General features: G+C 56.2%; 3 protein-coding genes, 1 long non-coding RNA gene and 2 other non-coding genes across 14 annotated transcripts; 4 read left to right on the top strand and 2 right to left on the bottom strand.

Moving 5' to 3' along the window:
• The first annotated feature begins 1030 nt into the window (after window positions 1-1030).
• Window positions 1031-29074, top strand: PFKL (phosphofructokinase, liver type). 2 transcript variants are annotated; one of them, XM_030914706.1, is made up of 22 exons: window positions 1031-1181; window positions 8165-8238; window positions 12447-12524; window positions 13554-13743; window positions 14377-14542; window positions 15039-15083; window positions 15315-15423; window positions 17637-17732; window positions 17830-17922; window positions 19915-20040; window positions 20822-20886; window positions 21555-21618; window positions 23521-23667; window positions 23925-23995; window positions 24751-24838; window positions 25504-25656; window positions 26235-26399; window positions 26595-26656; window positions 26870-26981; window positions 27655-27754; window positions 27853-27958; window positions 28423-29074. In XM_030914706.1, the coding sequence occupies exons 1-22, from the start codon at window positions 1097-1099 to the stop codon at window positions 28568-28570; spliced, it is 2343 nt and encodes a 780-aa protein (XP_030770566.1). In that variant the 5' UTR covers window positions 1031-1096; the 3' UTR covers window positions 28571-29074. The 2 variants fall into 2 exon arrangements, with proteins under 2 accessions (XP_030770566.1, XP_030770567.1); XM_030914707.1 differs by lacking the exon at window positions 8165-8238 and having other exon boundaries at window positions 1046-1181; window positions 28423-28570.
• A 1570-nt stretch (window positions 29075-30644) lies between these two features.
• CFAP410 (cilia and flagella associated protein 410) lies at window positions 30645-40479 on the bottom strand. 2 transcript variants are annotated; one of them, XM_030914699.1, is made up of 7 exons: window positions 40207-40479; window positions 38989-39007; window positions 37268-37314; window positions 34630-34859; window positions 33466-33637; window positions 32485-32578; window positions 30645-32017 (listed from the first exon to the last, which is right to left on the bottom strand). In XM_030914699.1, exons 1-7 carry the CDS (start codon window positions 40281-40283, stop codon window positions 31889-31891), a joined length of 768 nt encoding a protein of 255 aa, XP_030770559.1. In that variant the 5' UTR covers window positions 40284-40479; the 3' UTR covers window positions 30645-31888. The 2 variants fall into 2 exon arrangements, with proteins under 2 accessions (XP_030770559.1, XP_030770560.1); XM_030914700.1 differs by having other exon boundaries at window positions 32485-32575; window positions 40207-40346.
• An 18-nt stretch (window positions 40480-40497) lies between these two features.
• On the top strand, window positions 40498-135708 carry TRPM2 (transient receptor potential cation channel subfamily M member 2). 7 transcript variants are annotated; one of them, XM_010360112.2, is made up of 32 exons: window positions 52717-52979; window positions 53766-53854; window positions 63363-63531; window positions 65673-65853; window positions 68951-69117; window positions 74040-74220; window positions 75781-75842; window positions 77028-77228; window positions 80965-81067; window positions 86818-86939; window positions 87188-87541; window positions 90916-91053; window positions 91947-92076; window positions 93448-93593; window positions 94401-94513; window positions 96464-96680; window positions 100041-100159; window positions 100817-100949; window positions 101441-101612; window positions 107164-107347; window positions 110254-110435; window positions 110734-110866; window positions 118402-118489; window positions 119591-119678; window positions 120413-120570; window positions 121431-121507; window positions 121781-121882; window positions 129210-129296; window positions 130407-130512; window positions 132266-132367; window positions 134042-134158; window positions 134810-135708. In XM_010360112.2, exons 1-32 carry the CDS (start codon window positions 52818-52820, stop codon window positions 134933-134935), a joined length of 4509 nt encoding a protein of 1502 aa, XP_010358414.1. In that variant the 5' UTR covers window positions 52717-52817; the 3' UTR covers window positions 134936-135708. The 7 variants fall into 7 exon arrangements, 6 of the variants coding, with proteins under 6 accessions (XP_030770534.1, XP_030770535.1, XP_010358414.1 ...); XR_004052653.1 differs by lacking the exons at window positions 130407-130512; window positions 132266-132367; window positions 134042-134158; window positions 134810-135708 and adding exons at window positions 40498-40888; window positions 42325-42758 and having other exon boundaries at window positions 121431-121513; window positions 129210-129224; XM_030914674.1 differs by lacking the exons at window positions 118402-118489; window positions 119591-119678; window positions 120413-120570; window positions 121431-121507; window positions 121781-121882 and adding exons at window positions 40498-40888; window positions 42325-42758.
• LOC104659938 lies at window positions 107761-120306 on the bottom strand. Its single transcript, XR_747652.2, has 3 exons — window positions 119891-120306; window positions 118158-118262; window positions 107761-108201 (listed from the first exon to the last, which is right to left on the bottom strand). It is a non-coding gene; the product is annotated as an uncharacterized LOC104659938 (long non-coding RNA).
• Window positions 130466-130526, top strand: LOC115893049. Its single transcript, XR_004053005.1, has one exon. It is a non-coding gene; the product is annotated as a Z6 small nucleolar RNA (small nucleolar RNA).
• LOC115893050 lies at window positions 132236-132309 on the top strand. The gene has a single exon (XR_004053006.1). It is a non-coding gene; the product is annotated as a Z6 small nucleolar RNA (small nucleolar RNA).
• Window positions 135709-138026: the final 2318 nt, after the last annotated feature.

The raw sequence follows: 138026 nt of genomic DNA, 5'->3' as shown, positions 1-138026 counted from the left end.
GTCTCGAACTCCTGACCTCAGGTGATCCGCCCCTCTGGGCCTCCCAAAGTTCTGGGATTATGGGCGTGAGCCACTACACCCAGCCTGTGTTTTTCTTTTATAGTAGCCATCCTAATGGGTATCAGGTGGTATCTCATTGTGGCTAAACCACGTATGTTTAAGAATGTATGCGCATGCGCGCGGGCGCCCCCCCCCCGCCCCCCCCACACACACGATGAAGCTGTAAGAAAAGGGAGAGAACAATGACCCAAAATGTCAGCCCAAGGCTGCCTCAGGGTCAGACACAGGTGTCTTCTTAGCGCCTTTTAGCCCACGCATATGTGCTTGCGCAGTCTTTTGGCGTGTTTTCTAACATTTCACAATTAAATAAGGAGTAGTCGATATTCACAGCCACCATGTCCACCGTGTATGTAGAGAAAAATGCACAAATCCTAATGATCAGCCCGCTGAGCTTTCACAAACGGAACACACCGTGCGGTCACGAGGCGGCTCTCCCGACCACCGGCTCTGCAGCCCCAGGACCCGGGGACCAAGACTTTCCCAAGGGCCCAGTAAATGTGAGGAAGGAAGGAAGGAAAGGAGGGAGAGGGAGGGAGGAATGCTGGCTGCTTTCCAGCGCCCCGTTTGGGTTTGGCCCCTGCCGAGGCCTGAAGGCAGCCCTGAGGGCCCCTGGGTGGCAGGGAGGGGTGGTGGCTGCGGCCGACAGCAAAGAGCCTCCGGAGACGCAAAGCTGGGCTAGACGTGCCACCCGGGCCCCAGCACTGGCGAAGGGACGCGTGCGGCCGCACTGGATGCAGCCCCGCCCTGGTCCCCGGCCACATCCTCCAGACCACCGGGGTGTGGGGATCTGCCCCGGGTCTCACTGTTCGGGGCCCGCGTTACATGCACAGGCTTAGAAACGCACAGCGGAAAGGCGGCCCCGGCGGGCCGAGGCGCAGGATCTCTGCTCTGTCCGCTAGGAGGCGCCAGGGGCGGACCGGGGGCGGGGCAGGCGCAGGGCGCGCGCGGGGCGGGGGCGGGGGCGGGGACGGGGCGGGGACGGCGGCGCAGCGCAGGCGGCGGGAGTGCGAGCTGGGCCCGGGTCTCGGCCGCCGCCATGGCCGCGGTGGACCTGGAGAAGCTGCGGGCGTCGGGCGCGGGCAAGGCCATCGGCGTCCTGACCAGCGGCGGCGACGCGCAAGGTGGGCGGGGGTCCCGGCCGCGTCGCGGTGCAGGGGGTGGGGGGCGCCTCCGCCCCGGCCCCTCCGGAGCGCCCGCTGAGCCCTGGGACCCGGGTCTCGGGCCGGCCCGGCCTCCCTCCTGCCCCGGCCTCCTGCCCCGGCCTCCTGCCCCGGGTCCGTCTCCCGCTCCGCCCCGGCGCGGTCTCTGGCCTACGTGCGGCCGGCCACGTTCTCGGCCTCCGCCTGGGTCTTGGCGCCCTGCCCCGGGGGTGTGTCCGACTCTGGGCTGCGGGGCAGGACCCCCGCGAGGATTCCCCAAGGCCACGTGAGCGGAGGGTGCCGGTCCCGCCGCCCCCAGAGCCTGGGCCTTCCTGGTTCTGAAGCGACCTGGGGACCCGGTGTCTCCGGAGAGCTGGCGCCAGGCTGCGGGCTTCCGGGACCTCCTCCCGGCTGGGCAGGGGCGGGCTCACCCCCGGACCGCGCCGCCTCCTCGGGGCCCTCGCGGCCGCCTTCCGTATGGGTCTAGCTGGGGAAGAGGGCAGTGGGGAGATGAGTTGCCCGGGGCCTTGAGCAAAGCTCCGTTGTCACTCTTTTTGTAGGGGTACTGGGGAGGCCCCAGGTGGTGGGGACTGGGAGTTGGCAGAGCTGGGTGGGGGTCCGGCCTGGGGGCGTGGTATCCTAGCACTCTCCCTCCTAGAGGCCTGTTCCTGCCCACTGCCGGCCTCTTCAGTGTCTCTGGCCTGACATGTCCAGTGTGGCACCTGTGGCACAGGACACCACCTACCCTGACCCTCAGGAGGAGAGAGGAGAGGATTTAGGAGACCAGAAGTGAGGTGCTGGGTTGGGAAAGGGCCCAGCCAGGACCCCAAAGCTGTGCAGCGGGGCCTGGTCTGTCTTTTAGAGTTCAGAAAATGGTTGAGAAAATGCAGACACACCCCCCTCACCCAGCTTCAGGCACCTGACCCTCCTTTTCCCTATCTGGAAGCCAGGAAGAGGGAGGAGGAAGCTGGCCTTGACCAGGACCAAGCCAGGGAGGCAGGAGTGGCCCGTGGGTGTCGCTGTCTGAACCCCGGCCTGCAGAGGGCGCTCCTTCGGACCTGGCTAACCATGCCTGTTGTGGCCCTTCTCACCGCTGTGGCTAGAGCGGGAGCTGCTGCTTGTTGCCAGCCACTGGCAGTGTCCTGGATGTGGCCTGGTGTGTTGTGGGCCCAGGTGGGAGAGGAGGTCCACGGCCTTGGAGGGCCACTGGCAGTGTCCTGGAGTGTGGCCTGGTGGGTTGTGGGCCCAGGTGGGAGAGGAGGTCCACGGCCTTGGAGGGCCACCGGCAGTGTCCTGGAGTGTGGCCTGGTGGGTTGTGGGCCCAGGTGGGAGAGGAGGCCCATGGCCTTGGAGGGTGGACTCAGGAAGCTCCATCCAATGATATTAGACCAAGAAAGGCCCGGAGTCTGGAGGGCAGACAGGTTGCTGCAGGGCTGGCCTGCCTGCCCACCAGGGAGGCGCTTTCTTGGTGAGGCTGGCGAATCCCCAAAGCCCACCCTGTAACTCCCTGAAACACAGAGGGTCCCCAACCACCTTCCTTGTCTGCAAAGTGGGAGCATCAGCAGTAGAGGGTTGGGAAGGTTCGGAGCCCGGGGTGGCACCTGTCCCCCCACCCCCCGCTGCCCCACACACAGACAACAGAGAACGGGGGCCCGCTGGAGGTCGTGAAGGGCCAGCCTGGCAGGTGGTTCTTGGGCCAGAGGGGCGGGGCGGTGGGGGGCACACCTAGGGTGACAGACAGGCAGTTCTGGATGCTGGTGGAGGATCTGGAGATGGGAGGCCCCTCCTGGCCCTGTGGGCAGGCCGGCTGGGTGGTCTCCCATCTCCGTCTGAGCTGGGGGTTCTGACTGCCCAGCCTGGCCCCAGTGCCTGGTATGGGGTGGGCAGCGCTTCCTGGCTGCAGCTGGGAGGGTGCCCACAGTGCACCTGCTGGCTGATCATGGCATCCCAGCTGGGCCTGTGCCTTCCTCTGTAAATGTCTTCCCTTCCCAAGCCCCTGGCAACTGCAGCGTCTCTGTGTGCGGCTCCCACGCGTGGACGGGGAACAGGCGGTTTTCTGCAAGGGGGGAGGACTCCACATGCTTCCCCAGTTGAGGGCTGGGGCTGATTCAGGGAGGATGATGGGGGCGAGTAGGATGGGAGGAGCTGGCGTTCTGGGCAGAACCAGAGTCCTTCTGTTTCATGAGTTCCTAAAAAGCAGTCTGCGGGGCTCTCCCCGTCCACCACTGCTGCCGCCGTGTGGCTCCCCATGGTGGGTGCCCAGTTTTCCTTCTTGGGGCCCCACTGCCTTCCTAGAGAGGCTGACCCTGGGCGAGGAGAAGCCCATGGCCTAGTGTGCCCTTCTCTATGCCCTCTGTGTCAGCCGGGCAGCAGGAGAGTGGGGACTGGGAGGGACTTTCTGCCCCGATGCTGAAATCTGTGTTTGTTGGATGTATGAGAACAGCCAGTCTCACCACCCGGCCAGTGTTGCCCAGCCCTGGGCCTTCTCAGGCCTCAGTTTCCCCTTCTGTGAAAAGGGGGGTTGGGGACAAGACAGGCCACCTTGCAGGTTCCTTCCGGCCAGCCCAGAAGTCCTGTTCTGTGTGGCTCTGGGTCATGCCTTTCCGTGTTGTCGAGCAGGGGAGGGTGTTGTTCAAGGATGTCTATTTGCACAATAACCCGTGCAAAGGTAGCTAGAAGATTTGAATCAGGCCAGGTGTGGTGTCTCACGCCTGTAATCCCAGTACTTTGGGAGGCTGAGGTGGGCGGATCACCTGAGGTCAGGAGTTCAAGACCATCTTGGCTAACATGGTGAAACCTCGTCTCTACTAAAAATACAAAAAATTAGCTGGGCGTGGTGGCACGTATCTGTAATCCCAGCTACTCAGGAGGCTGAGGCAGGAGAATCGCTTGAACCAGGAGGTGCAGGTTGCAGTGAGCCGAGATGGAGCCACTGCACTCCAGCCTGGGCAACAGAGCGAGACTCTGTTTCAAAAAACAAAGAAAAAAACCCCAAAATCAGCCAGGCATGGTGGTGCGTGCCTGTAGTCCCAGCTACTCAGGAGGCAGAGGCAGGAGAATCACTTGAACCTGGGAGGCAGAAGTTGCAGTGAGCCAAGATCTTGCCACTGTACTCCAGCCTGAGTGACAGAACGAGACTGTCTAAAAAAAAAAAAAAAAAGACTTGACAAACAGCCTGGCCTGCCTGTGCCCACCTTCATCTTGCCCTGGCCTGGGCACTTTTAATTCTCTGGGCCATTTGTCTCTGCCCTGGCCCTGCAGAGGACACCACGCCCTGCCTTTCCCTGGCCAGGGTGTTTGGACGTTGGTTTCCTGTTATCGCAGGTGAGAACTCAGCTCCCTGGCCCGCACGCCACCCCAACATCATGGCGTCCTGTTGAAGCCTTCAGGCTCGTGCTTACATCCTTAGCTGATCATTAAACTTTGCGACCATTTCATGCTCACTGCTTTCTTGCCCCGGAGCTAATGGTGAGGAAAGGTCACTGGGAACCAGCACACCAACCTCAGACATCGATTTTGTTCCAGCCTTTTTTCCTGGGCAGGGGTGGCTGTCACCTGCTGGTAGGCAGCGGCAGGCCCACCGTCCTTCCTGTCCTCTGACTGCATGGTGCTGGTGACTGCTGCCCGGGGTTTATTTTGAGAAAGAAAAGCCGATTAAAGGGCCACTAAAAAGGCCTTTTGAAGATTACAGCTTCCAGTGAGGTTGACAGAGAAACCCACTCCAGTCCCGTTCTAAAATCCAGAGTTTCCTGTGACATGGCCACTTTGTTCTCCTCCCAAGGGCTCAGCACAGAGCTGGGTTTTGGCAGCTTCATTGTCTGTGGGCATCAAAGCAGGTTTTATTTTTCGGAGTGCCCTGAAGACATTTGGAAGCGAGGGGTACTCTTGCTGACCCCTGACCCTGGAGCCCCTTTGCTATGCCCAGGCCCCCTGACAAGCCCACCAGGCAGCTGCTGAGATGGCTGTGACCCTGGGCTGACCCGCCGAGTGGCACACAGACTCCGCCTGGAGCTGGGGAGACCAGAGAGGCCTTGTGGGTGGACGGTGGCCTGGGTGCACTGCTCCCGCCCTCTGCTTGCCCTGCCTGAGCTGCTGCCTGCCAGAAGTAGGCTTGGACCTGTGGTGGGACCAGGTCTGCAGGGAGGGCAAGGGAGGGACGGAGGCTTAGCTTCGGCCAGCTGTGGCTGAGTGGATCTCCCTCACTGCCCCTGACTCCGGTGAGGGTAGGGGACAGGGAGCCTGCAGTCACAGCACCGCCTTGGACGCCCAGCCTGGGGCAGCAGGACTTGGCTCTGCCGACTGCTTTTGGTTGTTGGGTGCTTGGGGTGGCTCAGCTGTCTGGGGTAGGGGTCTCGGCTGTCTGTGGGGGGGGCGCTCAGCTGTCTGGGATGGGTTGGGGGGCTCGGCTATCTGGGTTGGGGGGTGCTCAGCTGTCTGGCAGGGGGGCTCGGCTGTCTGGGGGGACAGGGCTCGGCTGTCTGGGTGTGTGTGGGATGCTTGCTGGGCTCCCATCCCCATTTCAGCTGTAGCAGCCCCTCTCCTTTCTGTGTGGGGATGTGAGGGAGGCACTGTTCCTTTAGAGACGGGGTTGCTTGCTCAAGCGGAGAAGCTGCCAGTGTGGGCAGCTCCAGCTCCCTGCAGGCTCTGTGTTCTGCCCGTTCTGATGTCTGTGCCCCTTCCTCCTGGATGGCTGCCGGGCTTGACTGTAACCACCCCCTCCCCCACATCGGGATCCCCTGGCTGCTGGGGGGGGAGAGGGGGGAGAGGGGGGAGAGGGGGGAGAGGGCCACCTGCTGAACCTGAGGATGGGTCTGGGTGAATCCTGTTACTGCTGCCACCTGCTGGCCTCTAGAAGGTCCCTCACCTTCCCTCTGGGACCTTGTTGGATCCCTGTAGTGTGGGGATGGTGGCAGATATTCTGGCTGCTACATGGGAACCCTGCACAGTGTGCCAATCCCTGGGGATTCTCAAGGCGTGGGGCCTCACCTCACACCTGCTCCCTCCTGCTGAGCCCCAGGTCAAGCTGGAGAGCGGATGAGAAGCATGTGTAACCAGGGTAGAGGTCAAGAGTCCTCTCGTGGGCCGGGCGCGGTGGCTTAAGCCTGTAATCCCAGCACTTTGGGAGGCCGAGACGGGTGGATCACGAGGTCAGGAGATCGAGACCATCCTGGCTAACACCGTGAAACCCCGTCTCTACTAAAAAATACAAAAAACTAGCCGGGCGAGGTGGCGGGCGCCTGTAGTCCCAGCTACTCGGGAGGCTGAGGCAGGAGAATGGCGTAAACCCGGGAGGTGGAGCTTGCAGTGAGCTGAGATCCGGCCACTGCACTCCAGCCTGGGCGATAGAGCGAGACTCCGTCTCAAAAAAAAAAAAAAAAAAGAGTCCTCTCGTGGGGGTCTCCATGTTCAAGGGAGCTGCCGAGGCTTGGGCAGGAGCCTCCAGCAAGTCAGCACCTCCACCTCTGTGAGTGCAGGGTGGGGAAGGCCAGGGGCTTTTGATGGGCATGAGGCTTGGGGACAGAGGACCCGCATGGCTTAGGGATAGATGGCATGGTATGGGTACCAGCAGGGAGGCAGGAAGAGCAGGGCTGGCCCCAGGGGAAAGGGCATGCTCAGGCCTGTGACCCGGCCCCAGACTCCACTCAGTGGGGGGACCCTGGCCGCTGGCTTGGGGTTCTTACTCTCTAAAGATCAGGTGGGCTTGGCTGCCCCTTTTGTATGAAGTCGTGGATATCTTTTGAGTTGGGGGCTCTCAGGAAGAAGGTGTGGGGTACATTAGCACCAGTGTTTCCTGTATGCCACCTCTCCCGTCAATGTCCCTGTCCAGGAAACCGGCTTTGCCAAGGCCCCCGCCGGGATGGGGGCTTTCACTGCAGTCCTGGGAGCCCAGGGCAAGGGGACAGGAAAGAGGAGGTGACCTCAGAGCTTGATGGCACCAGCGTCATGTCCAGGCTGGGGGGTAAGGGTGCCTGAGGCCCTGGGGCAGGGCAGTGCTGTCCCCAGGGTGGCTGAGGTCGGAGGGCCTCTGTTCTTAGTCCCCCATCTCATTGCAGAGGAAGGAGCCCATGCCCATTCCAGCGAGCGCCTCCCTCAGTGCCCAGAGGTGCTCTCTGGGCCCCTCCATCCCCGTGCTGCAGTCTGAATGTCTGGGGTGAGGGCTGGTGTGGGAGGTGCTGGCCTCTTTTCCACCTGCCCACTTTTTATCCTGTTCTGTGGTCAAGGCCTGACCCCGTGGCCTGTGAGTGTGGGGGCTCCGTGGCAGAGGTTGGGGCGGTGGGGTGTGTTCGGGACAGCCACACAGGCCTGGTTACCGCGCCCTGCATGGGATGTACCCAGTTTATCTCTGGGCACCATACTCCAGGTGCTCGGAAGCTGAAGCCTAGAGCCTGCTGGGTTCCCCCAAACCTCCACCCGGGGGCCCAGGGCCGGTCCTCAGGTTTCCTAGCCTGGCGCCTTCTGAGATGGGGAGGGTGTCCAGGCCTCCCCACCCCCTGCCCTCTGAGATGGGGATGGCCTCCAGGGCCTCCCCCCAATCCCCACCCTCTTAGATGGGGAGGGCGTCTAGGCCTCCCCCACCCCCTGCCCTCTGAGATGGGGATGGCCTCCAGGGCCTCCCCCCAATCCCCACCCTCTTAGATGGGGAGGGCGTCTAGGCCTCCCCCACCCCCTGCCCTCTTGAGATGGGGAGGGCAACCGGGGCCTTCCTCCACCACCCACCCTCTGAGATGGACACGGTGTCTAGGCTTCTCTCTCCGCCTGCCCTCTGAGATGGGAAGGATGATCAGGCCTTTCCAACCCTCTACCCTCTGAGATGGGAAGGGTGTCTGGGGCCTCCCCACCCCCTGTCCTCTGAGATGGGGAGGGTGTCCAGGGCCTCCCCCACCCCCTGTCCTCTGAGATGGGGAGGGCGTCCAGGGACCTTGCATCTCAGCGTGAGACTGACAGGTTTGCCCTGACCTCCACAGGCATGAACGCTGCTGTCCGGGCTGTGACGCGCATGGGCATTTATGTGGGTGCCAAAGTCTTCCTCATCTATGAGGTAAGGCCAAGGTGGGCTGTGTGTGTGCAGGGAGTGGGGCCTCCTGAGGCACAGGCCGAGGTGTGTTCTGTGTGGGTCACGGAACAGTGTGGGTCTGGGAGACGGGGTGGTTCTGGCCTGGAGGAGCTGATGGATACTTGGTCTTGGGGAGTGCGAGGGGGAGCTTGGGGCCAGGCCAAAGGCATCTGCAGAAAGAAGAGACCTGCTGACTCGGAGATTCAGCCTGGCTGGAGGCTCAGAGGCTGCAGGGGGCGGGCCTGGGGGCAGGGAAGGAGCTGGGTGGAGACGGAACCCAGGCCCTGCCTACAGTGATTGGGCCAGGCCCCCCCACACACCCCTAGCCTGGGCCCTTGTCCTGCCCCGAGGCCTCTGTGAGTGGGGGCCAGGGACCTCACCGTCTCTGCCCTTGTCCTCCCCAGCCTCCTGCCTCACCACCCAAACCTGGGGAATAGCCCCTGGCAGCAGCTCTGCTGTGTCCGTGTTCATTGTGTTGCCGTAGGAGCAGCGGATGCCCCTCCCCAGTCCCTGTGGGAGATTTGAGGCTCGCCCTCCATCCTGGGTATTGACACACGCACACTTGCACTCACACGTGCACACACGCAGGCGCATTCACACACTTGGGCCACACCACGCAGGCACAGGCTGCATGCTTGCCTTGTCCGGTGGTTTTGCACAAGACAAGATCTTTTGTTATTTTGTTGCCACTTTTTACATAATATGTAGCTGTTTATATAAAATGTAGCAACCCCAGCTCTACAGCTCCCGGCACTCAGCCCCACTCCGCCCACTGCTCTCCGCTCACTGCTCACCATCCTGGGTCCCAGTTCCCCACCTTGGCCCCCACCTGGGCCCCACCTGCCCAGCCCTCCCTCTGCAGGACTGTGTGAATGGATGAGTGAGTGGGCAGTCTGTGCTGGCCCGTCCTCTCCCTGTGGCCAGGCTGGGGTGGGGCTGGGGCCCTGCCAGTGTCGGATTAGGAAGCAGGTCTCAGAGCCCTGGGGAGCTGGGTGTGGGGGCCCCTCCAGGCAGGCTGGGTTGTGTCCCTATGAACGCTTCCTGCCACCTGCTCGACCTCCAGTTTCTTCTAAGTGGCAAAGGGCAGAAATTAGGGTTTTCCTGACCCCCATACGTTCGTGGTTGGGACAGACTCCTGTGGCAAAAGACAGAAAACAGGTTCATCAGTGCAGGGTATGTCCTGGAAAAGGGGAGAAGAGGCACTTGGCTGTGCCTAGAGTCCTGGCTTCTGCAGAGCCCCAGCAGAGACCAGTGCGCCTGGAGAAGCCGAGGGGTACAGGCACGCAGTGTGAGGGCCCTCGGAAGTGGGGGAATGCGGGAGGGTGAGTTTATGGGAAAAGGAATGAAGGGGGTGGGCGTGGATCCTGGGGCTGCCTCTGGGTGCGGAGGGTTCTGAGGGGCATTGACGTCCCGTCCAGGCGGGAACAGGAGGAGCCTTAGTCTTGGGATGCTGTGTGCTGCTTTCCTCTGGAAGGGAGGCAAGGCTGAGAGCTTCCCTGCACCTGCTGCCTAGTGGGCTTTAGGTCAGAAACATCCACATCTAAGAGGAAGATTTTGAGGTGGGACATTCTGGTATTGCGGCCCGGGGAAGACGTCACCTCCGTCCTGCAAAGGTTCTTGGAAAAATCTACTTGCGAAAGGCATAGGGCAAAGGTGCTGGTGTTCACTGTGAACAGGCGTGGAGAGGTGGGGCGAAGATGCTGACCTGCCCTCCTCCCAGGGCAAAGGGACAAAGGGATTCTAGAGGGGGAGGAAATTTTTTTTTTCTTTTTCTTTGAGTCAGAGTCTCACTCTGTTCCCTAGGCTGGAGTGCAGTGGCACAACCTTAGCTCACTGCAACCTCCGCCTCCCAGGTTCAAGCGATTCTCCTGCCTTAGCCTCCCGAGTAGCTGGGATTATAAGCACCCACCACCACACCCGGCTGTTTTTTGTATTTTTAGTAGAGACGGGGTTTCACCATGTTGGCCAGGATGGTCTCGAACTCCTGACCTCTGGTGATCCACCCACCTCTGCCTCCCGAAGGCAGAGTGTTCGGATTCGAAGTGTTGGGATGACAGGCGTGAGCCACCGCGCACGGCCATAAATGGTTTTTAGGGGATTCAATGGGCTTGGACGGCGTCTGCTGGTGACTCCCTGCCCAGGTGTCTTGGCAGACACAGGTCTTTCTTCCTGCGATGACCTCAGTGCATGGAAACTCAGGGAGGGGGACTGGCAGTCACTGTTCCTTTCCCCAGCAGCTGTGGGCTTTAGGCAGATGCGGGGGCTTCAGGGAGCAGCTGCATCCCAAGCTTGGAGGAGAGAGAGGGTCGAGAGGCAGGAGGGGGAGGTCAGGGAGACCTGTGGCTGCGCCCGTTCACATCAGACTGCATTTTGGGTTTCTGAGCCCAGCACCGGTTTCCTTCAGCAGGGAGACTGATCCCTTCCTCTTGGGGATGTCGTTAGGGCAGAAAGGGAGGGTGGCCTTGGAGGTGAAAACCCTTCTCAGTTCTGACACAAAGGAAGGCTCATAACTGGCTGCTCTTTTCGTCCCAGGCAGAGCCCAGAGCGCGGTGGGGAGGCCCTGAGCCTAAGTCCAGGCCTGCAGGGGTGAGAGGAGGGGACGGGATGAGAGGGGAAGGAGGGGTAAGGTGAGCTGGGCCTAGGAGGACAGATACGGAGAAGTGGGTGGAGAGGGACAAACCTCTTCTAGAAGGTTCCAAGGGTAAGAGGAGGTTGTGTCTGAGACTGATTCCAGCAGACCTGAACCACTGACCTTGTGGGGTCTCTGGGGACTGCTGGGCTGGCCACACCTGCCTGCCCCTCTGCCCAGGGGGGCAGGGGCCTGGCTGGCACCTGGGCTCTGTATTGGGTCCTGAGTTTTGCAGACAGATCTGTGTTTGGTGGCCTCCACTCAGGTGGGGCTGTGGGTTTGGAATCATTTTCCTGTTTTCCTTGTGCCTGGCTCAGAGCTGGTACAACCACAGGGGGCCAGGTTGGCCTGGCCTGAGCCAGAGGAAGTAGCTCCATGGTCCCTCAGATCAGCCCCACCTGTCCCCCAACCCAGCTGGTGGGAAAGGGAGGCTGTCAGGCTGCGAGCCCGCCATGGCCAGAGTGGGGATATTCGTGTGCCCCACATCGTGCACTGTCCCTTGACCCCCTGCCTGGTTGAGGCACTTGCCCTCCTGGCCCCCAGGGCCCTGACACCCGGTTGGGGAGGAGCGGAGGGAGGAGCAGAAGCCCAGAGCTGAGCCAGCATCAGCGCCGGCCGAGGAGTGGCTGCTTCACTGCTTCAGCTCATGGCCCGGAGAAGGCTGCTGATGCCGTGGAGGGACCGGGGGCTGCACGGAGGAGGCCGCCCTTCTCCTCTCCATACCCTTAGTGAAACACAGTCATGAGGCCCCTCCCCTCAAACAAGAAAGGGCTGGCCGTGCAACAGGAAACGGGCACGTGGCATGGAGGCTGTGCAGGTCCAATCTGGGAAACCCCAGGTAGAACCGCATGAGGGGCAGATCCATGGCACTGGATGGAAGGCCCAGTGTGGCCAGCGTGGCGGGACGCGGAGCCTGGAGCCCCTGCCTCGGGTGTTGCCGGCCCTATGGGCAATGGCCACTCGGGTCTGCTGGACCCAGGAGCCCCCTCAGGCGGGGACCTGCCTGAAACACGGGCGCATCCCTGTAGGGAGGTGTGTGTGTTCTCAGCTGCCCACTGTGGTGGGCAGATGGTAGCCCGGGCTTTTCACACAGTCGCCACACAGCAGGAGCACCCCGCTGGCCACATGCCCAGGAGGACTCCAGCAGGGACAGAAGGAGCCACACATAGCAGCCTCTGCGGTGTCGTTTCTAGGATGTTCAGAACAGGCAGACCTAGGATGCACCCTTAGGAGCTGGATGGCGGGCTCCGCTGGGACCTTCGGGGCGCTGAACTTGCCTGTGCGGATCCGGGTGGGGTGAGGGAGCTCAGACAGACCCCTGCACCAAAGCGCTCACCACAGGAGTCACGTCCTGGCACACATGGACTCACCAGCCGTGCAGAGGGTGTCGAGCCCCCTGTGGGGTACCCAGACCCCATTACCCTAGGCCCTGGGAGTGGTGGGGCCTCACAGTCAGCCCCCTGAGCCGGCTTTCTGCTGGTGGGGTGAAAGTCCCGCTCCCAGACCACATGCTGCCGGCCGCCATGGAGTCCTCTGTCTGATGCCTGCCCCGCTCTGATTTCAGGGTTACGAGGGCCTCGTGGAGGGAGGTGAGAACATCAAGCAGGCCAACTGGCTGAGCGTCTCCAACATCATCCAGCTGGTGAGGCCTAGGAACGCGGATGCGTGTGTGCACACGGACTCGCAGACAGAGGCAGACCTGCACACACAGACACACACAGAGAGACAGACGTGCACACAGACACACAGACATGCACAGACATGCACACACAGATGTGTACGCACACACACGCACAGACACACAGACATGCACACACACAGATGCGCGCACACACAGACCCGTGCACACACAGGCGTACACAGACACAGACGTGTGCGCACACATAGATGTGCACACACAGAGACACACAGACACTTGCACACATACAGACACATGCACACACACACACAGACGTGCACACACACAGATGCACACAGACATGGAAACAGACACAGGGATAGACACATGCAGACAAGTAAATACACAGATAGACATGTAGACACAGATGCACACACAGGTACACAGACACGGGAACATACAGACATATGTACTCAGAGTCACACACATGTGCCGCACCCCACGGGGCTCCGGTTCAGGCCGACCCTGTCATCTGCTGCCGTGGAGTTGCTGGGTCACAGGGTCCTGGGGTTGCCAGGGGCCAGGAGGGCCTGGAGATATGGCTGTGCTGGGTCCTGGGGGAGCCCTGGCTGAGGCTGGCTTTAAGGGGCTGCGTGAGCACACCTGGCGCTGCTGAGGCTGGTGCCCTGGAGGCCCCGGCCAGTTCCCTGAGTTGGTGCAGGGCCTGTGTGGGCACATGGGCACACACGTGTGTGGCGGCCTATGCATGTGAGTGTGTACTGTGCTTTCCGGTCTCCAAAGCCTTCCACTCTATTACCTTGGGGCTTCCCGAGCCCAGGGCCGGAGGGACATCGTCCTCCTCTTTGTCTATCCAAGGAGAAAGGCCCAGGGAGGTGGGACAACTTCAGGTTTCCAGAGACCCTGGGGCTTCTGCCTCTCACTCTGCGGGGTCCGCCAGTCCCCTTGCTGCCCAGTCCTGGGGTCCCTCCGATGATCCCCAGGGGCTGTCTGCCACTTGCCATGTCCCTGAAGTTTCTGGCCTCTTCTGTGCAGGGCGGCACTATCATTGGCAGCGCCCGCTGCAAGGCCTTTACCACCCGGGAGGGGCGCCGGGCAGCGGCCTACAACCTGGTCCAGCGTGGCATCACTAACCTGTGCGTCATCGGTGGGGACGGCAGCCTCACGGGTGCCAACATCTTCCGCAGCGAGTGGGGCAGCCTGCTGGAGGAGCTGGTGGCGGAAGGTGGGTCTATGCCCGGCGCACTAGAGGCCCTGGGGTTTTGTTTTGCTGCTGCTGCTGCCAGGCGTGGGAATGGGCAGTACAGAGGGAGGAGGGAGCCCTGGGTACCCCGAGGCAGATGAGGGGCTGTCTGGCCGCTGGCCAGGGAGGAGTGGCGCCCGCCAGCGCGAGCTGGGACGTCTCCCAGAGATGGAGGTCAGGGCTGAAGCCTCAGGGAGACGACCCGGGCAGTGCCTGGGGCTGGTGGAGGCCGGTGTGGCTCACCCTACGCTGCGTGGACAAGTCTCTGTGATTGATCCGAGGGAGATTCTGGACAGGTGTGGTCACAGTTTGCAGAAATAGAGTTAAAGTCGGGGTGACATTAAGACAGAGAGTCCCGACCGAGATGTGTGGAGGACCCTGAGGTGAGGCCGCTCTGCGAGGCACCCCAGAGGTCCCCCGTCTGCACTTTGCCCCAGCGGATCCAGCCGTGCTGCTGCAGGGTTCCGGATGGGAGGAGGCTGAACTTGGAACTCCGGGGCCCCTGCCAGGCTGCACGCCTGGGATGCGGGAGAACGGGTGGCAGGAGAGGGGTCTCTGGCCCTGTGGTGGGGCTAGTGGAGCCTCAGCCAGGCCCCCCCGCTGCTCCTGGCCCAGGTAAGATCTCAGAGACCATGGCCCAGACCTACTCACACCTGAACATCGCGGGCCTGGTGGGCTCCATCGATAACGACTTCTGCGGCACCGACATGACCATTGGCACGGACTCGGCCCTCCACCGCATCATGGAGGTCATCGATGCCATCACTACCACTGCCCAGAGGTGAGTGAGGCTGGCACCAGCTGCCAGCTCAGGGCCCCTCCTCCCCGCACGGTGGTGAGGTGGCCTCAGGGTGACGGCCGTCCGCAAGGGCAGTGGACTATGGTAGCCCCAGCCTCCAGGCCAGCTGCCCTCAGCCCCCAGCTCAGGGGATGCATCGCGGGTTCCACTCCCACTCTGCCAGGCTGCGGGGGGCCTTTGTGCAGCCCCTTCTGAGGGGCAGCTGCTTGCCCTGGGGTGTGATGCCCCCCAAAGGAAGTCCTGGGCTGGCCAGGCCTGGGCTCAGCAAATGACCCTCAGCCTTGGAGCAGATCAGTCGAAACCAGCCCAGAGGCTGGAAGGAGCCCAGGGTACCTTTCAGCTCAGAGCCTGGGCACGAGAAGGGGCTGTGCCCTGCCTGCCTCTCCATCCACCGGGTCCCTTGGGCACCCCCGCAGGGAATCGGGCTGGCAGGGCCGTGTGGCTGGCACTGATGCATCCTCCTGTTCCATCTCCGCAGCCACCAGAGGACCTTCGTGCTGGAGGTGATGGGCCGGCACTGCGGGTGAGGAGGGTCTTCCTGGCCTGCAGGGGTGGGCCGGGTGCTGCTGGGGACCACAGCGACAGGTGTGGCATATGTATTGCAGGGCTCAGTTAACACCATGGGTGTGAGAGAGCCGGGCGGGGGCCGGGAGAGACAGAGAAGCTGTGGCCCAGAGTCGGGCCTCCGGGGATGGTGAAGCTGCCCTCAATGACTGGGCGGGGGTCCTGAGCAGGCGGGCACTCACTCCTCCAGGTACCTGGCACTGGTATCTGCACTGGCCTCGGGGGCCGACTGGCTGTTCATCCCTGAGGCTCCGCCCGAGGACGGCTGGGAGAACTTCATGTGCGAGAGGCTGGGTGAGGTGAGTGCTGTCCAGCCTGCTGGGGGCCGCAGGTGTCCTGGGTACTGGGTAGTGCCCCTGGGGTTTTGGGACCAGCTTTGACCAACTCATGCATCACTCATGGGTTCAGCAGCAGCTGCAGTGCCCTTCGGGGCAAGACGCGCCAGGAGTGGGGGCTACGGGGCTGACCTCCGTGAGGCACCTGTGATCCTGCCCTCAGTGGGCAGGAGGCAGAGAGGGTCACGCAGGCCACCGCCGCCCCAGGCTCAGCTCCGTGGTCAGTGTGGGGAGCTCGGTGAGGCTGCTGCTTGGGGTGGGACGGCTGAGCCTGCGCCGGCGGGAGGTGGTTGGTTGTGAGGATGAGTGGCCCCAGCAAGGTCCAGACAGCAGGGCCCTGGGGGTGGCGAGGCCAGGAGCTGGGCCAGGTGGGGAGCAGGGCCTTCCCCTGAGGGCGGTCGGGGCCCAGGGGTGGGTTCTAGGCTGGAGAGATGTGTCTGAAAGTGGCTGTAGCCACAGTGGACAGGAGGTTCTGGAGACAGGAGAGGGTAGGGAGGCTGCTGGGAGGCCAAGACCTCCTCTGGGAGGGATGGGGGGCACCTGGCCGGGGAGAGGTGTGCCTGGAGTTGGGGTGCCTGGAGTGGGTGTGCCTGGAATGCTGCCCTCTGGTTCCCTTGGGGTGGAGTTGGGGGCTCTGGCCTAGAACAGGCTGACACTGCCCTGTGGACCCTGAGACCCCTCAACTAGGACAGGTCGGCCCCTTGGCGGGGCGGGGCTCAGTGGTGGACCAGAGGCAGGGGCCATTCAGGCTGTCCTCCGCTCACGCCCGACCGTGTAGGGCAAGCCCAGGGGCCCCGTGGCTCTAGCTCTGTCCTCTGTGCTCTGAGGCTGAGGCAGGATCACTGGAACCAGCCCTGGGGGCACAGGGTGGGTCTGGGGCTGACAGGGTATCCCTGTCCACATGTGAAGGTGGCAGCGTCACTCCCATCTGTGTGGACACTGGTTCCACCTCCGCGTGGCTCTACAGCACTGCCGAGGGCAGTGGGAGAGACCGTGGGTCATGACCTGGCTTCTGGAACCTTCCCCAGTGGAGCCCAGGGGCCGGGCGGAGATAGAACCCTACAGGCGAGGCTGGCCTGAGGTGCAGGTCCTGCGAGGGGCCTGCTCTCCTTGGGCAGGGACTCCACCCCGGGGGGCCCGGCTGCAGTGGCGACCTCGGTCTTAGCTCATGTCTGTGACTCAGGTTGGGCCCTCCTGGAAGTGGCCTGGATGCGAGGTCGGCCCACCTGGTTCCTTCTTGCTCTCTCGCTGAGAGCCTGTTTCCCCCTGTAACATGCAGGTTCCCGCCTTGCCCCTCACCCAGGGTGCACTGGGGCAGGGAGGGTGGCTCAGCTCTCCTGCTGTACCTGCAGCCCATCTTCCGGGTGTCTGACCTCACCTGCACTGGCGCCACCTCCTCCAGGGAGCCCTCCACTCCCACCGCACCCGGGCCCTGTCTGAGCTGCTCCCTCCCTGTTCCTGTCGGAGGCTCTGTGGCCTGTGGTAGGGCAAACATGGGGCTTGTGGCTCAGAATGAGTCCCACAAATGTTTGTTGGGTCATTGAAGTGGAGACTGGAAAGCCCTTTCACTTCCCAGAGAGCCGGGCCGTGGCCGGTGTGTGGTGCTGAGGCAGCAGCCTGAGGCTGGCAGAGGGGATGGTGTGTCCCATGTACACCAGCGTGGACCCACAGTGGCTTCAGGGTGCAGGGTGTCCGGGGAGCCCTGGCTGGTGGCAGCGACGTGAAGCCCCTGGTTTCAAGGATGAGCAGATGGAGGCTCACAGGAGTCACAAGCAGCCCAGGCTACCCCGGGCAGGCCCCTCTGCCCTGTGCCCCACGGAGCTGCAGCCCTGTGTGTGTTCCCACCTGGAAGGCTTCACCAGACACAAGGGCCCAGCCCCAGCTGTGTGTGTGCCGGACCCAGCCCCGAGGGTCCCCTTCCTCCCCTGCTGCCCTTCCCAGACTTTTGGGCAGAGTCCTCTTGTTCACCGCCTCCAGCAGGGCGGGGGTCCTAGTGGGCCCAGCTTGGTCTCTGCCCTGGCGCTCCAGGCCTGCTTTCCTCCTGTTGGGTGGGGGTTGTGCCCTCGCCCACGTGGGTTGGGGATGGTGGCCTCAGGGAGGGCTCCTGGCGCCTGGGGGCTGTGTCCGGGGCAGGTTTCCCCACCTGGCAGCTGAGCCCTGTCGTGTCTTTGATCCAGACTCGGAGCAGTGGGTCCCGACTGAACATCATCATTATCGCTGAGGGTGCCATCGACCGCGACGGGAAGCCCATCTCATCCAGCTACGTGAAGGATGTGCGTGTGGGCCTGGGGGTGGCCACTGGGCAGACCCCCTGCTCCTCGAGCCCATGTGGGCTGGGGCTCAGGGCTGGTCCTTCGCACTCTCCTCCAGCTGGTGGTTCAGAGGCTGGGCTTCGACACCCGTGTGACTGTGCTGGGCCACGTGCAGCGGGGAGGGACGCCCTCTGCCTTCGACCGAGTCCTGGTAAGTGGCCATCACCCTGCCCTGTGTACGTGCGTGGGTGAGCGTGGTCTGTGCGTGTGGGCAGTGTGCACGCGAGTGTGGCACATGCACTGTGTCCATGTGGCTGTGGGTGAGTCTGTGTCCATGTGGCTGTGGGTGAGTGTCCATGTCTGTGTAGTGGGGGTATGCATGGGGGATGTGTGGTTCTCGAGGGTGTGTCTGTGTCTGTGTCTGGTCCTCGTGGGTGTGTGTTTCAGTGTGTGTGGGTGTGTGTCAGTGTGGGTGTGTGGGGTGGGTGGCCCCTCAAGCTGTTGCTCCTCCTGGGGGAAACTGAGGCTTGACTTCTCTGTTCCCCTGCAGGTGTAGGGAACTCAGACCTGGGGACCATGGGAGGCGCCCCGCCAGCCTGTGTCTCCTGGCCGTTCTACCCCCCCACCCCCTGCCAGCCCCATGTGGCAGCAGTCAGGGCCACAGACCCTCCTGGTGGCCAGGGACAGGCTGGGAGAGGGGCTGTGTGGGCAGAGGGTGGTGCCCATGTTACCCGCGGCGTCACGGTCTGGGAGGTTGGTGCTGGGAGGGAGCATTCGGGGTCTGGCGTGGCCTCGCCATCCTTGGTCCTGATCACTGCTGGGTCTCACTTTGTCCTCTGCAAAATGGGAATCAAGTTGGTGCCAAATGGAATGGGTCTGAGGCCAGGAAGGCCCCGTGGAAGGCAAAACGCCTGTGTGTGAGGGTGGCCACCCTCTCAGGCAGGGCCACAGACTGCCAGGCAGGTGGGACTTGTGCTGAGGGAGACCAGATGGCTGCACCCAGCCCTGGGACTGCACCCGGCCCTGGGACTGCACCTGGCCCTGGGACTCCTGTGCTGAGCTGAGCCTTCCCAGGCAACCCACGGAGCTGGACGGGGGCCACTGTACAGAGGGGACGCTTCCTCAGAGAGGGGCCCCGCCGACCTAGCCAGGCAGCTGCTGTCCCCTCTGTGCGGCCTCAGGCTCACTCAGAAGAGCCTCTTGAGGGGCCTGGGACATCAGGGCAAGCCAGCCGCTGCTGCCGAGCCTGGGTGGCAGAAATGCTGCTGCCGTGACCGGGCCGGCCATGCGCTCCCAGCCTGCAGGCTGCAGGGTTTTCCACCCAGTGTCTTCGCTGCCCGATGCCAGCTCTGAAACAAAGGACAGCGGATCACCCGCAGCCCCAGCGGCTGTCACCCAGAGCATCAGCGTTTTTGTGCTCCCTGAGCCTGTATTCCCACTGGGTGTCACGAAGGCGACCGGGGAACCCAGCATGCGCCGTGGTAACCTGGACTTTCCAAGAGGCCTCAGCCTGCATGGGGGGCGTCTCCGAGGCTGATCCCTAAACGGCATCCCGGAGAGACTGCCGGGACTAAGGTGCCGCCTGTGCCTCACGTGCAAGATGAAGAAACCTGTGTGGATCTCGGAGGGCTGTCTGTGGCCCCGGGGGCCAGCTGCTGGGCTGCTACAGGGCCGGCCACTGGTGGTCATGGGACAGCCACGGCAACTGCAGGCCTGGCTTTCTTGTCACTGTGGCCAGTTCCCGGGGTGGGGCTGGGGCCTGCCTTTGCAGTGTGTCCCTAGGGGGCAGCTCCTGGATGTGTCCACTGCCCATCCCCTTGGCTGGCGCAGACACACACCAGGGAAGTCACGACATGAGGGCCTCCGTGGGAGGAACCACTGCAGCGGACGGGGCCCTGGGGACCTGGCCTGTGTGCCCAGCCATGACACTGAGTGACAGCGAGTGGGTTGCATCACGTGCCATCCTGTAGCCCACAGCGTAGGCTGGGCCTCCCGGCAGGGCAGTGAAGACACTGAAATGGTGTCCAGCATGCCGTTGTGAACGCTGGTCAGACACGTTTCCATCTCTAGTGCCACCTGTTCTGGAAGCTTCCGTCAGCGTGGGGGGCTCTGGAAGGTGGGGTTTGCGCATCTGCAGAGGATGGGCATGTGGCTTGGGGTAGAAGGACCAAGTGGGTGTGCCAGCCTGAACCCCTCCCCACAGAGCAGCAAGATGGGCATGGAGGCGGTGATGGCGCTGCTGGAGGCCACCCCTGACACGCCGGCCTGCGTGGTCAGCCTCTCGGGGAACCAGTCAGTGCGGCTGCCCCTCATGGAGTGCGTGCAGATGGTAAGCCCTGGGTCCCCCCATCAGAACCGTCTGGTCCCTCTCCCTAATCCCCACTCGCAGGCCCACTGCTCTCTGGGGATCTCAGCACCATAAGCACCGGAGGGCAGGGCCTCGTGGCTGGCCCAGGGCATCCCAGGGCTCCAGGGAGGGGAGGGGTGTGAGCACATCCCCGGGTGGGACGTGGGACCTGGGACGGTTCCCAAGAGGTGTGTTGGAGCTGCAGGGAGCCTGGTGAGCAGGGGAAGTCACAGGGGTCCTCGGCCACTGAGCTTCTGTGGGCAGTGGTGGGAGTTGGGGTTAGGATGGGATGGAGGAGGAGGGGCCGGTGATCAGAACAGAGCCCTGGGAGGAGCTTGGGCCATTGATGGGGGACATGGGTGGCTGGAGCAGGGACCCCGGGAGGGGAGGCGCGGGGAGCAGGGACCCCGGGAGCGGAGGTATGGGGAGGGCAGAGGCCAGGAGGCTGGGTGTGGGTGCTGGTCAAGCCCTGGCTCAGGGGTTTGGAGGCCTGCAACCAGGGCGGAGTGGCCCTGCCTGGAGCTGGGACTGCTGGGAGGAGAAGAGGGCAGCTGGGGGCAGGGTAGGGCCTCTTGGCCTCAACTAGCCCCAGAAGAGCTGGCCTTGGTGGTGACCACTGTTCCCAGGGAGAGGCTGCCAGGCCTGGGCCAGAGTCAGGAGATGCCGGCCAGATCTGCCCTCGTCGGTCCTACCGGATGGGGCAGTAGCCATGGGTGTTCTGGCCGGGCCCTCCACAGCCTGTGTTCTGTTTCTCTTCCTTAAGACCAAGGAAGTGCAGAAAGCCATGGATGATAAGAGGTTTGACGAGGCCATCCAGCTCCGTGGCGGGTAAGGCCCCTCAGCAGACCCCTGCGCTCTTACTTGGCTGGGTCCCGGTGCCAGGCAGCACGTGCTGTGGTGGTGCTGCGCACGCCTGGCCTGGGTCATCCTTCTGGGCACCGCGTCTGAAGATCGAGGGAGGAACGGGCCTGTGGGTGGTACAGGAGGCGGGCTGGGAGGTGTGGTGCTGCAGGAGACCCTGGGCGGCAGCGTGGGCAGGGCCCAGTGCACAGGGATCTGGGCATGGCGAGGGGATGGGAAGCTGTGGGCGCAAGCCCAGGACATGGGGTGGCCCCGTGGGTGCTGGGAAGGCTGGCAGATGTTGGGTGTGGGTGCCGCCCTCCTGCAGGTGTCCTGGTGGCCGGGTCAGGTTGGATTGGACGTCTGGTTTCCCATCCATGCCCCCACCTGCTACCAAGGTGGTCAACCTTCCCTTGAGCTGGATGCCGGCCACGGGCTTTGCTGCACGGGTGGTGCAGCCTCGTGTTGTGTTGGGGGATCCTGCACCATCTGTGGAAGGTGCCCTGCCTGGCACGTGTGGTGTCCGCTGCCTCATGGCTGTGCTGCCATCAGGCCGTGTGCCTGTGACCAACCTCCTGGGCTCTGTCACGGCGGTGCTGTGGCTGTACGCTGCAGGGCTGCAGGGCTATGCATGGCGTGACTCGAATCCTTTCCAGGAGCTTCGAGAACAACTGGAACATTTACAAGCTCCTCGCCCACCAGAAGCCCCCCAAGGAGAAGGTAAGGCAGGGACTGGCACCCACAGGGGGAGGAACGGGCTGTGTTATTCTGCAGCCTCTTCACGCTGGCCCCTGCGGCTGGGCCTGCCTGCCCCTGCCTTCCCTCTTGCTGGGGCCCGAGCTGGGAGCTGGGAGGGTGGGCTCGGCCTCTGTCTAGGCTCAGGCACCACTGTGGCTGGCAGGTCCCTGCTGCTGGGACCCCGGCTGCAGGGCTGGCTGTTGCTTCTCAATGGTTGATGGAAATGAAGTCAGGCCCACAGGCTTAAGTCAGGAGAGGAGGAGCCATTGTGTAGAAAATGTCCCCAGCGGCCAGGCATCGTGGCTCACACCTGTAATCCCAGCACTTTGGGAGCCTGAGGTGGCCGGATCGCCTGAGGTCAGGACTTCGAGACCAGTGTGGCCAACACGGCAAAACTCTGTCACTACTAAAAATACAAAAATTAGCTGGGTGTGGTGGTGGCACACGCCTATAATCCCAGCTACTCAGGGGGCTGAGGCAGGAGAATCACTTGAACCCGGGAGGCAGAGGGTGCAGTGAGCCGAGATCGTGCCATTGTACTCCAGCCCGGGCAATAAGAGTGAAACTCTGGGCCGGGCACGGTGGCTCAAGCCTGTAATCCCAGCACTTTGGGAGGCCGAGACGGGCGGATCACGAGGTCAGGAGATCGAGACCATCCTGGCTAATACGGTGAAACCCCGTCTCTACTAAAAAATACAAAAAACTAGCCGGGCGACGAGGCGGGCGCCTGTAGTCCCAGCTACTTGGGAGGCGGAGGCAGGAGAATGGCGTGAACCCGGGAGGCGGAGCTTGCAGTGAGCTGAGAGCCGGCCACTGCACTCCAGCCTGGGCGGCAGAGCAAGACTCCGTCTCAAAAAAAAAAAAAAAAAAAAAGAGTGAAACTCTGAACATAAAAAGAAAATGTCCCCAAACAGCTGAAAACTTCAGGAAATGGGATCTCTCCAAAATAAGGATGAAATGGCTTGTTTCTCAAATCCTGGGGGACAACGAGGGTCCCGTAGAGAGTCATGGTCAGTGAGGTCCTGGCTCCCAAGCCCCTTGAGCCACAGCTGGAGCTGCAGGCCGGGGTGGACAGCGTGGCCCAGCCTGGGTCTCGTCCTCCCATCCGTGGTCATCTTTGGGTGTCCCTGCTGCTCCAGCCTCCTGCTTATCCCCACAGCTAGTCAATGGGCTGCACCCTCTGAGGTGGGGCAACGTGGTCTCCATGAACCACCCAGAACCTGGCTGGGGCGTGACTGACTTTGTGGGCAGCAGGGCTGGCTCATACCAGGACCCGGTGGGGCTATGTGGCTACGGAGCCCTTGGGTGTGGCTGCTGCCAAGTCAGGTGTGCCACACGCGACAGGTGCACGCCAAGTTCAGAGTCTCAGCACAGGGGCTGGAGGGAGGTGGTGGCAGCTGTCACTGGATTCACATGGACATAGTGGGGTTTTGCTCTATCAGGTGAAATTAACTGTCGTCCTAATGGGACTGTCTCCATGTCTTTGTCCCCTTCCCTAACGTGGCTACTAGGAAACAGGATAGTCAGGGCCCCTACCTTCCTCGTGGCTGTGCCCTCTACCTCTCCCCCCACTGCTGGCCCCTTGTGTGGGCACTGACCTGTGCTCCTGTCCCCAGGCCTGGCTTCACAATGGTGCTCGCCCCCTCTGCCTCCTCTGCTGCCTGTGTGCCAGGCTTGCACCGTGTCTCTTTTGGTCTTCACCAGAATCTTCTGGAATTAGAACAGATACCGTATTCCCAGGGCAGTCGGTGTGCTGGGCAGTGTCCAGGCTGGTGGCAGGGCCTGGCCCCTTTTTCCAGAAACTGCCAGCCTGCTGACCTCCTGTGCAGGTTGGAGGTCCCCTCCCTGGCCGTGCCTCATGCTTGTCTCCCCTTCTCTCTGAAGTCTAACTTCTCCCTGGCCATCCTGAATGTGGGGGCCCCAGCGGCTGGCATGAATGCGGCCGTGCGCTCGGCGGTGCGGACCGGCATCTCCCAGGGCCACACGGTGTACGTCGTGCACGATGGCTTTGAAGGCCTAGCCAAGGGTCAGGTGGGTCCGGCTGGGGCAAACAAGTGAGGACTTGGGCCTTCTGTGTGCAGACTTGGGGCGTCTCCTGTGGAGGGCCGGCTGCTAGAGGTGGAGGCCGAGGCCTGGGTCCATGTGTCGGTGCCCACCCAGGCCTGGGTACTCAGCTCTGCCTGCAGCATGATCCCCAGCACTGGCTGGCCCCCGGGCACAGGCCCACCCCTGGGGGGAACTGGCCAGAGGCTCAGACTGGCCCCTGAAGCTGCATCTCCTCCTGACAGGTGCAAGAAGTAGGCTGGCACAACGTGGCCGGCTGGTTGGGGCGTGGTGGTTCCATGCTGGGGACTAAGAGGTGAGCTGCCTGCTGTGGGTACCTGGGGGCAGGAGGGCCAAGGCGCAGTCTCCAGGCCCTGCAGGTGGGGGCGGCAAGGGGAACCCAGCCCAGGGCCCTGGGCTCGGCCCCTCTTCCGGCTGGTGATCTGTGCAGAGCAGGCTTCACGCCTCCTGCCTGGGGCTTCCTGGCCTGAGCTCAGCTGTGTAGGGCAGGCTGCTCTGGCAGCCCCATGCCCACGGTGGGCTCTCCGTGGCAAGGAAGCTGGCCCAGTGTCTGTCACTGCCTGGCCAGGCCAGGCAGCCTGAACTGTCACCACTCTGGTTGTGGCTATGGGCCTGTCTGATGGCTTTTGTCCCAGGGCCTGAGACCCTTCTGTGGGCATGGGGAGGGCACAGTCACCCTGTGCGCTACAGGGGAAGTTCCTGAGTCCCAAGCCACTGAATAGCTGCAAGGGCCGGAGGAGGCATCCCCTCCTGCTGCTGAGTGTTGGGCGAGAAAGCCTCGGGCGGGAAGGGGTGCCCCTGGGGAGCCCAGGGGGGTGGGGGGTTCACTTGGTTGCCTGGCCCATGCCTGGTGATGCTGCGTGGTGCCCAGGCGGCTCACGCTGGGCCTGTGTGCCCCTCTCCATGTGAAACCACGGCGTCACATCCAGGGTGTTGCAGGGACTGCTGACTGGCTCGGGGGGCGGCCAAGGCAATGCCTTTCTGTGATCAGATGCAATCTGGACAGGCACCCCAGGCGCCGCATGTTCACACGGATGTGTCTCACTGCAGGACCCTGCCCAAGGGCCAGCTGGAGTCCATCGTGGAGAACATCCGCATCTATGGTATCCATGCCCTGCTGGTGGTCGGCGGCTTTGAGGTGAGGGCTGCCTGCGGATGAAAAAGCCCCGGGACACAGGAGACCCGAGGTGTCCCCCCGCTGAGGGGCCCGTCCGGAAAACCTGTGTGCCGGCTGGGGTGACGCAGGGGCCAAGAGGATCAGGGTTTTAAGTGTGGTGTGTGGGCTCGGGAGGGTTCTTTACTTTCTCCAGAAAGCTTCCCAAGGTTCCAGTTAACCCCGGTGCTGGGGAGGGGCAGGGGAGGAAGGGGACTTGGAAGCAGGAGGACGAGGAATAAGGGAGGCGGAGGAGGCAGAAGTGCAGGTGCGGGATGGCACCGCTTACGTGGTGTCCTGGCACTGGGCAAGCTGTCACTAAATAATAAAAGAATGACAGCCCTTCCCCCTTGCCGTCCAAAGCCAAGCCCCACTGTAGGCTTCATGGAGTGGATCTGGGGTCAGAGTGGGTTGGAAGGGCCTCCTGACCCTCGTTAGAGTCCAGTTTCCCTGGGAGGCGTCCTGAGATGACACCAGGCTGACTGCCTGGCCCAGCCCCAGGGGATTGAGCAGGTGGGTCCTGGAGTCCAGCACGGGGCACGTGACAGGTCAGCAGGGTGCAGGGCTGGGCGGCCGCCGGCAGAGCCTGTCCCTGGCCCACCCTGGCCTCGGTGCTGCCCTTGACCTGCCCCCTGTCCCTATTGCTGCAGGCCTATGAAGGGGTGCTGCAGCTGGTGGAGGCTCGCGGGCGCTACGAGGAGCTCTGCATCGTCATGTGCGTCATCCCAGCCACCATCAGCAACAACGTCCCTGGCACCGATTTCAGCCTGGGCTCTGACACTGCCGTAAACGCTGCCATGGAGGTACGGGGCTCCTGGACCCCTGCCTGCCATGCCCAGGCCCTTGTGGGGTGGGGCTGAGCCTACGGAGGCTGCTGGAGGGGACAGGGCGCAGTGAGCACCCGGGAGGGCTGCCAGGGTTGGGGTTGGTGGGGCACAGGCCCGGGTGAAGGGGCTCAGCTCCCTGCCATAGCCACTTCCAGGGCCAGGGCCCTGTGTTGTTCCTCGCGACTGATGAGCTCAGATGGGGAGACCGAGGCGGGAGTGTCCCTGCCCCAGTGCTGGGTAGCCTAAGAGCAGTGCCTGGCCTCTGTCCATGGGGCTGGGGACACCCCTGCCTGCTCAGAGAGAGTGTGTGTGCAGGCTGCCGTTCCCTGTGCCCTGAGGGTGGGGTCACCTGGTTGAGAACCCCCGGTCCTGTGGGGCCCAGGTGGGAGGCGGGCCCAAGCCTGGTGCTGCTGACTCTGGGTGCATCAGCCCCAGGCTGGCTCTGGAGACACAGGGCTCCCGGCAGGGTAGCCATGCCCATGGCCTGCAGGGAAGGGTGGGCACGTGGAGGACCCCTGACCCCCCTTGGCCCCCTGACCCCCCTTGGCCCCCAGAGCTGTGACCGCATCAAACAGTCCGCCTCGGGGACCAAGCGCCGTGTGTTCATCGTGGAGACCATGGGGGGTTACTGTGGCTACCTGGCCACCGTGACTGGCATCGCTGTGGGGGCCGACGCCGCCTACGTCTTTGAGGACCCTTTCAATATCCATGACTTAAAGGTGAGCCCAGCTTGGCCCCTGCTGCAACAGACTCGCCGGCACGCCAGTCTGGGCCCCAGACACTCAGGCCGGCCAGTGCAGGGCAGGGCCCGGGCAGGCGGGACTCATAGGCCAGTGCTCCTGCTGGCCCTGGGTCGCTGGTCAGCCTGGAATTCCCTCCCCACAGTCCTCTGGCTCATCCGGCCCCTCCCGCAGGTCAACGTGGAGCACATGACGGAGAAGATGAAGACAGACATTCAGAGGGGCCTGGTGCTGCGGTGAGGCTGCCGTGGGTCCCTGGCCACTAGGGGCAGGGCTGCTGAGGAGTGGCTGGGCAGGAGAAAGCAGGAGGGGTCCTTGGAGAGTGTGGGCAAGGGCGGCTTTCCTGGGAGCTGGCACTCCCTCTCCCAGGCCTGGCCCAGCGGGGACTCAGGATTTGGGGGAGACCTGAACTCGTTCCCCGCTGACTCAGGCCCTGCTGTTCTTCTCAGGAACGAGAAGTGCCATGACTACTACACCACGGAGTTCCTGTACAACCTGTACTCATCAGAGGGCAAGGGCGTCTTCGACTGCAGGACCAACGTCCTGGGCCACCTGCAGCAGGTGTGAGGCAGGAGTGAGGCTCTGAGAGGCCTGTCCCTCTTCCCTGCCACCATCTGTCCCCGGGCCCAGGGGTCCCAGCCCTCACAGGCACTCCTGGCAGGCCCTCGGGCACGTGTGCCCTTTCCCGGTGAGGGGACCGAGGCCCGTATCTGGGTGAGGTCTCATTCCAAGAAGGGGTGGGGCTGGGGCCGGGGCCAGGACATTCACATGCTGAGCCCAGCCCCCCACCCCGGCCGGGCCTCCTGCGGCCACGTCCGCCGAGACCCTCACCTAGATCCCGGCATGCTCCCTGCCCTCTGGTGGCCCTGCAGGAAGCCTGTGTCCTGGGGTTTTCTGAGCCAGGGAGAGGGAGTCAGAGTGGCTGGGGATGGGGCCCAAGGTGGGGCCACTGGCTGCCAATGCAGGAGCCCAGGGGTCATTTGACTTGGCCAGGGGGCAGCCGACTGCGGCCTCGGGAGGCAGCTTCTGGCCTGGACTTGGAGCTGGAGAGAGCAGGCAGGGTCCTTGATGCGGGAACAGACAGGAATTGTGCAGGGGTTGGAAGGAATGGGTGTTCAGAAGCTGCCTGGGAGGCTCCCCGTGGGGACCCTGTCTGCACTGGGGTTGGGCCTCCCCTCTCCTTGGCCCAGGCAGCCCAGGGCAGCTCCAGGAACCGGGCCTTGCTTGTTTCCAGGGTGGCGCTCCAACCCCCTTTGACCGGAACTACGGGACCAAGCTGGGGGTGAAGGCCATGCTTTGGTTGTCGGAGAAGCTGCGTGAGGTTTACCGCAAGGGTAGGTGGTGGGTGCGACGCAAGGCCTCACTTCGCCCTCCCCTGGCTCCCTGGGGCAGGGCCCGGCCTTGGAGGGCTGCCACGTGCCTCTGTTTGCAGGACGGGTGTTTGCCAATGCCCCAGACTCGGCCTGTGTGATTGGCCTGAAGAAGAAGGCAGTGGCCTTCAGCCCCGTCACTGAGCTCAAGAAAGACACTGATTTCGAGTGAGTTCCACTGAAGCCTCGTGGAGGCGGGTGGGGCTGAGGGGTGGCCCAGACTGTCCCCAAGGCAGGTGTGCCAGGCACTGCCCCGCTCACACCCTGACCCCACAAGGCCTCCTGGGCCCCCATGCCCCGGTCCCCACCAGGCCATGGGGAGCAGGGACCATGCCCAAGGCTTCAGAGCGTGACACTGGGCAATCCTTTTGGGTGGGCATGGGGGCACAGCGTGGGCAGCCAGGATTGGGCACGCCTGAGGGCGGCTGTGGCTGACTCTGTGCTGTGCCTCCGAGGGATGGGGACCCCAGACCCGTCCCAGAGGCCGCAGGGCTCCATGGATGTTGGGATGTTCAGAGGGAGGGGCATGCACAGGCCGCAGGGTCGGGGGGTGCGGGGAGTTGGGGGCGTGGCCTGAAGAGCTGCCCTGAGCCCTGACTCCCCATCATCTTCCCCATCCCCGCCCTGCACAGGCACCGCATGCCGCGGGAGCAGTGGTGGCTGAGCCTGCGGCTCATGCTGAAGATGCTGGCGCAGTACCGTATCAGCATGGCCGCCTACGTGTCAGGGGAGCTGGAGCACGTGACCCGTCGCACCCTGAGCATGGACAAGGGCTTCTGAGGCCATGCCCATGCCCCTCCCCAGCCCCCACCCATGCCAGCTGCAGTGCCAGGGCTCAGATGGGGCCTGGGCTGTTGTGTCTGGAGCCTGCAGGCAGGTGGGGGCTGTGTCCCTGCTCAGCCCAGCCCTTGCCTCTATCCCTGGCCACCCGCCAGGCCTCCCTGGGGCTGGTCTTGAGACCAGCCTGCCAGGCCCTGCAGCAGGAGGACAGAGCGTCCTGGGGCATCCACCTTCCTGCCCAGGGGACGTGGGGCTGTCGGTGTTTGCAGGCCGATGTCCCCTGGCTTTGGCGCCCCATGGGCCCCAGCCTCTCCCCACTCTGGGCTCACTCACAAGGGCCAGCCCTCGCCCTACCCGGCCTGTAGGCTGCCGGTGCCTGGGTTGTGTTGAGAGGGGCATGCCCTTGGCCCTGCCTCACTGTGACCTGCTCCTGCCCACGTGCAGCACCTGTCACCTTTTCTAGAAATAAAATCACCCTGACCGTGGGGTGCATCGGTCTCTGGAGAGCACAGCCTGCGGAACTCTTGGAGGGAGAGGAGCGGCACCACATGGCCAGCCCAGTGGGCAGCGGCCTCCAGGGGTGGAGGGCCCTCTGGCCAGTGCCTGGGCCAGGCCAAAGGGACATGTGCCCTGGGAGGCCACAGGCGCTCTCCAGGACTCCCTGGGGGCCACCAGGGTGACCTGAGCCCCCTCCTGGTCCTACCCTGGGGGCAGAAGGGTACAGTCTCACTCCTCTGTCTCCCCAACCTCAGCCTGAGTGGGGGTCTCCAACCTGCAGGCTGGTGGCTGGCTTGAGCCAGCATCCAGGAGACACCGGTGGTGGACACGTGGGAGGGGAAGACAAGGTGGCACAAAGCTGTGCCCACCAGGGGCTAGGGCTGAGTCCCGCAGGTGGTTTGGGGTGGTGGTCGAAGCCCGTGCCCTGCAGCACCCGCGGCTCTGCAGCACCGAGGTGGCAGGGGCTTGCCCGGGAGGGTTGCTTCCTTCCCGCAGTGCCACCCTGGGGATGTGGTTTCGGGACACAGGTGTCTCAAGGGAGACCCTGGCTTGGAGGGGCCTAAAGGCCACATCGAGGGTCCCTGGGCAGTCTCCTGGTTGAGCTCAGGCCAGAGGGGTGGCTCTGGGGACCTTCCTGCCCTCAGGCACCTTGATATTCCCAAGAGCCCCTCACTGTGTTGGCCCTAGTGCCAGAGACCTGCAGATTGCTTAACTCTGGAGCTGGGGTGGAGGGGCCCACACCTAGGGGCCTTCTAGTTCATTCTGAGTGGGGCCGTCCTGGGGCCAGGCCCAGGAGGGGACAGTTGTCCAAGAACAGTGCTCCCGGGTCTGCAACTCTGTCTCAAAGGAACAGAGAAACAGGTTCACAGGCCCGGGGAACCACATGCATGTTTTGGGGGGCTCCGTTGTGTCACACCATCTGGGATCAGGACTCAGTTCTGAGTAGACCCCCCTTGGCCTGCCCTGCCTGATGAGGTGTTAGAACCTGTTCAGCTGCCACTCAGCTGCTGCACCCAGGTGGTGGCCTGTGGCTGATGTCCGGGACAGTGGCCGCCTCCCTCCTGGGCGACGTGCGGTGGCCAGTGCCTGCGACAGGCCCACTTCTGGCTGCATGGAGTTGGCGTTTCTGGCATTTCAGGCGGAGTGATGCGTCCTCCTGGGCCCTTGGTCCTCTCCTGTGAACTGGGTGAATGGGATACAGTGTGATGCCCGTGCCTGCTCGGCCTGAGAACCCACTTCTGGGGTGACTTGGGGAGGAGTGGAGTGGGACTGTGGGGTACCCGGGCGGGACGTGCTTCTGGCTGTCTTCCATGGCTGGGGGCATTGGGTGAGGAGGTGACGGGAGGGAGAGCGGCAAGAGGCTGAGGGTGGAGGCAGCAATGGTGGGGATGGGGACGGGGGGGAGGGCGGGGGAACCGCGGGGCTGAAGGCAGGCAGCTGCCCTGCGGTCCCACCCAACTGTCCCAACCGAGGTGTACACGGTGTGGGGCAGGAGGGCGCTGGTGTAAGCCCTGCATGCCTACAGCAGCCCACGTCAGGGGCAGTGGAAGGGGATTCAATTTAAAACGACCTCAATCATTCCAAGGAAGCACTTTACTGAGGGCACCGGGTGCCCACCCCACAGTCCCAGGGAGGCAGACACAGGCCTGAACTGTCCACCCTCCATGTCCCAAGTGGTGACTCCACTCCCCACTGCTCAGAGATCACACCCCTTCTGCAGGGATCGCACCCCTTGTGGAGAGTTTGCACAGATGAGTGACTGTCTTCACCCTGGGCTTCCCCAAGTCCAGCAACAGTGACTGCCCCAATGCTGCAGCTGGCTCTGGTGACGATCACACTGCATGGCCTTGAGCTTGGGAGAGCGGTGGCCTGCACACGTGGTCACGCATCACCGCTTGGCGGAGGATGGGGACATCTCACGGAGATCTGGGTCCCAACCCCACACAGGACCAGGGCCCAGGGAGCTGGCTTTCCTACACACCAGCTGGAAGGCTGACTCCCCATCTCACGTGAATGCCTCCTTGGTTTTGGGGGTACTAGGAAGGTCCCCAGGGCCGCGGGTCACTGCCCAGATCGTGGCATCCTCATAAGACTTGGAACTTCCCAGAGGAAAGAAAACCCCTCTCAGATGCTCCAAGGACTCCCCTAGTCCAGCTGCTTCCTGTGCCAGGCCCAGCCCCCAGGGCACACAGGCCTGTTCATCCACAGCCTCACAGCTGAGGGCCCCCCTGCAGTTCTTCACAGGAGAGAGAAAGGAAGGTGCACCTGCCCAGCCTGGCCAAGAAAACAAAACCCTCTCCCGTGGATGTGGGAGGCTGCTGCCTTCCTGCTTAGAGCAGCTCAGGGCAGATGTCCCTACGGACGCCAGCATTCTGGAAGTCTCCCTTGCTCAACAGAAATCTATCCAAGGACCAAGGGCTGGAATCAGCAAAGCCATTCGTGAATACCTCCTCATTCTGCCGAGAAACGGCCCTTGCTTTCAGAAAGACTGTCACGACCACTGGGAAATGTCACCACATCAACCTTGGGAAGATCTTTTATTAGGGAGGACAACCTGCAAAATCCTCCCTTTAAGAGCCCAGGCCAGCCCAGAACCTCCAGACCACAGTAGGGGAGTCCTGGGGACATTCTGGTGTGGACAGGCATCTCCACCGCTCCAGCTAGCCAGCACTTAACACCCACTCCTGCCCTTGGCCGATGTGGCAAACGGGGGAGGCTTGTGTGTGGGGCCAGGGCTGTGGCAGCCACCCTTCAGCTCCTGGGGGCTGGGGAAGACACTGGGGTCTCCGTGGACGGTGGAGCGGCGCTCAGGTCCTGTGGTCACTCGGCATGCTCCTGCACCTCCTCCCGACGCAGGGCCTGCAGCCGGCTGCCCACAGTCACCTGCACGGCCTCCAGCCCCTCTGCGTCCAGCTCCCGCAGCAGCAGCAGGATGGCAGTCAGGACGTTCTGGGGGCAGAGAGGGGTGCGGACTAAGCCCACCAAGCACAGTGAGGCTGCTTCCCTCCACAAGGACTGGGGCCTGGCCAGCGGCACCCCACCACAGAGCACCTGGTCCCGGCGGCGTGGGCCGTCCAAGTGAATGACCATTCGGCAAATACCGAGAATCTGAGCAGAGGAGGAGCCCCGCCTGTGAACATGTGTGTGGCACTTCTTCCATGTGACTCCTGTTGCCCTCAGCCCAGCAGGGCCCGGGCCCACATTCCACAGACCAGGAGACCAGGAGAGGCTGAGGGGCCAGGACAGCTCCGTGCGGGGCATGTGTGACACATCTGTGCGCATTCGCAGACCCACACACGCAGCTTCCCCCTGGGGCGCGGCTCTTCGAGGCCCTGTGAGGCTCCGTCCTCCCTCCCCACGATTTCTGTGCAGTGGGCAGAGGCAGCAGCGGCCACCTAGCAGCCCCTGTCACTCACCCTGCTCCTGTGGCTGCTCGAAGCATCTCTGGGTGAGAAGGAAGGAAACTGGTCCCGGGAAGGGGGCTTCAGGCCAAGTTCACCCTGGGCTCTGCTGGGGAGAGGGAGACAAAGATGTGTGAGGGTCAGGGAGCTCGTGGCACTGGAGGCCTCTGCAAACCCTGTCTGCAGGTCACATCCAAGCAAAGGACAGGCTCATACAAATCCCACCTGGCACACAGGGGGAAGAGAAGGGAGGCGATTCCCATGAGCTCAGGGGCTACAGATGGCAGCTCCTGGACAGCCCAGCACTTACTTCACCTGTGGGGCGTCCTCCCTGAACCCTGGGGTTCCCCAGCTGTAATACCTTCCACCGGGGCCTCGGGGGCAGGGTGGGGGGCATCTGTACACAAACGCCAGGCAAGAGCTCCTGACAGCAGATGCCTAACGGAGATCACATCCCAATGCCCCCACCACAGGCACCAGCAGTGGGTGTGATCTGCCAAGCAGGAGAGAAGCGCCCAGCTTCTATCAAACACGTTTGTGACGCACAGCCAACTGCCCTGGGAGGCGCTGGTATCTCACTGCAGAGTCAGCCCTGTGGCCCCTCCACGGCCCCTGGGCCCAAGGCTGTACGGGCACAGATGGCTGTGCCCACAAACCATTCCAGTGACTGTGGCCCTAGGCCACACCCCCCACCAGGGGCTCCCTGCACCTCACAAGCTCTGGTGCTGCGAGCCTTCTCTGTGCCAGGGCACAGGGCCTGGCTCACCCCCCTCTCCTGCTCCTACCTGCTGTTGGGCAAAACATGGACCTGCCACTGAGATCACTACCTGGGCACTGAGTCACTCCCAGAGAATACGGATGAGAACGGACACTCGCCCTGGATAATCCCTCTCCCTCACTTCCCAGAGAGGCAGCTCACTGGAAGCCGCATTCGCTCCCCGTGGGAGGACCCTGGGGACAGGGACGGGCGGAGGCCCTGCTGCCCTCCAGCCTCACATCGCCTCCTCCTCGCTGTCCAGCGCGTCCTGGCCGGTCTCAGCAGCGGAGCTGAGGGAGCTCAGTGTGAAGCATGGCTTGGGGCCGCCGTGGCCTGTGCCCTCTCTCTCCGGGGCGGCGGTGATCTCCTCTCCCTCACTCAGTGCACGGGACAGCTCCTCCTCCGTCACAGCTTTGGGATGAAGGACAGAAAACAGCATGAGTGGCCTCACCCACATGCAGGCCACACGCGCTGCAGCTCCCATCCTCGCTGCAGCCTCAGGCACAGTCTGCTTGTGAAATGCATGCATGTGTGTCCACCTCCAGGGCCAACTCCCAGAATAGGAGCTGATCCCCAGCCCGACACAGGCCGATACACAACAGATGGTGGAGGGCTGCTCGGGAATCTAAACACCAGCCTTGGCCAGAAGCAAATACTCATGAAAACCTCAACTAAGACACAACAGGAAAAGGACCAGACCAGACTGAATTTATTCCATTGCACTCACGTATCAATTTCCCTGAAGTTACTAATAGTAATAAAATTGTCTGGGAGAAAATATTAGTGCCCGTATAGCTGACAAGGATGAGAAACTAGCGTGCTGAGAATGCCAAGGATTAACACACAGCATGAAACCGTGGCCTGGAAAACCGCACTGGTGCTGGCGCTGGCCAGAGGAGGCATGAGCGCCTCCAATAGGTGGAGTGCCGCAGCGGGCACTGCGGTGCTGGGACAGCCCCTCCCCACGGCGGGAGCACGACGGGCACAGCCACCCTAGGTTCACAGTGGCCCGTGGAGCCTGCCCAGTCCCTGTGGACCAGTGCGACGCTGCTTGCCAGATACTGACGTCTCCGCTCGCCATGGCGCATGGCAATGGTCAGAGCAGCACTGCTACTCACAGAAGCCAAAGAAGGAACCCTTTTGCTTTGCTACCAGGTCCTGCAGTCGCTGGGGGATACATAAACTGTCACAGTCACAGGAGGGACCCTATGCTGCGCTGCTGCATTCAGGTGGCGGGATCAAGAGACACAGAAGCAGGGGAAGGGCCTCTGAGGAGACTTCACAGGCACATGTGTCCCGCCAGACCAGGCATTTGCAGAAAAGGAGAAGAGGAAAGAGGGCTGGGGAAATCCCCTGCCAGGGATTGTTTTGCGAGGGCCAGTGACCCCACTGCGGCCACCTACCCTGGTTGTCCAGCTTCTGTAGGCGCGGCAGGGTGCGCAGCACGGTCATGCGGTAGCGGTGGGGACTGGCGCCGCAGCACGGGTTCTCGGCCAGCCACAGCACCCTTAGACGCGGCAGCCCCTTCAGGTAGAAGAGCTCAGCCAGGCTGGGGATACGGTTCCTCCGCAGGTACAGCTCGCTCAGGCGCTGGCACCGGCTCACAGGCTCCAGGGTGGAGATGCTGTTGACACTGCACGGAGACCAGCAGTCAGTGAGGGATGTGGACGGGGCCCCCAGGGCCACCTCTCAATCTCGAGCCCCAAGAACAGGCACTCACGGGATCTGTGTCCCTGCCCTTGCCTGAGAAGCCCAAATTGGATGTCATGAGTCATGTGCAGCAGGACCTGGGCCGAGGAGAGAGCTATAGGAAGGCCGGGTCCTGAACTCAAAGGTGGACTGGGGTGGAACCTGCCAGCAACAGCCCCGTGGCCCCATGCTCCGCATCAGCTCCTCAGGGCGCCAGAGTGGGAGGGGAGGGATGTGGCCCTCCTTCATGGGCCAGGAAAACTAAGGCCTCTCAAGGGACATATCATGTTGCCCCAAAGCACGGAGTGTCCAGAAAAACTCATGGCAAAAAACATGAGCCAGCTCCATGTGACATGGAAGTGAGCACGGACCTTCCAAACCCCCACGTGGAAGCGGCAACGCTGGGGATGGGCCTCATTTCCATTGTACAGAACGTGGACACGTCAGAGAAGTAGAGAAACACAGGAAGCCTGCAGCGGCGACCTAAAGGCTTCAACCGACAGCGTGGGGTCCGTCCCCTCCACAAGCGAACACGCGGAGTTGCTCCCGCAGGCCCTCAAAGGTGTGGAGCGTCCGCCAGCCGAGAGCCAAGACCCCCAGCCTGGAGGGTTGAACTCGAGTCCCGCAGGCGCCTGGGAAGGGGGCGGTCACCAGGCCGGTGCTGAGCCCGCCTCCCCATGCCACCCCTTCACTGGGTGTTTCCCAGGTATCCTTTCACACAGCTCCTAGCTATGAGGCCGCCCCATTTCACCAAGAGCAAAAGTCAGTCTATGGGACCCTTTCCAGGATGGAGTCTGCCCCAGGCACAGGCAGCAGCTGATGTGCGGACCACACCTGTGGCCTCAAGCTACCTGCTCCGCTCCAGTGCAGTCGGGCGTGGTATGCTGTCGGGTGTGCAGGCACCACACACCTGAAATCGGGGAACACCCTCCGGGTCCTGTCCCTCCAGAAATGGCCCCGCACATGAGAGGCCTGATGCTCGGAGGCCCTGCGGCCCCTGGGCAACTCAGTGCACTGCGGGCATAGGGCTGGATCCACAGCCCCGCCCCAGCTTCCTGCCATCGTGGGAGCCACAAGCTTCACCTTTCCCTGTCAGGTAAGGCTTTCGGAGGCAGAGCTGAAATCCCAGCCTCACTGTAAATGTCACCTGACTAGTGAAACGAGCCCTGCAGCAGGCACGGACACCCCTGTTCAACCTCTGAACTCAGGCTCCATCTCCTCCTTGTCTCCCTGTGGGGTGGGCACTTATAATACCTCTGTGTTACAAGAAGGAAACTGAGGCACAGGGCCACGCCTTGCCCAAGGTTAGCCAGCCGATAGGTGGGAGGGCTGAGATTTGGCCCAGGAGCATGCTCCAAGCCCATTTCATTCATCAGTTCATTCAGCAAGACTCGGGCAGGACAGGCTGATGCCCGCACTGGGGATGCCTGAATACCAGATGGACTGGCCTCAGCCCCTGGCGGGCAGCAGGCTGGGCACTGGCATCACCATGGCGATGCCAACCTTGGAGGGTGTTACAGAGGATGGGCAGGGGCTGGCCTAGCCCGTGGCTGCCTGTGAAATCAAGAAGGTAGGTCACAGGGATCAGGGGCCTGCAACAGCTACTGTCAGAGGGCAAGCCCTGGAGCCTTCCGAGCTGCCAAACAAAAGGGTGGGCCTTCCCCACAGGGTTTAAACCCTTGTGAGTTTTTAAATGCGGAAACCCAGAGAAGGCTCCCACCCAGCGTCTGGTGGGCAGCGGTGAGCCATGAGCGTCCGCTCCCTCCCTGGGTCACACAGTAGGCAGGAGGGAATTCAGGGATGAAGGAAGCTCTTCTCTTCCCCAGAGCCCCCGCATATACCCCAGCTGCCTAAACCTCCAGTAACATTTGTTCATTTAAGGTTCCCTTAGTCTGTTGGGAGGGCAGTGACCACAGTAGAGGGGCACAGGTCATGGCGTGCAGAGAAACTGGTGAGCAGTGGTGGCACTGGGGGGGAGAAGAGGCCAGGACCCTGGGGGTCTCGGGCAGATGTGGCCACTGCGAGGGCGGTCAGGGCAGGCCACCGACTGGCCCAGTGAACACAGCGATGGCTTATCGGAGCACACAGGCCAAGGGTGGGCAGGGGTACAGCAGGGCAGGCAGGGAACAGGAGCTATCAGGAGGCCCAGGTGAGGCTCTGAGGAAGGACAGACATGGGGCCATGGGGTAGACCCAGCTCTCGCTGTCCCGGCCCCTCCCCTTCTGGAAGCCGCCCTCAGTCTGTGCTGGAGGTTTCTAGGTTATGTCACAGCACTGGGTCCCACGGGAGGGACGTGAGGCTCTGCCCCGGCTTCCAGGCCCCAGGCTGAGCATGGCGGCAGGAGCGAGGTACCTGAGCGTGATCACTTCCAGGCTGGGCATCTCCCGGCAAATGGAAATCTAGGAGGAAAAGAGCATGACTAGCAAGCACGGCCCAGCAGGGCATCGCGGCCGCACTGCCGTCAGCCACAGAGAACTGTCGCAGCCATGGCCAACCCACTTCCGGGGCCTGAGGGGCACAGCCCTGCTCAGCCAGTGTGCCCAGGGTGAATGCCCACGAGCATGCCAGGCTCCCCTGATGCCACCTTGCAGCCCAGACACCCCGCAGACCGAAGGAGAAACGTGAGGCTCCTCCTTTCACGCACTCTCTCTTTATTACATTTTACAACAGCATCGTTGCTGACAGATGCTGCCAGCAGTAGAGACAGAGCACTCATTACTTTAGATGTCCTCAAAGGACATCAGGTAAGGGGACCCCAATGTCCCCTATGCAAGGACAGAAAGCAAGGAAAGGATGGAAATCCCTTCTTGATAACAGGTCTGGGCCAAAAGGAAGACAGGCTTAAAGCTGGATCTCAGATCACATTCGTACTGTCAATTCAGGGGTGAGGTGCCCAGGGTGGTCCACAAAGCCTTCACAACCTGCAAAGCTCCCACATATGTGAGAGCCCACCATACGCCAGGCATGGCACCAGCAGATTGGGTGACCGGCAGGGCCCCAACCTCAGCGAGCTCACAGCCTGGTGAGACGCATCCCATGTATGAGGGACTCGTGTCGGTGGCCATGGTGTGTTTATATATTCACTGCTAAACATGCAGTATTTCAGTTACAGCAGAAAACAGATTACATCCGGTGCCATGTGTCCAGGCTTTTTTTTTTTTTTTTTTTGGTCTTTAAGGAAAGGTACAGTTCAAATTTAAAAAACAGAGAATAAAGAGATAAATAATAATTGGGCTGGACATGGTGGTTCACGCCTGTAATTCCAACACTTTGGGAGGCTGAGGCAGGTGGATCACCTGAACTCAGGGGCTTCGAGACCAGCCTGGCCGACACAGTGAAACCCCATCTCTACCAAAAAGTACAAATATAAGCCAGGCATGGTGGTGGGCGCCTGTAGTCCCAGCTACTCAAAGGCTGAGGCAGGAGAATCGCTTGAACCCGGGAGGTGGAGGTTGCAGTGAGCCAAGATTGTGCCACTGCACTCCAGCCTGGGCCACAGAGCGAGACTCCGTGTCAAAAAAAAAAAAAAAAAAAAAAAAAAAAAAAAAAAAAAAAAGGAAAGAAAGAAAGAAACAATTGGTATGCAATCCTTGTGTAAGTTGGAAGTTGGGGACATTTTGGACTGAGAAAGAGAATGAGGGAAGAGAAGAAAGAAATCTTTTCACAGACGCACACGCTCAAGTTCTCCCAGCAGGGCTTGTTCTCTGCTCGCCTTTTGGGTAGCGGTGGGGGGCACAAGGCTAGATGTGACCAAGAAGAGGGGGTGCAGACCTTCAACTTCCCCTTAACAAAGTAAAACAAACCCTCCTGGGATTCCTTTCCAGGTGAGAGCAAGTTCCAAACTATTGCTCCCCTCCTCTGTGACCAAGTGACAAAGGGCATTTCATTTATGTTGACGGGAACAGCAAAATAATAACCATTAGTGGTTCTGCATAACGAAACCCGCTAAGTGAACAAAGTACCAAGTGTGGGACTGAACTGATGGGGGCAGTTTTGTCAACTTAAAAATTCTCTTGGGGAAGAAGCTACATTTGGGACTGAGGCCATTTGGAGACCATCAGAGCAATACTTACATCTGTAAGGCGGCTGCCCCTGTGGAGAGAAAAGATACTTTAATTTTGTTAAAGCTGAATAAAAAACACTGAAGACAAAAATTCCAAAAATTACCAATGACTCCCTACAAAACTTAAGATTCTAGGATTTTAATGGCATGGCAGAAAGGAAGGTTGCCCAGATAACCGGCAAAGGTGTAAACAATTGTTTTACTTGATTTTCAACTACACTGTATGACGTTGGGGTGGCACCTTTTAGATAAGGAGCAGCAGAGCCATTGGTAAGACGTGAAAAGATGAACTGTTCCTCATGGTCCCTGAATGGCGGAAGGTTAATTTCTCTCACTGACAGACATCAAAAAGGGCGTCTTTATAAGAGGCCAAGTTCAACGGGTGAACAGGCGACTTACAAAGCAAACTTTAAAAGCCTGAAATAGGGTTGTTGTTTCTTCCAGCTTAGTGAGAGTACTGACCACCCCGTGCAAAACACAGAAATGCATTATTGAAAGCAAATGACACAGGGGAATTGTAGCCAAAACACCAGATGTGCCAGGGCAGAGAGAAAAGCTTTTTAATTAACAGGGAAGAGCTCACTCTGGGCAGTATGGGGATACCCCTGGGAGGAAGCGTCTGCTCTCGCTGACCCCCACGCCCCGCCTGCACGGTGCGGCCAGTTGACAGGGCGCAGCGACTCCTCTGAGTCCCCAGGGAGCCCTGGAGATCGTGCGGGCCTCAACTCCAGGCTGCCTCCTCTGGAAGCTCCTGGTCTTCCTTAGCCCAGTGAGACGCAGCCTTTGAGCCTTCATGGGTCCCACCGCACCCACGTCCCTTCCTATCACCTGCCAGGCGTATCCTTGGCACGGCCGCCCCCAGTACTGATTAGCAACGTGTTTCCTGACTCAGTCCTCGAGAGCTCAGTTCTCTCTCCTATTCAACTTGGTCCCAGTGACTGCTGGCAACCCCAGACATCAGATCTGGCCCACAGGGCAGCCGGGGCAAAGGCGGGCCGGGAAATGGGGGGCCCCGGCGACCCCGACCCCTGGTCTCCTCCCCTCCCTGACCCCTGACTCCTTCGCCGCCCTCGCCCCTGCACCTGCCCACGTTCCACTCCCGCCCCCGCCCCCGCCCCCGCCCCCGCCCCGGCTCCGCCCTCACCCCAGTCCCCGCCCCGGGTCCGCCCCCTCCCCGCCCCAGCTCCTCCCCCGACCCCGGGGCGGCCGCGGCCAGACACCGCCTCACCAGCAGTTGAGCTTGCGCACGCTGTGCAGCTCCGAGGCCTTGGCCCGAGTCAGGACCATCTTCCGCGTCAGCTTCATGGCGACCGCCCAGGCCCGGCCGGCAGGCGCCCCCGGCCTCCTGCTCCCGGGCGGGTGACGACTGCGCGGCGTGTGTCTCCAGGGGCGGGGCCCACGTCGTCAGGGGCGGATCCTGAGCCCATTGGCAGCGTGGCGAGGAGAGCGGGGCGACGAGAGCGCCCTGGGGCCGCTTGGGCGCCGCTGACACGTTGGCTCTGCTCCTGCGCATGGGCGGCCTAGGGCGCCCAGCGCTGACGCGATTCTAACGCGACCCCGGAAGCGCGCGGCGGGCCGTGGGTGGGTGCAGGTGGCGGTCCCGGAGGCGGCCCCGTGAGGGCTGAGCTGCCCCTCCCAGGAACCGAGCGGGGTGGGCTCGGTCCCACGCGCACCATGGTCGAGTGCCTAGGCCTGTCTGTGAGCGCGGGCCTAGCGTGGATGGGATGAGCACTACACAGCTCCAAGTTACGGGATTGAAACTCTTGGAATAAACCCAGGGCAGCCCTGGGGCTGTGTTGATTGCTTGTCTCCCTCCCTCCCAGCATTTACAGAAAAGACGCATTTATAGGAAGGACGTACGGGCAGGTCCAGCAGAGCCCTTGCAAGCATTTCAGCCTTTTAGAAATCAGGTAAGACCCCCTAAACATCGTTACATGGGCCACAGTGACATTAAGACGGGTAGTCTGAAACCGCCTTTGCAAAAAATTGTATCGGTGAGAGACTGATGGCCCTGAAGGAGATCTGGCCAATCCCCATCTTGCCTTTATCCTTTAAGCTGCCCTTAATGATTCCTGGATAAGCAAAGCTAATTTTGGGAGACATTTGTTGTTTAAATGATAGCAGCCCTTCCTCAAAACGAAACAGCCTTTGTAAAGCTAATGAGACCACGGAAACCGCCTTTGCAAAAATCGTAACTGAAGAAATTATGACAGGGGAAAGCTCTCCTAACCCACTCTATCTTCCTGCTATCCTCTAAACTGCCTTTGTTCATTCGTGGGTGTAGACCAGACTAGCCTTGGCAAGGAATTTAGTTTATAGATTAAACTCTGAAATAAAATTGATAATAGCCCTTTCCCAAAAAAACCCTTCTTGCCTGGGGACCAGTCTGCCTTTGTAGGACTAACAAATAAAGCTATGAGATGAAAAATTACAGTTTAGGGGCCGTGCAACCTCTGGCGGCAATAGTCTGAACCTCCCCAAATTGCTCCTGGGAATAACATCACTGTTGCAAAACTTAAGATCAGTGCTTGAAACATTTTGTAGACCCTGCATTCGGACACCACTTAGATGGATAATCTGGCTCAACCATTTGTGCGATCCCACCCAGGAACAGAAGTCAGCCAGAACTCATTTCGAACCCCTATGATTTAGTCTTCAACCTGACCAATCAGTACTCACCACTTTCTGAGCCCTACCCACCAAATTATCCTTAAAAACGCTGATCCCGGCTGGGCGCGGTGGCTCAAGCCTGTAATCCCAGCACTTTGGGAGGCCGAGACGGGCGGATCACGAGGTCAGGAGATCGAGACCATCCTGGCTAACACGGTGAAACCCCGTCTCTACTAAAAATACAAAAAACTAGCCGGGCGAGGTGGCGGACGCCTGTAGTCCCAGCTACTCCGGAGGCTGAGGCAGGAGAATGGTGTAAAACCCGGGAGGCGGAGCTTGCAGTGAGCTGAGATCCGGCCACTGCACTCCAGCCCGGGCGAAAGAGCGAGACTCCGTCTCAAAAAAAAAAAAAAAACGCTGATCCCTGAATGCTGGGGGAGACTGATTTGAGTAATAATAAAACTCCATTCCTGCACAGCCAGCTCTGCGTGAATTACTCCTTCTCCACTGCAATTGCCTTGTCTTGATAAATCGGTTCTGTCTAGGCAGTGGACAAGGTGAACCCGTTGGGCAGTTACACCACCAGGCTAGAAGGATAGAGGAGCCTGAATTCCACTAAGGTGCAGGCGTAAACTTTCGTCAGCCATTATTCTGGAGGTCACAAGACAAGCTACTTCCCCAATTACTCCTGCAGATAACATCACTATTGTAGAACATCACTATTGTATCTTTTCAGGTTTCTTGCACGTCTGACATGGATGGACCCAGCTAGATGTCTTGCCAAGGCTCCTGTGGCCCCACTCAGAAGCCATGCAGCACAAAAGGACCAAAAGGACAGCTAGATTTCATCTGGCACCCAACCAATCAGCACTCTCCATACCTCAGCCCCCTGCTCACCAAACTACCTTTGAAAAACCCCTAACCTGTAAGCCTTCAGTTGTAACCGAGCAGCTCAGCAGCTGTGAATCCAAAATACCTGAGACAGGTCTGAATCAGCTTAGAAAGTTTATTTCGTCGAAGTTAAGGACGAGCCCATGACACAGCCTCAGGGGATCCTGACAACACATGCCCAAGGTGACTGGGGCACAGCTTGCTTTCATACATTTTTAGGGAGACATGAGACATCAATCAATATGTGTAAGATGGAAAAAGAAGAGAAAAAGAAAAAAGGTATGTATAAGATGTACATTAGTTCGGTGCGGAAAAGCAGGACAACTTGAAGGCCAGGGGAGGGTGCCGGGGGAGCTTCCCGCTTCCAGGTCATCAGTAGATAAGAGACAAAAGGACCGGGCACGGTGGCTCAAGCCTGTAATCCCAGCACTTTGGGAGGCCGAGACGGGCGGATCACGAGGTTAGGAGATCGAGACCATCCTGGCTAACAGGGTGAAGCCCCGTCTCTACTAAAAAAAAAATACAAACAACTAGCCGGGCGAGGTGGCGGGCGCCTGTAGTCCCAGCTACTTGGGAGGCTGAGGCAGGAGAATGGTGTGAACCCGGGAGGCAGACCTTGCAGTGAACTGAGATCCGGCCACAGCACTCCAGCCTGGGCGGCAGAGCCAGACTACGTCTCAAAAAAAAAAAAAAAAAAAAAAAAGATTGCATTCTTGGCCAGGCGCGGTGGCTCACACCTGTAATCCCAGCACTTTGGGAGGCTGAGGCGGGTGGATCACGAGGTCAGGAGATCGAGACCATCCTGGCTAACACGGTGAAACCCCATCTCTACCAATAATAATAATAATAATAATAGTACAAAAAACTAGCCGGGCGAGGTGGCGGGCGCCTGTAGTCCCAGCTACTTGGGAGGTTGAGGCAGGAGAATGGCGTGAATCCAGAGGGCGGAGCTTGCAGTGGGCCGAGATCGCGCCACTGCACTCCAGCCTGGGCGACAGGGGAGACAACGTCTCAAAAAAAAGAAAAGAGCTTAGTCCTCAGGTTGGTGTAAGATGTGGGATGACAGAAAAGTCTCAGAACAGTGTCTTCTGAGCGCTTTGCCTCCGAGCAGGCAGAATGTTCAGTGCTAAGGAGGCTGGAGCTGGACCCCAGCAGAGTGGTAGGAAGCGCCAGCAGGGTTAGGGTGCGGGTGCTTGGGGGGCACAGTGTGACGGCCACAGGCCTCTGCACTCTGCTGGGCTCACGAAGGCTCAGCTGGACCTACTTCACACTACGCCACAGCCTCGGCCTGTGCCCAGCCCTGGGCCTCCCTTCTTTACAGGGGGTGAGTTGGGCACGCTGCTCCCCAGTAAATCTCAGGGGCCACAGACAGAGCCTGTTTCCCAGAGACATGGAGGGTGGCGGACACAGGAATTGCTGTTGAGTCTTTGAGGCAAGGCCACCACCGCTGTCACCAGGCACTCGGGGCCCACACCCGCTTTGTGGTTTCAGCCAGTGGGTCGGGGTTTCTGGCTCGCAGCCGGGGGTACTGCTGAGGACAAGGTACCATGGATCAACCGCTGCTCCCTCCTGCCCTGACAGCTGGGGGCTCTGCGGGGCTCAGCAGGGCAGGCTGACCCCCAACCCAGGGCAAACGCTCTCCTGACACCTGGCGCTGAGTCCCAAGCACCCCAGGCCCGGTCCTTGTGTCTCCTTTCCTCCACCACCTTCTCCCCGTAGGTGACACCCCCAGTCCAGACCCCGTCCAGCCCGATGTCCTAGTCACCTGCGCGGTGTAACAAATCACCCCCAGACTTAGCAGCTCACAGTAGACGCTGCTGTCTCCCAGTTTCTGAGGCTCAGGTGTCTAGAGCAGCTGAGCTGTGTGGCTGGGCTGGGCCTTCTGGGAGGAAGGTGGGGCCATCTCTGAGGACCTGACTGGGGTCTCCCAGCTGCCCCACAAGGTGTCGGCGGTTGGCTTCGCTCTCTGCAACATGCCCTCCCGAGGAGTGAGGGATGAGGAGGCAGGGAGAAGGGGAGAGCAGGAGAGAGACAAATGGAGAGTCAGCAAACGTGCTCTGGAGCTGAAGTTTTCATGATCTCAGATCAACCACCTCTCTCCTGCCCATGTTGCTGGCCTCACCACCCACCTGGCACCACTTGGGGGCAGAACCCGGTCCACTCCACGACATGTCCCTGAGGCAAACTTTGGAACTGCTTGGGTGGCAGGTGCGGCGCACCCCTCCCAGATCCCCTTGGGAATTCCAGACTTCTCCCTTGGCCTCAGGAGCCAGTGCGGTGGGTGGCCTGCCTGACTCCTGGCTGACCGAGGACCCCCGGCTGGTGCTGCAGATGGTTTAGATCCCTGTGGCAGGTCAGAGCCAGGCTTGGGCGAAGGGACAGGCAGCGCGTGTTGATTGATATTTTTTCAGTGTCCTGAGAGGTCTTCAGGCCTTGTGGTCATTTCCAGCTCCGTTCTCGTCATTGCTGCTCTGGGAGCCGTCGGGGCAAGGGTGCCGGCATGGAGGGTTCATGGTGGCCACGCTGGCTGCAGTCTTCACCCTGGAGTGGCATCCATCACTGTCCTTTCACATTTTAAGAGCAGTTCTGTTGTATAAGATGTTTCCGGAATGCAGATGACTCTGTGGACTCCAGAGATGAAAAGAAACATGTCTGTTCCCTCAGCCCGAAGCCCACTGCTCTAGACCAGGTGTCCGCAAACTGCAGCCTGCTGGCCAGATTGGGCCCACCACCTGTTTGCAAATAAAGGTTTTTTTTTTGTTTGTTTGTTTTGTTTTTTTTTTTGAGATGGAGTCTTGCTCTGTCACCCAGGCTGGAGTGCAAGGGTCTGATCTCGGCTTACTGCAACCTCCTCCTCCCGGGTTTAAGTGATTCTCCTGCCTCAGGCTCCTGAGTAGCTGGGACTATAGGTGTCAGGCCTCTGAGCCCAAGCTAAGCTGTCATATCCCCTATGATCTGCGTGTGTACATCCAGATGGCCCGAAGTAACGGAAGAATCACAAAAGAAGTGAAAATGGCCGATTCCTGCCTTAACTGATGACATTCCCTTGTGAAGTTCCTTCTCCTGGCTCAGAAGCTCCCCCACTGAGCACCCTGTGACCCCCGCCCCTGCACGCAAGAGAACAACCCCTTTGACTGTAATTTTCCTTTACCTACCCAAATCCTATAAAACGGCTCCACCCCATCTCCCTTCGCTGACTATTTTTGGACTCAGCCTGCCTGCACCCTGGTGAAATAAACAGCCTTGTTGCCCACACAAAGCCTGTTTGGTGGTCTCTTTGCACGGATGTGCGTGACAATAGGCATGCACCACCATGTCCGGATAATTTTTTGTATTTTTAGTAGAGACAGGGTTTTACCTTGTTGGCCAGGCTGATTTCATACTCCTGGCCTCAAGTAACCTGCCCGCCTCAGCCTCCCAAAGTGCTGGGATTACAGGCGTGAGTCACCGCACCCAGTCTGCAAAGTTGAATTAATACTAGTGCACAGTTATGCTGTATTTGTTCATTTTTGCATTGCTATTTAAAAAACCCCTCAGATTGGGTAATTTATAAAGAGGCCTAACTGGCTCACAGTTCTGCAGGCTGTACAGGTGGCTTCTGCTTCTGGGGAGGCGTCAGGAAGCTTCCAATCATGATAGAAGGCAAAGTGGGCAGGCGTCTTGCATGGCAGGAGTAAGAGAGAGACGGGCAGGTGTCACACACTTCAACGACCAGATCTCGCAAGAACTCACTCACTGTTACGGGAACAGCACCAAGAGGACAGTGTTCAATCATTCATGAGAAACGCCTCCTTGATCTAATAACCTTCCACGCTGGGGATTACAATTTTTTTGACACAGAGTCTCGCTCTGTTGCCCAGGCTGGAGTGCAGTGGCATGATCTCGGCTCACAGCAGCCTCCCTTTCCTGGGTTCAAGTGATTCTCCTGCCTCAGCCTCCGAGTAGCTGGGATTACAGGCACATACCAACATGCCTGGCTAAGTTTTGTAGTTTTAGTAGAGATGGGGTTTCACCATTTGACAAGGCTGGTCTTGAACTCCTGACCTCAAGTGATCTGCCTGCCTCGGCCTCCCAAAGTGCTGGGATTACAGGTGTGAGCCACTGTGCCCGGCCTGGGGATTATGATTTGCAATGACATTTAGGTGGGGCACAGAGCCAAACCACGTAACATACTGATTCATTTATGTAGTTGACCCTTGAACCACTCAAGAGTTAGGGGCTCCGACACCCCTTAAAGTTGAAAATCTGGGTATAACTTTTGACTCCTCCAAAACTTAACTACGAATAGCTCACTATTGACCAGAAGGAAGGCTTACTGATAGCATAAACACATATTTGTATGTTGTATGTATTATAAACAGTGTTCCTACAATAAAGGGAGCTAGAGAGACGAAAATGTTATTAAGAAAATCACAAGGAAGATAAAATATATTCACATTAAGTAGAAGCAGGTCACCCGGGCACAGTGGCTCACGCCTGTAATCCCAGCACTTTGGGAGGCTGAGGCAGGCTGATCACGAGGTCAGGAGATTGAGACCACAGTGAAACCCTGTCTCTATTAAAAAATACAAAAAATTAGCTGGCGTGGTGGCAGGTGCCTGTAGTCCCAGCTACCTGGGAGGCTGAGGCAGGAGAATGGTGTGAACCCGGCAGGCGGAGCTTGCAGTGAGCGGAGATCGTACCACTGCACTCCAGCCTGGGCGACAGAGTGAGACTCCATCTCAAAAAAAAAAAGTAGAAGCAGGTCATCATAAAGGTCTTGTCGTCTTCCCGTGAGTAGGAGAAGGGGGAAGAGGACGGGGTGGTCTAGCATCTCAGGGGTGGCAGAGGTGGAAGAAAATCTGCGTAGAAGTGGATCCCTGCAGCTGAAATCCGTGTCGTTCAGGGTCAGCTGAATGGCCCACGGCTGCCTTCCCACTGCAAGGGCAGAGGCTAGGAGCTGGGACAGAGACTACGTGGCCGGCAAAACCTGCCGCAGCGACCATGCAGCCCTGTGCAGAGAGTTTGCTGCCCCTGCTCTAGCTCGGGCCTCCCTCCTTCCTGGAGTCTCCTCTGAGGAGCCGGCCGCCTGTCACCTGCTCCTGCGTCCCACTCAGGACCAGAGTGTGCCAGTGCCTGTGGCCCCATCACTGCCTTTTTCTCCAGTTGTGGTTTTCTCCTGCTGCCAGAGCAGGGGCCTTTTTTACCTGGGCCTCGTGCCCACACTGAGAAACACGTTGTGCCAAGTGCTTTCTGTCTCTGAACTCGAGAGGACTCGCAATGGAGATCCGTACCTGCCCTGTTCGGGTTTTATGGTCGCGTGTCCTCTCTTTTATGGGAAGAATATCCCATAATTGCTACTGCAGCAGCATCCGGGCAGACAGACATGGCCCTCTGTGGAGTGTGCGGTTCTTCTCTAGAAAGGCAGGAGCCGCTCCCAGGGCAATGTGGGCCCGGCTATTTCATCAGAGACGGTCATCTTGGTGACTACTTCACCTTAAATAACGTTCCCACAGAGCCCCAGGATACTTGGAAACAGCGCCCAGCCCATCTTGTGGATGGCTCGGCAGTTATGACTGTCTTATAAAATATTAACTGCCCTGCAGTGTGTTTTCAGTTAACGAGATGGCTCTCCAGCCAGAAAGCACCCAGGGCAGGGGCTCTGGATGGGGCTCTACTGACACGGAGCAGGTGAAAGGGAGGGGGTCTTCTCTTTGCCTGTTAAGGAGGGTCTAAGACGCCTTGCTGGGGATGTGGCTGGTGGTCATAGAACCCAACTCCTGCAGCAGGTGCCCATCGAGCACTTCTAGTTTGTAGGGTGGACTGGACGGAAGACTATGCCATCCAGCAGGGCAGAGCAGCTGCTTGTGCGGCCCCAGGCACAGCTGCAGGTCTGTGGGGACACTGCTGGCCACTCTGGAGGGCAGCTTCCGGCCATGCTTGTGCAGAGCAGTGTCCTGAGTACTGTCCTACACCAGGGGCTCTGACTGCTTTCCCACCACTTTGCAGGTACCAGGATGGTGGGTTAGTGAGATGGTGGCCATGCTTCAGCACGCGGGCACTGCTGGCTGGCTCATCTGTGGAGGGCCTTCTAGAGGCGTGTGCTCAGGGCAGGAGTCTGGGCAGAAGGCCTGCGCATCCAGCGAGGAAATGAGGGTGCGGGTCAGGCAGGAGTTGGGGGGGCACCCTCCCTTCCCCCAGATCAGAGGCCACAGGGCCTCTTCACTTTCCTGGACACAGAGGCCAGTGGGGCCCAGGAATGGCAGCTGGGTATTGCCCACTGGTGGCAAGGCAGGGGCGGACTGTGTGGCTTTGTGGAGTGAAAGGGCATCTGGGTGGTCTAGGCCATTTGGGAAAGGTGCAATCACCTTCTCAGGCCTCAGAGGGCAGTCCCTGTCCCTCCCCAAGCCAGAGAGTGGGCACCACACAGGGTGGAGTTAGACATCCGTGGGGCCCCGTGGCCAGCACCTGCCGTGATGCGGACTGCTGGGCTTGATCTTTCTGGCTGTTCTTGTCCCCTTCCTTGAGACAGATCCAGGGAGCAGGCTCTGAGCCTGCCCCAGCCTTGGGGTCCTGCCTGTCTCACTGGGAATGGTCCCTGGCTCTGGGGTCATATCCGGAGTGCTGGGGGAGGGGGCTGCAGAGGTCTCTGAGCAGGTGGTCCTGAGTCCTGTTGTGGGGGGTCTCACTCAGTCCCAGGTCCCCCTGCGACGCCTGTCCTGCCTGTCCCGCTCCCGCTGGCTATTCAGGATTTAAAGATAATCGCCGGTTTAAAGGAGACAGGTGCCCCCAACCCTCAGAAGGCACACATCCGTGCGAGTGTCCGGTCCCAGGTCTCCTGGGAGGGCGGGCCCGCAGGTGGGGTGTCTGGGCCTCCTCTTCCCTGGCGTGTCCTTGGTTCTAACTGCGGGCGCAGGACGCGGCGCGGGAGGCGCTCTCCGGGCTGACTGACGCAGAGCGCTGCGGGCGGCTCCACTGCACCGCGCACGCGGCGCACGCTCGGGCGAGATGCGGACCGCCCCGCGGGGCCAGGGAGGCCGTGCTGCGCGGAGACGCGGGTGACGCCGGGGCGCGGGCTGCTCCGAGCAGGTAGGTGAGCCCGGGTGTAGGGACGGAGGCGGCCGGCCAGGGAGCCTGTGAAGGTTGCAGTGGGGTGCAGGGGCGTAGGAGGGGTTCGGGGCGCTGCTGCAGGGCACGGCGGGGTGCAGGGGTACAGGAGGGGTTCAGGGCGCTGGTGCAGGGCACGGTGGGGTGCAGGGGCGTGGGTAGGGCTTGGGGTGCTGGTGCAGGGCGCGGTGGGGTGCAGGGGCGCAGGAAGGGTGCAGGGCGCTGGTGCAGGGCACGGCGGGGTGCAGGGGCGCAGGAAGGGTGCAGGGCGCTGGTGCAGGGCGCGGCGGGGTGCAGGGGCTGGCGGGGTTCGGGGCGCTGCTGCAGGGGCACCGGTAGGGTTCGGGGCGCGGACTGGGGGGCCTAGTGTGTGCAGAGGCGCAGGGCGCTGACTCGGATCCGGGTGCAGTCTGTCCGCGGGACGCCTTGCCGCTGGGGCGACCCTGTCCAGCTGGCGCAAGGGGACCGGGAGATGAGGGACTCAGCCGTCCTCGGCCCCTGCCAGTCCGCCCGGACCGCAGGGCTCGCTTCCAGGACGCTTATTTCCTCTGTCCCGGCACCTGCCTCTGCCTGTCCAGTCTCGGAAGGGCTGGCTTTCACGCGGGGATTTCAGAGGATGCCCGAGCAACCTCCAGAGAGGGCAGGGCGGCCACACGGTGTACTGAGGGAGGGCAGGGCGCGCCTGTCCCAGTCCTGCTGGTGCGGAAGGCCCTCCCTGCCCAGACAGAACCTTCCATTTCCCGAGGAATCTGCTGGGCTGGGCTGGGGGCGGCAGGCACACCAGGATCCTCTTGAGTTGCCTGGTCCTAGGCTCAGGTGCCAATGAGTCGTCCTGAATTCGGCCCAGGTGGGAGTGGTCTTCCCATTGCCACCCCTGCCATGCAGGGCCCCCGGGGCTGAGGACGGGGTTGCTCAGTGTCTAACCCTGAAGGGCACGGAATGCTGCCCCAACCCATGATCCCTCAGGGCTCCACTGCACCCCTTTCTCCTGGGAAGAGCTCTGTGCAGGGTTCGGGTTTGGAAATCCACCCCACATGGGGCCTTGCCCTGCTCAAGCCTGCTTCATGCATCTGTCTTCTGGAAGTTCATTTCCTTCCTGAGTGCTCTCAACACTCACACCTGTGCCAGCTGCTGGTGGAGAATTTTAGCTGTGAACCAGGTGGCCCATGCTGTTCTCAGGTGACCCGTGAGAAAGGGATTAAGAACCTCAGAGAGGGCTGGATGGGCCCTGGGAAGGTCATTACCAGGCCTGGGTTTCAGGGTTCTGCACCCCTGGGCTGAGGCTGAGGCACACGTCCTTTTGGGGACTGGGTTGAGCCAGTGGCCCCCCACAGCAGGCATCAGATGCTCACGGGGGCTCCTGGCTGCCTCCTGCAAAGTCTGGGGTGGTGTTGGAGCGGGTCTGACCTGCTTCCCAGGGCCTGCTTGCCACTGGGATGAGAGGAACCTGCACAAGACTCCAGGGGCTGTGCTGAGGTGGGCAGCTGCCTGAAAGATGAGCGTATGAACAGAGCATGCTGGTCTTCCTTAAGGCAGAGAGTCCCTCACCGCGGACCCTCCCGTCCGACGCTGGAGCCTTTGTTTCTAGCGTGGAGCCGTCCTCATCCCATGCAGGGTGGACTTCCTGCCTGGGGAGCCACCTGCAGTCCTGGGTCCTCTTGGTGCAACTGCGAGCTCTCTAGAGCCTCCTCTTCCTCTTGCCGCTGTGGACGTCTCTGTCCCTCTGCTTCCCTTGGAAGCTGGTTGTGAAGCCAGGCCAGTGGCTGCTGGGATAGCTCATGGCCCTGGAAAGGCCCCACTGGCATGCGGCACAACATCTGCTCTGAGAACGGCAGGAAAAGGCCGGGAAGGGAAAGTTAAGTTTAGTGGTGTGGCCAAGGGGCAAAGGGGAGGAGGGAGAGTGTGGGAGGTGGGGTGGCCTGAGAGTGCCTGCCCCAGGACAGCAGCCAGCAGCTCAGCCCCAAGCTCCCAGCACCGAGCTTCAAGCTCCGTGGCCCGCAAGAGGGGCTCAGTCACCTAATGTGATGAGGGGACGGCAGAGCAAAGGCTTGTCTGACAGTGACTGTCATGTGTAGTGGAGAGGACATGGTCAGAGATCGGCTTTCAGGGCAGGGATGAGTGGGGAATTGCAGTCAGATCTTTTGCCTCCAAGCAACCCTCCCCTTCACACCTTTGGGGCAGTGACTGCGGGTGACCATGGATGACCTCATGAGAACAGCATTGTGGGTGCCAGGGGCTCAGGGAGACCCTGCAGGGCTTGAACTCGCTTATGTTTCTCATTTGTAAAGGGAGGGCAGTCATCTGGTGGCTTCCTATGGCTTCAGTGATGAAGGCCACATCAGAGCCAGGGAGAAAGGACATGAGAGAATAAGATTCCTTTGAATTACTGTCTTTGTCCTGGAGTGGAGAGATGTGGTACTCCCCAAAACTTCCTTTCTAGGCTGGGCACGGTGGCTCAGGCCTGTAATCCCAGCACTTTGGGAGGCGGAGGCGGGTGGATCGCCTGAGGTCAGGAGTTCGAGACCAACCTAAGGAACATGGTGAAACCCTTTTGCTACTAAATACAAAAGAAATTAGCGGTGCCCATAATCCCAGCTACTGGTGAGGCTGAGGCAGGAGAATCACTTGAACCTGGGAGACGGAGGTTGCAGTGAGCCAAGATCGTGTCACTGCACTCCAGCCTGGGCGACAGAGACTCTGTCTCAAAAATCAACAACGAGAAACTTCCTTTGTGGATAGTGGGGGCTATTTTTTTATTTTTGGAACATGAAAAGTAGTGACTGGTGTCTAGAAGCAGGAGCTGTGCACGGTTGCGAAACCACGTCGCCGGCAGCTGGTGCTGGCCACGGAGACTTCTCTGTGTGGTGTGCAGTGCAGCCGGGGGGCGGAGGCTGCACCCGTGGGGGAGGGAGCTCTATCTCTGGCCTTGCAGTCACCTGAGGTTGTTACCATTATGAATGGGCGCTGGGAGCCCTGCATGTGCATGTACTCCCCCGGAGTGTCCAGGGGCCCCAGCCAAGGGACAGAGCTCAGACAGCTGGGAAGATGTGCAGGCTGACGAAGAGAACCGGATGAGGGCTTCACGTGAGGAAGGAAGCATGTGGCCTTCTCAGAACATCAGCCTCATCTTCCTGTCTCTGATCTATTTCAGCAACCACCCCGTGTGTTTCTAGAACCCCCAGTGTAGCAAGCTGGAGGGAGGACTGTCCTGAGGGCAGCAGGCCTGGTTGCAGCTGGCGTGGAGGTCCCAGGATGGAGCCCTCGGCCCTGAGGAAAGCTGGCTCCGAGCAGGAGGAGGGCTTTGTGGGGCCGCCCAGGAGGGTCGCTGACCTGGGGATGGTCTCCAATCTCCGGCGCAGCAACAGCAGCCTCTTCAAGGGCTGGAGGCCGCAGTGCCCCTTTGGCAACGACAAGGTGAGCTTTCTGCCAGTCAGCCTGCAGCTGGCACGTGGCCACGGAGGTCACTGTTGGGCAGGTTGCAGCTTGAGGCTGTGACGACGGGGGTGGGCAAGGGTCTGCTGACCTCCGGGGCTCCCGCCCAGCCATGTCCTTGGGAAAACACAACTGGGGAGGGTGATGCGTGGCTGGCCTTTCTGGCCTTCTCTGCATTGCACAATCATTTCCCATGGTTGGTCTGATTGGGAAATCACTGGGTTAACTCAAAAATGTTGCGCTAGAGTCCTGGCAATCTGTTGTTACCCATGCTTACCTTGTTGCATAATGATTTCACATCCTTTGATTGGGAGGGCCTGGGCCTGGGCTAGCTTTCCCCAAAGTCCTGGAGACAAAGACGCAAGTGTGTTGAAAGCACATGGAGTCTTGCCGTCCCCCTGCCAGCCAGGCAGGAGGGTAGCTGCCCTTTTCCCAATGATGCCAGATCCAGGTCCCCAGATTCCCAGCCTCCACGTTCTCCACCACACCACATTGTTCCCAGGGAAGGTGGTGTTGCTGTATAAACTAAAGTGCGCACATTCAAATCGGTCCCAAGTGGAAACGATTTCTTAGATTCATTCCTCCCTCCTGAATCCCCACCTGAGAGTCTTGGCAAGGTGCTTCTAATCTTTGGCTCAGGGTCGCGCAGGCTTCCTTTCTTCAAACAAGCAGTGTGGAAGCTCCTCAAGGAGCACGGATGTGTCTCCGGGGGGCTGGGGGTGTTGTTTCGAACGTCGGAGGATCTCAACACACCCTCTTTACCTTCAGCAAGAAAGCCTCAGTTCATGGATTCCTGAAAACATCAAGAAGAAAGAATGCGTGTATTTTGTGGAAAGTTCCAAACTGTCTGATGCTGGGTAAGTGACGAGATTTGTGTGTAAGGCCTTTGACGTCTTCCATTCTGATCCCACATGGAATAGCTGGTCAGGCCAAGACCCCTCAGGGCCTCGGTGAAGGGTCAGTGAAGATACCTCTGTGTCCGTACGAGGCTTAGAGTCCACAGAGCACTTCCACCTTACCCCCCAAGCCTCCTGTGGGGGACAGTTGACCCTCATCCTGCCTCGCAGGTGTGGGGACCAAGGTGCAGAGTTTAGGTGACTTGTTCAGGGTTATCATGGCACTATCGTGCGGCGAGGCCCAGTGGTTTGAACACAGGTGCATCCTCTAATCCTCTCATTTCCACACCTGCCCCCACCCCCAGAGAGAGAGTCCCAGGGTCCAGGAACTAGAAGGGTCTTAGGGAGAGTCCACGGCCAGAAGACAGCCCCCCTGCACAGCTTGCCAAAGCCAGAGGCCTGACTTACCCCAGGCCCCACAGAGCCCCCTTTACCCCTTCTCCCCAGAGAGCCCACGACTCAGGTGTGGCCAAGACTCCCTCACAGGCAACATGGCCACTGCCTCTGAGCGGCGGGATATGGCCCTCCTGAGCCGATGGTGCTCCCCACCGTTGGCGCCCCTTTAGACACCGACAGAGTGTTGATTCATCTTTGTGTGCCCTCCCCCAGCCACACCCATTTCATGCTCTTCCACAAATGGGCCACACGCTTTCTCCTTTTACTCCTTCATTGCCTGGTGAGCTCCTACATATCCCTCAAGGCCTATTGCAGATGCTGCCTCTGCCGTGCAGCCCGCCTTGACTACACAACCTCTACCAGGAAGTGAGCTTCCCTCCCACCACACCGCGTGTCTCTCTTTGATCCCAGCTGTCGTGCTGTCGCTGTGTGCCTTTGTGTTCAGCTTTCTTGCTAGATGCTGAGTTTTGGGGGGCTGGGACCAAAGCAGAATGTTGTATTAATTCCCAGAGAGTGGCCTTTAGCTCATATTTACTGAATATGGGGAGGGAGGAGCATCCTGTGCATGGGAAACAGAGGAAGGCTGTGCTGCCCCAGGGTGGCCCCTCCTTGGATAAGGGCCCCATTTCTCCCTGGGCAGTAGTAGGAGCAGATGCTGAGGCAGCGAAAGTAGCCGGTAACCTCTAGTGTACATGGTACATCATCAGAGTTTCACGGTCACCAGTAAAACAGCTGTCCCTTGGCATCCCTAGGGAATTGTTCCCGGACACCCACAGATATCAAAATTCCATATCTCATATCAAGTCACTGATACGAGATGGTGTGGTATTTGCATATAAACTACATACATCCTTCAGCATAGTTTAAATCATCTCTAGATTACTCATAATACCTGATACAATGTAGATGTTATAAAAATAGTTATACTGCATTTAAAAAATTTGTATTTTTGTTGTCGTGTGGGTTTTTTCTTTCTTTCTTTCTTTCTTTTGAGACAGAGTCTTTCTCTGTCACTCAGCCTGGAGTGCAGTGGTGCAATCTTGGCTCACTGCAACCTCCGCCTCCCGGGTTCAAGGGATTCTCCTGCCTCAGCTTCCCCAGTAGCTGAGATTACAAGCATGCGCCACCACATCTGGCTAATTTTTGTATTTTTAGTAGAGATGGGGTTTCACCATGTTGGCCACGCTGGTCTTGAACTCTTGACCTCAAGTGATCCACCTGCCTCGGCCTCCCAAAGTGCTGGGATTACAGGCATGAGCCACCGTGCCTGGCCAATGTGTTGTTATTTTATTTTATATTTTTTGAGACAGAGTCTCGCTCTGTCTCCCAGGCTGGAATGCAGTGGCATGATCTCAGCTCACTGCAATGTGATCTGAAAGGAAGAAGAAATCAGTTCTGGGAACCCCTTTCCCAGAAAACTCCGCCTCCCGGAGCTGCTGGTTGGCTTTTTTTTTTTTTTTTTTTTTGAGATGGGGTCTCACTCTGTCGCCCAGGCTGGAGTGCAGTGGCACAATCTCGGCTCACTGCAACCTTTGTCTCACAGGTTCACGTGATTCACCATGTTGGCCAGGCTGGTCTGGGACTCCTGATCTCAGGTGATCCACCAGCCTTGGCCTCCCAAAGTGCTGGGATTAAAGGCATGAGCCGCTGCGCTTGGCTGGTTGGCTATTTTTATGGTTATTTTTGGATCATGTGCTAAACAAGGGTGGATTATTCATGAGTTTTCTGGGAAAAGGGGTGGGGATTTCCCAGAACTGATTTCTTCTTCCTTTCAGATCATATAGGGTATTTCTGACAGTGCCATGGCATCTGTAAACTGTCCTGGCGCTGGTGGGAGTGTCTCATATGCTAATATATTATAATTAGCATGTAATAGGCAGCGAGGATAACCAGAGCCCACTTTTGTTGCCATCTTGGTTTTGGTGGGTTTTAGCCAGTGTCTTGCATCCTGTTTTATCAGCAAGGTCTTTGCGACCTGTGTCTTGTGCCAACCTCCTGTCTCATCCTGGGACTTAGAACGCCTTAACCGTCTGGGAACGCAGCCCAGTAGGTTTCAGCCTCATTTCACCCAGTGCCTATTCAAGATGGACTCACTCTGGGTTTTTTTTTTTTTTTTTTTTGAGACGGAGTCTCGCTGTGTCGCCCAGGCTGGAGTGCAGTGGCGTGATCTCGGCTCACTGCAAGCTCCGCCTCCCGGGTTCACACCATTCTCCTGCCTCGGCCTCCCGAGCAGCTGGGACTATGGGCGCCCGCCACTGCGCCCGGCTAATTTTTTGTATTTTTAGTAGAGATGGGGTTTCACCGTGTTAGCCAGGATGGTCTCGATCTCCTGACCTTGTGATCCTCCCGCCTCGGCCTCCCAAAGTGTTGGGATTACAGGCGTGAGCCACCGCGCCTGGCCTCACTCTGGTTTTGTGAGTGAGTGCCAGAGTGAATGCCGCTGACACCCTGACCTGCTATGTCCTGAGAAGCCTAGGTGAGGCGCCGTGGGTCTGGGCCTTTGCTGGTCAGCTCTGCGTGCTTCTCACCTTGGGGCAGCAGGGCCCAGAGAAGAAGGGGTGCTGACCTGGATCAGATGTAAGCAGGACAGACTTGCTTCTGAAGGTCCCCAAAGCCATCCCCCATGATCAGGGGTTTGCTAGGACTCACAGCTGTGCACACAGCTAAGGTTTATCATGGTGAAGGCCTACGTGATAGGTTTAGCAAAGGAGAAAGACACAGTCCCAGTCTGGAGACTCTGAGCGCAGGCTGCTGCCGTTCTCCTGTGTGGGCGCCATGCGTGTTCCTTCCTCCAGCCGAGAAGAACGCGGCAACCTGCAAAGTCCATTTGAGGCTCAGAGCCCAGGGCGTGTGTCCTGCGCTGGCCATGTGGGTCCCTCTGCATAGCAACCACCCAAATCCCAGACTCCCAGCAGGAAAGCAGCTGTTCATAAACCCATTGTTTGTAGGAACAGTCCAGGCCCGGCAAAGCACTCCTAGCAGTCAGGGGATGGAGAGACGATCCAAAAGCCCCGTTCCCAGACACCACCTTGAAAGCAGGCCCCTCTGAGAAGGCAGCCGCAGATCTGCCATGCCAAGACTGTCCCACACAGAAGCCTCTCTCATCTCACCAACCACGGTGGTCACTGCAGCAGGAAGAGGGGCCAGGTGTGTTCCGGCCTGTTCCTTCCTGAGGAGGGGATGGAATGTCCCTCCGTTTTGTGAAAGACCAGGGCGGAATGAGTGGTGAGCATCCTCTGCCACAAACACAGCTTTTGAAGCAGATTTATTTATACCACTTACATGTTTCCATTCAGCATGGTAGGCTCTTTCCACCCTGCTCGTCCAGACCTGGAGGCCCTTGACACTTGCCCGGGTAATCCCACTGCTTAGCCCCACGTCCTGGCAATCCTCCTCAGCTCTGCACAGACTCGTCTTGTTTCCATTTCTGCTCTGGACACCCCTGTCCAGACCTTTGTGCTCACATTTACCACCATGGATCTCATGACCTTGGGCACATGGCTTCTCTTCCCTGGGCCGCCAGGCATCATCCTCATCTATGAAGCACAGAGACTGGAGGGGATGCCTCAGAATTCAGATGTACGTGCGGGGGTTGGAGGTGAGCAGGGAGCCCCCCTCAGGTGGAAGGAAGGAGCCCAGGTTGGAGAGTGCACCTGCAAGAGCTCTCATTTCCCGTGGGGTGCCGCGGGTGGTGTCCTGTTTACGCCTATCTGGGCCGAGTTCCGAGCAAGCTCTCTGATGAGGTAATTTCTGGGTCAGTGGCCACAGTGCAGTTTCCAGCATCACATCAGGCTTGCAAACACCATGCAGGTTTAAGTTCCAGTCTCATCAGAGGTGATGGCTCAAGGAGAAGAGGGGCAGGAGGTAGCTTGTGATAGGCTGTTAGGAACATACAAGGACATTTGGAGCATCATTGGAGCAAGACTCGGGAGAGCTGACGTCCTTGTCCAGGGAACTCCTCTCCCTAACTCGGACCCCAGGTCTCTCATCCGTAAACTGTGGAGGTCACATTGTGTGTGGAGCTGGTTCCTTCTGGTAGGTTCTTGGTCTCACTGACTTCAAGAATGAAGCCGCGGACCTTTGTGGTGAGTGTTACAGCTCTCAAAGGTGGCATGGACCCAAAGAGTGAGCAGCAGCCACATGTATTGTGAAGAGAGAAAGAACAAAGATTCCACAGCATAGAAGGGACACCTGAGCAGGCTGCGGCTGCTGGCTGGGCGTGGGGCGGAGGGTGGCCACCGTTTATTCCCTTGTTTGTCTCCGCCCATGTCCTGCTGATTGGTCCATTTTACAGAGTGCTGATTGCTCCACTTTACAGAGCACCCATTGGTCCATTTTACAGTGTGCTGATTGGCATATTTTACAATCCTCTTGTAAGACAGAGAAGTTCTCCAAGTCTGCACCCCGACCCAGAAATCCAGCTGGCTTCACCTCTGACATCAGGTGCTGGCAAGATCCCTGCAAGTCTGTAGTGCCTTGAGTGCGACCTTAGGGGTTTGTACGGTTTTGTAGGGTGCACATCCGGGAGGAGTTATTTTTCCTATTTTAATGATTGAGAAACTGAGTGTAGAAATATCCACAATCACACAGTCAATACGTGGCAGGGAAACCCGTTTCCTTTCTTACTGCTCAGTGGTCTTTCCCCTGTGCCATCTGGTTCAGGTTTCATCTGGTTTTAGAGTTTTTTTTGGTGTGTTTTTTTTCCTGTCTTATCTGTATTTTTTTTTTTTTTTTGAGACGGAGTCTCACCCTGTCTCCTAGGCTGGAGTGCAATGGCCCTATCTCAGCTCACTGCAACCTCCACCTCCCAGGTTCAAGCAATTCTCCTGCCTCAACCTCCCAGCAGCTGGGACTACAGGTGCACACCACCACGTCTGGCTAATTTTTGTATTTTTAGTAGAGACAGGGTTTCACCATATTAGCCAGGCTGGTCTTGAACTCCTGACCTTGTGATCCGCCTGCCTCAGCCTCCCAAAGTGCTGAGATTACAGGCGTGAGCCACCACACCCGGCCTCATCTGTACTTTTCTAGGTCATTTGTTACTAACAAAACATTGGAATCTAAAAATATGTGTGGATTTCCAATTAAATAAGTTATAAAGAACACATAAATGTATCTCTTCTTGCCCTGAAGCACCAATGAATTGCAGTAAAGGAACAAAAAGACTTCAACCTACAAAGAAAAAAGAGGGAAGGTAGCAGTTGAAGAAAGAGATTGCTGCATTCTTGCCAGAGGAAGGGGAGGAGGCAGAGCAGCAGGTCCTGGAGGCTAGCGACTCTGGCAGCTCCTGCCATCCCCGGGCGAGGGGAGGAGGTGGGAGACCTTGGGCGAGGTGCTAGCTCCGTGTCATCTGCTCGGAGCCTCCACTTGTGTGTGTGTTTAACTTTTTATGTTGAAATTATTATAGATGTACAGAAGTTCCAAAGATACTACAGATAGGCCCCACAGTTCCACCTGTGGTTACATTATGCATAACCATAGTACAGTACCCAAGCCAGGAATTCAAGCTGGTAGAATGCATGTGTTTAGTTTTATGTCTTTTTTTTTTTTTTTTTTTTTTTTTTTTTGAGATGGAGTCTTGCTCTGCTTCCCAGGCTGGAGTGCAGTGGCACCACACCAGCTCACTGCAATCTCTGCCTCCTGGGTTCAAGCAATTCTCCTGCCTCAGCCTCCTGAGTAGCTGGGACTACAGGTGAGCGCTACCATGCCCAGCTAATGTTTATATTTTTAGTAGAGATGGAGTTTCACCATGTTGGTCAGGCTGGTCTCGGACTCCAGACCTCAAGTGATCTGCCTGCCTCAGCCTCCCAAAGTGCTGGGATTACAGGTGTGAGCCACCACACCTGGCCTTGTGTCATTTTTCACATGTTTATTTGTGTAACTACCACCATGGTCGATAGAGCATTGTCCATCTCCACCGAGTTCCTCCTGTACTTCCTCCGTATGGTCAGCTCACCTTCTCCCCCATCATCCCTGAACCCTGCAACCACCAATCTTTCTTCATGCCTATCATTGTGTCATTTTGAGACCTGTTACATCAATGGAATCATATGCTACATGACCCATGTCTTTTTCCCTCAGCACAGCGCGCTTGATATCCGAGTTGCTGCTTGTGTCAATATTATTATTATTATTATTATTTGAGGTGGAATCTCATTCTGTCACCCAGGCTGGAGTGCAATGGCACAATCTCGGCTCACTGTAACCTCCACCTCCCGGAGACTGGAAGTAGCTGGGACTACAGGCACGTGCAACCATGCCTGGCTAATTTTTGTATTTTTAGTAGAGATGGGCTCACCATGTTGGCCAGGATGGCTTTGAACTCCTGACCTCAAGTGATCCACTCGCCTTGGCCTCCCACGGTGCTGGGATTACAGGTGTAAGCTACCACACTCAGCCTTGTGTCAATATTATTTAACTGCTTAATATTCCTTTCCCTTTCACCTTGCCTGTGTCATTACACTTCAAGTGAGATTTTGGTAGACATCAAATAATTGGGTACTATTTTTTTTTTTTTAAATCCATTCTGGCAATCGGTTTTTTAATTGTTGTATTTAGAAAATTTATATTTAGTGTAATTATTGGTATGTTAGAGCTTACGTCTGCCATTTTATTTTTTGTTTTCTGTTCTTTTTTTTTTTTGTCTTTTTGTGGGTTACTTGAACATTTTTTAGAATTCTATTTTGATTATTCATACTTTTTTTTTTTTTTTTTTGAGACGGAGTCTCACTCTTTTGCTCAGCCTGGAGTGCAGTGGTGCGATCTCGGCTCACTACAAGCTCCGCCTCCCAGGTTCATGCCATTCTCCTGCCTCAGCCTCCCAAGTAGCTGAGACTGCAGGCGCCCGCCACCGCGCCCGGCTAATTTTTTTGTATTTTTAGTAGAGACGGGGTTTTACCATGTTAGCCAGGATGGTCTTGAACTCCTGACCTCGTGATCTGCCCGCCTCGGCCTCCCAATGTGCTGGGATTACAGGCGTGAGCCACCGCGCCCGGCCCTTTTTTTTTTTTTTTTTTTTTTGAGAGAGTCTCACTCTGTTGCCTAGGCTGGAGTGCAATGGCATGATCTCGGCTCACTACACCCTCCACCTCTCTGGGCTCAGGTGATCCTCCCACCTCAGTCTCCTGAGTAGCTGGGACTACAGTCATGCACCACCATGCCCGGTTAATTTTTGTATTTTTGGTAGAGGCAAGGTTTTGCCATGTTGCCCAGGCTGGTCTCAAACTCCTGAGCTCAAGCAGTCTGCTCACCTTGGCCTCCCAAAGTGTTGGGATTACAGGCGTGAGCCACTGCTTACACCATACTGTTTTTGAGTGTATCTTCTTGTATCACTTTTTTTTTTAAGAGGGGTTGCTCTAGATAGTATATTATATAATATAGCTTATTGCAATCTACTGATGTTGACATTTTACCAGTTTGAGTGAAGTATAGAAACATCTCCTTTTACATCTGTGTCCCCTTCTTAATCTATAATTGCTTGAAATATTTCTTCTACATGTATTGAAAACCATGTCAGATAGTGTTATAATTTTTGCTTCAGCCATCAGAAATCAGTTAGGAAATTCAAGAGGTTACTCTTTTTGTTATTCTTTCTTCCTTTCCGATATTCCAAAATTCCTTCTTTTCTTGTTGCCTTTCTGTTTAGAGAACGTCCTTTAGCCATTCTTTTAGGGTGTGTCTGTTGGTGACAAATTCCCTAGCCTTCCTTCAGTTAAGAAGGTCCCAACTTCCTGTCATTTCTGAGGTGTTTTTTTTTTTTTTTTTTGAGAAGGAGTCTCCCACTGTTGCCCAGGCTGGAGTGCAGTGGTCCGATCTTGGCTCACCGCAACCTCTACCAACTGGGTTCAATCGATTCTCCTGCCTCAGCCTCCCGAGTGGCTGGGATTACAGGTGGCCGCCACCATGCCCAGCTAAGGTTTTGGATTTTGGTAGAGACAGGGTTTCACCATGTTGGCCATGTTGGTCTCGAACTCCTCACCTCGTGATGCACTCGCCTCGGCTTCCCAAAGGGCTGGGATTATAGGTGTGAGCCACTGCACCTGGTCGCTTCTAAGAGTTTTTGTTTGTTTTTAGTTTTCGGAAGTTCAACTGTTATGTGTCTTGGCATGTATCTCTTTGGGTTTATCCTGTCTGCTGTTCACTCAGATTGTGGCGTGTGTAGGTTTATGTCTTTTTTTTTGTCAAATATGGGAAATTTTGACCATAACTTCTTTACATACATTTTCAGGATCACTGTTTTTTTCTTTTCCTTCGGGAACTCTGAACAGGAGTGTGTGATCTTTTGTTACAGTGCCGCAGGCCCCAGAGGTTCTGTTTACTTTGTTGTTGTTTGTTTGTTTTCTCTCTGTTCTTACTGGGCAATTTCTACTGTTCCGTCTTCCTGCTTCTGGCTTCTTTCCTCTGTCTCCTCCATCCTGCTGTTGGGTCCATCCATTGAGTTTTTATTTCAGTTACTGCATTTTTCAGTTCTAAAATTTGCATTTGGTATATCTTCTCTTTCTTTACTGGAAATGTATGTTTTTTCATTTGTTTTGAGCATGTTCATGATTGCTTGTTGAAGCATTTCTAAGGTGGCTGCTTTAAAATCATTTTCAGATAACTCTAACATCTGTGTCATCTTGGTGTTGGTGGCTGTTAGCTGTCTTTTCTCATCCTGGTTGAGATTTTCCTGGCTCTTGGTACAACTAATGATGTTTGATTGAAACCTTGATAGTTTAGATTTTGTGTTAAGAGACTCAAGATCTTGAGTTTTAGCTGGTCCCCTTGACATGTCTATGGTGAAGGAAGGAGTCCTCCCCTGTCAATGCCCCATGAAGGGTGAAGTCAAAGCCCCCTGCAGCCTCCACTGATCCACTGACACTTCCTGGGGAGGCTTCTTGTTACTGCTGAGGGTGAGAAGAGTTCCAGCCCACCAATAGGCCTCTGCTGCCTCCCCCATGGCTGGAAGGGGCAGGTGCCTTGTTTTTGCTGGGTGGGGAAAGGTTGCAGCTTTCCACCAGACCTCCTCCGATGCCTCCACAGGGAGCAGGAAGGGCACCGCACTCCCTGGGTGACTGGTGCTGTGTCTTTGCAGGAAGGTGGTGTGTCAGTGTGGCTACACGCGTGAGCAGCACCTGGAGGAGGCTACCAAGCCCGACACCTTCCAGGGCACACAGTGGGACCCAAAGAAACATGTCCAGGAGATGCCAACAGATGCCTTCGGTGACATCGTCTTCACAGGCCTGAGCCAGGAGGTGAAGAAGGTTGGTTTCCATCACTCTTGCTCTGAATTGTGGGCGGAGCTACATGGCCCCACAGTGACACGTGGTGGTTGGCATTTCCTGGGGCAAGAGCAGGAGGCTGGCAAAGATCCAGGCTGCACAGCAAAGGAGGAGGTGGGGAGGCGCTCTGCAAGGCAAGCAAGAGATGCATCCCACTCTCGGAGTGCTTGGTCATCTGCAAAGCAGTGTGGGGCACAGTGAGCTTTCTAGGAGGGTGCAAGCCGGGAGTGGTGAGTGAATTCTGGCTGGGTGGCCCTGGGTAGCATTTGTCAGGGCCTGGGGGCGAGTAGGGAGGAAAGAGAGGGGTGCAGGACACAGACACACTCAGGGTGTGCTTGGGGAATGGCAGGAAGGGTGTGGAGAGGGAGGGAAAAGCAGGAGGAAGGGGCCCAGGATGGCAGGGAGGCCATATGGCAAGTCTGGAAGCAAAGGTGAGAGTCCTTGCGAGGAGGCTGGGCCAGGCACAGCACGATCCAGGCTGAGCCTGGCCTGCAGGAGAGCACTGTGAGGGTGCAGACTGCTGGAGGGAGGCCCAGGCGCAGGGCTGGGTTCTCTCATGCACAACTTCACTGTGGTCCCTGGAGGACCAGCCATCTCTGACCAATTCTCAGGCCCCATCCCAGGCCTGTGGAGTCAGAGACTCGGCCCCTTGTGTGTTGACCAGCCTTCTGGAGGGTTCTGAGACAGCGATTGGATGCCACTGTCCTGGGAGGGGGTGGCACTAATCTCTGTGCTGGGGTCTGGAGCCCTGAATCTGGTACCTGCCGAGTGTGACCTGTCCACTCGATTGTGTGATGATGTCATGAGGTGACCAAAGGGGTTGGGTGGGGCAGGTCTCGGAGATGGGGTCTTGCGGCCCCAGGCTTCCTGGCTGGCCCAGCCCCTGAGCCACCCTGTGTCACCATCACATGTGGGTGTTCTCCAGGCCCCTGGGCCCCTCGGTCTCTGTGGTTATGGGAACAGTCCCGTTGTTGGGTTTCAGATGAGGGATTGAGGTATGGGCAGACCCCACCCGTTGCCCAAGGCCATGGTGGCAGTGCCAGTGGTGGGTTTGAGTCCAGCTGCGTCTGAGCCTGGAGTTCTGGCTGCACCCTCCCCTATCCCCCGGCTTCTCCCAGCCCTGCAACTCCCGACAGGGGCAGGTAGTGTAAGGGAAAAACGCCTGTGGCCTGACAGTGAGTGACAGCTGGGACACAGACCCCGTGGTGCGGCAGGTCTGCCTCGAAGCCCGGGAGCATCCACCATGCAGGCCACAGCCCTGCTCCTCCCAGGGAGACCAGCACCTCCAGATGCCTGGTGGACCTGGTGGGGCCCATGTTCTGATGGTGACAGGCACCATGGTTGTGGGTTAACTGGACCTTCTTTAGTGACAATGCTACCACGTTTGTTTTAAGGGCACCTCATGGCATTTCTGGATTTCACCCATCACCTTTGTGTCTCTGGTGGGCCAATCCCGGTGGGGGTTGCAGTCCTGGCTGGGTCTCTTCAGACACGGCCCACCTAGCGGAACAGGGAAAGTCCACTGTGTACTTGTGAGGGTCTCCTGGAGCATGAGGGGCCAGAGTGACGACAGAGCCTGGGAGAACCATGTTCAGACGGGAGGCACAGGAAGCTGGGTCCCCTGAATCCCTAGGATGGGCCAGGGCACAGGGGTCACAGAGCAGAGGGGACAGGAAAGGGGACAGGAGAGGGGACAGTGCTGAGCGCACAAGGACAGGAGGGCAGAGACCCCAGTGCAGGAGATGATTAGACCCTGGGAAGGCGGGGCCCAGGCGCTAGGGCGGGAATTGGAGTCTGTGCTGGTGCATGTCTGAGAGGCGCTCCCAAAATTGAGAGGAAGAGGAAAAAGTGGGTGCTGTGGGGGCAGGAGGGCCGGGGGAGGTTTGCTGAGGGCGGGTCTGGTCCCCAAGGGATGGCCTGTTGCTCCCGGCTTGGGCCTCTCTGCCTCCCTCTTCTCTCATGATTCGTGCCTTGCCCACACGGGGACCCCTTTACTGGGTCTGAGCTGGAAAGGTGTGTGGTGTCTGCCGCCCACTGGGGCCTCTCCGTGTGGCCTGTGTGGGTCAGTGCTGTCCCTGCCCACTGATACACGGGTTCTCTCCGCTGTCTTCCCTGTCCCGCAGTATGTTAGAGTCTCCCAGGACACGCCCTCCAGCACGATCTACCACCTCATGACCCAGCACTGGGGTCTGGACGTCCCCAACCTCCTGATCTCAGTGACCGGGGGGGCCAAGAACTTCAACATGAAGCCGCGGCTGAAGAGCATTTTCCGCAGAGGCCTGGTCAAGGTGGCTCAGACCACAGGTAACTTGGAGGCTAGAGGGACACGAGGCCCCGGCGGGTGGGTGGGGTGGGCTGTGGAGGCTGTGCCGGGGCAGTCAGGGCCATCAGGACCCAAAACGTCCCTGGAAGCCACCGAGGCCGTGCCCCAGCCCGAGTCGGACCCGTGCACCCCTCACCTGGGCACAGCTGCTCCCTGACGCCCGGCGCTGCCCCTGGCTTGCCCGTGGGCTGGAGATGGCTCAGTGTGTGGCCCCGCTGGTGCCCAGGGCCAAGCAGAGATGAAAACCTCAGTGGCCTGGGAGCCTCGGTGGTCTGGGTGCACGGCTGGGGCCAGCGTTGTGGGACAGTTGTAGGGGGCCAGCAAGAGTTCCCGGTCATCACATTTTCCATTATCACTTTTTTCCATCAGCATCAGGCAAGGAGCATTATTATTTCCATCTTTTCACTTGAGACAACTGCCTGGTTGGAGTCAAATCACCTCCCAAATTTGCATCACCATTGAGAGTCAGGCAGGGACCCAGTCCTGGTGGATGGTGTGAGATCCCAGGGGCCGTGACCTGGTGCCCCGCCCTACCCTGATTCCATTGGGGAGGGGACCCCAAGTCCTTGAGGCTCCCCGGGCCTCTCTGGAGGGGACTGGGTGAATAGTGAGGCCCTGAGGTGATTACTTGGCAATGTTGGGTCCAGATGGGCCTGGAGTCACCCCGCTTTTCCTGGGGTATGGTCTTTGCCTCCAAGTGGAGTCGTAACTGAGCCTGACTTGGCCTGCGTGGCTCACAGAGTCCTCGGTTTCATTTTCTGCCTGGTGACCGTGAGGCATGGCTGCATCTTTTGACCTGTGAGCCCCACAGCCCTGCTTGTAAAATGACCAGACCTTTTCTCAGTCTGGTCACGTGGGACTAGGTTTAATGCAGGTCACTGTCCCACAAGCGCTTTCTGATGCTTTGCCCTCTCAAATAATGCCACGGGTTTCTTCAGGGTTCACCTGCTCCGGGTCTTGATGTTGCATTTTTTTTAGCTTTTTTTTTTTTTTTTTTTTTTTGAGACGGAGTCTCACTCTGTCACCCAAGCTGGAGTGTACTGGCCAGATCTCAGCTCACTGCAAGCTCTGCCTCCCGGGTTCACACCATTCTCCTGCCTCAGCCTCCCGAGTAGCTGGGACTACAGGCGCCTGCCACCTCGCCCGGCTAGTTTTTTGTATTTTTTAGTAGAGACGGGGTTTCACCGTGTTAGCCAGGATGGTCTCGATCTCCTGACCTTGTGATCCGCCCGCCTCGGCCTCCCAAAGTGCTGGGATTACAGGCTTGAGCCACCGCGCCCAGCCTTTTTTTAGCTTTCAATATCAGTGACCTTGCAGTCTGCGTCCTGGCCCAAAGCTAGTACCAGCTTTTCAACTGTTATCTCCATCTCCATCATCTCCATCTCCATCATCTCCATCTCCATCATCTCCATCTCCATCATCTCCATCTCCATCATCTCCATCTCCATCTCCATCTCCGTCTCCATCTCCATCCATTTATTTTTGAGACAGGGTCTTGCTCTGTTCCCCAGGCTGGAGTGCAGCAGCATGATTTCAGCTTACTGTAGCCTAGACCTCTTGGGCTCAGGTGGTCCTCCTGCCCCTGCCTCCCGAGTTGCTGGGACTAGAGGCATATGCCACCATGCCAGGCTAATTTTTGTAGAGACAAGGTCTGTGTTGTCCAGGCTGATCTTGAACTCCTGGGCTCAAGCAATCTTCTTGCCTTGACCTCCCAAAGTGCTGGGATAACAGGCATGAGCCACCGTGCCTGGCCGATTGGCTGTTTTTTTTTTTTTTTGGAGATGGAGTCTTGCGTCTTGCTCCGTCGCCCAGGCTGGAGTGCACTGGTGGTGACGCAATCTCAGCTCACTGCAACCTCTGCCTCCTGAGCTCAAGCAATTCTCCTGCCTCAGCCTCCTAAGGAGCTGGGACTGCAGGCGCGTGCTACCACGCCCAGCTAATTTTTGCCTTTTTAGTAGAGACGGGGTTTCACCATGTTGGTCAGGCTGGTCTCAAACTCCTGACCTCAGGTGATCTGCCCACCTTGGCCTCCTGAAGTGCTGGGATTACAGACATGAGCCACTGCGCCTGGCCCAGTTGTTGTTTTTATGGTGACACTGTGACCCAGCCTTTGGTATGGCAGCATTGCACCAGGGACAAATCCCAAAAACGAACCAATGTGACTTTCGCTGGTGCCTCAAGGGGAGGCTGTGGGGCAGCAACCGTGGCCTCACCTGTGCTTCTCACCCCACGGCAGGCCAGGCGAGCAGGCACCTGGGGACCTCCTGCTCTCAGGCAAAGCTACCACCAGCTCACGACACTGGGTCAGACCAGATATGGGATGGGAGGTGTGTTTCTTTTTTGTTTTGAGACGGAGTCTCACTCTTATTGCCCAGGCTGGAGTGCAGTGGCGCAATCTTGGCTCACTGCAACCTCTGCCTCCTGGGTTCAAGTGATTCTCCTGCCTCAGCCTTCCGAGTGGCTGGGATTACAGGCATGTGCCACCACACTGGGCTAATTTTGTATTTTTAGTAGAGATGGGGTTTCTCCATGTTGGTCAGGCTGGTCTCGAACTCCCAACCTCAGATGATCTGACTGCCACGGCCTCCCAAAGTGTTGGGATTACAGGTGTGAGCCACCGTGCCCGGCCGGAGGTGTGTTTCTTACAGGGTTGGCTGCAAACCTCTGGCAGCAGGCGGTGGGTGGGAAGTGGAGGGAGTCCTTCCTAGGGACCAGGCTGAGTGATGTGAGCAAGGATGCACTCTGCCGCACCTGGGTCCTGAAAGCTGGGAGGAAGAAGGAAAGCAAAATAGAAGAATGCAGAGAGTGTGCTGAGAGTGGGGATCCTGAGTCTGGGGCCAGAGGAGGTGGCAGGGACCAGGGAGAGGGGTGGGGCCTGCTCCTGTTCCCACCCTGCCTGAGGGCCGTGGGAACCTCAGTTCCTTACACCTGATGCTGGTTTAAAAGCCCCTGAGCGAGGGGCTCTGTGTTGATGGGGGGCTGGGCATCGCTGAGCCTAGAGGGGCTCAGGCGTCAGGCTCCGGGGTATCAGGGAGCCCCTCAGTACTGCGGGGCCTGCCCACCGTGCTTCTTCCCCAGGGGCCTGGATCATCACGGGGGGGTCCCACGCCGGCGTCATGAAGCAGGTGGGCGAGGCGGTGCGGGACTTCAGCCTGAGCAGCAGCTACAAGGAAGGTGAGGTCATCACCATCGGAGTCGCCACCTGGGGCACCGTCCACCGCCGGGAGGGCCTGATCCATCCCACGGTGAGCGTGGCCCCCTAGGGAGGGGAGCCTAGGACCAGGGGTGTGGGTGACGTGTGACCGGGCGCTGTAGGGGGCAGGCGGAGTGTGCAGGGGCCGGGGTGTGCGTGACGTCTGATGGAGCGCTGTAGGGAGCAGGTGGGGTGTGCAGGGACGGCGGGCGCGCTCAGGAGATCGGGCGCAGCTCCTGGCCCCGTCCCTGACCCAGGTGACCTGGATGAATGGCTAACTTGGCTGGACTCTGGTATCTCCCTCAAGGTTGTAAGAAGGATCCACATGAGAGTCACTGGCTATGAGGGCTCCGCTAACAGCAGAGGGAGGGAGCGTGGCCAGCGGGCAGCTGGGCAGGGCTGAGCCAGGGCGATCTGACCCCGAACCGGAGCTTTTAGCGCTTTGAGTCCCTGCACTCAGAGGTCTCCTGCATCTGGGAATCCCACTGTACTGCGGTCCCCAGCAGCCAGGATCCACCCCCAGCTTCCCTGTCAAGGTTGAGGATGGAGCACTCCTGCCTCTGGTTAACTGGCTGCAGGAGAAGCAGTTGCTTTAATCCAGAGCCTTGAGTTGGGACAGATAATAAGTCATTCAACCAGATTTTCCAAGGACACACTGACTCTGGCATAATGCGTGTGTGCCCCTGAATCCGCGTGGTCAGGAAAGCCCATAAACACTGGCCTGTGACTCACTGAGCAGGTTCCCTCGTCACCCCGAGGGGTGATTTACTCCTCTGGCAACATCACAGACACTGTGTGTCCATTCCCGGGGGTTGGGGGGGCGGGGGACACTCCCAGATGCCCACGAGGGCCCAGCAAGCCCTGGCCAGCCACAGCCCGGCCTTCACCTCCCAGCAAGCACTGGCCAGCCGCAGCCCAGCCTTCACCTCCCAGCAAGCCCTAGCCAGCCACAGCCCGGCCTTCACCTCCCAGCAAGCACTGGCCAGCCGCAGCCCGGCCTTCACCTTCCTTTTGCGTCAGAATCATGAATGTGTCTGGTGGGGTCTGACTGGACTGGCTGTTTGGCTTTGCTTGCTCTTTTTATGAATTGAAAAACAAGCCAGGAGCGGCTGGGTGATGTCCCAGGTCACTCCTTACTTTCCTTCCCATGCTGAGTTCACACGACTTCCCGTGACACCACCGTTGCTGGCATTGTTGGAGGAATGGGACTGTGGCTGCTTCCGCTTAGCTGCACTCCCTCTCTGTGGACGGCGGAGGGTGTGTCCCAGCCCTGCTGCCACCCTGCCTTGGATCTGTCTCCGGGGGCTGCTGTAACCCAGGCTCACAAACCTGGTGGCTTAAAGCAGCAGAAACTTAGTCTATCAGATCTGGAATCCGTGTCGCTTGGCCATCATCCAGCCGTCGATGTCAGCGGGGCCACCTCCCTCCGGGGCCTGGGGAAGAGTATTCCTGCTGCCTCCAGCGTCTGGGTGCTGATGGGCATCCTCTGGCTGGTGGCTGCTTCCCTCCAGTCTCTGCCTCTGAGTCCCGTGGCCGCCTCTGTGTGCCTGTGTGAAATCTCCCCATGTCTCCCATAAGAACACTTGTGATGGTGTTGAGGTCCCACTGGGGTCATCTAGGGTGATGCCTTCATATCAAGATCTTTAACTGACATCTGCAAAGATGCTTTTCCAAACAGGGAAATGAGGAGCAGCACTTACCGGGTCCATGGCCGTGATTCAGCCAACTGCGGTCCTCCCTCTGGCCTCAGACTCCTGTCCACTCCACATGCAAAATATGTTCACCCCATTGCCAGATCCTGGCCAGGTGTGGGGGCTCATGCCTGTCATCCCAGCACTTTGGGAGGCTGACGTGGGCGGATCACTTGAGGACGAGAGTTCAAGACCAGCTTGGCCAACGTGGTGAAACCCTGTCTTTACTAAAAATACAAAAATTAGTTGGGCATAGGGGCAGGCACCTGTAATCCCAGCTGAGGCAGGAGAATTGCTTGAACCCAGGAGCTGGAGGTTGCAGTGAGCCAAGATCATGCCACTGCACTCCAGCTGGGCTGACAGAGCAAGACTCTGTCCAAACCAAACCAAACCAAATGATCCCCTCCAACTACCAACCCGTTACAGCAGAAACTCCAAGATCAAAATCTCATGTAAATATCATGAGCTCGGCCGGGCACGGTGGCTCACACCTGTCATCCCAGCACTTTGGGAGGCCAAGGCGGGCAGATCACCTGAGGACAGGAGCTTGAGACCAGCCAGGCCAACATGGAGACACCCCGTCTCAACAAAAAATTAGCCAGGCATGGTGGTGGGCGCCTGTAATCCCAGCTACTGGGAGGCCAAGGCAGGAGAATCGCTTGAACCCGAGAGGTGGAGGTGGCAGCGAGATTGTGCCACTGCACTCCAGCCTGGGTGACAGAGCGAGACACCATCTCAAGCAAAACAAAACAAAAAACAAAAATATCAGCTCAAAAGTCCCAAATGTCATCATTTAAGTCAGAGATGCTGAAGACTCTGAGTCTGATCAATCCTGGAGCAGATTTTCTCTTCATGTGTGCACCTGTGAGAGGAGCCAACAAGTCCCCTGTCTCCAAAATACAAGGGAAGAGCAGGGAAGGGCAGGTATAGCATCATAGCTGTAGACACTCTCATTCCCAAAGGGGGAACACGGGAGGAACGAAGGCATCACCAGCCCCAGGCAATTCCAAAACCCAGCAGGGGGAGCGCACTAGGTGGTAAGACCGGGGAGACCCCTCTGTGGCTTGGGCAGCCCCCCCACCCAGCTCCGTGTCCATAGCTCTGCCTTCAGGACAATCCTTTTCTCGGAAGGTTATAGGTTACTTCCTGCTTGAAGATTTTAAGGAGTCTGACGACCTTTCATTTTATCCCACCTCTGTCCCTTTCAGTCCAAATTTGCAATGTTGTTGTTGGTGTAACATCTGTGAAAACCTTGTGTGCCTCCTTTGAACGCCATAGGAATTTCTGCCAGTAGACCAAAAGGGCTCTGCTGACCTTTCCTGTGATACCGTCTCCACTCCTGTCTTCTGAGATGGTTGAGTGAATTGCAGTCTCCTTGCCTAGTCTCTTCGTCACTAGCAGGGAATCGTGCAGACACACCTTTGGCCCTCTCTCTCTCTTTTTTTTTTTTTTTTTTGGAGACAGAGTCTTACTCTGTTGCCCAGGCTGGAGTGCAGTGGCACCATCTCAGCTCACTGCAACCTCTGCCTCCTGGGTTCAAGCGATTCTCCTGCTTCAGCCTCCCGAGTAGCTGGGACTACAGGCACCCGCCACCATGCCCAGCTAATTTTTGTTTTTTTACTAGAGACAGGATTTCACTATGTTGGCCAGGCTGATCTTGAACTCCTGACCTTGTGATCTGCCTGCCTCAGCCCTCTAAAGTGCTGGGATTCCAGGTGTGAGCCACCATGCCTGGCCCATGTATGTATTTTCTAAGGCAGCGGTCACCAACTTTTTGACACCAGGGACTGGTTTCATGGAAGATGATTTTTGCACAGTTGGGGGCGGGGTGGTGAGTGGTTGGTTTGGGGATGATTCAAGCACGTTATGTTTATTGTGCACTTTATTTCTATTATCACATTGTGATATGTAATGAAGTAATCGTACAACTCACCATCATGTAGGATCAGTGGGAGTCCTGAGCTTGTTTTCCTGCAGCTAGACGGTCCCATCATCTGGGGGTCATGGGGGACAGTGACAGGTCATCAGGCATTAGATTTTCAGAGGGACATGCCACCTAGGTCCCTCACACGCACAGTTCACAGTAAGGTTAGTATTCCCATGAAAATCTAGTGCCGCAGATCTGACAGGAGGTGGAGCTCGGGCAGTCACACACACGATAGGGAGCGGCTGTAAAGAGGGATGAAGCTTCGCTTCGCACACCTCCTGCTGTGCGCAGCCCAGCTCCTCACAGGCCACAGACCATTACCAGTCCATGGCCCGGGGGTGGGGACCCCTGCTCTAAGGTAACAAAACCCTCCCTGCCCTGCTCCTCACTTCCTTCGGAGCCCTTACTGCAAGTTGCTTTTTTTTTTTTTCTGAGACAGGGTCTTACTGTTGCCCAGGCTGGGGTGCATTGGTGCGATCCTCAGCCTGAGGTCCTTGGACTCAAGTGATCTTCCCACCTCAGCCTCCCAAGTAGCTGGGACTACAGGTGCGCACCACCATGCCCGGCTAATTTTTCTTATTTTTGTAGACATGAGATCTGCCATGTTGTCCAGGCTGGTCTCGAACTCTGGGGCTCAGGTGATCCTCCCGCCTCGGCCTCCCAAAGTGCTGGGATTAGAGGTGTAAGCCACCGTGCCCATCTCCGCAAGGCTTTTAACACCGCGTTCCCACCAATAGTCTCTTCAAGGACATTGAGACGTTTTCTATTCATGGTGCTTCAAAATCCTGCCATCTTCTGCCCATTGCCAGTTTCAGTGCCACTTCCACATTTTTAGGTGTTTGTTACAGAGCAGCACCCCACTTCCTCACCCCAGACCTGTATCTGTTTCCTGTATCTGCTGCTGTAACAAATGGCCACAAGCCTGAAACGGCAGCACTGTGGTCTCTCATGTGTCTGTAGGACAGAACTCTGAAGTCAGGGTCACACCCCTCCTGAGGCCTGGGAGGAGGGTCTGTTTCCCTGCCTTCTCCACTCCTGGGGGCTCCGGCTTTCTCCACTTGTGGCTGTGTCGCTCGTCCCTGCCTCTGTGGTCCCGCATCCTCCTCTCCTACGTGTGTCTCCCGCCACCTCTCTCCTATAACGACACCTGTGATGGTATTTTGGGCCCACTCAGATCATCCAGGTTCATCTTCTCATGTTTCGATCACATCTGCAAAGTCACTTTCTCCAAGAAGGCCACATCCACAGATTCCAGGGACGGGGACCTGGTCTCTCTGAGGGCCGGTGTTCAGCCTGCTCACGTTAGAGAGGCAGAGCTTTCCAGAAGCTGTGTCTGACGCTTTCTGGCCATTCCAGGGCAGCTTCCCTGCTGAGTACATACTGGATGAGGACGGCCAAGGGAACCTGACCTGCCTAGACAGCAACCACTCTCACTTCATCCTCGTGGACGACGGGACCCACGGCCAGTATGGGGTGGAGATTCCTCTGAGGACCAGGCTGGAGAAGTTCATATCGGAGCAGACCAAGGAAAGAGGAGGTAGGGGAGCTTGCTTTTGAGGGTGCTTGGGCAGAGAGCACAGTGGGCTTGTCAGTGTCGAGTATAGCTGGTCAAGGACATTCAACAGGTATGGCACTCAGCAGAGAGCACGGTGGGCTGGTCAGAGTGTCAGGTACAGCTGGTCATGACCAGGATGTTTGTGGCACTCAGCAGAGAGCACGGTGGGCCGGTCAGAGCGTCAGGTACAGCTGGTCATGACCAGGACGTTCCTGGCGCTCGGCAGACAGCACAGGGGGCTGGTCAGAGTGTCAGGTACAGCTGGTCACAACCAGGATGTTGGCGGCGCTTGGAGCATCCTCAGAACACACCTGGGTTTCTATCCCATGTCTCTTTATACTTTGTTCCAGGAGGATCATCTTCTCTTGCCCGTTTCAGCCAGTGGGAGGGCGGTCGGGGGGGCTGGCAGCTCACAGCCTGTGTGCCCGCAGGTAATAGGCCAGCCTACTTTTTTTTTTTTTTTTTTTTTTTTTTTGAGACAGGGTCTGGTGCGCAGTGGTGTGATCTCAGCTCACTGTAGCCTCGAACTTCTGGGCTCAAGGGATCCTCCCACCACCTTCCCAAAGTGCTGGGATTACAAAACTTGAACCACTGTGCCTGGCCCTACAATTATTTTAAACCGTGATCATGGTCTGGTCTCAGGTTCAGAAATCAGAATGTACGATAGTCAAAACTTAGGATTTGACACCTTTTTCCTCATAGGTGGGATGGGATGGGTTTGAGGACGTCGGGAGGTCAAGTGCGGGGTTTTGCATGTCACTCGAGGAGGGCTCAAAGAGGAGATGGTGAATGGGAAGTGTCTGGCCTGTGCCCGGGTGGGCTGGGTCCCTTGCAAGCTTCCTTGTGCAGCAGACTCCCCTGGAGGGCTCCTCACCAGTGCGTGGGCCCTGGCCCCAGGGTCCGACTCAGCAGCTCCAGGTGGGCTGAGAACTTGCATTAGGAGCACGTTCCCTGGTGGGGGTGATGTTGAGGTTCAGGGACCCCGCTTTGAGAACCCTGCTTGACTAGGACACCCAGGGTGGGATGTGTGGGTGAGTGTGTGAAGACAATGGGCCCATGGGGTCTCATAGACAGAGTTTGCTGCCTGGAGAAAAGGGTTGCTAAGTCCTTCTCAGGCTCCCCTGCTGTTGGGCTGGATGAAGTTCAGGGTGGGGCCGGGCAGATGGACAAAGGATGGACATGTCGTGTCCTGCTCCCACCTACACGTGACAGGTTATGCCCACCTGCTTGGGGCGTCAGCTCTGATTGTCTCTCCCTCCCTCCTTCCCTCCCTCCCAAGAAAGCAAGGGGGAGTGGATGGGATGCAAGCGAGTGGGGGAGGTGTGGGCGGCAGGGGGCTCTGGAGTCTCTCATCGATGTGGAACAGGCAGGTCCCCTGGTAATGTGGAGCTTTGACCTTCAACTCAGCACTGGCAAGAGGCCTCTCAGCAGGTGCTTCAGTGTGTGGTTAGGCTGGAGCCGGCAGGGGGCAGGGGAGAGTGCCTCAGTGCAGGGTCTTGCCCCCTACCTCTGTCTCCTCACTTGGCTCTGTGCTTTTTCTAGGTGTGGCCATCAAGATCCCCATCGTGTGTGTGGTGCTGGAGGGCGGCCCGGGCACGTTGCAGGTGAGCATGGCTGGGTGGGAGGGGGTTTGTGTGGGCCCGTCCCGCTGCAGGCAGATGACTGTCTGAAAGTGCTTGTCTCAGCACTCGAGACTGTTGGCAAGAGAGAGCCGTGAGCTTGCCCACCAGGAGACGAGAAAGAGCATCTATCCTGTGACAGGGCTGCTTCCGGATGGGCAGAGGACGGGTCGGAGGACGGTGCCTGGGGGAGGAAGCTGGGCTTGGCTGTGACCAGGCCATTGACTGGCGTGGAAGGAAAGGATGGGTTCCCAGGGCCTGGAGCGAGTGGGGAGCCTCTGCTCCCGGGACCTGCTGGGGAGGCTGGGGAGTTTCTGCCCCCAAGATTCCTCCAGGAAGCATTTTTCAAAGTACAGGGCCACGGTCCCCATCCCAGATCTGTGGTGCCACCAGATCTGGTGACTGCAGATTTGGCATGCGGCTTGAATGTGCTGCTCTGCTGGCCTTCCTTCATGACCCGCATCCTAACCGCTTTGTGGCGTGCAAGGTGCGAGGCGAGCCTGCGGATCTGGACCAAGAGTGTGGGCTTTTGTGAAGGATGGAATCATAGGCAGTGTCCCATTTATGTTTCATGATGGCAGGAGGTCAAAACAGAGCCTTGGGGGCTTAAGGCTGGACAGGAATCCATAGAGTACTGGGTCCTCACTCCCTACGCATGCCAAGTACCCTTCATGGCTCTCCTGCTGGGGCGGCTACACCCGCCTCCTTACCCCAGGCAGATGCTCATACACATGGCAGGGTCCCTCCTGCCAGATGGCTTTGTGGCCAGTCCCTTCCCGAAGTCCAGCACCCGCTGGAGCCCAGGGGTCCTCCTCATTGCCCTGCTCTTACTGTGGGCTTTTATGAGGTTGGTAACTCCAGGTCCATGCAGCGTCCCCTTTGCTGCGAGGTCCTCACGTCTGCAGATCCATAGGCAAAAATGCTGAGAGCCTTTGATTCTGCTGGTGCTGAGGCTTGAGAGGCGCCAGGTGTGCAGCCCCCAGTGTGTTGGGGCAGCTCCCTCTTCCCCCAGAGCAGGGGATGCCACCAAAGTGATAAGTGCTTTCAATGGATCTTGGAGTAGTGTTAGCCAGCCCTTCCCTTAGCTGGCCTTGGAGAATTCTCCATTCAGAAAGCATTGGAGCGAGGCAAGGACCCGGTCCCAGGCTCACGCCCCTGCCTGCCTTGCAGACCATCTACAACGCCACCACCAACGGCACTCCTTGTGTGGTCGTGGAGGGCTCGGGCCGTGTGGCCGATGTCATTGCCCAGGTGGCCAACCTGCCTGTCTCGGACATCACCGTCTCCCTGATCCAGCAGAAACTGAGCGTGTTCTTCCAGGAGATGTTTGAGACCTTCACGGAAAGCAGGATTGTCGAGTGGACCAAAAAGGTGAGGCTGACGGGCACGATGGTCACCGGCATGTGGCTGCTTCACAGAGACACTGTCAGCCTGGTGGGCAGGACCAGGACTCACACACCGATGCGGAGAACCCACTGGGTCTGAGCGGGTGCCAGAGCAATTTGCAGAGGGCAGGGCGCAGGTGGCAAACCTCCTGGCTGGGTTCTGGAGGTCAGATCCCGTGACAGCACTTGAACAGAGGGTGTGAACCTCACCGGCAGCACACCAGGGCGGGCTAGGAACACTGCCAGCCTCAGTGGTGCTGTGAAAAGAGTCTGCTGGATTGGAGGGGTGGGAGGCAGGCGCTGGGAAGGCCTCAGCCAAGTTGGGCAGCGGGGCAGCTGCTGAGTAATGGCTGTGGGTCGCAGGGTCAGTCCAGCTCTTAGCCTCATGGGTGAGTTAATGGAGGCAGGTAGAGTGGCCTCAGGAGGGCCATTGCTTCAGTCCAGGGGTAGATTTTGGGTGGCCCCTGCCATGACCCCAGCCTCCAGAGGGGGTCAGTTGTGAAGGGCTGTGGTTGGTCAGCCCTGACCACCTCACAAAGCCCTTGACCAGGGGGGCGGGCTCCAGTGGAGAGTCCCTACCCTCCCTGTAACTGCTGGTTCCAGGGTCACCTGACTCAGTTCCTGGAGGATTCTTTGCAGGGGCTGGCACTGGGGCCTTTTCATCCTCTGTTTCCCAGCAAGCCGGGGCCGGCAGAGCCCTCTGTCTGTGCCGTTCCTGCAGAGCCTGGACATCCCCAGGTTCTGAGTGGCTGACATGCACTTTCCACGGCTCCCACTGTGTTTAATTTGGGCTCTGTGGGCAGTGGTGACCCCTAGCTGCAGGCCACAGGGACACGTGTATTTGGCCAGGTTGGGCCTATGGAGAATGGATTAAAAACGAGCACCCTCAGGAACCACGGGTATCGGAAGGGCCGGGTGAGGTCTTGGCCCTGTTGGCTCATCTAGAAGCAGCTTTTGTGGCTGGTGATTTGTGGGCGGCACAGTGACTTTGTTTTCTTCTGTGGTTTGTGATGGTCTCAGAGTGACCTCGTTCTGCACGGATGTCTTCTGAGAGCGTTTTTGCCCGGCAGGAGAATAACATGATGTAGCCGCAAGCGTCAGATCAGTTTGTGAAAACATCACGGTCCGGCTGTGAGCGGCCGCTCAGCTCCCGATGTCAGGGCGGCTTTCCTTCCTTCCCGGTGCCACTGGGACTTGTCAGGCGGGCCCTGGAGCCCTTTCTCTGCTGGTTGATAAATTATTCAGGCAATTTTCAGAACTGAGTTTAATCAGCTGTTGTTGAAAGGTGCTTATTTTTAATGCACTCTCCATAGCCAAGCCAAGGCCCTGAAAGTGGTGCTTTCACACGGAGCCGTCAGGCCTCAGCAGGGGCTCGGCATTCACTGAGGCTCCTGCTCAGTGGGGAGGGGCCGAGCCACACAGCTGGGGTCAGTGTGCTCCCTTAACATGCCTTCTCGGAGCGTCCGTCTACACTCTGGAGGAGTTGCAGACCCAACCTGGAGTGCTGCTGCTGGTGGGCGGCCCCGTCAGAGGGGCCCTGGGGCCTCCCTGCAAGGTCTCACAGCTGTGGCCAGGAAGAAGTTGTCCACCCTTGCTCAGCCTCGCCTTTCTCATCTATCAAGCAGGGGTACTGAGTGCTCCACTCAGAGGAGGAAACGAGGCCCTGGTGTCCGTATGGGCTCAGATGCTGGGAGCTGCTTTACCTTATGAGGACAGGGTGGGCTGAAGGCTGGGAGACTTTTATGGGCTCAGATGCTGGGAGCTGCTTTACTGTATGAGGACAGGGTGGGCTGAAAACCCGGAGACCTTTGGCTGCTGGATGACGGTGGAGTTCACCAGGGAGTCCAGGATGTGTTTCGGAGTTGTCACGAAAGCTGGACCCCGAGGGATGGGGCACCGTTGGGGTCTTAGGCATGGAGGTGGAGTGTGAGGAGCCCTCCAGGTGAGGGCAGAGTCTGTGTGAAAGCAATGAGGCCAGGTGGGGGATGAGGAGAGAAGCAGTGGAGGCCAGGTGTGGCCAGTCTAGGGAGCAGTGGGAGCCATGGGAAGATGTGTTTGTGGAGTTGCCTGCCCTGGACACAGGGGGAAGGTGCTTCAAGGAGGAATAACTGTAGCAGACATACCTGCTAGGGACACCAGGATGGATGGATGGATGGATGGATGAATAGTGGGTAGGTGGTAGATAGATGGATGGATGATGGTGGGTGTGTGGATGGATGGATGGATGGTAGGTGGGTGGGTGGGCATGTGGATGGATGGATAGATGGGTAGCTAGATGGTAGGTAGATGGATGGATGGATAGGTAGCTAGACAGACAGATGATAAAATGGATGGGCTGGGCACAGTGGCTGACACTTGTAATCCCAGCACTTTCGGAGGCTGAGGTGGGTGGATCACTTGAGGTCAGGAGTTCGAGACCAGCCTGGCCAACATGGTGAAACCATGTCTGTACTAAAAATACAAAAATTATCCAGGCATGGTGGTGGGTGCCTGTAATCCCAGCTACTTGGGAGTCTGAGGCAGGAGAATTGCTTGAAGACAGCAGGTGGAGGTTGCAGAGAGCCAAGATCATGCCACTGCACACCAGCCTGGGTGACAGAGCAAAAACTCTGTCTCAAAAAAAAAAAAAGATTGATGAATTGATATAAAAGATAGCTAGCTAGCTAGCTAGCTAGCTAGCTAGATAGATAGATAGATATAGATAGATGATAGATAGATAGTGGGTGGGAGGTAGATAAGTGGATGGATGAATGGTAGGTGTGTGTGTGTACAGATGGATGGAAAGATGGATGGATAGCTAGACAATAGATACAATAGATACATGTGGATGGATAGATGGATAGGTGGATAGGTAGATAGATACATACATACATAGATGAAACACACACGGATGGATAGATATGTACATGGATAGATAGATAATGTAGATAGATGGATAGATGCATAGATGGATAGATGGATAAGATTAGGTAGATAGATAGATGCATAGATGGATAGATAGATTGACCGATTAACAGATAGATAAATCAATAGATAGATAGATAGATAGATAGATAGATAGATAGATGATAGATAGATAGTGGGTAGGAGGTAGATAAGTGGATGGATGAATGGTTGGTAGGTGGGTGTGTGTACAGATGGATGGAAAGATGGATGGATGGATAGCTAGACAATAGATACATGTGGATGGATACATGGATAGGTAGATAGATAGATACATACATACATAGATGAAACATACATGGATGGATAGATATGTACATGGATAGATAGATAATGTAGATAGATGGATAGATGCATAGATGGATAGATAGATTGATCGATTAACAGATAAATCAATTGACAGATAGATAGAGAGAGAGAGAGAGATAGATGCATGGACAGATAGATAGGCAGGTAGGCAGGTGGTGAGGAGTGGCCCGGGCTTCGCAGGAGGGCTGGGAGGAGCAGCCTTGCATGGAGCTGCACGAGCACCAGGGTGAAGCTCCGTTGCTCTGGGATTGTGTTTTCCACCCCACAGACTCTCACAAACACGTTGTATTTGGTCCCCATGGATCTTCATCCACACTGTCTAAGGCAAGAGGAGATGTGGCGGTGTCCTGACCACAGGGCAGGCAGGACCCAGGGCTCCGGCTGTGTCTGGGGCCTCAATTCTGTGTGTCTTGGAGGAGGCAGGGGTTCAGGGGTCACTGTGTGTCTCACTTGGAAAATGCTTGTTGCAGATCCAAGATATTGTCCGGAGGCGGCAGCTGCTGACTGTCTTCCGGGAAGGCAAGGATGGTCAGCAGGATGTGGATGTGGCCATCCTGCAGGCCTTGCTGAAAGGTGAGGGTCAGGGAACATGGGGGGAATGGGGTGGAGGCCAGAACGTGGGCTCTGAGGATGCTAAGTTCTAGTCTTGAAGTGCCATGATTCTGGGAACCAGAATATTCCTCCTTAGTCAGAAACCCTGACCAGAGGGCAGCTGGTGATGGGCAGGTGGGTGACTACCTGTCACCTGATGTTAGAGGTATGAGCTCCTTTATTTGTAACTGGAATGTGAGTGCAGCCGGTGTCATTTATACCTTTGTGGTAGTCATCATTTCTCACAAAACTTCAGGGTGAAAAGAAAGAGTGCGGAAGGTGCCTCTCCCAACTCCCTGCTTGCTGGCTACTTTAGCTCCTCTACCTCTGATGCAGGAAAGAGTGTAGAGGCAGAGCAGGGCTTCAGGAATGGTGTGATGTACTGGAGCTGCAGTGGTTCTCTGTGTAACTTCTGTTGCTTAGCCTGGCCCATTCTCCAGGCCACAAACATCACTGTCCTCTTCTTATGCCCAAGAGAGAAGGCTCATGCCTCCTTGTCTTACCTAGCTGGATTCAACATGGCCAGGACATCCCTGACACTGGGAAGCCTTGATCTTATATGTGTTCCTCCCGCCCGATGCTGGGCTTCTCGCCCTCCAGGGTCAGAGGCCCCAGGCTGATTCTGAAGGGCTCAGCAGAGTGGGCCCAGGCTGGGATCAGCAGGGAACTTTTGTGATAAAGGCCAGACTTTCATCTTGTTTCTGTGTTGATTTGAGACGCCCCTTATCAAGCACTTGATGTGCGTAAAACCTCACACCCACAGCGAGATGACAGACTACGTATTAGATCACAAATTAAGTCTTAATTTATCTCTCAATAGATTTAAGGTAGATATTATACAAAGTATCTTCTCTGGCAACAAGATGAAGTTAGGAATCAATAATGGATGTAAAAGTGGAAAATTCACAAAGTTGTGGAAACTAAACACTACCTTAAACAGCCAATGGATCAAAGAAGAAATCAAAAGGGAAATCAAGAAACCAATGAAAACAAAAGCACAACATATCAAAGCTTATGGGACGTAGCAAAAGCAGTGCTAATGGAGAAATTTATAGCTATAAATACTTACATTAAAAAATAAGATCTTAGGTCAGGCGCGGTGGCTCATGCCTGTAATCCCAGCACTTTGGGAGGCTAAGGCGGGCAGATCACGAGGTCAAGAGATCGAGACCATCCTGGCTAACACGGCGAAACCCTGTCTCTACTAAAAATACAAAAAATTAGCTGGGCGTGGTGGCAGGCACCTGTAGTCCCAGCAACTCGGGAGGCTGAGGCAGGAGCATGGCGTGAACCTGGGAGGTGGAGCTTGCAGTGAGCCGAGATCACGCCACTGCAGTCTAACCTGGGTGACAGAGTGAGACTCTGTCTCAAAAACAAAAAAAACGAAAAAAAAAATAAGATCTTAAACTAACAACCTAACTTTACAACTTAAGTAATTAGAAAAATAAGAACAAATGAAATTTTTTTCTCCAAGATAGAAATAAGGGAAGGATGCATACTTTCACCACTTCTATTCAACATTGCATTGGAAGTTCAAGCCAGAGCAATTAAGACAAAAAAATAAAAATAAAAAAATAAAACTTATAAATTGGGAAGGAAGAAGTAAAATTATTTATGTTCACAGATGATATGATTTTCGTATTTGTCCATTTTCACACTGCTATAAAGAACTGCCCAAGACTGCGTAATTTATAAAGGAAAGAAGTTAAATTGACTCACAGTTCAGCATGGCTGAGAAGGCCTCAGAAAACTTACAATCATGGTGGAAGATGAAGGGGATGCAAGGCACTGTCTTCACAAGGTGACAGGAAAGAGAGGTGCCAAATGAAGAAGGAAGAGCCCCTTCTAAAATCATCAGATCTCATGAGAACTTAGTATCATGAGAACAGCATAGTGGAAACCGTCCCCGTGATCCAACTGCCTCCACTTGGTCTCTTCCTTGACACATGGGGATCATAGGGATTATAATTCAAGATGAGATTTGGGTGGGGACACAGAGCCTAACCATATCAATTTTCTATGCAGAAAACTGTAAAGATTCCACAACAAACCCCTGATCTAATAAATGAATTAAGCAAAGTAGCAGGACACAAAATCAACACACAAAAATCTGCTGCATTTCTGTACGCTACAAATGAATAATCAGAAAAGGAAATTATGAAAACAATTCTATTTACAGTAGCATCAAAAAGAAAAAAAAAAAATACTGAGGAATTAATTAAACCAAGGGGGTGAAAGACTTGTACAATGAAAACTGTAAAACATTGCTGAAAGAAATGAAAGAAGACATAAACAAATGGAAAGACATCCCATGTTCATGAATTGGAAGCCTTAATATTGTTAAGATGTCAATACTACTTAAAGCAATCTATAGATCCAATGCAATTCCTATCAAAACCCCAGTGATTTTTTTTTTTCAAAAATAGAAAAGCTCATCCTAGAATTCATGTGGAGTCTAAAGGGATCCCAAACAGCCAAAATAATTTTGAAAGGGAAGAACAAGGCTGGAAGACTCACACTTTCCGATTTCTAAACTCACTACAAAGCTATAGTAATCAAAACTGTCCGGTAATGGTGTAAATAAAGACATAGAGGGCTGGGTGTGGTGGCTCATGCCTGTAATTCCAGCACTTTGGGAGGCCAAAGTGGGCTGATTGCTTGGGCTTAGGAGTTTGGGACCAGCCTGGGCAACATGGTGAAACCCTGTCTCTATAAAAAATATATAAGCTGGGCATGGCGATTCATGCTTGTAGTCCCAGCAATATGGGAGGTTGAGGGGAGAGGATCACTTGAGTTCAGAAGGTTGAGGCTGCAGTGAGCTATGATTGCACCACTGCACTCCAGCCTGGGCAACAGAGCGAGACCCTGTCTCAAAAAATCCCCAAAAAGATATGGAGACCAGTGGAATAGAATAGTTAGCCTCAAAATAAACCCTCACATATATGGTCAAATGATATTTGACAGGAATGCAGAAATCATTCGGTAAGGAGAGGGATAGTCTTTTCAACAAATGATGCTGGATAAACTGGATATTCATATGCCAAAGAATCAAGTGAGACCCTTACCTAACACCATATACAAAAATTAACTCAAAGTAGATCAAGGACTTCTAAATATAAGACCCAAACTCTTAGAAGAAAGCACAGGGCAAAAACTTCATGACAAAGCATTTGGCAGTGGTTTCTTGGCTATGACACCTAAAGCACAGGAAACAAAAGAAAATACAGATAAATTGGGCTTTATGAAAATTAAAAATTTTGTTCATCAAAAGGTATCATCAACAGAGTAAAAAAGCAACCATGGAATGGGAGAAAATATTTGCAAATCATACATATGGTAAGGGATTGGTATCCAGAATATATAGAGAACTATAACTCAACAATAAAAAAAAACACACACACACAATTCAAAAATGGGCAAAGGACTTGAATAGACATTTCTTTAAAGAAGACGTACAAATGGCCGATAAGCACATGAAAAGATGCTCAGCATCACTAATCATTAGAGAAATGCAGATCAAAACTAAGAGATATCATTTCAAACACGTTAGGATAGCTACTATAAAAAAGAACAGAAAATCACAAATGTTGGCCAGTGTGTGGAGAAACTGGAACCCTTGTGCACTGCTGGTGGATATGTAACATGGTGCAGCTGTCATGGAAAACAGGATGACAGTTCCTTAAAATTTTTAAATACAATTCCTATATGATCCAGCTATTTCATTTCTAGATATATATGCCACTCCACACCCCCAAATTTAAAGTAGGGTCTGGAAGAGATATTTGTATACTCATGTTCATAGCTGCATTATCCACAATAGCTAAAAAGTGGAAGAAGCCCAAGTGTCCATTGACAGAAGAATAGATAAGCAAAATGTGGTCTATACCTAAATGGAATGTTACTGAGCCTTAAAAAGGAAGGAAATTCTGACACATGATACAACATGGATGAACCTTGAAGACATTATGCTAAGTGAAATAAGCCAGTCACAAAAGGACAAATACTATGAATCCACTTACATGAGGTCCCTGGAGTAGTCAAATTCATGGAGACAGAAAGTAGAATGGTGGGTGCCAAGGTCTGGGGGAGGGGAGTTGACCTTGGGGAGTTAGTGTTTAATGGGGATAGAGTTTTAGTTTCCAAGATAAAAAGATATATGGAGAAGGATGGCGATGATGGCTGCACAACATTATTAATGTACTTACTACCAGTGAACTGTACACTTAAAAATATTTGGCTGGGTGAGCTGGCTCATGCCTATAATCTCAGCACTTTGGGAGGCTGAGGTGGGAGGATCACTTGAACCCAGGAGTTTTCGACCAGCTTAGGCAACATAGCAAACCCTGTCACTACAAAAAATTTAAAAAATTAGCCAGGTATAGTGGCACACACCTGTACTCTTAGTTACTCAAGAAGCTGAGGTGGGAGGATTACTTGAGCCCAGGATGTTGAGGCTGCAATAAGCCTCATGATTATAAATATGATCACAGCACTGTGCTCCAGCCTGGGGGACAGAGTAAAACCCTGTCTCAAACAAAACAAAACAAAAAACAAAACAACCCCAAGAAGTTAAGATGGTAAATTTTATGCTACATGTATTTTGCCACAATTTAAAAACATAATGAATTTTTAAATATCAACTTTATGAAGGTTCAGCTTAGAGACAATAAGCTCCTCCAATTCTAAATGTATAAGAAGCATAGACACCGTGACACACCACAGTCTCCATACAGGACATCTCCCTTACCCTGAATGTTCCCTCATGGCCCTTTGTAGTTAAGCCTCCCTCCAACCTGGCTCTGGAAGTCATCTGTCTGCTTTCTGTCACTCTAGAATAGTTTTGCCCATTTTAGACCTTCACATGAATGAAATCATACATGATACATTCTTTCATGTCTTGCTTCTTTTGCTCAATGCATTGTTTTGAGATTCATCCATGTTGTTGCATGTGTCAGAACTTTGTTCTTTTTTGTTTGTGAAGGAGTGTCCTATTGTGTGAATACACCACAGGTTGTTTTTCCAGTCATCTGTTGGTGGGCATTTAGGCTGTTTCCAGTTTGGGGCTATAATGAATAAAGCTGCTATTTGTCCTCATTTCTCCTGGGTCAATATCTAGGAGTGGAATGTTTGGGCCTATGAACCGCTTCAGGTTGATTCTTGTGTATGGTGTGAGGTAAGGGTCAAAGTTCTTTTTTCTTTTTCCCCAAATAACAACCCATGTTTTAAAAAGTTAAACCAGAAAGAGAGCGCAGAAAGTACTTGAGTAAAATAACTTGTCCTGAGAACCAGTGAGGTGGTTGTTGCTGTTGAACATTTACAGGCAATTGAGGCAGGATTGGAAATGCGATGACTTCTGAGTCCTGAGTTTTGAATGTTAATGTAAGATGCCTGCCCTCCAGAGACCTATGTCTTCTTAAAACAAGGAGGCCCTTTTCTTGCTCACTGCCCACCTATTGCTCAGGGGCCAGGGCATGGCCAGGAGGAGGGCAGGGGTGAATGGACATGATGACCAAAGCCCCAAGATTCACTGATTCTGACTCTGAAATGGAACATGCTTTTGCAAGGCTGTGTGTATGGGAGGAGGTCACTGGGTGCTGCACCTGTCACTTTGAATTGTTGAGAGGCAAGGGCTCATGACACATCCCTGCCTCTGACATCATAAGTCAGTTGCCCTGGAGGGAAATGGCTTTGAGCCCCAGATCAAGGCCCAGTGTGCACCTGTTCATCTGCAGCCTCCCGGAGCCAAGACCACTTTGGCCATGAGAACTGGGACCACCAGCTGAAATTGGCAGTGGCATGGAATCGCGTGGACATTGCCCGCAGTGAGATCTTCACGGATGAGTGGCAGTGGAAGGTAAGTCTTCCTGAGTGCCCTGTGGAGGGGCACACTGGGCCCACGTGCATTGCACCACTGAAGCAAGGGCGGGTGAGGATTGCCTCGTCTGGATCCCAGCCCTTCCCTTGAGAGGGTGGGTGACCCGGGCAGCTTTCATCCTCCCCAGGTCAGGGACAACAGCAGCCCCCATCTCCAGGGTCTTTGAGATCAGGATGACATGGGATGATGACCAAATGCATCCGTCACCACACCATGCTTGCTCTCAGCCTTCAGATCTGCACCCTATGATGACGGCTGCCCTCATCTCCAACAAGCCTGAGTTCGTGAAGCTCTTCCTGGAGAACGGGGTGCAGCTGAAGGAGTTCGTCACCTGGGATACCTTGCTTTATCTGTATGAGAACCTGGAGCCCTCCTGCCTGTTCCACAGCAAGCTGCAGAAGGTGCTGGCGGAAGAGCCCGAGCGCCTGGCTTGCACACCTGCTGCACCCCGCCTGCAGATGCACCACGTGGCCCAGGTGCTGCGGGAGCTGCTGGGGGACTTCACACAGCCGCTCTACCCCTGGCCCCAGCACAGCGACCGGCCTCGGCTCCTGCTGCCTGTGCCCCACATCAAGCTCAACGTGCGTGCTGGTAACGGGGCCCAACCTGGCCTTGCCTGCGCGGGCTACTTTTATGTTCTTAGAGCTCTCTGTTTTTAAAATTAGCTTTTATTTTTATTAGAAAAAACACATGCTCTATCTTAGGCTGCTTGGGCTGCTGTAACAAAATTCTACAGATGGGGCAGAAACTACCAGTTTATTTTCTGGAAGTTCTGGAGGCCCAAAGTCCCAGATTAAGGCACCAGTAGGGCTGGCTTCTGGCCAGGGTGTCTTCCTGCTCGCACGTGGCTGCCCTCTTGCGGTGTCTTCGCATGACAGAGAGAGAAGTCTCTGGTGCCACTTCCTTTTCTTTTTCTTTTATTTATTTTTTATTTTATTGAAACGGGGTCTTACTCTGTCGTCCAGGCTGGAGTGCAGTGGCATGATCATAGCTCACTGCAGCCTCAACCTCCCAGGCTCAAGCAATCCTCCCACCTCAGCCTCCCAAGTAGCTGGGACTACAGGTGTGCGCCACCACACCTGGCTAATTTTTAAAATTTTTTGTGGAGACGGTTTTACCATTTTGGACAGTCTGGTCTCAAACTCCTGGTCTCAAGTGATCTACTCTCCTTAGCCTCCAAAAGGCTGGAATTTACACCCTTGAGCCACCATGACTTGCCTATTTTTATGTTTGAGACAGGGTCTGGCTCTGTCACCCAGGCTGTAGTGCAGTGGTGGAATCATGGCTCACGGTAGCTTCCACCTCCTGGGCTCAAGCAATCTTCCTGCCTCAGTCTCTTGAGTAGCTGGGACTATAGGCACGTGCCACCACGCCCAGGTTTTTTTTATTTGTTTTTGTTTTTGTTTTTTTATGTTTTGTAGAGATGGGGGTCTCATTCTATGGCCCAGTCTGGTCTCAAACTCCGGGGCTCAAGTGATCCTCTGTCTTGACTTCCCAAAGTGCTGGGATTGCAGGTGTGAGCCTCATTCCTCTTTTTATAAAGAGAACACACCTATCCACTTAGGAACCCACAATGTGGCCTCATTTAACTTTAATTACCTTCTTAAAGACCCTATCTCCAAATGCTGTAGTCACATTGGGGGTTAGGGCTTCAGCATATGAATTTTAGGGGGATACAGTTCAGTCCATACCATACCCTTTCTAAAAGTTCCAAACAGTACAAAAGTTTCTGCAGGGAGCGTGATCCCCCTGCCCTGAGCCCCACTCCTGCCCAGTAGATGTGCTTGTTTTTTCCTACAGTCAAGTCGGTAACATTCCAGCGTATTTTTGTGAGATGCCCAGCGTGCACTGTAGCTGTAGGAGAGTGGATGCTGTAGTCTGCATCCTGATTCAATGGGAGCCCTGCTCTAGTCTCACCTTCATTTAATGGGAACCCTGCCCTAGTCTCCAACCTTATTTAATGGGAACCCTGCTGTAATCTCCACCCTTATTCAATGGGAACCTTGCCCTAGTCTGTGTACCCTTATTCAGTGGGAACCCTGCTCTAATATCCACCCTTATTCAATGGGAACCCTGCTGTAATCTCCACCCTGATTCAATGGGAACCCTGCCTTAGTCTGTGTACACTTATTCAGTGGGAACCTGGCAGTGACTCAATGTCAGGAATGATGCTGGATTTTGTATGTGTATTTTCTCTTGGGAGTATTTATCTCTGATTCATTAACGTTTTACAAAACAAAGCATCAGATGCCTTTGAGAAGATTGAGCTGCTTTTCTTCTTTGACCTATGAATTTGGTGAATTATTTTAAGAGATTTTCTGACATGTTTTTATTCCTGTTTTGAATTTCAGCTTGGCCTCAGTGCAAGTTTAATAGACTGGATTCTCTTGACAACATTTTCAGGGTGTTTGCATCAGAATGCTTAAGCCTTTGATTGCAGTTTTATTTGCAATTTGATTTCCAATAGCCTTTGATTGGAGCTATATTTGTCATGTTTTGATATCAATTTTATGTTAGTTTTGTAAAAACCATTTGGGAAGCTTTCTTTCCTTCTCCGCTCCAGGACAGTTTATGTAACTGGAGTTAACTGCCTCTTATAACCTTGGTCGACTCCCCTGTGGGTCCATCTGGGCCCAGTGCCCCCCCGCCTTTTTTTTAATTGGTAATAGTTCTAGTAACTTCCTCAGTTTCTTTTTTGATTATTTTTATGTTTAGGTTCTCCATCTCTTCTAAGCTCATATTTGGTTTTGGTTTTTTCCTGCTAGAAAATAGTCTATTTCCTCCAGGTTTTCCAATTGATCCATTGTTCCAGGTGAGCTCTGTCTTCACTCTTGAGAAAGACATGGGTATGACTTGGTTTTTTTGTTTTTGAGACGAAGTTTCACTCTTATTGCCCAGGCTGGAGGGCAATGGCATCATCTCGGCTCACTGCAACCTCTGCCTCCTGGGTTCAATTGAGTCTGTTGCCTCAGCCTCCTGAGTAGCTGGGATCACAGGCTCCCACCACCACGCCCGGCTAATTTTTTGTATTTTTAGTAGAGATAGGGTTTCACCATGTTGGCCAGGCTGGTCTCGAACTCCTGACCTTAGGATCCACCCATCTTGGCTTCCCAAAGTGCTGGGATTACAGGTGTGAGCTACTGCACCAGGCCGGGTATGGCTTGGTTTTATACATTAACAATCTGTGCTTCTTAAGTCCAGAGAGTTTATTTAGGACTCTCAGTTGGAATATGCTTAGGAAGGTCCAAAACAGAAGCTCAGGCTTATCTGTACCTGTGGTTTAGGAAGAAAAACACATTTCTTTATAATGAAAAACCTTCAGGAAATCTCTAGGATCACTTGAGGTGTGTTTTTTACAGTATGTGATTTTGGAGATGTGCTTTCTACTTCCGGGAAGTGTTTCCCAGCTACGTGAGTACGTGCTTCCTGGTCCGGGGAAAAGCCCAGCCATGCAGGGGAGGTGGGTCTGGGCAAGCTGCCCCGTCCTTGCTCATGTGTGAGCCTTGTCGCCTACCTGGCAGATCTTTCCTAGTGGCCTCTCTGCCAGAGACACTGAAGGAGATTCCCTCAGGGAGAAGGCAGTCACTGACCTGTTAACACCCTCCACTGTGCTAGAATTTTACCTCGTTGAAAGTGGCTTTGATGCCATCAGATAAGACTAGGGAACCTTGAAGTGCCTGGCATGAAACGAGTCCACAAACGTTGGTAAAGGAGTTAGATGGGTATTTCACTTTCTAGATGTTTCTAGATGTCTCTAGAACAGTGCTTTAAAAACTTCAGTGTGCATAAGAATGATCTAGGCTGTTGCTGAAAATTCAGGCTGTAGTTCTCCAGGGACGGTGAGATCCTGAGAAGGTCACGGCTGGGATCAGGCCTTTCACCTCCAACAGGCTCCTCTAGTGACTCTGAGCCAGTGGGGCCCAGCTGGAGCTCTGACTGTCCACTGCTTTACCAGGTGCAGGGAGTGAGCCTCCGGTCCCTCTACAAGCGTTCCTCAGGCCATGTGACCTTCACCATGGACCCCGTCCGTGACCTTCTCATTTGGGCCATCGTCCAGAACCGTCGGGAGCTGGCAGGAATCATCTGGGCTCAGGTAATAAGACCGGCTTCTCGGCAGACACAGCTATAGGCCAGCGGCCAACTGGGGAGTGTGGCTGGAGAGCCTGAGGCCAAGTGCAAGTGGGGCCTGTGGAGGGGTGTGGGCATCTCCAACGTCAGGAAGGACTTGGGGCACCCGGAGTTGGAGAACAAAGAGCTTAGCTTTAGGCAGGAAAGAAATTATTTTTTTTTTTAAGATGGAGTCTCGCTCTGTCGCTCAGGCTGGAGTGCAATGGCACGACCTTGGCTCACCGCAACCTCCGCCTACTGGGTTGAAATGATTTTCCTGCCTCAACCTCCTGAGTAAATGGAACAACATGCATGTGCCACCGCACCTAGCTAATTTTCTTTATTTTTAGTAGAGATGGGGTTTCACCATATCGGCCAGGCTGGTCTCGAACTCCTGACCTCATGATCCACCCGCCTCGGCCTCCCAAAGTACTGGGATTAGAGGCATGAGCCACTGTGCCTGGCCTAGGAAAGGAATTTTTAAATTAAAAGTTCTGTTAAAAAAACTCATTCTGTGGTTATGTCCAGGGCCGAGTCTTGCTGGGCACACACAGGCCAGGTGGTGCCGCCCTCTGCCGCTCACACGGGTTCTGGTGGGGGCCGATGCATGGACTGGGCACGTGCTGTCCGTTAGGCTTTGCCGGGCAAGCAGTCCCCTCCCATAGGCCATGCGGGAGCCTGGGCCATCAGAGGTTGTGTATTGACTGGAGTGGGGCTTAAATTGTCTATATAGATGTGGTCACAGACAGTGATTGCCCAGTGGCCCGCACTGTCCCCGGGCCTTGTTTTCACCACCCAGGGCAGTGTGTTGGGTTCCCCAGGCTGGGTTGAGCCTGGCTAGGCCCTTTGGAGTCTCACGGTAGCTCCTCTGGTCCCCAGAGCCAGGACTGCATCGCAGGGGCCTTGGCCTGCAGCAAGATCCTGAAGGAGCTGTCCAAGGAGGAGGAGGACACAGACAGCTCAGAGGAGATGCTGGCACTGGCAGAGGAGTGTGAGCACAGAGCCATCGGTGAGCTCTGCCAGGCACGGGCTGCAGGCCATGGCTCAGTCATGAATGCTCTCACTGGGGTCCCCATCCCTGGGTCTCAGCCCCATGTGCCCTCACCCTGGGGTTCTCATCCCTGGGTCTCAGCCCTGCACACTCACCCTGGGGTCCTCCCTCATCCCTGAGTCTTGGCCCCATAACCACCCACTGGGTTCCTCTTGCCTGCTGCCCATATAGACAGCCCATTTGTTAAGACAGTGAGATTGCCATAGAAAAAGAGTTCAATTCCCACAGAGCCGGCTGAATGCGATGCTGGAGTTTCATCACCCAAATCGGTCTCCCTGAAAATTTGGAGACTTTTTTTGTTTTGTTTTGTTTTTTTGAGACAGAGTCTGGCTCTGTTGCCCAGGCTGGAGTGCAATGGCACCATCTCGGCTCACCACACCCTCTGCCTCCTGGGTTCAAGCAATTCTCCTGTCTCAGCCTCCTGAGTAGCTGGGATTACAGGTGCATGCCACCACGCCTAGCTAATTTTTGTCTTTTTAGTAGAGACGGGGTTTCATCATATTGGTCAGGCCGGTCTTGAACTCCTGACCTCTGGTGATCCACCTGCCTCGGCCTCCCAAAGTGCCGGGATGACAGGCGTGAGCCACTGCACCTGGCGAGACTGGGGTTTTTGAAGGATAATTTGGTGGGTAGGGGGCCAGGCAGTGGGGAGCACTGATTGGTTGGGCCAGAGGGTGAAATCACAGCGGATTCTTCTGGCTGTCTGCTGTTCCTGGATGTGGTCACAGAACTGGTTGGGCCAGATTTCCAGTCGGGGTGGCAACAGTGGTGCATCAGAACGCAGGGTTTGAAAATATCCTGGGTTTTCCGATAGTGAGGTTACTCCTAGGAAGAGTTGGTACGGTTTGGAATCTTGTGGCCTCTGGCTGCATGACTTAAACTGTAATTTCTAATTTGTGGCTACTTTGTTAGTCTTACAAAGGCAGACTGGTCCCCGGCAAGAAGGGGGTTTGTTTTGGGAAGGGGTTACTATCATCTTTGTTTGGAAGTTAAACTATAAACGAAGTTCCTCTCAAAGTTAGTGTGGACTATGCCCAGGAATGGACCTTGGAGGTGAGAAGCAAGGTGGAGTTGGTTAGTTCAGTTCTCTGTCCCCGTCATAATTTTCTCCCTGTTGTAGTTTTTGTAGAGGTGGTTCCAGCCCTACGTGCTCTTTCCCTGGGGTCCTCTTCCCCGGGCCCGGGTGTTGTGAGACATCAGCACCACATTTGCCCTGTGCCCTTCCCTGTTTCCTGGTGGTGCTTTCCAGAGTGGTCACCCTCTGACTCGTCCCCAGGGCTCAGTGATTGTGACCTGCTTCTCTGACGGGGCTCTTATGTCTCCGCCCAGGGGTCTTCACTGAATGTTACCGGAAGGACGAAGAGAGAGCCCAGAAACTGCTCGTCCGCGTGTCCGAGGCCTGGGGGAAGACCACCTGCCTGCAGCTCGCCCTGGAGGCCAAGGACATGAAGTTTGTGTCTCACGGAGGCGTCCAGGTGACCTCCCAAGGGCGCCTTCCAGAAGCAGACGCCTGTGGTGCCTGCAGGGCCGACACAGCCTCCTGTTCACGCAGTCGGCACGCACACTCACACGGGCTTCAGGGCCCTCAGAGGCTCGGGGACAGCGCCTGACCCCTCGGCCACCTGCTCCAGGCTCTGGCCTCCCATTTTGCAGATGGGGAAACTTAACGTGAAGCAAAAGCAGGAGCTGGTGGCCGCGGAGGTCACAGTTCACCTCCCCACCTTCCCCATTCCTATCTGGAAGCAGCAGGCAGAAGCCCAGGTGGCTCTGGGAACAGCGTCCGCCCTCTCTCCCTGAAGGGATAAGCAGGACACGGCGTGCCCTCCCTGGAGAGGCAGGGGCTCCCGGGCATGGCTGCCCTCAGCATCGCCCTGGCACCCCCGGCGGGGCTGGCCCGCAGCGGGTGCCCCTTGCATGCTGGGCTTCCTTGGAGTTCTGAGCTATTGCCAAGTCCATGAGCTCCCATCGTGTCCTGGGCTGTGCCGGGCCTGCGGAGGGGTCCTGTCCCCCACTGCAGAGCTCAGAGGGGCCAGCGCTCAACAGCCTGCAACTGCAGGGCCTTAGAAGCCAGCAGAGATGGGGTCCCATAGCTCAAGGTCACGTGAAGGGCGGGATTGGGCACCCAAATGCCCCTGGGCAAGCTCTGTGTTTTCACCAGTTTCTGCTGTCAGACTACAGGCAGCTCTGTCCACTAGGCACCCCGAGTCCTCAGCAGACAGCTGATGGCACCATCTGGGGCACAGGGCTGGGCACCACCATCCTGAGACTGCCCCCATCCGCAGGCCTTCCTGACCAAGGTGTGGTGGGGCCAGCTCTGCGTGGACAACGGGCTGTGGCGTGTGACCCTGTGCATGCTGGCCTTCCCGCTGCTCCTCACCGGCCTCATCTCCTTCAGGTGCTGCAGGGCTGCGGGGCTGCGGGACTGTGGGGCTGCGGGGCTGCGGGGCTGTGGGGCTGCGGGACTGTGGGAGGGGCTCCTGGGGGCTCAGGACCTTCCCCAGATACCCTCGCTGGGAGCAAGTCACGTGTCCTCAGAATTGTTCCTGATCCTGGGGCCATAGAGATGGGGGTGGGAAGCAGAGCAGGGCCCTATGTGCTGGAAGCACCTGCCCTGCCCCAGCTCCAGCGCTGATCGCATAATGCTGGTGAGCCCATCCCTCGGCCACAGCAGCCTGGGGTCGGGGAGGCCAGGAAAGATGGTCTCCTGCTCCTGCCAGCACTGAAGACCTGAGCCAGTCTGGGGCGCAGGCAGTGAGTGCAGGTCTGGGGTAGGGCAGTGAGCCGCGGCTGAGTGCCTCCCTGTCCTCGCAGCTGCAGAGTCGTATGCAAAGCCTGATGTAATCGCTTTCCCTTCCGAAGGAGGAGGACATGGCTGGCCATGGTTGAAGGCCTGGCCTGGCCTGGTGTCCCCGCCTGCATCTCCTCAGAGGCTTGCTGGGACGTTGTGGGGTCTGCCGTGGTTTACTGAGGGCTGGATGGAGGCTCAGGGTCTCCTGGAAGTCAGGGCAGATTCAGATTCAAGACTCCAGCGAGGTGGCCGAGCCCCTTCCGCAACTCACAGGCCGAGCCCCTTCCACAACTCACAGGCCGAGCCCCTTCCGCAACTCACAGGCCGAGCCCCTTCCGCAACTCACAGGCCTGGAGCCCCTTCCGCAACTCACAGGCCTGGAGCCCCTTCCGCAACTCACAGGCCTGGAGCCCCTTCCGCAACTCACAGGCCGAGCCCCTTCCACAACTCACAGGCCTGGAGCCCCTTCCGCAACTCACAGGCCTGGAGCCCCTTCCACAACTCACAGGCCGAGCCCCTTCCGCAACTCACAGGCCTGGAGCCCCTTCCGCAACTCACAGGCCTGGAGCCCCTTCCGCAACTCACAGGCCGAGCCCCTTCCGCAACTCACAGGCCTGGAGCCCCTTCCGCAACTCACAGGCCTGGAGCCCCTTCCGCAACTCACAGGCCGAGCCCCTTCCACAACTCACAGGCCTGGAGCCCCTTCCGCAACTCACAGGCCTGGAGCCCCTTCCACAACTCACAGGCCGAGCCCCTTCCGCAACTCACAGGCCTGGAGCCCCTTCCGCAACTCACAGGCCGAGCCCCTTCCACAACTCACAGGCCTGGAGCCCCTTCCGCAACTCACAGGCCGAGCCCCTTCCGCAACTCACAGGCCGAGCCCCTTCTGCAACTCACAGGCCACACTGCCCACCTCCTTCCCTTTCTCCTGACGGCCACGATGGGCACCTGAATGCTCAGGAATCCTGGTGGGAAACTGAGGCAGGGAGGAGCGGCTCAGGTGTCCTTAAGCAGTGCTGGCTTCTCCCACGCTGTCCTGAGGATGGCAGAGCCGTGTCACTGATGGCCGCCTCTGCTCCAGTTCCAGCGGCCCTGGGATAGGGACCTGGGATCAGGGCATGCCACAGGTGGAGTGTGGTCAGCCCTGCCCCCAGTGAGGACGGCGAGGAAAGCCTGTCCCCATTTACAGGAGGGTGACTAAGGCCTGAGCGTCCACTGAGCACCTGGAGCTCTGAAGCTGGGACCCACCCAAAGCTGGGCTTGGGGCAGGCTGGGCCTCCCTGTTTGCAGCCATGAGGGTCATGGCCATGGGTGGGGTGTCAGCGGGCATCCCTGTGTCCTCACTTTGCTGGGCTGTGGGGTCCAGCCCCACTCTGGTGGCTGCGCTGTGCTGGCTCCGCCTGGAGCTGCTGTTATGGCCCTGGATCCCTGAGTGCTTTTGCCCCTAAAAGCACATCTCTCTGAGGGGCACGGGGGATCTTGGGGTGGCCAAAGCCTGTGGAGGTCAGGACCCTGGCCCTGGTGGTCACTGTCTCCTCTCCGCTGCAACGGCCGCAGAGAGAAGAGGCTGCAGGGGGTAAGCAGCCCCGTGGCCCGCGCCCGCGCCTTCTTCACCGCACCCGTGGTCGTCTTCCACCTGAACATCCTCTCCTACTTCGCCTTCCTCTGCCTGTTCGCCTATGTGCTCATGGTGGACTTCCAGCCCACGCCCTCCTGGTGTGAGTGTGCCATCTACCTCTGGCTGTTCTCCTTGGTGTGCGAGGAGACGCGGCAGGTACGGCCCCATCCACCGTTCCACGCCCCAGCCCGGGGCCACCCACTTGGCTGCATTCTGGTAGGGGACCCAGGGCTTAGAGCCCACCCCACCTAGCCTGCCTAGCCCCTTGCGAGCTGGGCAGAGCCAGTGCTCCCTCCCCAAAGTGGGTGGCTGGGGCCCTTCCCTCCTCGTGCCCCCTGTGCCTGCTTCCCTGCTTTCCCTTAGCCCAGACATCCTCCCCTCCTGGAGACCGGCTGATCAGCTCTGGGTGGATGCCCTGACCTTGTGGACTTTGAATGGGTGTGTCCCCTCCCCCAGGAAGAGCTATGCAAGGTGGGGGATCCCTAAGACCCCTCTCACATTCAGTAACGAGCAAAAAGGACCCACAGATGCTGGGGAGTGGCAATGCTCACTTACGGTTTATTAAGCAAAAGTCTACAGACTAAAGCAGCGAGGGGGAGGGACACAGCTGCCTCCAGGACAGCTCTGGGCCCAGGGCATCCTGGCAGTCCCTCCCTGTGGAGGGGTGGGTGGCACTCCATCCTCCCAGTGATGATGTGTGGCCTCAGGCGTGGAGGCATGGTCCCCAGGGAGGCTCGCGGGCCTTGGTGTCTACTAGAGGTCAGTCACAGAGGCGCGGCTGACACCACATGATTGACCTCAGTCTCCAGCCCTCCAAAGGTCAAACTGAAAACTGCCCAGGGCTCCACCAAAAATCACACTGTGGGACTACCTGGCGTGGCCCAGGCCCCAGGTAAACAAGGACAGCCTCATCAGGTGGACATTCAAAGGGCTCACAGGCTACCTCCCTGGAGCTGGGCGAGGCCAAGCTGCCCTCCAGGTGGGGCGAATCCCTTACTGTGTGGGGTCTCCACCGTGTCCCTATGGTGCCCGCACCTGCTGGCAGCCGGTGAATGGGAACTAGGCCCATGGGACCCTCAGGGAAGTGGTGAGGGGGTGGGATTGGCCACAGGGCAGTGGTCCTGGGTTACACTCACCTGTGCTCTCTGACCTTGGTGGAGCACCAGGCCCCCAGTTAGAAAGCGGTGTGCACTGTGTAAACACCACTGCCTACTGGGGCCCTCGGGGAGGCACTGGCATCCCCAGGCAGGACAATCAGGGCCAGGACTGGGCGGGGCCTGGGAGCTGTGTTGTGGCCCTGGCTCTGCCGGGCTCGCCTTGGCCTTCCTCTTGCCACATGGCTTCTGCCACCAGACCCTCTCTGAGGCCTCTCTGGAGGCCTCCATGCACCCCTAGCACCAGCCCCATGGGCAGCAGCCTGAGAGCAGAGGGGGCACTTCCTACTCCCTGCATCTGTCTGTGATCCGGGGAGGGCCCTGGTTGGTCCTGCTGGTCACCTGCCCCACCTGTCCAGCTGCTGGGTCCTGGGACCTGTGGCTAGGGAGGGTGTGGGGACTCCTGCCAAGCAGGCCAAATGGGGGCTCCCACAGCGCCTACCAGGGTCCTGCACTCTTGGTCTGCTGAAGAAGCGGTGTGGCCCCCGACAGAACAAACATCCCTGTAGGAAGGCAGCTGGCGCCTGACAGGAGGGGGCTGCTGCAACACACACACATGCACACACACGTGTGCACACATGCACACACACGTGTGCACACATGCACACACACGTGTGCACACATGCACACGTACACACGCACACAAATGGACACATAAGCATATGCATACACACATACACATACACATATGCACACATATACATGCACACATGCACACTACACAGGCACACACATGCATACGCATACACACACACATGCACACACACGTGCGCATGCACACACATGCATACGCACATGCATACACACATGCACACGTACATGCATCTACACACATACACATGCATACACACAAATATACACATACATGCACACGTGCACACATACACATGTATACACATGCATACACGTGCACACACGTGCATACACAAATATACACGTACACATACATGCACATGCACACGCATATTACACACGTGCATACAAATATACACATACATGCATGCACACAAGCACACATGCATACACATACACCTACACAATAACATGTACACATGCATACATACATGCACACACATACATGTACATACGCATGCATACACATACACAAATATACACATCTCCATACAAGCATACACATACACACACGTACATACATACACATACACACAAGCTCATACACATGCACACATACACATACACATATGAACACACATAAACACATATATACACATGTACACACACAAGAAAAACATACAAATACACATATACACATATACACATGCATGCACACACATACATGCACACATACATGCACACATAAAAATGTACACACATATACACACATACACACAAATACATGCACACACAATGCACACATACACATATACATACATATTCAGACATATACACACATACATGCAGAATATATGTACATACACATATACGCACACACAGGTGCTGAGTGAGCAGGGCGCCGGGGAGCTGCTGCCAGCACTACTCCGCATTGTTCCTCCACGTCCTGTTCCCATCTCCCTCACTGATCCAGCTCTCTTCAGACCAGAACCAATGTTCTGATTTGCTGATCATGATGACAGCATCAGTGATAGTCATGATAGTGATAGTGACAGTGACAGTGATTGTGATGATAGTGATAGTGATGATAGTGGAGAGTGATGTGACAGTGACAGGATAGTGGTGATAGTGATGATAGTGACAGTGATTGTGATAGTGACAGGATAGTGGTGATAGTGATTATGATGATAGTGACAGTGATAGTGACAGTGACAGGATAGTGATAATAGTGACAGTGACTGTGATGATAGTGATTGTGATGATAGTGATAGTGATGATGATAGTGGATAGTGATGGTGACAGTGACAGGATAGTGGTGATAGTGATAGTGATGATAATGGATAGTGATGTGACAATGATGGTGACAGTGAGGACAGCGGTGATAGTGACGGTGATAGTGAAAACAGTGACTGTGATGATAGTGACAGTGATTGTGATGATAGTGGAGAGTGATGTGACAGTGATGGTGACAGGACGGTGGTGATAGTGACAACAGTGACTGTGGTGATAGTGACGGTGATTGTGATAGTGGAGAGTGATGTGACAGTGATGGTGACAGGACGGTGGTGATAGTGACAACAGTGACTGTGGTGATAGTGACAGTGATTGTGATGATAGTGGAGAGTGATGTGACAGTGATGGTGACAGGATGGTGGTGATAGTGACAACAGTGACTGTGGTGATAGTGACAGTGATTGTGATGATGATAGTGGAGAGTGATGTGACAGTGACAGTGAGGATAGTAAGAGTGACAGTATGTCTGCCTCCCCACCGCCCCTCTTCCCAGTAGTTCTTCTATGACCCTGATGAGTACGGGCTGATGAAGAAGGCAGCCTTGTACTTCAGTGACTTCTGGAATAAGCTGGACGTCGGTGCAATCTTGCTCTTCGTGGCAGGGCTGACCTGCAGGTGAGTGGCTTCACCCCGGTGGTGGGCGCCTGTCTGAGGCAGCCAGCCCCGCAGGGGATGAGCACAGGCCGGGCCTGGAGCCAGCCGTACCGGACGAGGCTCAGCTCCTCTGTGAACCCCGGATTGTCATCTGTCTAATGCGTGTCCGGGTGGCAGTGCCCCACCTACCCTTGGGATTGTCGAGGGAGCACAGAAGGGGCATGAGAGCTCCTGGCAGAGCTGAGATTGTCCATGTGCAAGGGGCCATGGATGGTAACCACTGGAATTGTCCCAGCTCCATGGACACGCAGCTGCCCCTTTCTCCCTCTGCCTCCCTGCTGTGGGGTCACTTCACTGCCTGTGATGGTCTCGGGTCTCTGCGAGGCCATGGCCCCCTTTCTGTGAGGCAAGAGGGCCCTGGCTACCTGCTGGCTCCCTAGGGTGCCCCCATGCCAGACTGCCCTGTGGGGCTGGGCGTCCAGACCTTTCTGAAGAGAAGTGGGAGGCTCTGCTCCTCAATCTCATGCTGGCTTTGAACACCTGGGATGCAGGGCCCACCAGAGCCCTTTGCCTCCAGGGCCCACCTGGGCGGGGACAGCTGGAGGAGTGGCGGGGGACAGCTCTGAGGGCCACTGTGAGCAGGTGGCTGAGGTGCGTGTGCTTCTGCCTGGCGGCCAGGCTCATCCCGGCGACGTTGTATCCCGGGCGCGTCATCCTCTCTCTGGACTTCATCCTGTTCTGTCTCCGGCTCATGCACATTTTTACCGTCAGTAAGACGCTGGGGCCCAAGATCATCATTGTGAAGCGGATGGTAAGGGGGCAGGGGCACCAGCTCCATCGCGGCCTGCAGCCCAGGGTGGGCCTCGGGGAGGGCAGGCCCCGTGCCTGTGGCTCAGACCAGGGCTTAAGCACACCTGCCGGCCCCCCGTCCCTGCTTTGCCCCTTGGGCTCCCAAGAATACCCTTCTCGTACCTTTGCGTGTGTGTCACCTCTTCCAGGAAGCCTTCCCTCTTTCTCCTTTCTGATCCCGACTCAATCCTGACCTCTGATTCAGCTCTAGGAGCTTTCCTCCTGGGATCACGGTTATGTCTGACCCCTCTTGCACTTTGTGGTGCCAGCACAAAGATGTTGGCAGTCCACGAGAGTGTGGAGGCAGCCCCAGGGCTGCTCCTGGGAGTCTCCCGCATGCTGCGTCTGTGCTGTGAGTGGCAGTGCCATCTCCACTGCTGCTGGGCCTGCCTCTGGGCCCAGTGAGTGTCGGGGGCCGGGAGAGTGTAGCCCACATACCTCTCTGTCCTGCAGATGAAGGATGTCTTCTTCTTCCTCTTCCTGCTGGCTGTGTGGGTGGTGTCCTTTGGGGTGGCCAAGCAGGCCATCCTCATCCACAACGAGCGCCGGGTGGACTGGCTGTTCCGAGGGGCCGTCTACCACTCCTACCTCACCATCTTCGGGCAGATCCCGGGCTACATCGACGGTAGGAGTCGGGCACCATGGGAGCTCAGGTGGTGATGCCAGGAAGCAGGAGAGAGGCTGGAAAGGGGCCGCAGCCTGAGTGGGAGCGAGGCCGGCTCCGTCGGGGGTCCTGCAGTTCCCACCTGGCCAGCGTCCTCCTTGGGGACATTCACTCCCCAGCTCCTGTGGCAGGAAGTAGAAGGGGCTCCCACTGCCCAGGGGAGGGAGGAGGGTGGGCCTGGTGGGGGTGAGTGGTGCCACACAGAGGTCAGAGTGGGCTGAGGGCACCTGGGGCATCAGCTGACAGCCCCTGAAATGGAATGTCACCGTTTCCCCTTTCCCTCTCACCTCAATCCGAAATAACTTCCTTCTCTTGATGAGAGAATTCATTCCTTCCTCCCTCCCTCCTTCCCTCCCTCCCTCCTTCCTTCCCTCCTTCCCTCCCTCCCTCCTTCCTTTTCCTTCCCTTTCCTTCCCCCCTGCCCCTTCTGTTTCTTTGACAGGGTCTTGCTCTGTCACCCAGGCTGGAGTGCAGTGGCACGTCCACCTCCTGGGCTCAAGTCATCCTCCCACCTGCCTCCCGCGTAGCTGGGACTACATGTGCATGCCAACACACCTGGCTAATTTTTGTGTTTTTTGTAGAGACAGGGGTTTTGCCATGTAGCCCAGGCTGGTCTCGAACTCTTGAGCTCAAGTGATCCGCCCCCTTGGCCTCCCAAAGTGCTGAGATTACAGGCGTGAGCCACCGTGCCTGCCAGATAGAACACTTTTCATATAGAAGGTCTTTTTCTTTTAACAGCTTCATTGAGAGAGAGTTCACCTGGATAAAGTGTACCTGTCAGTGGTTTTCAGTCTCTTTACAGAATCTAATTTTATAACATTTGCATCACCCTGAGAAGACCCTGCATACTCACTCACAGCCACTCCCGTTCCCTCCCCTCAGCCACAGCCACCCACGAAGCTACTTGCAAGTTGCCTTTTCTGGGTATTTCACAGAAACTGGATGATGTAATAGGCAGTCTCTGGTGTCTGACTTCTTTCACTTGACATCATGTTTTCAAGGTTCGTCCTTGTGTATCAGTATTTACTTCCTGTTTATGGCTGAATAGGGCCCTGCTGTACGGACGCACCACATTTATTCATCCATTTATCAGCTGGTGGACATATGGGTTGTTTCTACTTTTCATTCATTCATTCATTCATTCATTCATTCATTCATTCATTTTTCCCGAGAGGGAGTCTCACTCTGTTGCTCAGGCTGGAGTGCAGCGGCACAATCTCGGCTCACTGCAACTTCTGACTCCTGGGTTCAAGCGATTCTCCTGCCTCAGCCTCCTGAGTAGCTGGGATTACAGGTGCGCGCCACCACGCCTGGCTAATTTTTGTATTTTTAGTAGAGATGGGGTTTCACCATGTTGGCCAGGCTGGTCTTGAGCTCCTGACCTCAGATGATCCACCCGCCTTGGCTTCCCAAAGTGCTGGGATTATAGGCATGAGCCACCATGCTGGGCCATTTCCACTTTTCAAATGCTGTGAATAACGTAGCATGAACGGTTATTTATAGGGTTTTGTGTGGGTATGTTTTTATTTCTCTTAGACACCTAGGAATGCATGGCTGGCTCATGAGAACTCCATGTTTAAGTTTTTGAGGACCTACCAGGCTGTTTTCCAGAGAGCCTGTCACATTCCACGTTCCTGCCTGCCCAGTCCCAGGATTCCAATTTCTCTACCTTCTTGCCAACATTTGCTATTGTCCATTAAAAAAAAAGCTCACATCCCAATGGGTGGGAAGTGGCTCTCCTTGTTGCTTTGACTGGCATTTCTCTAAGGACCTGCCACGTCGAGCGTCTCCTCTGGTGCTAATTGGGCCATCTGTATGTCTTCTTTGAAGAAATGTCTCTTCCTGTCCTTTGCCTATTTTTCTTTTCTTTTCTTTTCTTTTTTTCTTTTCTTTTCGAGACGAGATCTCGCTCTGTCAGGCTGGAGTGCAGTGGTGTGATCTCGGCTCACTGCAACCTCTGCCCCCCTAGTTCAAGCAATTCTCCTGCCTCAGCCTCCCAAGTAGCTGGGATTACAGGCACACACCATCATGCCTGGCTAATTTTTGTATTTTTAGTAGAGACAGGGTTTCACCATGTTGGCCAGGATGGCCTCGATCTCCTGACCTCATGATCCGCCCACCTCGGCCTTCCAAAGTGCTGGGATTACAGGTGTGAGCCACTGCGCCCGGCCATTTTTGCCTATTTTTCAGTTGGGTTATTTGTCTTTTATATTGTTGAGTTGTAGAGTTCTTTACATAAGGATACCAGTCTCTTACCAAATGTATGATTTGAATTGTTTTTGTCAATCTGTGGGCTGACTTATTTTCTTTATGGTGTCATTTGATGCACGAACTTTTGAATGTTTGATGACGTTCAACTGATTGATCTCCTTGATCATCATGCTTTTGGTGTCCTAGCTGAAAACCATTGCCATGATTTACGCCTGTGTCCTACTAAGTGTTTTATAGCTTTCGCTTTTTGTTTGGCCTGGTGTGTGGTAAGGGTCAGTCTTCCCTGTGGCTCTCCTGTTGTCCCAGCACTATTTGTTGACAAGACTGTTCTTTCCCCAGGGAAGCATCTTGGCAATCCTTGTTGAAAATCAGTGGACCATTAACGTAAGGGTTTATTTCTAGAGTGTCAGTTCAGTTCCCCGATGTCTGTCCTTGTGCCAGGACTGCACTATCTTGGTGAGTGTAGCCTTGTAGTGAGTTTCGACCACACTGTCTAGGTTGGCGTAGCCTTGTAGTAAGTTTTGAAATTCAGAAGTGTGAGTCCTAATTTGTTCTTTTCCAGGATTGCTTTGGCCTCTGGATCCCTTACCTTCACAAGAATTTTTGAATCAGCTCATCAATTTCTCCAAAAAGGGCATCTGTGATTTTGATTGTGAACATGGGATGTGTTTTCACTTATTTCTTTAATTTCTCTCAATAATGTTTTATAGTTTTCAGTAATAAGTCTTACGCTTCTTCTGTTAAATGTATTCCTAAATATTCTTTTCCAAACTATTATAAATAGAATTGTCCTATTGATTTCATTTCAAATTGTTCATGACTGGTATATAGAAATACATTGTGTTTTGTAGATTGATCTTGAACCCTGAAACCTTGCTAAACTTCTTTATTAGTTCTAATAGATTTTTAGTGGATTTGTCATATACAAGACCATGTCATCTGCAAAAAGAGACAGTGTTACTTGTTCCTTTCCAAACGGGTTGCCTTTTATTTCTTCTTCTTGCCTAAGTGCCCTGGCTACAACCTCCAGTGCAATGTTGAACAGAAGGAACAATGGGGGACATCCTTGCCTTGCTCCTGATTTCAGACAACGAGTCCACTGATCTTAGGGAACAAGTCTTTCACCATTAAGTGTGACGTCAGCTGTGGGGCTTTTGTAAATGTGCTTTATCAGACTGAAGAAGTTCCTTCTCTTCCTCGTTTCTTGAGTGTTTGTATTGTGAAGGAGTGGTAGACTGTGTCAGCTGCTTCTCCTGCACTTATTCGAATGTTCTGATGGTTTTTGCTCCTTTCGCTATTAATATGGTGCATCCCATCAACCGATCTTCAAATGTTAAACCAACTGTGTGTTCCTGGGACACGTCCCACTTGGTCTTGGTGAATAATCTCTTTTATATGGTGCTGGATTCACTTTGCTAGCTGTTTTTTTTTTTTTTTTTTTTTTTTTTTTGATGATTTTTGCACCTACATTCATGAAGGATATTGGTCTGTGGTTTTCTTATAATATGTTTGCCTAGTTTTGGTATCAGGATAATACTGGCCTCATAGAATGGCTTAGGAAGTAGTTCCTCCTCTTATATTTTGGAAGAGTTTGTAAAAGAGTGGTTTTAATTCTTCTGTAAACATTTGGTAGAATTCACCAGTGAACTCCTCTGAGTGTGGACTTTCCTTTGCGTGATGTTTTTGCCTCACTAATTCAATCTCTTATGTGTTACAGGTCTATTTATATTTTCTATTTCTTCTCCAGTCACCTTTGGTAGTTTGTGTCTTTCTAGGAATTCGTCCATTCTTCTAGATTATCTAATTTCTTAGCATATAATTTTCTCTAGGATTTCCTTTGTAAGCTTAGCAGTACTATCCTCTCTTTCATTTCTGATTTTAGCGATTTGAACCTTGTCTTTTTCTGTTCTTGATCAGTCTAGCTACAAGGTGGTAATTTTTTGTTGCTCTTTTTCAAGAACTGAGTTTGGTTTGTTGACTTCATTGTTTTTGTTTTCTTGATCTCATTTATATTCTAATCTTCATTATTTCCTTTCTTCTGCTTGCTTTTGGCTTGTCTCGGGGGAAAGCATCCAGTCTTTCTCATTGGGTATGATGTTAGCTGCAGGGATTTTGTAAATGTCCCGTCAATCACAGAGATTCTCTTTGAGTCCTATCTTCTTGAGTGTTTCTATTGTGAAAGGGTGGTTTGCTGTTCTTTTTCTAGTTTGCTACGGTGGAAAGTTACGTTAATAATTTTAGCTCTTGTTTTTAAATATAGGAATTTATAGCCATCAGAGTGAGTTTCTATCTTAGAAAATTAGTAACACATTCAAAACACGTTTGATTAGCCAGGACTGCATTGCTCATTGTTGAACAATTTTAAAATTCAAGATAAGTATAAGGAAAGAATGTTATTCATAATTTCACCTCCCAGAGTTAACCTTTGTTAATAGCTTCCTATGTTTCCTTAGAGATTTGTTTAAGGTAGAAGCTGGTTATGTATCAAACAGCCCTTACTTTCTATGCACGCAGGATGTTATCTTGCTTCACAATCACCCGTTTCACTTGTCCATGCATTGTCTCAGCAGCGTCTTCCCTTTTCCACATCTCCCTTCTCTCCTTTCTCTTGGGGATAGTTAATTTTTTTTTCCTTTTCAATTCCTTTTTTTTTTTTTTTTTTTTTGAGACAGAGCTTTGCTCTTGTTGTCCAGGTTGGAGTGCAATGGCGTGATCTTGGCTCACTGCAAACTCCACCTCCCTCCCGGGTTCAAGTGATTCTCCTGCCTCAGTCTCCTGAGTAGCTGGGATTAAAGGCATGTGCCACCACGCCTGGCTAATTTTTGTATTTTTAGTAGAGACAGGGTTTCACCATGTTGTCCAGGCTGGTCCCAAACTCCTGACCTCAGGTGATCCACCTGCCTTGGCCTCCCAAAATGCTGGGATTACAGGTGTGAGCCACTGCTCCTGGCCTTTCCTTTTAAATTATTTCCCACCGAATTGAACTCCCCAGGCTTGGGACCGGGTGCTGGCCCTGGCTGGGGCCCTGGCAGTGCCCTGGTGGGTGGCGTACCCTGGGTGGAGGCATGGGCCAGCCTAGGTGCAGCTCTGCCTCCGGAGCCTCTTACCTGTATCTGGCTGGAGACAGATGCCTCCTTCTGGACTTCAGGCCCAGAGGTGACAGCTGAGGTCACCCAGATGAGCGGCATCAGGCCTGCGAGGGACCTGGCAGTGACTGGAGGCCTCCAGGGTCCCCTCCTGCCAGGATCCTCTTGACTCTGTGTTGTTTTCTTGGCTCACCCACCCCCATTCCCAACGCCAGGCGTGAACTTCAACCCGGAGCACTGCAGCCCCAATGGCACCGACCCCTACAAACCCAAGTGCCCCGAGAGTGACGTGACACAGCAGAGGCCCGCCTTCCCCGAGTGGCTGACGGTCCTCCTGCTCTGCCTCTACCTGCTCTTCACCAACATCCTGCTGCTCAACCTCCTCATCGCCATGTTCAAGTGAGCGCCTGGGTGGGGCTGGCGGGTGGGGGGCGTTCCTCGGCTGCAGTGGCCAAGCTGTCTCCGGAGTCTTCTGGACAGAGTGGATGGCTGGTGCACAGAGGCGCCTCACTGATATCCTGGTGGAGCCTGCACAGCCACTCTCCGTGGTCACTGCTGCGTCTGTTGAGCTGGCGTGGGTCTGTCCTTGTGGCTGCTGGGGACCCGCGGTGCTGCGGCTGGATCCACATGGGCCTGCGCTCATGGCGCAGGTGTGAGGCAGCCTCCTCCCGCGGGGCAGGGATGTTGGTGTCCGCCTCGTTCCTTTTGCACAGGAGCAGCCTCATTCATGAGCTCACTGCCCTACCTGGGGAGCGTGCCGGGGCCGCTGCTGCTTAGTGCTGTCCCCTCACCACTCCGAGGGCTCTGCCTGTGTCTCCCTGTGACTGAGCAAAAGGGCTCACTGCCTGATGTGCAGGAAGCCAATACTATGGCACCAGGTTTTTAAGAAAAGAAAAGCTTTTTTTCTAGGCCAACCCACAAGGAGACGGGGTGCAGTTCACGTCTGTCCCCCTGCGCTGGCTTTAATGCAGTGTTTCTATTGGGGAAGGTTCGGGGGTGGGTTCTTGGATTAATAGGTGGCTGGTGGAAGAAAAGGGGGGTCTGGAAAGTTGTGTCTGCTCATGGGTCTCGTGTGCACATCTGGGCGGAGTTACCGGGACCCCGGGGTGGAAACTCGGGCTGTGGTGTCAGCAAGATTGGGCCGTGCAGACTCCAGCTGGCCACGTTGGTTCCAGCTGACCTCAGCCAGTTCTAAAAGCTCCTGCGAGCGAGTCTCAGCATCCCAGCAGGTGGTTTCTTTTCCTGTCTGCCATCTGTAAGTGTGAGCATTTCTGTTAGTTGCTGGGTTCTTTAGCTCTTTGGGGCCGGTTCCCCAGCCCTAGACGCGTTCCTGCTGCCCCCACCGTGTGCCTCCGAGGGCGCTGGCTCTGTGGCGCCTTCCCCTGAGCTCTGATCCATCTGTGGACGGCTCCGTGTCTGCCCTCCCGCGCCATTAGGGGCTTCTTCATCTGCCCGTCTTCGTGTGCTTTGCTGGTTTTGTGGGTTTGCACACACGTGTCCACCTCCTCTGGGCCTGGTGTTTGTGGCATCTGTGGCAGGTTGAATAACAGCCCCAGGGATGTCCACACTCTAACCCTGTGGCTATGGGGCCTTATATGACAAAAGGGACTGGGAGGATGGGGTTAAGTGGAGGATCCTGAGATGGGAAATTATCCGGGGTTATCTGCAATGGGCCCGACATCATCACGAGGGGCCGTGGAAGACAGAGGCAGAGAAGGAACGTGACGATGGAAATGGGCATTGGGGGGAGGTGAGACCCCCGGCCCAGGAATGCTGGTGGCCCCTGGAGGGTAGGAAAGGCGAGGCATGGAGGCCCCTGACCGACGGGAGGAGCACAGCCTTGCTGAACCTTGGTTTTAGCCCCGTGAGGCTCCTGACCTCCAGGACTGAGAGAAGAGTCTGATTGCTTTAAGCTGCCAAGGCAGTGGCGGTTCACTACGGCAGCATGAGGAGACTCATGCAGTGGCTGTTTCTTTTCTTTGGAAATGTCTAGCATTTTCTTTAAATCCTTAGTGTCTTGAAGCATGCAGTCTTATCATAGAACCTTTGGAATATTCTTTGCTACTGTTGCTTTTGAAACAAGAAGGACAAAATAGGTGGCTGTCCATCCGGCCCCTGGTGGGCGTGGTCCATCCGGCCCCTGGTGGGCGTGGTCCATGCGGCCCCCTGGTGGGCGTGGTCCATGCGGCCCCTGGTGGGCGTGGTCCATCCGGCCCCCTGGTGGGCGTGGTCCTCTGGGGTTGCGCCTCTGATCAGCAGCTGTGGGCCCCAGGCTTTGGGGGTTCCAGTTTGCTCTTGCAGGTTTTAAACTTAGAACAAATTAAATGCTGAGGACCTCACACCAGAGGCAGCATAAAAAGAACTCCAGGGAACCAGGAGGCCACGCAGAATGAAAGCACAGGTGTTTGGGGTCCTGGTGGGCCCCTGGGTTGGCTTTGGGGGTTTGGTGGTCAATTCCTGGCCCTGACAGTGGAGCTGAGGAGCCCAGCATGGATGCGGAACCGTCATGGCCCACAGAAAGCCCAGTCTCCCCATGCTGTCCCCATAATTCAGATAAACCTCCCAGGCCCTCAGAGCCCTTCCCAACCTCTGCAGACAGGCCCTGTGCTATCCAGGACTCTGAAAATCCTTTTGTTCCTGGTTTTGTTAGGAACCAACCGTTTCTCTTCTTGTTTCATTGGCTAAGCTGCTGAGGTTGCCACCTTTTGCTTTCACATGGGTTCTGAACATTGAGAGAACCTGAGCATGGGCCAGGACTGTCATCTCGAGGCCAAGGGGCTGGTGGCAGGACACCGTCCCTGCAGCAAGTATGGCACCCACACTGCTGGCTCCTGTTGCAGAGGGCTCTGTTACCCTGAGACACACCCAGGAGGCCCCTGCAGCCCTGCCCCTTCCACATGCACCTCTGGGGGGTCTGGCTCTGGTGCTTGTCAGAATCTGCAGATCAACTCTTAGAGTTCAATGCCAGACAGTGTCTGTCTCCTGATAAACATCCACTTTGTGTCATTCACCAGTGAGGCTTATAAAATCAAAAGTCTGCGTGCTTCTCCTTTTTTTTTTTTGCCTTGGTTCCCAGGAAGTCTGGAATTGTGAGGTCTGTGGGTTGAGTTCTGTGCCTGGAGCTGGCCTGCTCTCTGTAGCATCAGAGTGGGCACGCAGGTGTGGCTCTACTCTCTTTGGTATCAGAGTGGGCACACGGTGTGGCTCTGCTCTCTGTGGCATCAGAGTGGGCACGCGGGCAGTGAGAGGGGTCTGTTCCAGGTAAACACTCTGACCTCGAGATGTCACTCTCTCCTCTCTGACAGCTACACCTTCCAGCAGGTGCAGGAGCACACGGACCAGATCTGGAAGTTCCAGCGTCATGACCTGATTGAGGAGTACCACAGCCGCCCCGCCGCACCACCCCCCTTCATCCTCCTCAGCCACCTGCAGCTCTTCATCAAGAGGGTGATCCTGAAGACTCCGGCCAAGAGGCACAAGCAGCTCAGTACGTCAGTCTCAGTGCTTCTCCTGACTCTCCTGGCCGCCTGGGTGCAGAGGGGGTAGAGATGGTGTGGCAGCTCTGCCCAGAACCCTGGACGCTCAGCAGGCCTGCAGGCCACTCAGGCCGCTCCCCTTCTGCTGGCCTTGAGCAAGTGGTGGGGATCGAGCCCAGAGGCTCCCTTGGGGCAGGAGTGCGGAGGGCTCTTCCTGCCACTCAGGACCGACCCCCGGGTGGGTCAGGGCTTCAGGGCCCACCGTCCTGAGGATTCCAGATCCCCTGGTCTGTCCTTCCACCCTGACAGAGAACAAACTGGAGAAGAACGAGGAGGCGGCCCTGCTCTCCTGGGAGATCTACCTGAAGGAGAACTACCTGCAGAATCAGCAGTTCCAGCAAAAGCAGAGGCCCGAGCAGAAGATCGAGGACATCAGCAATAAGTATGGGGGCTCGGACGGGCCTGGGGGCGGGAAGCCTCTAGAGAACCTCCTGCAGGTCCACAGGCACCATGAGTACATGTTCCACGTGGGGAGGCCCAGCAATGCCTCACTGGCGAGGGAACGCTGTATCCCGTGGCCCCTGCAATGCTGCAGGCATCTGGGCCTGTGCCCGCAGCTGACCCAGGGCCCTCTGGGGTCCTTAGGAAGGCTGGGACCCACAGGGCGCAGGGTCAGAGGCTGGGAGGGAAGCCTCGGTGGCTGGAGGAGGGGCAGGTTGGCCCACAGGAGCCGGCTTGGAGGCCTGGGGGGATGTGCACATGGGGTCCAGGCTGGTTTGGGGGTGGTTTGCTCTGTGAGCTTGTTGGTGCACAGCCTTACTGTAGCTTCTGCAGCCCAGCCCTTGAGGTCAGCCACGTAGCTTCTGCAGGGCCTCGGCAGCCCAGCCCTTGAGGTCAGCCACGCTCAGCACCATCCTCCCTCTTGGCTCCTCCCACGTTGCTTCTTTCCAGGGCACGAGGTCAGTGTTGGGGGAAAATCTTTCTGCTCCCTTCTCTCCACTGCCAGCCCTTTGGCCCTGCTAAGTGTCAGCAGGGCCTAATGGCCCAGCAGTGGGCAGCAGGAAGGGCTGTTCCCAGTGTCCTGCTCTTAGTGTGCGTCTCACCATGGCATGAGAGGAGGAGGGGGAAATGGACACAGTGCCACCTAGTTATGGCAGTATGGAGGCTCCTATAGTCACAAACAGGGGCATCCTGAAACTGTCAGGGGATGGCCAAGACTGTGGGCTCTGGACAGACCAGGCCAAGTGCCCTCCACCTTAGAGATAGGTATGTACTCCTGCCTTTCCATACCTCCCTAGCCTTGTCTGTAAGATGGAGACACGATAGTCCCTGTCGACACCTTGGAGTTGTTTCCAGAATACAGTGGGGTCCTGACTGTAAAGAATTGAGCACATATGCTTGAACCATAGCCAGGGCTCTGCTAACGTGGCCTGGTGCTTTTATTGTCACTCACGAGTAGTGGTGGTGGTGGCAATGGTAATGATGGTGGCTGCGATGGTGTTGGTGGGGTGATGGTGGTGATGGTAGTAGTTGTGATGGTGGTGATGGTGGTGGTAGTAGTGATGGTGATGGTGGTTGGGACGATGCTGGTGATGGTGGTGTTGATGGTGGTGGTTGTATTAGTCTGTTTTCATGCTGTTAAAGACATACCTGAGACTGGGAAGAAAAAGAGGTTTAATGGACTCAGTTCCACATGGCTGGGGAGGCCTCACAATCATGGCAGAAGGCAAGGAGGAGCAAGTCACATCTTACATGGATTGTGGCAGGCAAAGAGACAGAACTTGTGCAGGGGAACTCCTCTTTATAAAACCACTAGATCTCATGAGACTTATTCACTATATGAGAACTGCATGAGAAAGACCTGCCCCCATGATTCAATTACCTCCTAATGGGTCCTTCCCACAACACATGGAAATTGTGGGAGATACAATTCAAGACGAGATTTAGGTGGGGACAGAGCCCAACCATATCATTCTGCTTCTGCCCCCTCCCAAATCTCATGTCCTCACATTTCAAGACCAATCATACCTTCCCAACAGTCCCCCAAAGCCTTAACTCATTTCAGCATTAACCCAAAAGTCCACAGTCCAAAGTCTCATCTGAGACAAGGCAAGTCCCTTCCACCTATGAGCCTGTAAAATCAAAAGCAAGCTAGTTACTTCCTAAATACAGTGGGGGTACAGACATTGGGTAAATACGTCCATTCCAAATGGGAGAAATTGGCCAAAACAAAGGGGCTACAGGGCCCATGCAAGTCTAAAATCCAGTGGGGCAGTCAGATCTTACAGCTCTACAATGATCTCTTTTGACTCCATGTGTCACATTGAAGTCACGCTGATGCAAGAGCTAGGCTCCCATTTTGAGCAGCTCCACCTTTGTGGCTTTGCAGGGCACAGCCTCCCTCCAAGCTGCTTTCATGGGCTGGCATTGAGTGCCTGTGGCTTTTCCAGGTGCACGGTGCAAGCTGTCGGTGGACCTACCATTCTGGGGTCTGAAGGACAGTGGCCCTCTTCTCACAGCTCCACTAGGCAGTGCCCCAGTAGGGCCTCTGTGTGGGGGCTCTGACCCCACGTTTCCCTTCTGCACTGCCCTAGCAGAGGTTCTTCATGAGGGCCCGCCTCAGTAGCAAACTCCTGCCTGGACACCCAGGCATTTCCATACATCCTCTGAAATCTAGGAGGAGGTCCCCAAACCTCAATTCTTGACTTCTGTGTACCTGCAGGCTCAATATCACATGGAAGCTGCCAAGGCTTGGGGCTTGCACCCTCTGAAGCAACAGCCCAAGCTGTACCTTGGCCCTTTTAGTCACAGCTGGAGTGGCTGGGATGCAGGGCACCAAGTCCCTAAACTACACACAGCAAGGGGACCCTGGGCCCGGCCCATGGGTCTTCCCTAAGCCTCTGGGCCTGTGATTGGAGGGGCTGCTGTGAAGACCTCTGACATGCCCTGGAGACATTTCCCCCATTGTCTTGGGGATTAACATTTGGCTCCTTGCTATTTGTGCAAATTTCTGCAGCTGGCTTGAATTTCTCCTCAGAAGATGGGATTTTCTATCCTGTTGTCAGGCTGTAAATTTTACAAACTTTTATGTTCTGCTTCCCTTATAAAACTGAATGCCTTTAATAGCACCCAAGTCACCTCTTGAATACTTTGCCACTTAGAAATTTATTCTGCCAGATACCCTAAATCATCTCTCTCTCAAGTTCAAACTTCCACAGATCTCTAAGGTGGAGGCAAAATGCCACCAGTCTCTTTGCTAAAACATAGCAAGAGTCACCTCTGCTCCAGTTCCCAATAAGTTCCTCATCTCCATCTGAGACCACCTCAGCCTGGACCTTATTGTTCATGTTAAAATCAGCTTTTTGGTCAAAGCCATTCAACAAGTCTCTAGGAAGTTCCAAACTTTCCCACATGTTCCTGTTTTCTGAGCCCTCCAAACTGTTCCAACCTCTGCCTGTTACCTAGTTCCAAAGTTGCTTCCACATTTTCAGGTATCTTTTCAGCAGCACTCCACTCTACTGGTACCAATTTACTGTATTAATCCATTTTCACACTGCTGATAAAAACATACCTGAGACTGGGAAGAAAAAGAGGTTTAATGGATTCACAGTTCCACATGGCTGGGGAGGTCTCACAATCATGGCAGAGGGCAAGGAGGAGCAAGTCCCATCTTACGTGGATGGCAGCAGGCAGAGAGAGAACTTGTACAGGAGAACTCCTCTTTTTAAAACCATCAGATCTCATGAGATGTATTCACTACCACGAGAACAGCACAAGAAAGACCCACCCCCAAGGTTCAGTTACCTCCCACTGGGTCCCTCCCATGACACATGGGAATTATGAGCGTTACAATTCAAGGTGAGATTTGGGTGGGGACGCAGCCAAATTATATCAGTAGTGGTGATGGTGAAAATGGTGATGATGGTACTGGTGATGATGGTAATAGTAGTGGTGGTGAAGGTGATGGTGGTGATGGTGATGGTAGTGGTTGTGCTGGTAGTAGTGATGGTGGTGGTGGTAGTGGTAACGGTGATGATGGTGATGGTAGTGGTGATGGTGGTGGTGATGATGGTGATTGTGATGGTCATGATGGTAATGGTGATGATGGTGATGGTGATGGTGGTGGGTAATGGTGATGGTGGTAGTGGTGATGGTGATGGTGGTGGTGGCAGTGGTAATGATGGTGATGGTGATGGTGGTGGCAGTGGTAATGGTGTTGATGGTGATGGTAGTGGTGATGGTGATTATGATGGTTGTGATGGTAATGGTGGTGATGGTGATGATGGTGGTGGTGGTAGTGATGGTCATGGTGGTGGTGGGTGATGGTGATGGTATTGGTATTGGTTGTGCTGGTGGTAGTGGTGGTGGTAGTGGTGATGGTGTTGATGGTAGTGGTGATGGTGGTGATGGTGATGGTAGTGGTTGTGCTGGTAATGGTGGTGGTGGTGGTAGTGGTGATGTTAGTGATGATGGTAATGGTGGTGGTGGTGGTGGTGGTAGTGGTGATGTTAGTGATGATGGTAATGGTGGTGGTGGCAGTGGTGATGTTAGTGATGATGGTGATATGGTGATTGTGATGGTGATGGTGGTAGTGATGGTGATGTGACAATGGTGATTTTGATGGTTGTAATGGAAATGGTGGTGATGACAGTGGTGATGGTAGTAGTGGTGATGGTGGTGATGATGGCAGTGGTAGTGTTGATGGTAGTGATGATGGTGCTTCTGATGGTGGTAATGGTGGTGGCAGTGATGGTAGTGGTGGTGGTATTGGTGGTGGTGGTAATGATGGTAGTGGTGGTGCTGGTGGTGGTGGTGACGATGGTGGATGTGGTGATAATGGTAATGTTGATGGTGATTATGATGGCAATGGTAATGATGATGGTGACAATGTGAGAACCTTAATGAACTAGCTGATGTCAAAGCCCCTTCTAGCTCCCATTTGGAGTGAATTGGTGCCCTGTTTGCTTGAGTCTGGGCACGATGACTTCCAGTTGAGCCCTTGGCATGCTCTTTGCCTAGAACAGTCTTCTCCCAGAGAGAGTTAGGACTTACTGTCTCTCTCTCTTCAGGCCTCACTTCATTGGAGGGCCTTTCCTGCCCTCTACCCACCCTGTCCCCATACCCTGTCTTTCTGGAATCTGGATGTTGGTTGGTTGGCTGGTGGGTTTGTGGGTTGGGTCATGTCTACCAGCCAGGCTCCATGTAAGAGTAGGGACAGAGTCCCACACGTTCCCCATAGTATCGTGGGATGTAGAGCAGGCCCAGTGCCTAGAAGGCACTTAGCAAATCCTATGCAGTTCTGGAACTGCTGCTAGTTCCTGGCCTGGCAGGGTTGCAGGAGGCTGGGGTCTCTGGTCTCCAGGCCTGCTCGGCCTGACGTTTGGCTCTGATGGTCCACTTATAGAGGAGAGACCTGGGGCCATGCAGTGCCCTGAGAACCTTCTCTTACTTGCTCTGGACAAGCACAGCTTTGATGGATGGCCTCGTCTGGGACATCTGACTTTGAGCATTGGCCATGCCCAGGGCCCAGATGCTGGGGAAAGGTGCTTGGGAGAGTTTCTGAAAGGCGGCCTCCGCATGTCAGGATGAAGCTAAAAGGCCACAGCTCTGCTGATGACCAACATAGTCAGGGCTGGAATACAATGGCTGGCGTGTGTTAAGGGCTCACTGAGGACCACGCCCTTCACCTGCATCATCTCGCTCAACCCTTTTGCAGAGGGAGGTATTTTTCCTTCCACTTTTACCCACAAGGAAGTGGAGGCCCAGGAAAGTGAGGGAGGTGGCTCAGCATCCACCACTGGCCAGCGGTGTGGCCTGGAATGCAGGCCCCAGCAATTTTGCAGCCTCCTGCCTTAAGGGAGTGGGTTGGGCCCCAAATGAATCAGTCCCAGGCTGGGTGTGGTGGCTCACACCTGTAATCCCAGCACTTTGGGAGGCCCAAGTGGGTGGATCGTGAGGTCAGGAGATCGAGACCATCCTGGTTAACATGGTAAAACCCCCATCTCTACTAAAAATACAAAAATTAGCCAGGAGTGGTGGCATGTGCTTGTAATCCCAGCTACTTGGGAGGCTGAGGCAGGAAAATGGCTTGAACCCAGGAGGCAGAGATTGCAGTGAGCTGGGATCGTGCTGCTGCACTCCAGCCTGGGCAACAGAGCAAGACTCCACCTCAAAAAACAATTTAGTCCCAAATGCTGCTCAGCTCCTGCCCTATCCCAGACGTCTTAAAGCTCAGAGTCGGTCTGCTGCCTATTCCCAGCCTGGGTGCTCAGTGGAAGTTGGGCGCCTCCAGTTATTTTCTGAGGTTGAAAAAACTTAAATATAAATTTTCAGGCCAGGCGCAGTGGCTCACGCTTGTAATCCCAACACTTTGGGAGGCTGAGGTGGGAGGATTGCTTGAGCCCAGGAGTTCAAGACCAACCTAGGCAACATAGTGAGACCCCCCCCCCGTCTCTACAAAAAATAAAAATAACAATTAGCCAGGCATGGTGGCTCATGCCTGTGATCCCAGCTACTCAGGAGGCCATGGTGGGAGGATTTCTTGTGGCCAAAAGTTTGAGACCAGCCTGCGCAATGTAGTGAGACGCCATCTCTCCAAAAAGAAAAAAAAAAAAAAAAAAAAAAAAAAGAGTAGCCGGGTGTGGTGGTGTACTTGGGGTCACAGAGTCCCAGCTGCTCAGGAGGCTGAGGCCAGGGGTTCGAGGCTGCCTGGGTGATAGGGCAAGACCCTGACTGATGCGTATTTGTGTGTCAGTGGCAGTTTTCCCAAGATGAGCCTGCAGAACGTATTTCCACTGGGCCGCTGGCTGGTGTGCTCACCTGTCACTCCCATTGGTCAGCAGCTCTGGCTCATCCGCAGAGGGGCCTGGGACAGAAGCTGATGTGCTTCAGTCGACCCAATCTTGCAGAACACGGGCTCCAGGGAACGTGAGGAAAGAGCTCCTCGGCCCTCACCAAGGGCCCTAACCTGGTCACTGACCCTTCATGGGTCCAGTGAGGAAGCTGGGGACCCGGGAGGCAAATGAGCGTGGGGTGTCATAACCTTGCAGCACGGAGGTGAGCTGAGTTCACCAAAGCTCCTCGCCCACAGAGCGGGGCTGGAGCTTTGGGGGTCAAGGACAAGCTCTGTCTGCAAATCTGGACAGTTTCTGCATCTCATGGTGGTGGAATCACGCGGGTCCGAGAAGGCTCCAGTAACCACCCTCGCATGTTTGCAAGGCTGTCTGGGAAAACACGGCAGGTGCAGTTAAGCGGCTTTTGTGGGATTAAGCAAAATGCAGTGTGGGTGAAAGGAGACTCCCAGGCCCGGCGTGAAATCATTTTCTTCCCTTTCCCTAGATAACTGTTTAAAGTGGGACATATCCTCAGAAAATTTCTGTGTTACTAAAATAGTTGCTCAATGTATTATAAGAATATCACTTGCAGTGGGCGCAAGGAAGTGAGGGAGCCCAGGGGACAGCAGATGAGAGCTGGAGACTCGTGTTTGGCCACAGAGTTATTTTAACCATAAACACAGCAGGCCAAGGCTGGGTGAAGCAAAATAAGACAGAAACTAAATATTTCCAGAATAATAGTGCCACTCCACAACCCCACAAAATACGACAGAAACCAAACATTCCCCAGAACAGCAGTGCCTCTCCACATCACCCCCACAACAAAATCAACCTCTGCTGTGCCCAGAGGAAGTTTCATTGTTTGTGACCTGTCACCTGGCCCTCCCTCAGTTCGCTCACCTGCCCCCTCTTCTGGGACGGACAGGCTGCCAGAGCTTGCCGTGTGAGCCTCGGCTGTCCGTCTGCTGAGATGTCTTTCCCTTTGGGGCCCTGGGCAGTTTGGTTCTATGGGAGAAATGCATGTTAGAAATAGTTTCATATTAAGAGGAAGCAGAGACTGATGCAGGGCCGTCTGCAGTGCGGTGTGGCGTTCCCGGGGCCCCAAGGCCTGGTGTGCATCCAGCTCGGCTGCTTCCTCTTTCAGGGTTGACGCCATGGTGGACCTGCTGGACCTGGACCCACTGAAGAGGTCGGGCTCCATGGAGCAGAGGTTGGCCTCCCTGGAGGAGCAGGTGGGTCCGAGGTCCAGGCCTCTGTTCAGGAGGTGCCGCTGTTGGGCCTGGTGGGCGGCACCAGGTGGTGCCGTGTGGTGCCATGTGGTGGCACCGAGTAGGGCTCTGAGAAGCGATGGTGAGGAGGAGGCCAGAACGTCAGGGCAGCCGTTCCCAGCTGGAAGAGGTGCCCTGTGTGTCCTCCAGAAAACCCTGCCTGAGCGTTTCTGTGACTGAGCTGCTCCTGTGTGCACTGAGGCCTCTGTGGCTGGGCTGTGCTCCTGGCTGCTCCCAGGAAACAGAGTGTTTGTCCTTCCCGGCCTCTGAGCCCTGGAGAGGCCATGAGACCGAGGTGGGGAGGACTTAGAGATGGCCAGTGAGGGTCTGCCTGCCCACCCCATCAACGTCCACCAGCTGGGCCGGGCCGTGCTTTCCAATGACAGCCCCTGAGGCCACGGTAGCCTCTGTGGTCAGCGCTGAGCCCTGTGGATGGCTCAGCCACCCAGTGCTGCTGCTCCCAGCCGCTCTGTGGGGCAGGGCTGGGCCCTGTGCTCCTGGGGCATCCACCATCCACCAGTCCTGTCTGCTGCACCCAGAGGTCTGCCCAGGCCACCCTCTTCCCCAATCTAGGCCTTGCTGGGACCCCTGACAGGGTGCCCAGCTCTGAGCCACATGGGTGAGATACGTCCTGCTGTCCCCTGTGGGGGCTGCATCAGCCTCTGGGGAGGCTCGTCCTGGGAGGTGCAGGAACCCTGGAAACCCCTGGCTTTGGCGGCCTGTGACCTCTCCCTGTGGTGAATTGCCTGGCTGCAGCTTCATGCTGGCTGCATCCTTTGACTTGTCCAGTCCAGTGACAATCCCACTGTTGTATCTCTTGGGCAGGCTGCATCATCAGATGTGTGACTCGGCAGCCCCCGAGGGAAGCTGGGTGGGCCGGGGCAGCATCCTGGCTGGCTTGGTGGCTGCCTGGGGAGGAGGTGGTCTCTCACTTTCAAAGTGTGCAGGGGCTGAGTGACAGGGGTGGGGCTCCTGGCTGGGGGAGTGAGGTCTCGGTGGGCAGTAGGATGTGTACCATACATGTGGGTGGTAGGTGCTCAATGTGTCTTGGGCCGCGCCTTCCAGGTGGCCCAGACGGCCCGAGCCCTGCACTGGATTGTGAAGACACTGAGGGCCGGCGGCTTCGGCTCGGAGGTGGACGTCCCCACTCTGGGTGAGTGGGTGGCCAGGCCAGCAGCTGGTCTTCACCTGCCTATGTTCTTTTGGGTCTGGGGTCAGTTGGGAGGAGAGGCAGCTGGCGGGGCTCTGGCCAGGAGGAAGGCACTGGCTGGAGCCTGTTCCCAGGCCTGGCAGGGCCGGTGCCCTCAGGAACTCAGCCCACCCACCAATGCTGGTGCCGAGGCCCTGCCGGATCTCTGACCTGACCAGGTTCCTGGATGTGCATGGGGAAGCCTGGCCTGCTGTGCCCTGAGCTCCCCACATACCCTGCTGCAGAGTCAGGGGTGCGAGCCGGGCAGCTGCAGACTGTGTCTGAACCTGGTCAGGTGGGCTGAGCGACGAGAAGCAAAGTCTGTTTGCCAAAATTTGCAGCTGGCTATGAAATGGACATAAGTAGTCTTCCTTGGGCCACTGAGTTTCGCTGGCCCCCAAGGAGCACATTTCTCTCAGTAACTGCACTGTGAGTTTAGCTCATTACTGAGGTCCCTGATTGCCGCTGCACAAAGGGGCAGGTGCCGGCAGGGACACTGCCCTGACCTCTGATGGCCATCCTCCCTGGGGGCCCTGCTCGCTTCAGAGCTGGTGTTCGACCTGCATGGCCATTTGGGCTTGGGGAGGTAGTGGAGCCCAGATGTTTTGGCAGAAGGACCACGGAGGAAGTCCCCGTCCTGCGGGTGGGCACCTGAGCCTGGGCTCTGCCTTACATCACGGTTTCCTGACTGTCTCCAGCCTCCCAGAAGGCCGTGGAGGAGCCAGATACTGAGCTAGGAGGTGGGAAGAAGATGGAGGAGCCAGGCGACAGCTACCACGTGAATGCCCGGCAACTCCTCTATCCCAACTGCCCCATCACGCGCTTCCCCGTGCCCAACGAGAAGGTGCCCTGGGAGGTGAGCGCCTGCCTGAGCCCAACCAGGCAGAGTGGCCGGGCCCCTGGGGAGGCGAGGGCAGCCCTGTCCCCATCCATCTGGTGTTAATCCTGGCTCCCGGCCACTGCAGCCACAGGGGGATCTGTATGTCTGGCAGCCCCTGTTTGACATTTGAGGAAACTGAGGCACAGAGGAGTCAAATCACAGGGGCCCCACAGCCCGAGGTGGTGGAGGGGCCTCGGGGGGCACACTGACCCCCACAGAGCTCAAGGCTCAGGCTCCTCTCATGACCATCGTGGGGCTCAGCCTCACTGGCCCCATTCCCTCAGGTCATGCCCTGGTCCTAGGCCCCACCCATCCCTGTGAATGGCTCTGGCCCCTTTCCAGATGCCAGGCATGGAAGAGAGACAGAGACACAGAGACAGAGAGATGGCTAATGGCCCTGCGGAAACCCCCCGCCCTCCTGGTGCAGGGCTTCTCTCTGGCCCATCCAGAACATTCCAGGCTACTGCTTTCACTGCCTCTGTCCACCACACAGAATCCTCCTTGCCTCCAGGGTCCAGCTTAGACCCCTGCCTCACTCTGGGAAGACCCCCAAGGCCTCCAGTCATGGCTGCCTGCCCTTCAGCTGGCCCCAGGGTGGGGGTCCCTGAGCCCAGCCCCCAGCTCTGCCCGGCTTGGAACTTTTGCCCAGCCCCCGGCTCTGCCCAGCCCCCACCTCTGCCCACCCCTGGCTCTGCCCGGCTTGGAGCTTCTGCCCTGCATGTTAGGATGTTGGGGTTGAGTTCAGACCCAGCTGAGCAGCCCTTTTACCCTGGTGCCTGGGCCCTGCTTTGCAGTGGGGGTAAAAATCTAAGGGAAAACTCCGTGTTTTGCAACAGACGGAGTTCCTGATCTATGACCCGCCCTTTTACACGGCGGAGAGGAAGGACGCGGCCGTCATGGACCCTGTGGGAGAGTGAGTGTGAGCTGCTGTCCATGCTCCCAGCCGGCCCCAAACCCAGGACCTCCCAGGGGCTCCCTCGAGTATCCCAGTCAGGGCCCAGCCCGGGGAGGCCCTGGTGAGCAGGAGGGGCCCATGGGGGCCTGAAGGGGCCCAGCTCCTACTGTCATGTACACTCAGCCTGCAGCCACTTGGCTGGGCCCTTTGAGGGAGGGGGTGAACCCTGCCTGTCTGCTCTGTCCCACCTGCAACACGGGGACACAGACATGCCTTCTCCTCTGCTCCCAGCACCCTGGAGCCGCTGTCCACGATCCAGTACAACATGGTGGACGGCCTGAGGGACCGCCGGAGCTTCCACGGGCCGTACGCAGTCCAGGCCGGGTTGCCCCTGTGAGTGTGCCCCCCGCAGGCCCCGCCCTGTCAGCCTTTGGGGTTTGCCTGGGGGGTAGGTTTCCTCTCTGGGCAAAGGAGGCATTTTTCTCATAAACCAAAAAAGCACGTGAACCACAGAAAGGAAGAAAACCTCAACTCATGGCATCACTGCAGCTCCTGGGATAGGTCCTGGGACGTGGGACTTGCCCCCTTGGCCTCCGGCAGGCCCTGCCCCACAGTCCCTGCCGTAACCTGGGGACTTGGATTTGTCTGTGTACCTGGGGACTGCTGTGCTGCGAGAGGCAACATCTTGGAGGATGGGCGGCGGGGACAGCTGTGCTGGGAGAGGGGGACACCTTGGAGGATGGGCAGGCGGGGACGGCTGTGCTGGGAGAGGGGGACTCCTTGGAGGATGGGCAAGGGCTGTGCAGCAGGGAGAGGACACGGGGATGGGCACTGGCAGGCTCACCTGGCTGGGAAGGTGGACTCGCCTGGCGTCGTGTTCCCCACAGGATCGGCGCTGCACCCATCACACAGGTGAGGAAACCCAAAGTAGTGTCAGGTGACCCGCAAGTGCCTACAAGTGCCCTGGGGGGAAGGAGCCTGGGGCTTTTGGACTCTGCCATGCGAAGGAGGTGGAGGAGGGGCCACCAGAACCTGGGGTTGGGGGGTTGCCGGGATGTGGGGCATGAACCATGGAGCAGAGGAGCCAAGGGGTCTGAAGGACAGGGGGGACTGCATGGCAGGCCTTTGCAGAATGCTCTGGAACAGGGTGTGCACTCCTCTACCTGGAGCTGGAGGTCGAGTAAGGAGGTGGTAGAAGGCTATGGGACCTGAGAGCAGAGGTCCTGGCCAGGTGGCTGCAGCTGCAGGCTTCCTGCTCTGGTGTTGAGGGTGTGCGGGATAGGCAAGGGTGGGTATTTAGGGAGGTGCATCTGGTGGCTGTGGGAAGCTGATGAGAGCTGCAGGTGCCTGATGTGGGTGACAAGGCACAAGCACCTGCTCTCACGGGTGGTCGCCACACAGGCAGGTGTGTCAGGACTTGGCAGGATGTGGTGGCCACGCGGGCTTTAGTAGCAAAGAGCACTTTTTTTATGCACCATGCTTCTGTTGTGGACTTATGAATCATATTTTCATGGTATTTCCTTAGATGTGTTTTCTTTCTATGAAATTATAAAGACACACCTTCCTATATTCATTTGATACGTTTTAAAATTAGATTTTTCACTGAGTCTTTAATACAGCTGAAGGCTGCTTGTATAAGGTGTGAAGAGGGGCCTGATTTATTTTGTGAATTCACACATAAAGTGAGCTGCCTGACTTAATTTCCTGCTAAGGTCTGGCTCTTCCCTTGAGGTGTGGCTCCTTTCCTGATGAGTGGCTCATCCCCTGAGGTCTGGCTCCTCCCCTGAGGTGTGGCTCATCCCCTGATGTCTGGCTCCTCCCCTTAGGTGTGGCTCCTCCCCTTAGGTCTGGCTCCTCCCGAGGTGTGGCTCCTCCCTTTAGGTCTGGCTCCTCCTCTGAGGTGTGCATGAGGTTTGACTCCTCTTTCATAGCTCTGTCTGCCTCTGTCCCACTCATCTCGTAGCAGATCATGCCACTATTTGCCATAGCGTTGCAATAATCCTGACTCTGGGGTAGCATGTCTGTAAACTTGCCTTTTCTGGTCTTGAGACTTTAGCATTTTTGTGAGTTTAAAAACCAGTTTTTCTAGCTCCATGACAAATCCATTGATAAGAATTGTATTAAATTTATAGAAAAATTTGAGAGGACACTTTTATGATAATGAATCGTCTATATATATATTTGTCAACATTTATTTATGTCTTCTCTTTGTCCTTCCCTAAAGTTTTATAATTTTGCTCATAAGGATCTTACACTTTTAAGTAATATTTATTCCTCAGGTATTGGATAACTTTTGTTATTTGAGGAAATTATAACATTTTTTTCTTTTTCTTTTTTTTTTTTTTGAGATGGAATTTCACTCTTGTTGCCCAGACTGGAGTGCAGTGGCATGATCTCGGTTCACTACAACCTCCACCTCCTGGGTTCAAGTGATTCTCCTGCCTCAACCTCCTGAGTAGCTGGAATTACAGGCATCCACCACCATGCCCGGCTAATTTTGTATTTTTAGTAGAGACGGGGTTTCACCATGTTGGCCAGGCTGGTCTCGAACTCCTGACCTGAGGTGATCCACTCGCCTCAGCCTCCCAGAGTGCTGGGATTACAGATGTGAGCCACCACTCCTGGCCTATAATATTTTTTCTATTTTCAATTTTTAAAAAATACATAGAGGCATTATTAATTTTGTATGCTTTTTATCTAACAACTTTGTTAAACTTTCTCATGATATAAATGTGTTTGTAGATTTTCTATGTAAGTAATATATATTCTGCGAATAACAATATTATCTTTCTCCTTACAATAATCATGCCTCATTCCTTTTTTTTGCCTTATTGTACTGGGCAAATTCTTCAGTGTAATTTAGAATATTGCTAATATTAACAGGTTTCCTTGTTTCTGAGTTAATGGGAATGCTATCAACATTTCACCATTAAGTATAGTATTTACTGAAGAAATTTATAAATACCTTTTATCAGATTAGGAATGTTTCTATCTAGTCCCAGTGTGTCAGGAGCTGAATGCTACTAAATGGTTTTTCTGTCATTGATTGAGATAGTTATAAGATGTTTCCCCTTTAGCCAGTGTGTGAATTATTTTTATAGCTTCTTCAGTGTTGAGCCATCCTTGCATTCCTAGAATAAACTCTTCTGTTGTATTTAATATACTGCTGGAGTTAATTTACTAACATTTTATTTAAGATTTAAAAAAATCGATGTTCAAAAGTGGAATTTGCCTTTAATTTATATTTCTTGTACTGTCTTAGTTTTGGTATGAGGTTATACCCATCTCAATGAATGAGCTGGTCAGCTTTCCTTCTTTTCTCTTCTTTGGAACTCTTTGAATGAGGTGAAGATAATTATTTGTTTCTTAAAGTCTGATAATACTCACCTATAAAACTGTTAGGTCTAACATATTTTGAGCAAGTAGATTTCTAACTACTTTATCTTCCATAATGATTTTTGGAACCTTATTTCCTGTTTCTTCTTGGGTCCTTTTTAGTAATTGTAAATTTTCTGGAAAATTATCATTTCATCTGACTTTTGAAATATATTGTGTTAGATATCCATAATATTCTTTTATGATTTAAAAAATCTCTAACATAAATATTCACTAATTTCTCCTTTGAGCATTGGTATTTATTATGTATTTCTCTTCTTTGTTTTTTTTTTTTTTTTTTTTTTTTGATTATTCTTGCCAGTGGTTAATTTTATAATCTTTTCAAAAAAGTAACTTTTGGATTTGTGGATTATCTTAATTTTTCTATCTCATCCATTTTTGCTTTTATTGTTATCTTTCATTCCTTTCTACTTCTTATGGATTTGCTCTTATGTGTTAGAGCTCATTTTTATTCAATTTTCCTGGTTTTCTAATAAGGGTACCTAAGACTATAAATTCTCTCTAAGACCTGGTAGGCTGTATCCCTTAAGTTTTGATGTGCAGAGATTTTATTTTTTACTTTATAAATTTCATTATAATCTTCATTTTACACTTTTGTTTTGCTCTTTTTTTTTCTTTTTGTGGAGAATGAGGTCTCACTCTCACTCTATTACCCAGGTAGGTCTTAAACTCCTGGGCTCAAGCAATCCTCCTGCCTCTGCCTCCCCAAGTGCTGGGAATTACAGGTGTGAGCCACCACATCCAGCATAATCTTCATGTGATTATTTAGTGATGTACGTTTCGGTTTTTTTAATCTTGAGAAAGAGTCTCACTCTGTAGCCCAGGCTGGAGTACAGTGGGGCGATCTTGGCTCACTGCAAACTCCGCCTACAGGGTCCCAGTTCAAGCAATTCTTCCGCCTCAGCCTCCCGAATCACTGGAATTACAGGCATGTGCCACCACGCCAGCTAATTCTTTTTGTATTTTTAATAGAGATGGCATTTCACCATGATGGTCAGGCAGGTCTTGAACTCCTTACCTCGGGATCTACCCTCCTTGGCCTACCAATATGCTGGGATTACAGGCCGGAGTCACTATGCCTTGTCTGCTATTTACAGTTTTTAAGCCATTCTTTGTTATCACCTTCTAATTTTATTGCACTTTTGTTGGAGTGGGATTGGCAACACACTGATTCTTGAAATTGAAATGTCCTCCATGGCCCCAGTCTCTACCTTGGATTGTTGCAGCTGCTTGACTGTAACCCTAACCTAACCCCTAACCCTAACCTTAACCTGTAACTGTAACTCTGACCCTAACCCTAATCCTAACCCCTAACTCTAACCCTAATCCTAACCCCTAACCCTAATCCTAACCCCTCAAACTGTAACCCTAACCCCAACCCTAATCCCTAACCTTAACCCTAACCCTTTTGGCCCATTCACAATAGCAGCCTGTGTGAGCTTGTCTGACTCAAGTCACTCACACACTCAGATGCCCTTTCTGGTACAGGAGTGACTGTCCCCCACGTCCGTCTGGGGCCAGCCCCCTCACTGTATTAGTTTGCTATGGCTGTTGTAACTAAGTACCACAAACTGGGGGGCTTAACAGAAATGGATTATCTCACAGTTCTGAGGGCCAGGAGTCTGAAATCAAGGGCCACACTCCCTCTGAGGGCTTGAGGGGAGACCCCTTCCTGCCTCTCCAGCTCCTGGTGTTCCTGACAACCCTTTGCATTGCTTGGCTTGTGGCTGCATCACCCTGATCTCTGCCCCCTAGCCACATGGCCTCTCCCTGCATGTGTCTGTGTCTCTTCCGTTCTTAGGATTATAAATCATACTGGGTTTAGGGCCAACCCTATTTCAGTGTAGCTTCATCTTAACTAATTAAACCTGCAGACACTGTTTCTGAACAAGGCCAGATTCTGAGGTTCTGGGAAGGACATAAATTTGTGGGCATTGTTCACCCCAGTGCACCTTTGTGCTAGACCCGTCTCCCATTGCGTCTCAAGGACCTCATCCCGAGCATACTGCTTCTCCTGCACCCGGGTCCTCCTGCCCTCTTGCATTGCTCCTGTCGACATAACTCTTTAAACACACCGTCTCCTTGGCCCCTGCCCACTCGTCCCTTCCTCTTTTGAATCCACTCCACTTGGGCTTGTCTTGCCCACTCTTTCTGAAATGGATTGAGGTCAGGTCAGCAAAGATTCTGCCTTGTTCAACCCAAAGGCCAGCTCTCCACCCCACAACCCTCCTGCATTTCTGGAGCTGTGAGTGGATGAGTGAATGAACATGTGATTGCTGCAGCTGGAGTGTTGCTGTTTTCACGCTTTGGGGTTGTGTGGGTAGGTTTGTGGACGGGCCTATGCCTTGACGTCGTGATGGAGCTACCGGGCATACAGCAGGGAGATGAGGGGTTGAGAACCGTGTGGACAAGATGATGACCGGGGGCTCAGAGATCAGGGCACAGTGACAGCAGCTGAAGACTCGGCTGTGGGGTGGGGGCTGCAGTGCGGGGAGGGCAGCGTGGTGGTCCGAAGCCCCTGCTGCCCGGCCCACTCAGGCTGACTGAGAAGCAAGGGTGCATAGTGTTTTCTCCTGGCAGGAGCGGGTGTGCATGTGGTTTAATGGTAGGAGCCGTCAGGCCCCTGACCTCCCCGCTGGCTCTGCCACTGGCCAACTAGGGACAGGGACAGTGAGATGACAGCAGGGCCCTGGGGCCCGGAGCTTCCTGTGGGAGTGGACTCATGCCAGGCAGAGCTTGTGGCCTCCTCTGTGAGCTTCTTGACCAATGCACTGTACTCAGCGTGAACAGCAGTTGCAGGGAGACGAGGCAGCCTTGCTCCCAGCAGCAGGACCCGCCGCCTTCCTCTCCTTTTGGAGCTCAGTGCAGCTCTGCCCAGTGCCCAGTTTGTCCATGGCCTTGGTTCTGGGTTCTGCCCGCTCAGTGGCGTGAGTACAGGAAGGAGAATGGTGGCTGGCAAGGGTGGGGTAGACAGGAGTGAGAGACGGGCTTGGGGTTGAGGGGAGGCAGCAGTGGCCCTTGCAGAAACCCTGAGTGAGCCCCGGCATTGGAGCTGAGGTCCCCGGGCCTTGCTACATGTGGTGCCAGCTCCGTAGCTTGGTGGAGCCGGGGCTCTGGTTTCTGAGCAGCTTCTGGGGAGGCTGCCTGGGCCCCACCACGCAAGGACCCCCGGCCACAGAGGAGACCGCAGAGTGAGCTGGGAGGGCTGTCTGAGAGGCCTGGCCAGGTGGGCCCTACACACTGGGCAGGTTCTGGTGTGGACTCTGATCACCACGGACGCAGGCAGGTCTGCATAGCGGTGCAACGAGAGCTGGGGCCCCTGACAGCTGGGCAGGAGCAGGGCGGCTGCTGGGGGACAACAGAGAGGAGGGGCTGGGCGGAGGCAGGGAGGCCAGCTGGAGGCTGCCACGCCAGGCGGGGTCGGGGACGGTGGCACAGGCCTGGCTGGTGGCCGCCAGTGCTAGAGGTGGTCAGCTGTCCCAGGGCAGCCATGCACGGCTGCGCGGACTTAGGAGGATGGAGTCCAGGCTGTGCAGAGAGGAGGCCCGTGAGGGGTGGGTCGGAGGCTGCAGCTCTGGTGGGGTCTGGAGGTCAGAGTGGAATGGTGGAGGAATGATATCACTGTCCCCACTGTGGTGGGGATGCTGCTGGGGACTTTCTGTAGACGTGGAGGCCACCCCCACCGCAATGGGAGCAGCGGTGTGTTTCTTCCTTCTGTTTTAGTGGTTCATTCACAGGAACTGGCCTGTTTCTAGAACTTGCTGTTTCATATAGGACCTCATGGTGTCAGGGAGACCAGCCTGGCCCAAGGGGAAGCATCTGTGGCTCCTGCTGCCTGTGGTTAGCACACGCTGCTGGGGGTCTGTGTGGCCTATCACCTGTGGCCTCATGGACGCAGGGCCTCTGGGTGTCTGGCCTGGCTCCCACGCCGCCCCTCGGAAGGCTGCCGGGATGGAGACCATGCTCTTGCGTGCTGGGGCCTTTGGACGCAAAGTGCTGGCCTGAGCAGTCGGCTAGTTCCACACTCTGTGGGGAGAAGGTGGCCACTTTAGCCCCTCGCCGGCCTGCAGTGGCGGGACTTCTGCTCCCAGGGAGACCCTTCCCCCACCAGGTGACCCCAAGGTAACCCAGAGCCTTGGTCTTACTCCTTGGGGGTCCCAAGGGGATCCTCTCCCGTAGGCCAGAGCAGGTCCCTAAAGAAGCCTGAACGCCATCCCACTGTGCACCGGCTTCTGACGCCCACTGTCCCCTCAGTTGCCCTCCCCGCCCTGTCCTGCTCCCCCAGTGGTGGACGGTGGACTGAGTCGAGCCCTCTGCCTCCCAGGAACCCCATGGGCCGGACGGGACTGCGTGGGCGGGGGAGCCTCAGCTGCTTTGGACCCAACCACACGCTGTACTCCATGGTCACGCGGTGAGTTAACGCCTGCCAGGCACCAGCACCTCAGCAATGCGGCCGTTCCCACCTTCACCAGGGGCTGCTGCCACTCCCCGGTGCCCAGGGGCCGGGAGGGCGGCTTTGGTGCTTGGCACTTGGTGCCCATCAAGGGGACGTGAGGGGCGTCTGTGGATAAACATGAATACACCCGAAACGGGGTAGGAATGTCCATGCTTCCCGTCCTGGAGGAAGATCCCAGGACCGTGCCCCTCTCCCGGGGCTGCCTTCACTTTTCTGCCGGTCCCAGCCCATTAGAGGACCCCCCTCCACAGGGACGCAGCCCCACGCTCAACCCCCACCACACCCATCCACAGACAGCGACACAGCTCCACACTCACCCCTCAGACTCAGTCCTCTGCTTTCCAGCAGCCGGCCCACTGCTCTCACCCAAGGCACAGGCCGCCTTCCGTGCGGGTGCAGACGCCTCCGTCCCTGAGGAAACTGCTGGGGGTTCTTGCTGCCCACATTGGGCAGGAGTGGGATTCTGGGGCCCAGGCCCACCTGCTGTGCCCCGTGCTCTCTGGGTGCTATGCCTCCACAGCCGAGACCTCCCCCAGTGGAGGGGCGTTGGGCCTCAGGGTCCTCTTGCTGCCCAGCCCCTCATCCAGTGGCTTCTCTGGCTGTGCAGACATGGCCCTGGGGTGTGAGTCAAACCCTCTGCTCCCTGGTCCTTTGGCCTCTCCTTGGCATGCCCGGGTGGCACTCAGCACCTCCCATCACCCCTGGGCACCCCACGTCACCCAATGTCACCTCGCTGGGTTCTCACCAGCGTTTTCTAAGAGTGATCAAACTGCAAAGCTGGGTCAAAGGGCAGGTACCTAAGGGTTTTAATCTTTAAAAAATTCTCCATGAAGGCTGGGGCTCTCTCTCGTCCTACCAGATGTTGACGGAAGTGAGGAAGGACATCCCCTAAGTGGTTACTAGCTCAGTCTTTTCCCTGGGGATGAAGAACTTGAAAAAGAACACAGTTTGAGCCTACAGTGGGCCTGACACCGCCCCGCCCCAGGCAGGGCCAGCCCCAGTGCGGCACAGGGGAGGGTGGAGGCCACAGTGGGTCCTGGGCAGCTGTGGTCGCTCCCTCTGCAGGTGGAGGCGGAATGAGGATGGAGCCATCTGCAGGAAGAGCATAAAGAAGATGCTGGAAGTGCTGGTGGTGAAGCTCCCTCTCTCTGAGCACTGGGCCCTGCCTGGGGTAAGGCTGCAGCGCGTGGGGCCTCTGTCCACTGGGCTGTCTGTGGGTCACTTGTCCATTCATCCATTCTACCCACAGACTGAACACCAGTCCCCGGGCAGGAAGGGTTTGAGACCCCAGCCTGTTTTGTCTGTAGAAAACATTCCTCCTCCTCCCGTTTCCTCACATTCCGGTTGGAAAAACCCACCAGAGGATCTTTTGGTGCATAAACACTAATGGGGCACCTACTGTGTCCCAGGCACAGGCTGCAGACTACCTGGGCTCCCCTTGTGGGGTTCAGGGTGTTGGGGCCAGAGGTAGCGCCTCACCAGTTCACCAGTGTCTCAGACACCAACCTGCTCCTGACCTTCAGGGCCAGGTGCTGAGCCATAAAGACAGGACAGTGTCATCCAGGGACAGGCACAGGCAGGGCCCAGGGGTGTGCACAGGCCCCTTAGCTCAGGGGCAGTGGCTGGTTGTGGGGCTGAGGCTGGAACGCACCCCAGGGTCTTGTGGGAGGGGTGGACACAATCGGGACGGATGGCCTGGGCCTTTCCTGTTCCTGTGCCTCCCACAGCTCCTGTTTCCTCCCAGGCCAGCAGGGGCTCCGCAGCCCTCCAGCCCCCTCACTGTAGGGGATGGAAGAGGCTGGTCCTGCCAGGAGGTCTGAGTCCTACCAGGCCTGGCCATGGCGCAGGACCTCTGGGGTACAGCCTGCCCCTCAGGGCCTCGCCTCTGCACCTGATCTGGGGAGTCTGTGACAACCCAGCAAGAAGTTGCTGCATTTCTCTGACCCTGAGCTCACAGCCTGGTGGCTGCTGCTGCTGGTGTTGGGGGTGTGTGTGCTATGGTGGTGTGCAGGGCAGCAGTGCCACGAGGGCCTCCGGGCAGGAATGCAGATTCCGGAGCCCAGGCCCAGCTGCTGAGTCCCAGTGCTCTGGGGGCCTCGCTCCACAGCTGGAACCAACCTCGCAGCAGAGGGGGCCTTTGGCCTCGGGGTCCCCTTGCTGCCCCGCTGCTCTCACCAGTGGCTTCTCTGCCTGCGCACACCCAGCCCTGGGGCACAAGTCACCCTCCGCTCTGTGGCACTTTGGCCTCCATGCGGGGTGCGTGGGGTTGGCATCTCTGTTGGCTCTGGCTGGTCATTGAAAAAACTCGGAGGGGCCTTCTGGGTTCCTGGCTCTATAGGGCACTCATGCTTGAGGGTGGGAGTGTCGGGGCTGAGGTGGGACTGTGTTGACATGGCCTGCAGAGTCTTCATGTTTCAGTGGGACTTTGAATGACAAATAGGATGGGAAAGATGGGTGTGGGGAAGAGGAGGTTCGGGCTGGAGTCGGGTCCCTGAGGCAGGTGGCGCTCGGGAGCTTCTGGGAGCCCAGCCAGCCCAGGCTGGGGTGGGATTGGGAGAGACGGGAATGCAAACAGGCCGACGCAGCCTGCTGCACTGGGCATGAGCTGGGACGGGCGATGCCCGGAGCAGGCGCCCGGGGAGCAGGGAGGGGTGCCCTGAGCTCAGGGAGGGTATCCTGGGGCCTGTCGCTGCTCCTCAGAGGTGGTGGCTGCAGCCCAGTGCCCCCTGCTCGGGCCATGGCAGGCTCACACATGCTGACGTGGATGGCTGGTTCTGGGCAATGTCACTCCAGCCCGAGACGCCGCCTGCCTGTGGCTCCCAGGGCTGGGCCGCTGCCCATGGCGGGCAGGCCAGTGGAGATGGGTGCCAAGGCAGCCTGCGGTCCCACTTCAGTGCTCTGTTGACCTGCCTCTGTCCGTCCAGGGCTCCCGGGAGCCAGGGGAGACGCTGCCTCAGAAGCTGAAGCGGATCCTCCGGCAGGAACACTGGCTGGCTTTTGAGAACTTGCTACCGCGCGGCACAGAGGTACTCCTGGCCTGTTTGCTCTGCTCCACCTGTGTGTTCCCAGGGCTGTAGGATGAACACAGCATGATACTGGGGACCTGCCCCGGTCCTACCCAGCTTCACCAGGTGACGGTGGTCCCAGCCCCTGCCCCCACGTTGCACAGCTCCCAGAGGACCAGGAAGCATAGCTGTGTGCAGGCCCCTCAGACATCTCACCCTCCCTCTCTGTTCCATTTTCTCCTAAGTCAAGGGGGATGGGCTGAGGACCCTTGCTGCCTTCGGGTGTGACCGTGGCTTGGAGGCATGGTGCCACCCTCCTCCCCACATCCACCCTTGCCTTGGGCACAGCTGCGACCAAGGGTGCTGGGAAGCCAGCCCCTCCCTCAGACCTGCCCCTGACTCCCAAGCTCTGGAGAGCCCTTCCCACGGGCATGCCCAGCTTGGGGACTGACTGTACCAGGACTTTGTTTACTTCTTTAGAAACCTCAATGTTTCCTTAGAAAGCCTCCATCTCCAGCTCTCTCTCACACAAATGCATGCACACTTTTTTTTTGGAAACAAAGTCTTATTCTGTCACCCAGGCTGGAGTGCAGTGGTGCGATCTTGGCTCGCTGCAGCCCCCACCTCCTGGGCTCAAGCAATCCTCTTGCCTCGGCCTCCCAGGTAGCGGGGACTACAGGGGTGAGACACCACACCCGGCTAATATTTTGTATTTTTGGTAGAGACAGGGTTTGGCCATGTTGCCCAGGCTGGTCATGAACTCCTGGGCTCAAGCGATCTGTCCACCTCAGCCTCCCAAAGTGCTGGGATTACAGGCGTGAGCTACTGCATCCAGCCCTTCATGGACACTCTTTATAATAACAGACTACACGGGCTGGGTGCACTGGCTCATGCCTGTAATCCCAGCACTTTGGGAGGCTGAGGTGGGCGGATCACTTGAGGTCAGGAGTTTGAGACCAGCCTGGCCAACATGGCAAAACTGTCTCTACTAAAAATACAAAAATTAACCAGGCCTGGTGGTGCATGCCTGTAATCCCAGCACTTTGGGAGGCTGAGGTGGGCGTATCACTTGAGGTCAGGAGTTTGAGACCAGCCTGGCCAACATGGCAAAACTGTCTCTAATTAGCCAGGCCTGGTGGTGCATGCCTGTAATCCCAGCTACTTGGGAGGCTGGAGCAGGAGAATTGCTTGAACCCAGGTGGCAGAGGTTGCACCACTGTACTCCAGCCTGGGCAACAGAGTGAGACTCTGTCTCAAAAAAAAAAAGTGATCAATGCCATGGCGTGGAGCACTTCACAACATTGTGCAGCCACCACCTCTATCCAGTTCCAGAACATTCCATCACCCCGAGCTCCTCCCCAGCACTCCCGAATCTGCTTCCCATCTCCTTGGATTTGCGGGTTCTGGACATCTGTTATGAGTGGACTCCTACAGCAGGTGCCTTTTGAAACTGACTTCCTTCACTGAGCAGACATTTCCAAGATCTCTGCAGGGCAAAGACTGTTCAGGATATGTCTGTTCAGGATGAAGTCAGCACTGGGCTGCTCCGCAGGGCAGGCTCGGGAGAGCTGGGCTAGGGTCCTGTGTGTAGTGGAAGCTGTGCTCAGAGCTGGGGCAGGGTGGAGGGTACATGGTGGGCCGGGGCACTGCTCAGGAGTCCCTTGCTGTCGGGCTTACCCTGCCCTGCCCATCCAGGTGTACAAAGGCTACATGGACGACCCGAGGAACACGGACAATGCCTGGATCGAGACGGTGGCCATCAGCATCCACTTCCAGGACCAGAACGACGTGGAACTGAACAGGCTGAACTCTGTATGAACTTGGCCTCCCAGGAGGGGGAAGTGAGGGGGACGGGTATGGGCGTGGCCTCCAGGGAGCGGGGAGGCAGGGAGGGGGTCTGGATTCTGGACGTGCCTCTGGGGCATCCAAGGGAGGGACCTGGCCATGCTCTTGGGGCCCAGGGCCAGAAAGTGGAGGCTACAGGATCAGTCTTGCCCAGAAAGTGACAAAGGGGGTAACAGGGAGAGGCCAGGGAGCCACTGCAGATGGCCAGAGCTGACAGGACTGGACAGGTGACCCTGAGGGCCCTGGATCCTCCAGGGAGGCCTCGAGGGATGGCATCCGGGGTGAGGCTGGCAAGGCCCCCCCACCTCTGCTGCCGGCTTTTAGCCTTTTATGGGGATCAATCCTGCTTGCTCCTAATTCAGAACTACCATGGGAACGTTCCATGCGATAACCCCGGGCTTTATATGCAGGCTAAACAGCTCCCGGCAAAGCTGCACCTGCATCTTCTTTCCCTGAAGGATCCTCAGGGCCTTGTGGGTGCATCTCTGGTGCACCTGACACAGGGGTCCTGCCTCCCATTTCACAGAGGAGTAAAGTGAGGGTGCCCTCGAAGGCTGTAGTGTGTAGGGCTCAGCTGGGCAGAGGCAGGGAGGGTCAGCTCTGACCTTGTTCTTCCAGAACCTGCACGCCTGCGACTCGGGGGCCTCCATCCGATGGCAGGTGGTGGACAGGCGCATCCCACTATATGCGAACCACAAGACCCTCCTCCAGAAGGTGGCAGCTGAATTTGGGGCTCACTACTGACTGTCCACTCAGGCCAGGCAGCTGCAGTCCGTGGACGGTCCCCCCGGAAACCAGGGCTTCTCTCTCCCGAGCCTGTCCAGGCCTTAGGCTAATCCTGGGCCCTGCCCAGGATGGGGTTTGGTGGACCCACTGCCCCTCATGACCGCCGCAAGATACCACAGACGACCTCATGAACTGGATGGGGTCAGGGTGACCTGGGAGGAGAGCTCAAGACAGGGCACAGGCCACTCGGAGTTGAGGGGCCCTTGGGACCTGTGGCCATCAGGTGAGGGGCTGGGCCTGTGCTGGGCCCTTGGCCAGAATTCACTCCCTGCCTGGCTGTGTCACCCCAAGCAGCTCATCCACCATGGAGGTTACTGGCCTAAGGCAACTTCCCTGGAGAGTCGGGGTCCTCTGTGGCCCCCTCGGGCCTATGCCTGTGAGGAAGGTGCCCTGCCACTCTGCCCAAGAGAGCCTCCATGTTTCAAGGTGACTCAACACGGATGCTTGCCTGGCCTGGGGGCACCGTATGAACTCCTGGCTGTCAGGATAAGCTCCGTGGGGGGACAGGAGCCCAGGCCTGTGAAGAGACACACAGGGCCCCTGCCAGGGTTAGCCCCAGGGACCCTGGGAGGAGGCTGCAGCAGCTCTCCCTCCCCACTACCTGGGAGCTACGTGCTGGCCACGCCCAGGAAGGAGGGACGGTGTGGGCAGGAGGTGGAGACCTCATGGTCAGGGCCCTCAGGATGGGGAATGTGGTAAAACCCAAGATGTTAAATCATCTGCCATCTCAGGCCTGGCTGGCTCCTCTGTGCTTTCCACAAATAAAGTTCCTGACACATCCAGGGCCGGGGGCTGTGTCACGGCTGCCTGAAGTTCTCCTCCATCCACGGGTGAGCTTCCTGAGGCCTGTGGATGCCCTGCAGCCCCTCGGCCCTACACCCCCCGTTTCTCTGACCCACCAGCCCATTTTCCTAAACCTGGGCTCCAACATCATCCCCAAGCCCTCCAGGCCAGGATGGCGGCATCCACCTGCCCGCCTCCTTGGCTTCCCCTGCACGGGGGTGCCAATGTGCCCCTGCAGGGGCTCAAGATGGAGCCTGGGGCGGCCTGACTGCTGAGCACTGGCCGCAGGTGACACCCACCCTGCTCTGGGCAGGCTTCCGTCTTCCACCTGACCCAAAGCTCTCTGGCCACCCCCAAGTCCCCCTCACCCCATCAGCATCACCAAGGACACAACTGACCCCTTATGCCCTGCTTAGAATCAGTCCCATCACCAACTTTCGTGACAGAGTCACCCTGGGTTCCATAAAAATGTAGATCTTCAGGCCCCTTTCGAAGCTCAGAGGCAGTGGGGCTGGGAGGTCCTGGAAGCTGCATCTGTGGTCAGCATCCTCCAGCCGCAAGGGGCTCTCAGGTGGCAGGTTTGAACGACAGTGCAGACTGGATGTGGCCCCACCCCACTCCTCTCCAGCTCCCTCTCCCCCTGCAATGCAGCCTCCATGTGCAGTGCAGCCTCCAGGTGCCACAGGGAAAGCCTGTGACTCCTCGGTTACTGGCTGTGGGTCCAGACCTCTGCCAGGGGCCATGTTGTGCCCAGTGCTCCTGTTTCTGGCTGCGCCACCGGGCTGAGCTCCCACTGACTGGGGCAGGTCTCAGCTCTGTGTCTGTGGGATCTAGAAACACTCAGCTGAAGGTGGCACCCAGGGAAGGGGTGGGGGCTGTGCCTGGGGGCTGTGGATTCCCCTTGACAGCTCTGGCCCTCGCCACAGCGCTGCCCCTGCCCTGTGAGACAGCCGGGGCTCTGTCTGAGGGTCCCCCATGCTGGGTGAGGGGCAGGGGCCAGGCCAGGAGGGATAAGTGTGGAGGCAGGGGCAGCAGAGGGCCCTGGAGGGCAGCAGGGCGGTCAGCCTGCACCCAGTGGCTGGCTGTGGCAGTGAAGCAGGCTCATCTGAGGCCGCCCTGTCTGAGTGTGGGGTGGGCAACCCCGGCTCCTTCACCCAGGATGTTTTATTCATTTGCCTGATGGCATCCCAGCCCCATGGATGCTACAAGTGCAGCTCCTCCGTGCCAATCCCCAGCGAGACGCACTCAGACCTCGCCTGACCAGATGCCCTCGCAGCTGGGAGAGCGATTAACCAGCTGGAGCAGCTACATTTTACTGCCAGACCACAAGGCTGGATCCTGGGCAGATAAGGGAGTGAGATGCTCAGCCCTGAACGCAATCACAGCCACGAGGGAGGCTCAGACCAGGGAGGCAGGAGGAGGCTTCTGGTGTTTTTGAGAGCACAGGCTGTGGTCTGGAGCAGACGGCAGCCCAGGTTGCATGCAGGGCCCTCGGAGATGGCTGACGTTTTCACCAAATGGGGCAGGCCACACATGCAGAACCCGGGGGACTCAAGAAGGCACTCACCACGTGGCTTCAGGCAAGTGCCCCCGACTCCTGAGTCAGTCGGTGCACACACTGTCAACACCTGGAAGCGTCTGCAACCAGCCAGCAGGCTGCGCACCTGCCTTGACAGTGGCATAACACACACTCAATTGTGCACACACCTCAGGTGTGAGCAGCCGATGGGTTTCTTACTTATGTCAACAATGAGCACCGGGTCATCTCCAGCCCCCAGAGCCCTGGAGCCCCCACATTGTTGTCCCATGCGTCTGACCTCCTCACCCCCCACGAGTCTCATCTGCTCCTGAACCTCCCCAGTCGGAACCTGGCCAGGTGTGCTTTGCGAGCCTGGCCTCCTTCACTCTTGGTAATGTCTGCGGACTCATTCCTGTCTACACTGCAGTGTTCAGTGGCAACTGCATGAATTCACTGAATTTAAAAGATACCATAATGTTTGGGTTTGCCTTTGGCATCTCTTCTGCTTTGAAACATACCAACTTCACAGCTGGCCTCACTCAGCTTCTGCAGTTTCTCTGCTCATGTTCTTTGTGCCTTGCAGGATTCCCCACTGCTTTTAGCTGTCACTGCTCCTGTCTTCTCTCATCTTCCGTGAGCTTTTTGCCTTTGAATGCACTGACCAGTCACTTTGTAGAGTTTTTCTCAGTTTGGGCGTGCCTGGGATGTTCTCACCATTGGAATGGGGAGATGCATTTTTGGCAGGAA

This window comes from Rhinopithecus roxellana, chromosome 13 (assembly GCF_007565055.1).
Source record: "Rhinopithecus roxellana isolate Shanxi Qingling chromosome 13, ASM756505v1, whole genome shotgun sequence".
Taxonomy (NCBI): Eukaryota; Metazoa; Chordata; class Mammalia; order Primates; family Cercopithecidae; genus Rhinopithecus; species Rhinopithecus roxellana.
Note: the sequence above shows the minus strand (reverse complement) of the source record. Positions and strands in the feature narration are given on the sequence as shown.

Bases quoted from the DNA above. Each gene is read 5' to 3' on its own strand.
- PFKL (XM_030914706.1), top strand. From the start codon at position 1,097: ATGGCCGCGGTGGACCTGGAGAAGCTGCGGGCGTCGGGCGCGGGCAAG. The intron at 8,239-12,446 runs GTAAGGCCAAGG...CTCTGATTTCAG, and splicing joins AAGTCTTCCTCATCTATGAG to GGTTACGAGGGCCTCGTGGA. The intron at 15,084-15,314 runs GTGAGGAGGGTC...TCACTCCTCCAG, and splicing joins GTGATGGGCCGGCACTGCGG to GTACCTGGCACTGGTATCTG.
- CFAP410 (XM_030914699.1), bottom strand. From the start codon at position 40,283: ATGAAGCTGACGCGGAAGATGGTCCTGACTCGGGCCAAGGCCTCGGAG. The intron at 34,860-37,267 runs GTACCTCGCTCC...GTCTCCGTGCAG, and splicing joins CTGGAAGTGATCACGCTCAG to TGTCAACAGCATCTCCACCC. The intron at 32,018-32,484 runs GTGAGTGACAGG...CTCTGCCCCCAG, and splicing joins CGAGCAGCCACAGGAGCAGG to AACGTCCTGACTGCCATCCT.
- TRPM2 (XM_010360112.2), top strand. From the start codon at position 52,818: ATGGAGCCCTCGGCCCTGAGGAAAGCTGGCTCCGAGCAGGAGGAGGGC. The intron at 92,077-93,447 runs GTGAGCTCTGCC...GTCTCCGCCCAG, and splicing joins GTGTGAGCACAGAGCCATCG to GGGTCTTCACTGAATGTTAC. The intron at 110,436-110,733 runs GTACGTCAGTCT...CCACCCTGACAG, and splicing joins CAAGAGGCACAAGCAGCTCA to AGAACAAACTGGAGAAGAAC.